This window comes from Electrophorus electricus, chromosome 4 (assembly GCF_041902795.1).
Source record: "Electrophorus electricus isolate QZ-2024a chromosome 4, ASM4190279v1, whole genome shotgun sequence".
Lineage (NCBI taxonomy): Eukaryota > Metazoa > Chordata > Actinopteri > Gymnotiformes > Gymnotidae > Electrophorus > Electrophorus electricus.
Window position 1 is genome coordinate 1353298 of NC_137500.1, and position 138740 is coordinate 1492037.

At 41.5% G+C, this 138740-nt stretch overlaps 4 long non-coding RNA genes, 1 pseudogene and 2 gene segments (V, D, J or C); 4 read left to right on the forward strand and 3 right to left on the reverse strand.

The window, feature by feature from the left end:
• Nucleotides 1-14376: 14376 nt before the first annotated feature.
• Nucleotides 14377-15538, reverse strand: LOC118240939 (uncharacterized). Its single transcript, XR_004775721.2, has 3 exons — nt 15422-15538; nt 15249-15338; nt 14377-15147 (listed from the first exon to the last, which is right to left on the reverse strand). It is a non-coding gene; the product is annotated as an uncharacterized LOC118240939 (long non-coding RNA).
• LOC118240937 (uncharacterized) lies at nt 14828-98857 on the forward strand. Its single transcript, XR_004775719.2, has 5 exons — nt 14828-14911; nt 15274-15300; nt 15601-15676; nt 16923-17070; nt 98654-98857. It is a non-coding gene; the product is annotated as an uncharacterized LOC118240937 (long non-coding RNA).
• On the reverse strand, nt 38807-39937 carry LOC145657387 (immunoglobulin kappa variable 3-11-like). The segment is given in 2 exon segments: nt 38807-39625; nt 39753-39937. Coding segments are annotated over 2 exon segments (390 nt in total).
• LOC145657389 (uncharacterized) lies at nt 54954-63971 on the forward strand. The gene is made up of 4 exons (XR_014123024.1): nt 54954-55186; nt 56882-59846; nt 60593-60669; nt 60865-63971. It is a non-coding gene; the product is annotated as an uncharacterized LOC145657389 (long non-coding RNA).
• Nucleotides 64934-80469, forward strand: LOC118240941 (immunoglobulin kappa constant pseudogene; annotated as a pseudogene). Its single transcript, XR_014123488.1, has 3 exons — nt 64934-64941; nt 65196-65230; nt 80024-80469. The product of XR_014123488.1 is annotated as an immunoglobulin kappa constant pseudogene (transcript).
• On the reverse strand, nt 89865-97219 carry LOC145657598 (immunoglobulin kappa variable 1-39-like). The segment is given in 5 exon segments: nt 89865-90129; nt 90897-90905; nt 92936-93032; nt 97030-97038; nt 97192-97219. Coding segments are annotated over 5 exon segments (366 nt in total).
• Nucleotides 98858-104496: 5639 nt separating the features above from the next.
• Nucleotides 104497-110140, forward strand: LOC145657390 (uncharacterized). The gene is made up of 2 exons (XR_014123025.1): nt 104497-105530; nt 109855-110140. It is a non-coding gene; the product is annotated as an uncharacterized LOC145657390 (long non-coding RNA).
• Nucleotides 110141-138740: the final 28600 nt, after the last annotated feature.

A 138740-nucleotide genomic window follows, 5' to 3' on the forward strand; every position in this document is an offset into this window, starting at 1 on the left:
GAAACATTAAGTGTTGTTCTTTTCTTATTGTTTGGAGTTGTAGGGATGAAGTTGTGTTCTTTTTGCTTTGTTGTTGTATTTCTGTTTTTGTGATTAAGGAGTTGAGGTAAGAGTGATTTGTATTTTATTTTCTTTTGTTTTAGGGGGGTTAGTGATTGAATTCACTTTAGTAGATTTTTTTGTTTGTTGTTTTGTTGTAAAGCCCACCCTGAAGAAACACTCCTGTTTAGATTCGGTTTTACATATATATATATATATATATATATATATATATATATATATATATATATATATATATATATATATATATATATTTATATATAGTGAGAGAGAGAGAGAGAGAGAGAGAGAGAGGGAATGTGTTTTTGTTTCCATATAAAATAAAAAAAACAAACATCACTGACTGAAAACCCTGTACAGAGTGTGTCTCCGTGTTTCTTTTTATGTTGTGCCCTTCTTAGTCCTTACAGCATCTTACAGCATTTCTTTTGGCCAGTGTTAGTCTGACGTGAGGGACTATTGTCGGTCTTGTCACACCTGTCAGCTAACCGGCAAACCAAAGCAAAAGATGCCGCCTGCCCTGTTTCGGCCTATACCTGTGGTGGGCGTTCCTTTTGATACACTTCTTTTAGACTGCGTAGGCCCACTGCTCAAAACAAAAATGGGAAATCGGCTTCTGACAGGAATGTGTGCCATTACAAGGTTTCCAGAGGCTATTCCATTACGCAACATAAAAGTTAAGTCCATAATTTAACTTTTGTTCTATTTTTGGTTTACCACAGTACATTCAGACCGACCAAGGATCCAATTTTCTATTCAAAATATTTGCCCAAGTTTTACAACAGTTGTCTATGAACAGTTGTCTATAGGGTATCGAGTACTTACGACTCTGAGACCCAAGGAGCTTTGGAATTCCTTTAGTTTTATTTGCGCTTGGACAGATTGTTCAGGAGTCTCTTGGTTTCAGTCCTGCTCAATTAGTGTTTGGACATACGGTTAGAGAACCTCTGAAACTTTTGAAGGATTGATGGCTATAAAGCGATGAGCCGCATTTAGGATTGCTAAATTATGTGAGTCATTTTAAAGAATCGTTAGAATCTGCTTGTTAACTTGTTAAAAGGAGTTAGCTGCAGTGCAATCAAAAATGAAGAGGAGATACGATAAAATTGCTACCAGTCTGTTCGTTTTAGCCAGGTGATGAGGTGTTGGTTTTGTTGCCTCATGTCATTCTAAACAATATTTTCAGGACCATATGTTATCATGGATAAAATCAGTGAGACGGATTATGTGATACAAACTTTGGACCGAAAACATAAAACTCATGTTTGCCACATCAGTAAATTAAAGCAGTATATTCTACTGTCACGTTCAAAACCTAATGTTGTCCCTTCTGCTGTTGCTATGTTGGTACCTATAAAGGATAAGGATGATGGGTTAGTTCCTTCTGCACCAGTGATGGCTGCGCGTTTGCCCAACTCCTCTATACTACAGGACTTGGATGGTTATTTATCAAATCTAGAGCCAAAAGAGTGTTCTGATGTTAAGTCTTTAATTACCCGATATCATGGTTTGTCTTCTGATCTACCAACTCAGACCTCCGAGATCGTTCATGATATGGATGTGGGAGATCATCCCCCAATTATGCAACATGCATATCAAGTTAATCCAGTTAACTGCGCATGTATGCAGGCCGAAGTGCGATACTTGGTAGACAATTTGCTGTTCCGAGCTCCAGTCTTTGGAGTGCATCCTTATACTTAAGCCTGATGGCACATCACGTTTTTGCATGGACTACCACAAAGTAAATGCTGTTACTTGATCGGATGCTTTTCGTTTGCCACTAGTAGAAGATGATATAGACAATATAGGCTCAGCTCAGTATGTGAGTAAATTAGACATGTTGAAGGGTTAGTGGCAGGTCCCTTTGACATCACATGCTTCTGATATTTCTGCTTTTGTTACACCGGATTATTGTCTCCAACACAATGTTATGGTTTTCGGCATGAAAAATGCACCTGCTACGTTTCAGCAATTAATGAATCGTGTGTTGAGCTGGATATCTAAGTGTGATGCTTATTTGGTTGATGTCATTGTACATTCGGCAACCCGGTCTGAACACTTGAGACTGTTTTTGTTCACTTGCAGACTGCTTCTCTTACACTTAATTTAGCCAAGTGTCAGTTTGGAAAAGCCATGGATGTGTATCTGGGTAAGGAGGTAGGACTAGGATGTGGACGCCCTGTTGACGCCAAAATTGTCGTCATAGTGAAGTTTCCAGTCCCCACTACTAGACACGAATGACGTTGATTTATAGGTATGATTGGGTACTATAAAGGTTTTTGTCACAATTTTGCTTCATTGGTGTCTCCCCTTACAAATTTGTTACAGAAATTCTCTGAATTTGTTTAGTCTCCAAAATGTCAACATGCATTTGAGTCTGTAAAGGCATTGCTTTGTTGCTCTCCTGTGTTTGCTGCTCCAAATTTTGAGTGCCCTTTTAAATTAGAGGTGGATGCTAGTAACATCGGTGCAGGTGCTGTGTTGGTACAAGAGGATGTTTCAGAAATAGACCATCCGGTCTGTTACTTCTCGAGAAATACCTCTAGATGACAGTTAAATTACTCCACGATTTAAAAAGAAACCTCTGTTGTTTGTTGAAACATTTCAAGGTGTATGTTGGTTCTAGTTTACAACCATAGTCTTTACAGATCATAAAACGACTATGATCCATATGTTGAACCATATGTACAACACAAATCAATGGCTTATGAGAAGGGCACTGTTCTTACAGGAATATGATTTGGATTTGGATGTACAGCACAAGAGAGGATCCGAGAATGCCTTGGCTGATGCTTTATCTCAAATGCACTGATCTTTGACTCTTTTCCTTTTCGATATGGGAGGGGGTGTTATGTCCTTGGTACTTTCTGAGTTGTTTCTTGTTGTCTCACAAAGGTGCAGGTCATAGGGTCGTAACACTCCTGCAAGAAGAACTTCTTCTCAAATAGTAGAGGACTATCCAACCCATAAACCATGGGTCTCATCAAGCATTAAGTCTCTGACTGTTGAATGCCAGAGAATCTTCTCGATCCATAACATAAGGAAAAATCCCAAGGAGACAACAAAGTCCTTCTATAAGCCATTCTGAGAAGACCACATGAGGATAGTGGAAAAGACACAACAGGAACTGGGACAAGACCAGGCACAGAACATAGGAAGGCCCACAAGGCAGCCACAGGAGACTGGAAGCAGTTTAGAGGTGTGCGGGACCCGGGGCTTGACCTCCATCCAGCTACAGGAGCAAAAGGACCCAGCCAGAGAAATAGGACCCGCTAGCAGTCCCCACCCACTCTCACTGCTCCACCCACAGAAGCTCACATGCTGCTCAGCATCAGAGAAGCTGCCCTGATACTAGTGCCCCACACTACACACATCTCCCTGAAAATAGTGCCCCATGCCGCACGTCTCCCTGATACTAGTGCAGCCAGGCAGTGTATTTTTGCAGTTGTGTATAGACTGTAGCATTTAGCTAGTATAGTTCCATACTTTTATTAATCAAAAGTTGTTTCACACAGTAGAACATTAAATAAATTCTTATCCACTGATAGACGTGAATTTAGTCGGATTAAATGATCAGATTTCAAAAATGACCTCTACTGGCAGTAACTGCTGAGTCACACAAGCCTTTATATAGTGCATGCTGGCAATAAAGCCTTTCATGTTTTTGTTCTACAATAAACCAAGCAGGAATACAGGTTTACATATTAAGCCATTTCATGTTTAGTAGGAAATTTTGATGAGAACAAAATTATTGTGCTTAAAACAGAAGTTTCTATCTGGTCTGACTGGTTTATTTTTCCATGGTTTCTTTTACCTATACCATATCAGGGCTGGGGTGGTCCAAACCCACATATCTCCATAACTTCAGCAAGTGTCTCTAGATTACTAATCGCAGCACAAACTGAGAATATACTGAATATATAACACAATGATGTAAATCTTTATTTACTTTACATAGAGAACACAGGTCTGATTTGGTGACACTCTGCTTTAAAGCAGACAAGAGCCAGATTTTCCAGATGCACTACAGTACTTCAGTACTACAGAGTATGAGTCTGTGTGCTCTCTCTAAAAGTTATAATGATTTTACCACTACAGCCGCTCTACTGATGTCAGTAGCGTAAGGATGATTGATATGTGCCTCAACCAGCTTATTGTAAAACTCCTGTAACTGATTCTTAACTGTACTCATTACCCTGGCAGCAGGTCAGTGAACTGTATGGCCTTTTTGGAAGGCAGATAGAACATCCCAGGGATGAAACATGGAGACGGGCAGATCGGCAATAAATGACAGACATGATGAAGAAAATAAAATAGGGTGAACAAACAAGAGCAAGATGAGAAACACGAAACAATAATCATGCAGAGAAAGCACAAGTTAGGCTGAAACAGTATGAGGACCAGTTAAATATTCAACTCTTCCAGTATAATGTTTATTTTAAAGCAACACCTAAATGCATTTATACAATTCTCCAAATTTGATCTTACTGGATATGTTCAAATTTGACCTCCATTATACCCAATAGAAAAAAGACCCAGACCCAAACAGGTGGCAGTCCAGTTATGTAAGTATCTATTACATAGTGATTTAAATGATAAGTGTCAAACACTGAGTGAAGCTGTTTGTGTTTGTGTTTGTGAAGTCTTGTCAAACCGTGTTATGTTTGTTGTTTTGTGTGTTGCTTCTGGTTTGTTGAATCTCTGTCTGTGTTTTGGATTACTCTCTTTGCCTGATCCATATTTGTTTTGGTTTACATTGTGCATTGCTTTTCTGAATTATGAACTTGGCTTATGTACTTTGGATTCTGTTTGTGAACTAAATGTGTTCTCTAATAAAGCTGAAACTGACTTACTGTGAGTGACTCCATCTCTGTACGTGCTCAGAACATTACAAGATGACAAAATACTTTTGTAAATCACTCTAGATAAGAACTCCTGCTAAATGCCAAAAATGTAAATGTAAAATGTAAGTGTTTGAAAAATTATTTGGAGTCAAATCTGCAGGGTAAACTAGCTTATGTGACTTAAAGTTGTCTGCAATCTTGTAAATATTAATACAAAGAAAGCCAGTTAAAAGTGTGGTTCCTTGGGAAGGGTGTGGCATCATCTTCACAGCTTGGAGTGGTACATTTCTGTGTGTAATCTGCCATTTTCATTGTTGGTCTGTTGTCATTGTTTTGTTCTTCACAACACCTGCAGAACTGCTGAAGCTTTAACTGTGCAGGTCCCTGGTAATATCACCTGGGCTAGAATGTGACATATGCAAATTTTAGGAGCATGAATATCAATGAGTCAAGACTGTTGTGTAATATTCTAAGATTTTGGAACTGGCTCATTTTACTGCCTTGTTTGGCTTATGTGGTATTTGTATTTGAAAGAGGAGTAAACAGTGTTTGAGGTTCACAGTATGTCAGTTCCATGTATCAAACTCTCCTTATTCAACTTTGTGAAAGAAAATGCCATTTTTTCTTTTTATAAGACTGTCCATAGTAGACAGTGAGCCTCTCTACTCTACACAGGCTGCTACTCACCTGCTCTTCCATGGTGAGATCTTCTCTACCCATAGCAGGTTACATCTCTATAACAACACTGACCCAGAGTCACTGTGAGAATCCAACTGCAGTTTATTACAAAATGAACGCAACATGAATGATAAGCCAGACAGTGCAAGGAGAGAAGCTTACCTTTGTTTTAATTACATGATCAGCAGGCTGTTGTAATAAGGTATTTATTGTTTATTTCTGTTGGTTTCTGTTGTGCAATGTGACCTGTGCTATTTCTGTTCAATTCATTGTAGGACAAACAGTAAACACAGAAGAATATATCAGGAAATTTCTTTATATTTGGCCAGGTGTGGGTAAGAATCTGATGTGTTTTGTAAATCTGCATGTTCATTCAGTTCTCTCGACTTTTGGGGATCACTGGCTCTCTGCCTCTGAGAAGAAGATGAGCAATGTGTGAGACAACAGCAGTTCCTCCCTCAGCACAGCTGGCTCTTCATCTGGCTCTGGGCTGATTGGAGATCAGTGGATTGGGTGAGTTCAGGAGTGTCTCTCTGATGAGCTTCACCTGGGTCTCATTAGCTCTGTTCTGGGATCTGTCCAGGGCTCTGACACACATTGAGTTCCATGTTGCTGAAACAGATGTTATGACCCAGTCTAGATAGGAGCAGTGACAGAAATTATTAAATGATGAATAGGATGAATTTAACACAAACAATAAACAAAAATGGACCGACAAAACTGACCGACCGCATTTACCTATCATGTCTTTGTACGCATCAAAGCTGGACAAGCGGCTATCAAGTGCCCTCTTTTGTGACAGTAAAAACATGCCCGTTTCTCAGGGACTTCACTTTTTCTGTGGGGTAAGGGGACAGTCTTGCAAGGATGGGTTTCTCTTTTTGGCACTGGCAGAGAAGCAAAGACAGTTTTGTGTATTAACATGAATTCATTGGCAGCAAAAGCTGTCTGAGAGAGTCGATACTTCTGCTTATTTAAACTGTGTGGGAGAGTAGATTTTGAATTCTTCTAACATGAGCTCCTTTAGCTCATGAAAGCTCTGACTGACTGGCAGCACACCATTTATCAAATTACACAGATTTCCCATACAAATTCTACATAAGTTTAGAGGGGTGTTTGTCTAGTTGCCTGAAGTTCTGCTGGTAGGCCTCTGGGATTAACCCAAGAGGTTGAGGCGAAACCCCAGGGACCTTGTTTCTTTATGGGAGGATATTCTCCAATACCAAGACTTCCTACAAAATGGCCTTCATCTCCACCTTGAGGCCAATGTATCATTATGTCAAAGAAATCTGCTGTAGCATGAAGACCGTCTTTACAACACCTATCAAATACGTCCATAGTAGGGCAGAGTGAGAAATCCACTATTCTGAAAGGAACCATCCTAACCCAACAGCCAGCAACAATCTCACACTCCCCACCAAAGGGAAAAAAAAATGCCCAACAAATGCACACAACCAAAAATGGATGAGCCCCTAATTTCTGTTATGACCCAGTCCAGGTAGGGTCTGTGACAGAAATTAGTAAATGATAAATTGAGGTTAATTGGCAAGTGAAAGTGAGTATGAATGATGGATATGTGAGTAAACAAAATGGAACAAATCAGAGATGAAACAGTGACTGTTGTATTATGATCAATTATATAATAGTGTAATACAATAGGCACAAATCACACCAGAAAGACTTCAGATGGGTCAACACTGAAAATGGTAAATCACCAAACAAGAATAATGAAACTGACTAATGCTTCTGACAGGAACAGGCAGAGGTAGAATGCAATTGCAGGAGGTGGTTTATTAAATGTAGGAAACATGACACGAAGGGTAAAACAAACAGGCTAAGGGCTGCTGAGGGTAATAACACATGGTTGGAATACACAGAAAAGCAATGACAACAACAGTAAAATAGGCATAAGGCAAACCTGACAGAGAGACATAACTTACCACCATAACAAACAACCAGAAGACAAATCCACAGGGCTTAGATAAGCAAGACAAGCAGACACTAAACAGATACAGGTGAACATGGGAAGAGTGGAAACTAAAACAAGGAGTGGAATAGAGGAACAGACGGGTGTGGAGAAAATGAAACTAAGGCTTGGAACAAGGGAGTGCAGGAAGAAAGGGAAACCAAGACATCAGGGACGTGAGGAGGGTGGACCTTTGTGACACTGACCATAAGTGGGGCTACAAAACCTAACAAAACAAAATGAGAAAACCAAAACACTTTCCTATCTCCCTCACCAAACACAAAACAGAGACAAACCCCAAAACTGCAAAACAAACAGCAGCCCACCCTACACCTGGTGTGAAGTGACACAAGTGAATACAGACTATACAAACTAAAATATAGACACTGTATACACTATATACACTAGATACAAGGGCAACAGAACAAGCAGAAGGCCAAAGCGAATCTCACTGTGGAAGTAGACTAACAGGGTCAGAGCACAGAACAATCAAAACAGCAAAGAACAAACACACAAATGAAAACACAAGGTTGAGCATAAAGCTTCCTAATAGTGTCTTCAGGACCCTTTTATACCTGGAAATGAGATTGTAGCACTGTGGTTGACTTTCGGTGGCGGAACAAAACATGTCAGTTAGACATAAGTAGACTTTAACTTTTAATCCACATTAGGTGACACTATTAATCCACATTAGGTAACGTTGCATCAGAACGCACGGTGGTTTTGTAAACTACCCAGTACTCTTTTATAGACTAATTGTGACTTTGTTAAGTATCTTCCTATATCATAACCATTGATATGTCCTTATAGACCTTTTAATTTATACCGATGGAGAGTTTCTTAAGTGTCGTTCAGTAGTAAAAACATACATGTATCAGGAATATCTCTCAACAAGACTTCATCTGCATGCTGGGTTTATTTTAAAAGTCAGAAATATCGGTACCTGACTGCAGCTTTATCGGTGCAGTTCACTTTTACTGTAATACTCACATACTGCAGGATCAAAACATTGTTACAAATACTCAAATTCCTAAATTATACATCTAGAACACATTTATTTATGTCATTAGATAAATTATCTTGATTTGGATGTTGCATTAAACATTGTTTTTAGTGTACATAAATATATCTAAAAACACAATTCTTATAATCAGTTGCTATGATTCTGCAAAGTCTACATGTATCTAACGCATAAACATTAACGATATAAGTCTGAAATAGTTTAAAGGGATCACCGAATTCAGTTCTGCGAAACACAGGTTCATGCACACACGCACACTTTTAGCGGCACAAAACTCTCATTTGGATTTAAGTAACTTGCACTCTTTATTCAAAATTAATGTAGTTTCTGTCTTTATTTTTCTATATTTATTTATCTTTATTTCAAATTGTATATTGTATGTATATAGTATCTTTGATAACTTCTTTCATTACACAAAAAGAAAAGAAAAACAAGCGTCTTTGGGGTTGTATCGTTCACTAACTCTGAAGCTAAACTACGCGCTGTAAAGAGAGGATACGGCAGTGTGTTTAGAGCAGGTTTATGTACGGACCTTAAACGAAGTTAGTGTGGAGGACACTGGACGTAAGAAGAACTTCACTTTTTATTCTCAGTAAATCACAGTTTTAAGTAGGTATTGTTTGTAATAAAGGTCTCTTTATTAAAGCGCATTAAAGGTGATTTTATTAGCGCATTTATCCTAACCGTGGCAGTGTCATTGCAGCTTTTAGTGTAAATCGACTCACATTATTAGCGTTTTTTTAGTAAAAGCATAAATGTTTCAGCAATATCCGCCAGCAAACCTTTATTCTGCCTACTGGGTTAATTTTCATTAGTATAAGTGTTTGTCCCTGACTGGAGGTTGTCGATGCAAAGCACTTTAACCGTAATACTCGCATACTGAACAATCAACGTCTGTTAAATATACTTCCATTTTAATCTATGTATGACTATTCATTATATTTATTTAAAAGGTTCATAAATTAAATATACTGTCCAGGGTTTTAATGCCCATTGAAAATTCTATAATATATTTGTGATTTCAGTTCCACAGAAAGAGGAAGTGAAACACAACTGATTTTCCTGCTAACGGTTCCTGCCTGTCTGAGCTGTAGACCGTGTTGTGTCTCCTAGGTGACGCCCCGCCCACCCTCACGGTCCTGCCCCCCTCCAGTGTACAGCTGCAGCAGGAGAAGGTCACACTCGTGTGTCTGGCCAACAAGGGCTTCCCCTCAGACTGGAAGCTGAGCTGGAAGGTGGCAGGTAGCAGCTGGAGCTCGGGGGTGAGCCAGAGCTCCGGGCTACTGCAGAAGGACGGCCTCTACAGCTGGAGCAGCACCCTGACCCTCCAGAAGGAGGAGTGGCTGAAGAACACAGTGACCTGTGAGGCCACCAAGGACTCCCAGTCTCCTGTCACACAGACACTGAGTAGAGAGCAGTGTGCTGAGGCGTGAAACTCCCACATGTGTACTGATGTGTTCTCCTCTCATTCATTAATGTGCTGTCTTTTAGATAGTCTGTGTTTATTACTCAAATGTTCCTTGGTTATTTGATCAAAATGGAATAAAAATTTTGAATAAACATTATAGACTCTTAATTAAAACATTTCCCACAACAATAATCATAACAATAAATATCTTTAAAGTCCTACATTTCTATACAGCAGAAATGCTAATGTGTGATGAGGTATAGGATTAAACTTTGATAAAGCTGCCATTTCATTTATGTGTGTGTGTGTGTGTGTGTGTGTGTGTGTGTGTGTGTGTGTGTGTGTGTGTGTGTGTTGTGGGGGCGGCAGAGGGCATAGAGCGAGCGATGCGCTTGTGTGTGAGAGAGAGAATTTTACTGAAAGATTTCAGTCAGTTTTTCAAAAAGTCATTGTTTCAGTTGGTGGCATTATTTTATCTTATTGTGTAGTAAGTTTATTTAAGCAAGTATAGTGAGGTTATTTAACTTTACCTCCTAAAGATCTTAGATTTTTCACTTTTACTTGTTAATAAAGATTTAGAATGGACATGAAAAGTATGTGTTGGTAGAAATGTTTCACAATGGCTGAGAATAATCAGATGAAGGCACAGACATGGTGATTAGTGCTTTAGTGTGTGCTTACATCACCTCTAAACAGGACAGAATCTCCTGAAGATGACTGACACTGATTTAGCAATAATGCTACCAGTAGAGATTTCTCTCCATTAATAACTACCTGCTCTATTATAAGAACAACTGTCCCAAGATACCAAAGGTCTCAGTACTGCAGTGCTGTGATTGGTTTCTGATGCTCCATGCACTGGAAGTGTGTAAATGTGCCTTTGTGGGGTATTGATAAGCACTAGATAAATTCCACGTGTTGTTATTATTGTTATAACTGTAGTGTTTTGTCTTCACCTGCTCCAGCAGAAACAGAGAGATCATCTGATCAAAGAAAAGAGAGACAGGTGAAGTTTAGGATCTTCTCCAGGTTTCTGGTGATGCAGCTCAGTCTGAGCTGTTATCACTGTCAGTGTCAACAGCAACATTAGCATTGTGTTTAATGGTGGGTTTCTTCTTGATGGATCATACTAATGTTCACACCTTCCATTTCTAACACATAGACAGCAGGAGTAGAATGACATATAGATCTACAAAACTCTCCTCTAACAGAAGTGCAACAGTGTTGTCTGTATTGTGTCTTTGTGATTCATTATAGATTTTTTTGTTGACTAGAGTGAATGTGTTGTGGTTCCTAGAAGAATGATTTTTTGTAGATTTGTGTTGTTCAGTAGTGAGTGTGTTGTGTTGTGGTTCCTCTCCTCCACATAGTGTGTCATTGTGCTGTATCACATCCTCCCCCTCAACACCTGCAGTAGGTCCCAGCTGCAGCAGTGCAGTCTCTGTGCAGTCTGACTGAGGGAGGTTTTTGTACAACTCTCTAACACTGTGTGAACAGGGGTGTACTACTGATATAATGGTAACTCTGACAGTAATAATCTCCTGCATCTTCAGTCTGGACTCCTCTGATGGTCAGAGTGAAGTCAGATCCAGATCCACTACCACTGAAACGAGATGGAATTCCTGACTGTAAGTTAGTAGCTCTGTAGATCAGGAGTTTAGGAGCTTCTCCAGGTTTCTGCAGGTACCATTGTAGATAATGTCCATAGCTGCTGTGATAATACACTGCAGGGTTTGTTCTACAGCTGATGGTGACTGTGTCTCCTGGAACAGCAGATTTCACTGCAGGAGTCTGAGTCACAGTCACCTGACACATGGATTCTGGGGGAAAAAACAAAACAAAACAAAGTAAATCCAATTTAAATCATATTTTATTTTCCCTTTCTTATGTTGCTTTTATCTGTTAATAGAAGGTTTAGAATATTTTATTAAACAAGACATCTGTTTTTTTTGGTTATTCACCTCAAAAGCAAAGATCAAAAGATCTTTTACCTTGAGTCCAGAGGGCCAGTGTGCAGATGAAGATGGGGATCAAAGTCATGGTTGCTGTGGGTGAAGTTGCTGGGGCAGGCAGCTCTCAGTCATGAAGTGTTAAACTCACAGGACTATAAACACTCCCAGAGCACTGAAGCAGGTACTGCACATGCAAAGTGACCTCTCTGTATTAATACACGTCTACCAAATACTCTCTGTGGTCTCTCTTTATTAATGCACATCTACCAAATACTCTCTGTGGCCTCTCTGTATTAATACTCACCTACCAAATACTCTCTGTGACCTCTCTGTGTTAATACATGTCTACCAAATACTCTCTGTGGCCTCTCTGTATTAATACACATCTACCAAATACTCTCTGTGGCCTCTCTGTATTAATACTCGCCTACCAAATGCTCTCTGTGGCCTCTCTGTGTTAATACATGTCTACCAAATACTCTCTGTGGCCTCTCTGTACTAATACACATCTACCAAATACTCTCTGTGGCCTCTCTATATCAATACATGTCTACCAAATACTCTTTGTGGCCTCTCTGTATTAATACCCAAACACCAAATACTCTCTGTGGCCTCTGTCTGATGTATTGACCCCACTGAATACCTCTTACAGAACCGTATTTAACAGAACAAACCATACTAGATAACTATAAACTTTATAATACAATGTAATATATAGAAGCTCTTAAAGGTCAAGTAGTATTTCTATTTAATATAAACAATGTCAGAAAACTATGGTACAGTGTGCTGATTATTGGAGAACTCGAGCTAAAGATCAGATCAAGAGAGAATGATAAATAAGAAGTATCTAGTAAATGTTATGTAAAGATTTCTAAACGTGTGTGTGCTGTAGTGCGCCTAGTCCCTGCTCTGTACAGGATCTTTGTTGTGCCTGCGGTCTACATACTTTCCACAAGGGGCGCTGGTGAGTTGCACAGTGGATGTCTAAGAGAGTGTGTTGACCAGAGTAGAAGAACAGAACTTCTGTTACAGCCACAGCAGCTCACTGACTGTTAGTGCTGCATTTAGGGAAGAGGAGGAGGAGCTCTACCATCTTCCATGATGACCTCAGTCAGTTGTAATGTGATGTAACACACTTACACAGCCCTGAACAATGGAGCTTATAGTCTGAAGAATGCTCTTTTTTCTTAATTCACCTCTCAGCTGGTTTTAATTATTGAGTTTTGTTTTCAGTTCAGTAAAGCTTCTTTTTGAACTTGGTCTGTTCTTGTATTATTTTATTATTCACTATCTGTACTGTAAGATTCTTTGCACTGGGGTGTGTTGTGCTTGAATAAGTTTGGCTAATGTAAGTTGAACATCTGCAAAAAGTGTTGTTCTATTCTGGGAAGGAGCAGGTTTTTCAGGGCTGTAAACGCAAATCTGTTTCACCCCACTGCTCTCGCTCTCTTTCACTCTGACTGGTATTGACTTTACTAGAGACTAGTTTCAGTTCTTCATTTTTATCTGAACATTACATACACAAGCAAAGGAAATAATTACCAATAAAACAGTATCAAGATTGAATAAAAATTATGTTCTCAACTAAGTACATTTAGATAATGAATAAAAAATTTAAGAAATAAAGCAAATAAAGAAATAAATGAATGAATGAGTTTGCAGGGTATTTTATTATTTAAATATTATGACCTCATCTAGGCTTAAGGCTGTAACAAGAGTTTTGTGTTAAGAATGTAAATGGAAGAAACCTCAGAGGAGATCATTGTATTTCAAGGTGTGCCAGTGTATAGGTGCGGTGCAGGTGCAGTCAGTGCAGTTCAGAAGCAGCCCTTCACTCTCTGTTCTGTAATGGTGAATTATATCAGTGGATGTGTGGAAGCACATGAGCAGACAGCACTCTTTAGGAGAAAGGACTTCCTGATGTGGGGACTCTTTAGGAGGAAGGACTTCCTGTCTGCTTGTGTTCTGGTCCCCCTGGTTTCCTCCTTCTCTGTGGTTTGTGTGGTTGAGCTGCAGCAGGTATTCAGGCTCAGATATGTGTCCCATTCATTATCACATTATCATCATTCACCAGACACACACACACACACACACACACACACAGAAATACACACACACACACACACACACACACACACACACACACACACACACACACACACACACACACACACACAGACATACACACACTGTTCTCACATTCTCACATTCCTTAGAAATATGTTCTGCATGTACTGCATTTATCAATTATCGTGTTGAATTCTTCAAGTATTGTATCATTACATTATTGTACTGGCTGCTACCTCAGTGACTGCTGTGTTCATGTATGCTATAAGCGTAGCTGCTAAATACTAGAATATGACTGTATAGCCATACTTCTGTATAGCTGGTCTAACAAAGTCTCAACTTGATTCAAAACACTTATTTTAATGCCAGTAGTGGTGGACTTGTGTGTGTGTGTGTGTGTGTGTGTGTGTGTGTGTGTGTGTGTGTGTGTGTGTGTGTGTGTGTGTGTGTGTGTGTGTGTGTGTGTGTGTGTAGACCAGCTGATTAAACTGACTCTGCTGGTTCTTGGTTCCCAGCAGTCTGGTCACTTTTACTCTGTCTGTATTGAGTGTGTTTGTCTCCTTTAAGGAGTTTGTGTTTTGCCTCCTTTTCTATGTAACCTGTGTTTTAATCTTTATATCTTTTGTGTTTAGTTTTTGTTTGCTGTGGTTATAATCTTTTTGGTGTTTAACTACTGTGGATTTCTCCTACTGAAGGTTTTTGTTGTTTGTTTATGTTTATTTACGTTGCTTGTTACCTTTGGAATCACTGACTGTATTTCCAGTGTGTTACAGCAAGGTTTTGACCACTAGCTGCATCAATCCTTGTACATGTTGTATAACTTCAGGTGAGGTCTGATCCACACTGTGATCAATTCATCCATTTCTGTGATTACCATCATGTGGTTCTCTCATTACTCAGCACAGACATCTGCTGGTATACAAAGTTTTCTCCTTTTTTTCTATAAATTATTGTAATGTATTACTGTACTACTGTCCATCATTACAGTATAAGCTGAGTCTAGTCTGGATGGTGGAATCCCTTCACTCTTGTAGATCACTTGATGTTTGCTGTTCTGGATGTGCATGTGTGGTCCTGAAATGTGATTAGTCTGCCCCCACATGGTCAGCCTCAATATTGCATCCTGCCTTGCATTTTTAAGTTTCCTTATCCTGTGGCAGACAATAATTTTGACTAAATAAAAGTTGGAATTATATTCCTTTCTTCTTAACATTGCAAAAATTTAGTTTGTGTGTGAATGGTAAAAACTCACTTTTTCCCTGTGGTGAAATTCCCAGGATGATGTATTCAGCTACACTTCAACGGTAATTCTACTTTTTCACCATGTCTATCCCATCATCACCTAACATGATACAGAAATTCAGTTATCAGGACATTAAAATAACTCTTTTAGTCTAAAAAGAAGGAAGAATTAACTCCACATACCAGTTGCTGTCTGGACAGTTTAACACAGTATTTCCTCAGCAGCTTTTCCAGGATCTCCAGGATAAAAACAGCAGTAAAATAATTAAAAGAATCAGGAGTAACTCAGACCAGTTCACTAGGTAGTGTTCACCTGTCCTTATACACCACAGTGATGTTCATATATTACTGCCTTTTTCCAGAACCTGAGTGTGGAAGCAGGACGTTATCAGGGGTTGGTTTAAAGGAAAGACATTAACCTGCTACATATGTAGTGATGTAAGTATCCATTACACAATGATGACAATTTAAAAGATCAAACAGTTCAGTACTGTAGTATTTTGGAGTTGATGTGATTCCAGATTTAGCAGCTCTGCAGCTGATCTCAGATCAGTCTGTGTTTGATTCAGAGCAGTTCCTCTACAGCTGAGGGAGGTTTTTGTACAGCACTCTAACACTGTGTGAACCCACTGTAACTCTGCTGACAGTAGTAATCTCCTGCATCTTCAGCCTGGACTCTAGTGATTTTTAGAGTGAATTCTGTACCAGATCCACTACCACTGAAACGATCTGGAATCCCAGACTGACGGTGTGATGCAGCATAGATCAGGAGTTTAGGAGCTTCTCCAGGTTTCTGTAGGTACCAGTGGAGGTAACTGCTAACACTCTCACTGGCCCTGCAGCTGATAGTAACAGTCTGTCCTGGTTGAAAAGACTGAGATCCTGGAGTCTGAGTGAGGATTATCTCCCCAAAGGATTCTAAAAATAATCACATACAAAATAACATTTAAATTTGGAAGAATTTTAAATAAATAAAATCCAAATTAAACATATTGTAACTTTGAAAATTAAAATTGCAGCAAATAAACATGACCATCCAAAGCCAAGTAAAAATGAAAACTAAACTTATTTCAGTTTGTCTCACCCTGAGTGAGGAGTCCCAGGGTCCCCAGCAGTAGAATGAGTGACATCATCATTGTGCTGTGTGTCAGTGTGTGTTAAAGGACTGAACACTCTCTGATCACCACTACAGCTCTTAAAGTGTGTGGAGCAGTGAAGCAGCTCACATATGCAAACAGGACAACTGACATTTCACCTCACAGCACTAGTTTGTATGTCTGATTCACTTTATCAAATAAATGATAGAATCACTCCTCTTCTCTCCTCTTCTCTCTCTCCTCTTAGAACTCTCAGTAATCCTCTCTTATGTGCTGCACTCTCACATTCAGTCATGATTTTTATACACTTGGTTTTCCTGACATTGAAGATCATGTTGGTATTGATGACACCTGCGTTATGTCTGCATCAGCAGAACATTTAGAAAAGACAGTATCTAATGTCTACATTCAATAACACTATGGACATGGGGAAGTGGATTTGGAACTCTCCTTTTTACTAGGTCATTCACCCAAGCTATGTGAATAACACTGCCACGAAGTGGTGAACATAGACAGCAGCAATACACATTTCCTCCCACCCTACTAAGAAAGTCTTAGTAATTACAATTCTCTATCTTTTTTTCTAGAGGTAGAGGGTAGACTGCATCTGACCTCGAGCCAGTTCAGGGGAATATTCTGCCCCATAACAGAACAGGCCTCCTACAGCAGAGAGTACACTGGGTCTCAGAGCATCAAGACGAGTACGCAACTGCAGCCCTGATGTGGAGTGTTACGGTAGGTCAGCAAATATGTGTCTAACCTCTACTGGACAGTGATGGAGTGAGACTTGGAGGATCTCAGTGCAAACTCGCACAAACATTTCAGATGGATGGTCTGCAGCTGAGTGAATGTTTCAAGTTTCAAGTTTAGTTTATTTGTCACGTACATAGTCATACACAGTATAACTCGCAGTGAAATGGTTTTGTGAGTGCTCTGTCCAAACTGAGGAAAGAAACAGGTGCATAAGGAAATTAAATATATATATATATTTAATATATATATTCCCTGACCTCAACAGAGAAAAGAGCCTGTTGTTGGGATGGGTGGGGTCCTTCACAATACTCCTGGCCTTGGTCTGGTACCGCTTGTAAAAGATGGTCTACAGGTCAGGAAGTTCTGTATGAGTGATGCGCTCTGCTGAACGCACCACCCTCTGCAGTGCTTGTCTGTCCTGCTTGGTGCTGTTCCCAAACTGCGATGTTCCCCGTGAGGATGCTCTCGATAGTGCAGGTGTAGAAGTTCCACAGTACCTTGGAGGGCAGTCTGAAGTCTATTAGGCGTCTGTGGTGGTGAAGACGCTGACGAGCCTTCTTTGCCAGGGAGTTGGTGTGGCGGGACCAGGACAGGTCCTGCGAGATGTGAACGCCAAGGTACCTGAAACTGTGTACTCTCTCCACCATGGTTCTATTGATCCTCACAGGTTGGCAGTGCCGCTCCTGCTTCTTGCTGCAATCCACGATCAGCTCCTTTGTCTTGCTGACATTTAGGAGGAGATTATTTCCCTGGCAACAGTTTTCCAGGTGTTTAATCTCCTCCAGGTAGGCCCTCTCATCGTTGTCCAAGATCAGGCCCATGACGACGGTATCGTTAGCAAACTTGACAATGATGGTGGAGCTGGAAGTGGCTGCGCAGTCGTAGGTGTACAGTGAGTAGAGCAGTGGGCTTAGGACACAACCCTGAGGAGCTCCAGTGCTGAGGGTGAGGGTGGATGAGGTGCAGTTGCCCACCTTTACTGACTGTGGTCTGTCTATTAGGAAGTTGGCGATCCAGTCACACAGGGATGTATGCAGTCCTAGATCCCCCAACTTAGTAGTGAGTAGAGAGGGGATCATAGTGTTAAATGCTGAACTGTAGTCGACAAACAACATTTTAACATAATTACCCCTCCAGGTGGGTCATTGTGGTGTGGAGCAGATGTGCAATTGCGTCATCAGTGGAGCGGTTGTGGCAGTATGCAAACTGCAGTGGGTCCATGGAGGCTGGCAGTGAAGAGGTGATGAAGTCTCTGACTAGCTTTTCAAAGCACTTCATCACGACTGATGTGAGGGCAACAGGGCGATAGTCATTGAGGCTGGAGGTTCAAGGTTTCTTTGGGACAGGGATCGCTTGAAGCTGGATGGGACGGTACCGATATTGAAGATGTTGGTGAATACCGGGGCTAGCTGGTCTGCGCAGGCTTTGAGGACTCTCCCGCAGATACTGTCTGGTCCTGCCGCCTTCCTGGTATTCACTCTTTTAAACACTCTCCTCGCAGACTTGTACTAGTCCATGTTCCCACTGATGATCCCCGCATTGTAGGCAGCAGTGCGAGAGTTCAGAGCCTCGTGGATGGTTTTGTCCACCCGGGGCTTCTGGTTGGGAAACTTTATGATGGTGGCTCTTGGAATCATATCGTCCACCAGTTTCCCAAGAAACCCTACTACTGCCTCCGTAAACTCGCTGACAACATTAGTGCTGTGTCAGAACATGTCCCAGTCTGCATCATCCAGAGCATCCTGCAGAGCGGCCACTGATTGGTATGTCCAGCACGCGACCTCCCTCTGAACTGGAGCTTCCCGTTTCAGCCTTTGTTTATATTTTGGTATGAGGAAGATGGCAGCGTGGTCCGACTTACCAAACAGTGGATGAGTTAGTGCCTCAAAGCTGTCCTTGTATGGGGTGTAGCAGTGGTCGAGTGTCCTATTTCCCCTGGTGGGGAAGGTCATGTGCTGATAAAGGTTGTGCACTGCACGTTTGAAGTTAGTGCTGTTGAAATCCCAAACCACGATAAGTGCAGCATCCCTCGAGGAAAGCTAGTCGGCGTCAGGAACAGGCTGAGGGCTCAGGCACACTGAGCTCCCTTTCCTAGCATCCTGCTAGCCAATGTCCAGTCTCTGGACAACAAGCTTGACAACCTCTGGGCCAGGATAAAGTTCCAGAGGGACATTCGGGACTGCAACCTCCTCTGCTTCTCCGAGTCGTGGCTGAATGTGCTTGACATGGTTGGCCTTTAGGAATGCAGCGAACTCCTGTGCAATGCATTGTGGTCTATTATCACTGACAAGGACCTCAGGTATTCCATCACAGCTGAATAGATTCTTCAGTACTCACATGGTCCTGTCTATGGATGTGGAGTCCATGAGCTCCACTTTAGGCCACTTTGAATGGTTCAAAGTTTCAAAAGGCTTTTATTGTCATTTCAGCTATATAAATGTACACAACAAAAACAAAACAATGTTCCACCTGGACCATGGTGCAACATAAAACAAAACAAGTCTAACAGACAACATTCTACACGAGTGCGAACAATACAATACAGTGCAATGTCATACAATAAATAAATACAGGACAGGACCAATACACAAAGAACAGACAGTGCATTAATTTTGACCAGTATGCAGTACTGGGGATATGGAAAGTGGGTTGTGCCTAGGAGTCAGTGACATGCTATACTGAACATAGCAGTCTCCGGTAGCAGCCAGAACAGTTCAGAGTCCAGTGCTTATTTAGTACAGTATTCTAGCAGCAAGTAGGAATAATGTGCAAGACTGCAACAGGAGTGTATCTTATATGTGTGTGAAGTTTGACTTCAGCAACTACTCTGATACAAAAACAATGTGTGTGTGTATGTGTGTGTGTATGGATATGTGTGTATGTATGTATATATGTGTGTGTGTGTGTGTGTGCGCACATTCATGACAGTGTATAAGCATGTGTGTATGTGTGTGTGTAGTATCCGTTTGCTGGAATTGGAATTGGAATTAGCCAGAGTTCAGGAGTCTAATGGCTTCTGGGAAGAAGCTGTTGCACAGTCTAAAGGTGAGGGACCAGATGCTGTGGTAACTTTTTCCAGATGGTAAAAGGGTGAACAGTTTGTGTGAGGGGTGTGTGGGTTCTCCCACAATGCTGGTGGCTTTACAGAGGCATCGTGTTGTGTAGATGTCCATGATGGGGGAAGAAAGACCCCAATGATCTTCTCAGCTGTTCCCACTATTCTCTGCAGGTTCTTGCGGTCAAAGACGGTGCAGTTCTCATACCAGATAGTGATGCAGCTGCTCAGGATGTTCTCTATAGTACCTCTATAGAAGGTAGTGAGGATGGGTGTGGGAGATGGGCTTTTCTCAGCTTCCAAAGGAAGTAAAGATGTTGCTGGGCTCTCTTGGTAATGGAACTGGTGTTCAGGGTCCAGGTGAGGTTATCCGCTAAGTGAACACCAAGGAACTTGGTGTTCTTGATGATTCCCACTGAGAAGCCATTGATGGTAAGCTGGGAGTGATTTCGCCTTGCTCTATTGAAGTCAACAACCATCTCTTTTGTTTTGTCAATATTCAGATATAGGTTGTTGACTTTGCATCAGCTCACCAGTTCTCGCACCTCCTCTTTGTCCCAGTGTTTGTCCCTGACTGGAGGTTGTCGATGCAAAGCACTTTAACCGTAATACTCACATACTGAACAATCAACGTCTCTTAAATATACTTCCATTTTAATCTATGTATGACTATTCATTATATTTATTTAAATGGTTCATAAATTAAATATACTGTCCAGGGTTTTAATGCCCATTGAAAATTCTATAATATATTTGTGATTTCAGTTCCACAGAAAGAGGAAGTGAAACACAACTGATTTTCCTGCTAACGGTTCCTGCCTGTCTGAGCTGTAGACCGTGTTGTATCTCCTAGGTGACGCCCCGCCCACCCTCACGGTCCTGCCCCCCTCCAGTGTACAGCTGCAGCAGGAGAAGGTCACACTCGTGTGTCTGGCCAACAAGGGCTTCCCCTCAGACTGGAAGCTGAGCTGGAAGGTGGCTGGTAGCAGCTGGAGCTCGGGGGTGAGCCAGAGCTCCGGGCTACTGCAGAAGGACGGCCTCTACAGCTGGAGCAGCACCCTGACCCTCCAGAAGGAGGAGTGGCTGAAGAACACAGTGACCTGTGAGGCCACCAAGGACTCCCAGTCTCCTGTCACACAGACACTGAGTAGAGAGAAGTGTGCTGAGGCATGAAACACAATCTTCTGCTTTACTCTACACACTCTTCTGCTTCACTGGGATTGTAGAGCACATGTTTGGGCTTAACTGTTTTAATTTGTTTCAGAAATAAAAAGATTTGGAATATAATATTGTCTTTTCAGTTATTTTCCCCATATGAAGAGATTAGTAAAAGTTCATGGAACAACAGGGACATTTTCAAGGCAGAATTTTCATTTTGAGTTAATGATTTTCAGATTTACATGTTTCCATTATTTTTATAATATATCTTTAAAGAATTTATTTAAAAACTAAAAATATAAAAAGCAATAACCAAGGACATAAACACTAAATAATAACAGTAATAACACATAACAAAGTCATTGGCACACACCCTGGGGATGCTGAACATCTGGACACAGTGCTGCTCTATTCTGGAAGGCCACCCTGCCCATGTAAATCTGACTAACAGTACAGACTGGAGCAGGTGTGCGTGTGTGTGTGTGTGTGTGTGTGTGTGTGTGTGTGTGTGTGTGTGTGTGTGTGTGTGTGTGTGTGTGTGTGTGTTATATTGGGCAACTATATTTTCCTTTTATTTGCATTTCAGTAGGTTTTAGCATGACTATGGAGATCTGCATGTTTGCTGAGACATTTCTTACTGCATTATTCTGTTATTTAATTACACAGGAAAAAGTATTATTATTATTATTATTATTATTATTATTATTATTATTATTATGCCAAAGAGGTGAGATTCATCTTGGGAAAATTAGTTTTATATTCACCTGTGCAGTTCTCATCTGTTTCTGTTTGTGTTAATATTTGGAAGAAAGTAAGTGAAGTTTGCTGCCTAAACCCAAACATCCTACTAATATGATATTTCTCATCTTTTGATGAAATTAAACAAAGGGGATATTAAACAAAAAGAGAAACCTGCCCAGTGCTGTAATGGTTTGTAGTTGATGAATTGAGCTGAGTGCAGAATTAGCAGCTATATAGCAGCTATTAACAGCTAATTAGCAGATCAGTTTCTGAGTCTACAGCTGGAGGAGGTTTCTGAGCACAACTATCACTATCATGCAGATGTTTGGGTACATTATGACACTTGGAAGTCAGTGGGTTACACCACTGACATCAGTACGGGGGGTCTCTAGTGTGGTCCCTTAGGTAAGGTCATTAATGCTACCTGACGACCTCACTAATAATGAGAGAATGAGAGAACGAAACAAGAGAGTCACACCAGCTTGGACGTTGCCCGGGTCAACAAGGTCCGTGTCAAATGTTGGGGGACCAAGACAATCTGGGTACTGGAACAACTACAGGACACTCATGGACAAGAAAGGAGAACAGAGGACTGTTGGAATGCTACTACACAGGCAACCCCAGTGAGAGACACTCTATGCAAAGGATGTGGGAACTGTGTCCCCTAGTAAGCAGAGCACTACAGGCTGTGACCCCCATACTGGGAGAACGGCTCCAGCAGATCCCAGGAGCAACCTCTGAGATCTCCATCCAGAAGATCACAGTCTAATTATTAGTACTGTTGTATGTTTCTATAGGTTTCATGACAATAGGTCTTACTAATGTTAGTATAGTACATTATTGAGTTATAAACTGGGGGTAGGCAGGAACAAACTAGATACAGGGGTAAACTGGAGAGAGACAGGGGTAAACTGGAGAGACACAGGGGTAAACTGGAGTGACACAGGGGTAAACTGGACACAACAGAGGAAACTGGAAGGAGCTCCATCAGCAGATTGATGACTTCTCCAGAGGAATAATAAAAATGGGGTGTCATTTTTTTCGGATGCAGCTGTCTGAAGGGATTAAGGACTCAGTGAAGAAGAACCAGATACACTGATCCTGGATCAGCTCATGGGCATAGATAATATGTTTAACCATCCACATACAGTTTGTACAGTTTTTCAGATGTAATACCAAACACATACAAAATAAAAGTCAATTCTAACATTGTACTGTTGTGAGTCAGTGTGTTGTGGTTCCTAGAAGAATGATTTTCTTTAGATGTGTGTTGTTCAGTAGTGAGTGAGTGTGATGGGGCATTTGTCCTCCACAGAGTGTGTCATTGTGCTGTATCACATCCTCCCCTCAACACCTGCAGTAGGTCCCAGCTGCAGCAGTGCAGTCTCTGTGCAGTCTGACTGAGGGAGGTTTTTGTACGACTCTCTAACACTGTGTGAACACACCACCACTATGGTAACTCTGACAGTAATAATCTCCTGCATCTTCAGTCTGGACTCCTCTGATGGTCAGAGTGAAGTCAGATCCAGATCCACTACCACTGAAACGAGCTGGAATTCCTGACTGTAAGCTAGTAGCCCTGTAGATCAGGAGTTTAGGAGCTTCTCCAGGTTTCTGCAGGTACCAGTGTAGATAGTTATTATCATACACTGCAGGGTTTGTTCTACAGCTGATGGTGACTGTGTCTCCTGGAAGAGCAGATTTCACTGCGGGAGTCTGAGTCACAGTCACCTGACACATGGATTCTGGGGGAAAAAAACAAAAGAAAACAAAGCAAATCCCATTTAAATCACATTTTATTTTCCATTTCTTAAGTTGCTTATATCTGTTAATAGAAGGTTTAGAATATTTTATTAAACAAGACATCTGTTTTTTTTAGGTTATTCACCTAAAAAGCAAAGCATAAAATGATCTTTTACCTTGAGTCCAGAGGGCCAGTGTACAGATGAAGATGGGGATCAAAGTCATGGTTGCTGTGGGTGAAGTTGCTGGGGCAGGCAGCTCTCAGTCATGAAGTGTTAAACTCACAGAACTATAAACACTCCCAGAGCACTGAAGCAGGTGCTGCACATGCAAAGTGACCTCTCTGTATTAATACACGTCTACCAAATACTCTCTGTTACTGCTCTGTTTTAATACACATCTACCAAATACTCTCTGCGGTCTCTCTGTATTAATATACGTCTACCAAATACTCTCTGTGGCCTCTCTGTATTAATACATGTATACCAAATACTCTCTGTGGTCTCTCTCTGAAGTAATGCCTCCACTGAATACCTCTTACATAACCATATTTTACAGAACCAACCATACTAGAGAACTATAAACCTTATAATACAATGTAATATATAGATGAATAGAAATAATATTTCTATTCAGTATGAACAATGTCATAAAACTATGCTACAGTGTGATGATTATTGGATAACTGGAACTGATGAACAGATTTAGAGAGAATGATAAGAAGTATCTAGTACATTTTAGGTAAGTATTTCTAAACGTGTGTGTGGTGCCGTGCTCTCAATCGCTCCTCTGTACAGGATCTCTGTTGTGCCTGCGGTCTACATACTTTCCACAAGGGGCGCTGGTGAGTTGCACAGTGGATGTCTAAGAGAGTGTTCTGACCAGAGTAGAAGAACAGAACTGCAGTTACAGCCACAGCAGCTCACTGACTGTTAGTGCTGCATTTAGGGAAGAGGAGGAGGAGCTCTACCATCTTCCATGATGACCTCAGTTAGTTGTAATGTAATGTAACACACTTATACAGTCCTGATAAATGGAGTTTACTGTCTGAAAAATGCTCTTTTTTCTTGATTCACTACTCAGGTGGGTTTAATTATTGAGTTTTGTTTTCACTTCAATAAAGCTTCATTTTGAACTTGGTCTGTTCTTGTATTATTTTATTATTCACTATCTGCACTGTAAGATTCTTTGCACTGGGGTGTGTTGTGCTTGACTAAGTTGGCCTAATGAAAGCTGAACATCTGCAAAAAGTGTTGTTCTATTCTGGGAAGGAGCAGGTTTCTCAGGGCTGTAAACATAAATCTGTTTCACCCCACTGCTCTCGCTCTCTTTCACTCTGACTGGTATTGACATTACTAGAGACTAGTTTCAGTACTTCATTTTATATCTGAACATTACATACACAGGCAAAGCAAATAATTACCAATAACACAGTCTCAAGATTGAATAAAAATTATGTTCTCTAGTAAGTAAGTTTAGATAATGAATATAAAATGTATTGAAAAATGTAATGGAATACTTCTCCCCCCATGAGTCACGTGGTTTGGCCCACCGCATGCAGGGGAATTACGTTTGTTGTCACGCCCCCTACATGATGGCACGCACCTGTACGGGGTTCACGTTGAGTGTATGTCTGTTTATTTAAAGCCCTGTCAGAGTGGGCCTCATGGTTGGTCATTGTTAGTGTTAGTGTAATGTTAGTGTCAATGAGTGTGTAGCCGCTGTTAGTATAACCCAACGTTTGTACTATTTTATGTTGTCGTTGTTGTTTGTGTGTTCCTGTCTATTAGTGTTATTATGTATGAGTGCCAAGCATGTGCTTTATGTTTCATGTCATTAAATGTTTCACATCGTCAAGGGAGTCTGTGCGTCCTGCTCAACGCCATGATAGCAAATACATGAATTAATAAATGAATGAATGAATGAATGAATGAATGAATGAATGAACGAACAGTCACATACTAGAACACTTCTGTCCATTTCAGTGAGTTTGTAGGTATTTTATTATTTCTCTATTAGCAGGAGAGCAGAGTGGTGCAGTGGAAGTGTGCTGGGACCATAACCCAGAGGCTGATGGATCACAACCATCCTCTGATAATATCCTATACTAAGATAAGACTACATTAACTCCCTAAGTGATAACACAGACAAAATAACCCAGGGCCCAAACATAAGGGCAGGCCTTCCCTGCTTTCCAGAGCACACACAAATACATACACACTATATACAAATTTACAACAGTGGCCAAGTTAGAGGGATCAAACAAGCTCAGAATCAGAGTAAGTGGGAAAATAAGCCAAGCACTGAATCAAATATCAAAACTATCACTCAAACAACCAGATGTCCAAAATATTATCTTTCTCTTTCTTCTTCCTCCAAAACACTTCCTTATATCCCACCTCCAGGCAGGGCCTTGTTTCAGGACTGGACAGTGAGTATGAAGATCTGTAGAGGAACTCTGGACTGGGTCTGGGGTAACTGGAACTGGAGAGAACAGAGCTTCACACACATACATATGACACAGGGGGACACAGGACGTAACTACTGTCTCATGCTCTTCACCTGCAGGTCACGAGCATTAATGTGACTGTCCCCACTTTTACATCTTAATGAGTTAAATGTAAATGTAAATGTTGTGATAATCTTGTGTCTCTCAGTGTGGCGGTGCAGGTGTATCCAGTACAGTTCAGAAGCAGCCCTTCAGTCTCTGTTCTGTAATGGTGATTTATATCAGTGGATGTGTGGAAGTACATGAACAGACAGCACTCTGGTTGTCTGGTAGATGTGGGGACTCTTTAGGAGGAAGGATTTCCTGTCTGCTGGTGTTTTGGTCCTCCTGGGCTTCGTCCTTCTCTGTGGTTTGTGTGGTTGAGCTGCTGCAGGTATTTAGACTGTGATATGTGTCCTTTTAATTACCATTATCATTACTCACACACACAATCTTCTCACATTCTCACATAATAATTGTATTAATGCTGCTTAAAAAATGTGTAATAAAAGTACTGTTTGTAATATATTTATGCAGGTATTTATGCAGATCAAATAAAATTCATTTATTTATTTCAACGACAGTAAAATATTAATCATATGAAACTAATAATACATTATTTGTGTTAGCATAGCAAAACTTTAGTTTGTGTAAATGGTAAATATTGTGACTTTTTCCCTGGAGAGAAATTCCCAGGATGATGGACTCATTTACACTACACAGTAATTCTAGATTGTCACCCTTTGTCCCATCATCACCTGAAATTATCCAGAAATTAACATAGCAGGACTTTAAAATATCTCTTTTATTCTAAAAAGAAGGAAGAATTAACTTCACATACCAGTTGCTGTCTAGACAGTTTAACACAGTATTTCCTCAGCAGCTTATCCAGGATCTGCAGGCTAAAAACAGCAGTAAAATGATTATAATAATCAGGAGTAACTCAGACCAGTTCACTAGGTAGTGTTCACCTGTCCTTATACACCACAGTGTTCATATATTACTGCCTTTGTCCAGAACCTGAGTGTGGAAGCAGGACATTATCAGGGGTTGGTTTAAAGGAAAGACATTAACCTGCTACATATGTAGTGATGTAAGTATCCATTACACAATGATGACCATTTAAAAGAGCAAACGGTTCAGTACTGTAGTGTTTTGGAGTTGATGATTTGAGTTGAGTGCAGATTTAGCAAGATCTGCAGCTGATCTCAGATCAGTCTGTGTTTGTGTCAGAGCAGTTCCTCTACAGCTGAGGGAGGTTTTTGTACAGAGCTCTAACACTGTGTGAATGGAGTGCTGTAACCCTGCTGACAGTAGTAATCTCCTGCATCTTCAGCCTGCACTCCAGTGATTTTTAGAGTAAATTCTGTACCAGATCCACTACCACTGAATCGATCTGGAACTCCAGACTGACGGTGTGATGCAGCATAGATCAGGAGTTTAGGAGCTTCTCCAGGTTTCTGTAGGTACCAGTGGAGGTAACTGCTAACACTCTCACTGGCCCTGCAGCTGATAGTAACAGTCTGTCCTGCTGTAAGAGACTGAGATCCTGGAGATTGAGTCAGGATTATCTCCCCAAAGGATTCTAAAAAAATGATCACATACATAATAACATTTCAATTTGGATGAATTTGAAATAAATAAAATCCAAATTAAAAATATTGTAACTGTGAAAATTAAAATTGCAGCAAATAAACATGACCATCCAAAGCCAAGTAAAAATGAAAACTAAACTTATTTCAGTTTGTCTCACCCTGAGTGAGGAGTCCCAGTGTCCCCAGCAGTAGAATGAGTGACATCATGATTGTGCTGTGTGTCAGTGTGTGTTAAAGGACTGAACACTCTCTGATCACCACTACAGCTCTTAAAGTGTGTGGAGCAGTGAAGCAGCTCACATATGCAAACAGGACAACTGACATTTCACCTCACAGCACTAGTTTGTACGTCTGATTCACTTTATCAAATAAATGATAGAATCACTCCTCTTATCTCCTCTTCTCTCTCTCCTCTTAGAGCTCTCAGTAATGCTCCCTTATGTGCTGCACTCTCACATTCAGTCATGATTTTTCTACACTTGGTTTTCCTGACATTGAAGATCATGTTGGTATTGATGACACCTGCGTTATGTCTGCATCAGTAGAACATTTAGAAAAGACAGTATGTAATGTCTACATTCAATAACACTATGGACATGTGGAAGTTGCATTGGAACTCTCCTTTTTACTAGGTCATTCACCCAAGCTATGTGAATAACACTGCCACCTAGTGGTGAATATAGATAGCAGCAAGTTTAAGCAATACACATTTCCTCCCACCTTATTAAGAAAGTCTTAGTAATTACAGTTTTTCTAGAGGTAGAGGGTAGACGGCATCTGACCCTGAGCCAGTTTAGGGGAATATTCTGCCCCATAACAGAACAGGCCCCTATAGCAGACAGTACTCTGGGTCTCAGAGTATCAAGATGAGTACAAAACTGCTGGTCCTGATCTGGAGTATTACAGTAGGTCAGCAAAAATGTGTCTAACCTCTACTGGACAGTGGTGGAGGAGGACTTGGAGGTTCTCAGTGCAAACTTGCAAAACCTTTCAGATGGATGGGGTGCAGCTGAGTAAATGTTTCAAGTTTCAAGTTTGAAATTTGGTTTATTTGTCACATACATAGTCATTCACAGTATAACTTGCCGTGAAATGGTTTTGTGAGTGCTCTCTCCAAACTGAAGAAAGAAACAGGTGCATAAGGAAATTAAATAAATAAATAAATAATTATATATATACACAAAAAATATATAACAATGTATATAAAATATATGTATAATATGTATATATACACAATGTACAATGTATATATGGATGTATGTGTATGTACACAATGTACAATTCCAGTTTGCAAATTTACAGATTTACAGTCACATGGTGGTGGTGGTCCCCACACTTTATCAGTTGCTCTGATTCAGGGCCCAAATGGCCTGTGGGAAGAAGCTCCTCTTCAGTCTCTCTGTATTGGTCTTCAGGGAGCAAAAGCGCCTCCCTGACCTCAACAGAGAAAAGATCCTGTTGTTGGGATGGGTGGGGTCCTTCACAATCCTCCTGGCCTTGGTCTGGCACCACTTGTAAAAGATGGTCTACAGGTCAGGAAGTTCTGTATGAGTGATGCGCTCTGCTGAACGCACCACCTTCTGGAGTGCTTGTCTGTCCTGCTTGGTGCTGTTCCCAAACCAGACTGTGATATTCCCTGTGAGGATGCTCTCGATAGTGCAGGTGTAGAAGTTCCGCAGTACCTTGGAGGGCAGTCTGAAGTCTCTTAGGCGTCTGAGGTGGTGAAGATGCTGACGAGCCTTCTTTGCTAGGGATTTGGTGTGGTGGGACCAGGACAGGTCCTGCGAGATGTGAACGCCAAGGTACCTGAAACTGTCTACTCTCTCCACCGTGGTTCCATTGATCCTCTCAGGTTGGTAGTGCTGCTCTTGCTTTTTGCTGCAGTCCACAATCAGCTTCTTTGTCTTACTGGCATTTCTTGCTGGGTAGTTCAAGTCTCATGTGGAGAGTTGAGACCCAGACCCTCTGACCAGGATGCCGTTGTAGGTTGGGGTTACGGTGACAATTGGCAAACATTTGACGGGTGCACAAAGCCCTGTGCAAGTGGACATGAGTGACCTCCCAAGTCCAAGAGCTCTGCTGAAACCATTGGTCCAATGCTTGTATGTCCGTGGGGGAGTCATCCCATGGGAAGAGAGCCGGTTGATAACCGTAGACGCATTTAAAGTGGGTGAGCTGAGTGGAGGAGTGCGTGAGTGAATTACGGGCGTATTCCACCCAAGGGAGGAATTTGTGCCAGATTACGGCATACAGTACTAAGGGGTTGCCCCCTTATCATGGATGCGCGACAAGGCCTCTGCCTTTTGACTCTTGGAACCAGGTCTATAAGACACAGTGAAGTTAAACCTGGAGAAGAACAATGACCACCTAGCTTGCCTCGGGTTCAGTCGTCGAGCTGACTGTAGGTACTAGAGGTTCGATGGTCTGTGTATACCAAGAAGGGATGTTCAGCCCCTTCTAACCAGTGTCTCCATTGCTCAAGTGCAAGTTTGACCGCGAGAAGTTCCCGGTTCAGTTCATCATATTTCCTCTCGGCGGGCTGTAGATTCTTGGAGTAGAAAGCACAAGGGTGCAGTTGAGGTGGGCTGTCATGACTTTGGGACAGAACTGCCCCACTCCTACCACAGAAGCATACACTTCCACAATGAAAAGAAGAGAAGGGTCGGGCTGTTGGAGAACGGGTGCTGAAACAAAGGCCCCCTTCAAGGTTAAGAAAGCCTGATCCATGGCCGAGGTCCACTGCAGCTGCTTTCTGCCCTGCTTATTTTTTAGGAGGTCTGAAAGGGGAGCAGCTATGGTGCCAAACCCCTGAATGAACCTTCTGTAGAAGTTGGCAAAACCCAAGAAACGTTGCAACTCCTTGACAGTGGTGGGTTTAAGCCAACTATCTATAGCAGTTACCTTATCAGGGTCCATGGAGAGGGCTCCCGGTTTGAGACTACACCCTAAAAAGGTGATACATTTACTGTGGAACTCACTTCTCAGCCTTGGCTTACAGTTGATTTTGCGGGAGATGCGTCAGGACGGCCGTTACATGATCCACATGCTCCATTTCTGATTGGGAAAACACGAGGATGTCGTCTATGTAGTCAATCAGGAACTTGTCTATCATGTCCTGAAATATATCATCCATAAATGCCTGGAAAACAGAGGGACTATTAGATAAGCCATGTGGCATTACGAGGTATTCATAATGGCCTCGTGTCATGGTGAAGGCTGTCTTCCATTCATCACCCTCACATATGCATATGTGGTTGTAGGCATTACACAAGTCTAATTTTGTGAAGATGGTAGCCCCTAATAGTCATTCATGGGTTAAAGAGATGAGGGGAAGAGGATAGGAATACTTCATTGTCACCTCGTTAAGGGCCCGATAATGGATGCACAGCCTTAAACCCCCTCCTTTCTTCTCCACAAAGAGGAATCCAGCAGCGACTGGTGAAGCAGAGGGCCGTATGAACCCGAGCTGCAGTGCCTCACTGACATAGGCCTCCATTGCTTCCGCTTCAGGTCAGGAAAGCGGGTGAGGCTTAGTTCTGCGAGGTAGGGGAGCCCCAGGAAGGAGCTCTACAGCACAATCACAAGATCAATGAGGTGGGAGTTTAGTCACTTTAACCTTAGAGAACACATCAGCAAAGGCTCTATAGAACTCAGGGACAGACTGGAGTGCTAGTGGCTCAGGGCTCATGACTGTAGTGGAGAAAATAGGCAAAGACATGCAGTTTTGGAAGCAGTGTGCACTCCATGTTAGTTCAGCCAAGGACCAAGAGATACAAGGGTCATGGATCCACAGCCAGGGAAAGCCCAGGATGACAGAGTCACGGGACATGGGCAGAAGCAATAAGTGAATCGACTCGCAATGGAACAACCCAATCTTTAGTGTGACTGGGACAGTTTTGTGTCAGACAATACCCTCACCTTTGGGTTTGTCATTAAGAGAATGAATACATAATGGAGGATATAAGGTGACTCTAGGGATTCCCAGTGATGTAGCTAACCCAACATCTAAAAAATTCCCTGCTACACCGGAATCCACTAAGGTAGATAGAGAAACACTGTTACCATCAGCCCTAAGGACTACAGGGAGTGTAAGCTGACAAGTCAGATACAGTAGTGATGTTCTTATGTGTGTGTTGAACGTAGGAGACCTCCCATTCTCTCGACGGGGATGGGGACATACAGGACAGCTGTAGCGGAAGTGGCCATTAGCACTGCAGTACAGGCATAATCCACCGGCGAATCGTCTGGCACGTTCTTGAGGGGTGAGGCATGAGCAACTCACTTGCATAGGCTCAGGGACTCCACCGGATCTATCGTCAGAATCTTCTGATATGAAAGCCCGGGGTACGCGTTGTAATTGCTGATGGGTCTGTCGTAGGTTATTCAATAGCAAGTTTGATCAAATCGGACAGTGTAGTTGACTCCCCTCAGCATGCGAGTTCCGCCTGGAGTCCCGGAGAAAGTCCGCAACAATACATGGGTTTCAACGCCATCTTGCTCCAGCCACTGCCGGCAGCGATCGTACGGAATTCCCCGGCGTAGTCAGCTGCCATGTGCCTCCCTTGATGTATCTCGCATAAAATAGTTCCGGGATCCCGACCACTCACGGAATGATTGAACACAGCCTTGAAAAGATTGTAGAATTCTGTTTCAGACTGTAACGTAGGGTCCTGGCTATCTCAGAGGGCGGTTACCCAAGCCCTTGCCTCACTAGTTAGTAGCAACAGCACAAACTGTACAGGGTCCTTGTCGGTGATTAAGTACATGAAATAATGGGAGAAATACATGGAACACTGCAACAGGAAGTTCTTGCATCGATCTAGAGAGCCATCTAATCGTTCTGGGTGGCCATGGGAATGCAATGAGCGAAGGAGTCACTGAAGTCACAGTAAGTATGACCTGTGAAAGTCTCTGAACGGTTTCGTGTCCTCGGCCATGAAAACCTTATGCTGGACCAGTCTGTTTTGTACCTCCGCTGGATCCATGAAAATGGTGAAGTATTCTGTAATGATTGCACAAACCCTGAAGTGGATCCAGTTGTGGAGGTTTATTTATGCAAACAAACAGATACGTTTAGTAACATGGGTAAGCATAGTCAGGTTGGTCTGAGGTCGATATACAGGGTAGCGTTCAGGAGGTGTCCGGGGGTCAGGCAGGAGAGAAAGTCTAGAAGCCAAGCAGGAGTCAGGAAAGCACACAGGATGAGGAAACGCTCGGTATGGCACATGGGAACAATACTTTGCAACGTGTGCACAGGGAAGGGAAGTTTATAAAGGGGTTGGTAATGAAGGGAATGGGAATCAGGTGTGTGCTAGAATTCTGGTGAGTCAGATCGAGGGTGTGTGCGAGTGGGCATGGCTGTGCAGGGCTGAGGGTTGTTCCTGGGGCTCGTAACAAGATGAGATCTTCTCCATCATAACTGTATTCATTAATGCAACTTAAAATATTAAACATTACATTAATTTCACCTTCACGGAAGGATGTGAACATCTGAAATTGAGTTGAGACACAGACACGTTTAGTACACAAACATTTCTCATGAGTTGTCCACTCTCCCACAAGTCTTTCTACAGTGCAAACATCCCCAAGAGTAAACAGTAACACACTAGAACTTATACCTAGTGTACATATTCAGAGGACTAAATGAATGCAACATCCAAAATGGTATACAAACTGTGCTTTCTTGACTATATGATGTTTTAGAAATTTGTCTTAAATATGTACAGCAGATTGTTCAGGACACAGACCAGTGCAGACTAGAATATCTTGGAATGGAATATAAAATATGGAACAGTAAATCAACTCATTTCTGTATAGTAGGTGTAAAAGTCTGTTTACACACTGTAGGCACCTATGGTATGAACAGACACCCAAGACATTATAAACTATTTAAAATGGCAGTGATTGTTTATTTACATGTACATCACAATATAACACATAAATCAATACTACTACAATACATCATTAAGGCAAAAAAAAAAAGAACACAATTAAGGGTGTGTTTTTGATGGAGGTACAGGAAGATGGTGTTTTGATGGAGGTATGTGTAAATGGTGTTTTTGATGGAGGTACAGGTAGATAGTGCTTTTGATGGAGGTACAGGTAGATGGTGTTTAATGGAGGTATGGATAGATGCTGTTTTTTATGGATTTGTGCATAGTGTTTTTGATGGAGGTACGGGTAGATGGTGTTTTTGTTGGAGGTACAGGTATATCTTTTTTTAATGGAGGTACAGGTAGATTGGGTTTTTGATGGAGGTATGGGTAGATGGTATATGGTGTTTTTGATTGCGGTATGGGTAGATGGTGTTAAAAGGATTTATGGATAGATGGTGTTTTTGATGGAGGTACGAGTAGATGGTGTTTAATGGAGGTATGGGTAAATGGTGTTTAATGGAGGTACGGTGTTTCCTGGTGGGTGTTTCTTCCTGCACCATCTCCAACTGTGCCCTTCTGACTCAAACATCTTTCAGCACAGCACTGACTTAAATGAAACACTAAAACATTAATAAGCTCCAGATCTGTTTCCTTGCTACATGTACAGACCAGTCTGATCCTCATCAGAACTGGGGTCATATGAGATCAAAATCTAAAATCAGGTAAAATCTGAAGCAACTCAGGAGAATTTAACACAGTGACGCCGTTTTTCTTTAAGCAAATAAACAGGCCTGTTTATTGTTCTTGTATTGACTATTTCAGCAGATTTCCATAACTCCACAAACACAGTATTTTGGCCTAAGACTTTTACACAGTACTATGTATGGCAGACATAACTTTACTATACATATCAGACATAACTAATTAATAATTAATGTAGATCTACTCTTTCTGCTGCATTAATAATGTAGATCTACTCCTTCTGCAGCATTAATAATGTAGATCTACTCCCTCTGCTACATTACCATCAAAAAATAAATATTTGTAGAAACTGACAAAAACATTTTCTCATCTGATTTATTGTGTCCAAAGTCCTTAATAATTAAATGTAGATGGTCATTTAACCAATGTCTATACTCCTGTAGTTCATCTGTGCCTGTTTGCCAGCAGCAAAAGTTTGGCAGCAAACTCATGTAAAATGTCTATTAAGCTTTATAAACCCTATAAAATACGCCAATCACATTACGATCAGACCACTAAATTCTTGAAGAACACTTTCTCATGTACCCATTCTATGGCTTTCAATTTTATTCACTGTAGGAATTCTGAGAAATGGGATTGCAAACTCCTGTTAAATGTGCATTCATTTCCTTATATACAACTTGTAAAATTAACTAATCAAATTGTTATTAAGACACTCTAGTATATTCTTTAAGAACACTTCCTTATATGCTCATGATTTTGTAAATTTAAAGTGTCTTTACTGCAGGAATTTGGAGTAATGGAATGGAAAATATGTTTGAAATAACCCTTCCAGATTGTGGTTATATCTTGTTCCTCATACTCAGGCCTGCTACTGGAGGCCTGGGAGTTTGAAGATGTAGTGCAGTATTTTGCTGTTCCTGTTGTGCTCTTCTGCACTGAGGTTGAGGATGTCCTGTCTGGGATCTGCATGGAGGTTGTTCTACAGCTTAGGGGTCACAGCCCCAACTGCTGATATCTCCACTGGCACAACCTTGGTGTTAATTTCCACAATCTCTTTATTGATTCTTTGTTTCCCTGCTATTAATCCAACTTATCATATTCCTTCTATTAGATGTTTCCATCACTTGGGACTGCGACATCTATTACCACTGCTGTTCTCTGCATCTTGCTCACTATCACAATATCTGGTTGCTTTACTACTCCTTGTTTATGTCTGTCTAGATTTCATGGTCTCACGGGGTATTAGTCTTGTTGTTCTCCATCACTCTGTGGTTCTTCACATTTGGTCTCCAGCTCATATGCCATGCATATGCTTCTGTATATGATCTGCCACTTGCATGTCTATTTCCATGTTTGCTTTCTTTGCCAGCATCTTTCATCCTGGTACTAGGTGCTAGATCACCTCAGATGTTCATTTGCACAGACTACATCTTGGGTCTTTTCTGGTGCTATACACCTCTGCTTCATCTACCTAGGGCTTAGTGCTTGATCTTGTGCTGCCATGATTACCTACTCTGTGCTGTCCTTCAGTTCTGCCTTTTCCATTCATTGGAAGGATTGTCTTTAGTCGACAACTTCCGCTATCACTTGGCGCTTTGTTTCATTGAGGGGCATCTCTTTCCATGGAACCTCCTCTACTTCCATGGTGAGCCCATCTGACATCTCACTGAGGCACTCCATCAGCTCATCCTTGGGGGCCATTGCTTAGATGTATTCATGAACGTTTCATGTCTCACCCTGGACAGTGGATTTGTTAGACAACTTCACCCTCATTCCTTTTGCTATTTGCAGCTTTTGGGTGGAGTGCTCCATACATTGTTTCCTGGCCTTGATGTTGGCAGCTTGCAGTTCTTCTCTTTGCCAGCTTATCATGCCTGCTGGTTAGCTGATAACTGGCAGGTCATATGTGTTATGGTCATGATCTTATTGTTCCCAGTCAACTTGAGGACTTGCCTTACCCTACAGAGGTACTTGAATGTTTCCGTCCATCTCATTACCTGTGTTGCTTTACTTTGGAACTTCTTGCTGAAAAATCCCTCAACCTGATTTGAAGAGCAACCTACAGGAATATCTTCATTAAAAACCATTTTTATCTTAGAGAATGAAATGTCCTTCCTTCCTCCTAGATCTCAGTTCTTCACACTGCTCCTGGATGAAGCTCTGCTACTTGTGAGTTTTTCCAAACTCTCCATTATACCATGCACTTCATGGTGGGAGACTAGAATCTCTTTTGAACCTTTAGGTCTCACAGGTTCTTAAAACTCAGATTATATTTCTGAGTAATAAACATTTATAATCTCATTGATTATATTGTTTGTGTAGGTTACAATAAGATCATCAACCAGGGAAACACCATGGTCATTAGAGAGCTGCAAAGCAGAGTGGTGGGAGGTTGGCTGGCTCTCACATTTGATAGAGGACTGCTCTTTAAAAGAACTCATAAATATGGCCTGAAGATACTTATGCACCTTCTTAAACAAGCCAGAGTTTGTTGGAACTTCTGAAATATCAGATCCACTTAGGCTACAAGAAAATGAATCAAGAGCACTAAATATAGTAGGAGAGTCAGTTTCACTTCCTATCACACTTGATTCAACAAGCTTATCCAAAGCATCAACAACTGTAATATTAGCAGCAGCACACTTCAAGTCTGTTGATGACACTGATGGAGAGCTTTGTCGTGTGCTAAGGTTCAAATCAGTTTGGGTGGCTGTACCTCGTGCCATCTGCAGTGATGCATTTGTGCACTCACTACCTGACTGTGGTAAGGAATCTCGCAGACGTCGTTGTTGCTGTGCTGATTTCAGACTGATTTCAGTACTGCGAAAGAAGTGCAGCTGCTGACCTCGTCACTCCGAACCCTTGCAAACTCTGGCTCAGTCTGGCTTGCCTGACATATTTCAGATGAACTGGACTTAACAGGCTGCATCTCATTCTTATATAAATCCAGGATTTTGCAGATGTCCTCATCAGTGCAGGAATCACCATCACCCTGCACTCTTGGTGGACTGAAACACTGCAACACTTTTTGCAAGACCAGCCTTCCCTTGCAACAAAACAGCAAAAAAAAGATCTCTGCTATGACTTCAGTGTTAGAATGAGTAATTGGACTTTTATCCAGTGCAACTGGAGTGCGTGTGGAGGATAGGATGGACCTGCCTGAAGAGCTCCACAGTTCAGTCATCGAGGCTGTGTATGAAGAGCACCTCAGCAGAATTAAGGCCAGGAAGAATGTGAATGTGACCCAAACATTTGTTACGACCCCGTCCAGGCTGTGATGCCATAACAAGGAAAATGAAATGTAAACGGCTAAGAGAATGTAAGCTGTAAAAAGTGAATAGCAATAAAACAAACAAAAGCACAAATGGAAGTCTCCTTTTGGTGTATTTCACAGAGGATATTATTTACAAACAATCTTTCTGGTGCAATGTCTTCAGCAGTGACCCAGGCCAAAACAATAAACAAAATCCACACTAATGGAAGAAAAATACACACTAAATAATCCCAACAAACAAAAGAAACATACAACAGACTTTCTTAACTACCTGACAGATAAACAGAAGCAAAACCCACACCCAACAAAAATGGCAGTCACTCCCTACCACCAGTATCCAACACCAAAGCAGCAAACAAAACAATATTTACACTCTCTGTCCAATATCTACAGGTATATGTGCAACAGCTACTGAAGCAGAAGAGGCGAAGCCAAAGCACAAAGTCCAAAAATGGGGAAAACAAGGTCATACACAAGTCATACAAAATTGCAACCAAAAGCCAAACAAACCAACAAAACTGTGTGTCTTCCCTCTTCCCTTCCTCCCTTGTGGGAGGGGCCATTAAATAGCAGGAGCAGTGGGAACTGTGTCCCTTAGTAAGCAGAGCACTACGGGCTGTGAGCCCCATACTGGGAGAACGGCTCCAGCAGATCCCAGGAGATCTCCATCCAGAAGATCACAGTCTAATTATTAGTTCTGTTGTATGTTTCTATAGGATTCATGACAATAGGTGTTACTAATGTTAGTATAGTCAATTATTGAGTTATAAACTGGGGGTAGGCAGGAATAAACTAGGTAGAGGCAGGGGTAAACTGGAGAGAGGAGGGGTAAACTGGATAGAAGCAGGGGTAAACTGGAGAGAGACGGGGTAAACTGGATAGAAGCAGGGGTAAACTGGAGAGAGACAAAGGTTAACTGAAGAGAGACACAGTGGTAAACTGGAGACAGGAGGGGTAAACTGGAGAGACACAGTGGTAAACTGGAGAGAGACACGGGTAAACTGGAGAGCCACAGGGGTAAACTGGAGAGACACAGGGGTAAACTGGAGAGACACAGGGGTAAACTGGAGAGAGACACAGGGGTAAACTGGGCACAACAGAGGAAACTGGAAGGAGCTCCATCAGCAGATTGATGACTTCTCCAGAGGAATAATAAAAATGGGGTGTATTTTTTTTCAGCTGCAGCTGTCTGAAGGGATTAAGGATTCAGTGAAGAGGAGCCAGATACACTGATCCTGGATCAGCTCATGGGCATAGATAATATGTTTAACCATCCACATACTGTTTGTAAGGTTTTTCAGATGTAATACCAAACAAATACAAAATAAAAGTCAATTCTGACATTATACTGTTGTGAGTCAGTGTGTTGTGGTTCCTAGAAGAATGATTTTCTTTAGATGTGTGTTGTTCAGTAGTGAGTGTGTTGTGCTGTGGTTCCTCTCCTCCACAGAGTGCGTCATTGTGCTGTATCACATCCTCCCCCTCAACACCTGCAGTAGGTCCCAGCTGCAGCAGTGCAGTCTCTGGGCAGTCTGACTGAGGGAGGTTTTTGTATGACTCTCTAACACTGTGTGAACAGCCAGTTACCACCAATGTTGTGTTCACTCTGACAGTAATAATCTCCTGCATCTTCAGTCTGGACTCCTCTGATGGTCAGAGTGAAGTCAGATCCAGATCCACTACCACTGACACGAGCTGGAGTTCCTGACTGTAAGTTAGTAGCTCTGTAGATCAGGAGTTTAGGAGCTTCTCCAGGTTTCTGCAGGTACCAGGCTAAACGATGACCATAGCTGCTGCTGTAATACACTGCAGGGTTTGTTCTACAGCTGATGGTGACTGTGTCTCCTGGAAGAGCAGATTTCACTGCTGGAGTCTGAGTCACAGTAACCTGACCACGGCAGTCTGAAAAAAATAATCACTAATTTAATGAGATAAATATATTCCTCATCCACATTTACCTGATATGTTGTGTTTTCTGTGGCTGGTTTCTTCTTATTCAGATGCCATGTAAAATATAAAGTTTTGTTACCTTGAGTCCAGAGGACCAGTGTGCAGATGAAGATGGGGATCAAAGTCATGGTTGCTGTGGGTGAAGTTGCTGGGGCAGGCAGCTCTCAGTCATGAAGTGTTAAACTCACAGAACTATAAACACTCCCAGAGCACTGAAGCAGGTGCTGCACATGCAAAGTTTCCTCTCTACACAAATTAACATCTACCAAATACTCTCTGTGGCCTCTCTGTATTAATACACGTCTACCAAATACTCTCTGTGGATTCTCTGTATTAATACACATCTACCAAATACTCTCTGTGGCCTCTCTGTATTAATACACATCTACCAAATTCTCTGTATTACAGTTTCTTATTATTTGTTTCACACTATAATAAAAAATAACTCACATTTAGTGAAATCTGACAGTCAGATAGCAAAACCTCATCCCAGATCTGCACTACTATAAGCATATTCTCAGCCTCAGATTTTAATCAAAGCATTACACACACTTCTACTAAACACACTTCTCTACATTAGACAGAAATCTAACATGACATCACTTCTACTAAACACACTTCTCTACATTAGACAGAAATGTAACATGACATCACTTCTACTAAACAATCTTCTCTACATTAGACACAGAAATCAAATACAATGTCACTTTGCCTTTGAAAACCTCCCACCTGTGAACCAACTGAACAAACACAGCTGTCAAATGAACTTGGGATGATTAATTGTGATGATCACGTGGGTGATTAATTGCAAACTCACAACTGAAGTGTAAGCACTATAAAATGAAACAGGTGAGTTTATCTGTCTTTAAGTAAAAGACCTGTGGCATAAACATATGCAGGTATGTAATGTATTCATGTGATGTGTTCACTTCAATATTGTTTGCTGCACACAACCTTTTTACATGTACGTTTCTAGTAGGTTGATGCAATGTTATCTGGACTTCACCTGACAAACTAAGAAGAGGGAGAGGCATCACTGGTCACAAAGCTATTTAGAATGTCGAGGGCCAACGTGGTGGTATCATCACAATGTGGCTGTAATCACACAGAATGGAGTCCTCCATCGCCATGGCAACCTGGGTCCTTACAACAACACAGTCTAGACACTCACTTTAGACAGACTACACACCATGATCACAGTCCACACATTCACGTTAGACAGACTACACACCATCATCACAGTCCACACATTGACGTTAGACAGACTACACACCAACATCACATCAGAAGACCAGGTGGATGCAGAGCAGATGAGACACATTGTCATTGTTATTGTATAATTTATTGTACAGCTTTGATTGAAGTGTTTGATTTTGCAAATAAACAGGTGTTCTGCTACTTTTGTGTGACTGTGTGAACTGTGTGTAGTGTTTGACAAAATGAGCCCTGTTTTCAAAGTCTTTAAACAATCATAACAAAAACTGCAATATACCAAATTCCTCCTCTCTTAGCTGACATGACAATACAAAATATACTATATTATTAATATTCATTAAATATTAGTTTAGGTGGAGATGGGAAAAGTAATTAAATATTTTTTTAAAAAATGATTAATTTCTGAAATATGAATCTTAGGGTTGTTGTTAGCAGCGGAAACCGGAGCTTCCCATTTCAGCTGTTGTTTATATTTTGGTAGGAGGAAGATGGCGGCGTGGTCCGACTTACCAAACGGTGGATGAGCTAGTGCCTTGTAACTGTCCTTGTATGGGGTGTAGCAGTGGTCTAATGTCCCTTCCCCTGGTGGGGAAGGTTATGTGCTGGTAAAGGTTGGGCACTGCACGCTTGAGGTTAGCGCTGTTGAAATCCTCAACTACGATAAGTGCAGTGTCCTGGTGCTGTGTCTGAAACTGTGTGAGAGCCTCATGAAGTTCACACAGGGCAGTGTCCATGTTGGCCTGAGGTGGGATGTACACGGTGTTGATGATGACCGAAGTGAACTCCCGGGGAAGGTAGAAAGGACGAAGCTTGAGGGCGAGCAGCTCCAGGTTGGGTGAGCAGGAGCGGGTGAGAGTAACAACATTGGCATTGTTACACCAGCTGTTGTTTACCATCACACACACTCCACCGCCTCTCGACTTCCCTGAATTCACCGTCCTGTCCATGCGGTGAACCGAGAAGAACTCGGCTGGCTGGATAGCATGGTTTGGTACCGCTGGTTTCAGCCATGACTCGGTGAAGCAGAGGAGATTGCAGACCCAAATGTCCCTTTGGAAATTTATCCTGGCCCGGAGGTCGTCTAGCTTGTTGTCCAGAGACTGGACATTGGCTAGTAGGATGCTGGGTAAGGGAGCTCGGTGTACGCGAGCCCTCAGCCTGTTCCTGATGCCGGCTCGCTTCCCTTGAGGCCTTTTCCTCACACCACGTCCTTTATTTTCCCTCAGGATCTCCGTCGGCCATCTTAGGTCTGGGGTTAGATACGGCTTGAGGTGAGTGCTATGTAGATTAAGAGAAATAAGGGCATCTCTGCTGTATGAGATAAGCTCCGTGGTGTGTAGAGAAGGGCTGCGGAGAAATCAGGGGTAGCGGGAAGAGCGAAAAGAGTGAAAAAAGTGCCAGGTGTGGACGGAGCAGTCGTGACGGCAGTCGACCTCACCGGCACAATCTTGCATTTGTTCATATATACAGACGAGAGGGCCTACCTGGAGGAGATTAAACACCTGGAAAACTGGTGCCAGGAAAATAATCTCCTCCTAAACGTCAGTAAGACAAAGGAGCTGATCGTGGATTGCAGCAAGAAGCAGGAGCGGCACTACCAACCTGTGAGGATCAGTGGAACCACGGTGGAGAGAGTAGATAGTTTCAGGTACCTTGGTGTTCACATCTCGCAGGACCTGTCCTGGTCCCGCCATACCAACTCCCTGGCAAAGAAGGCTCGTCAGCATCTTTACCACCTCAGATGCCTAAGAGACTTCAGACTGCCCTCCAAGGTACTGTGGAACTTCTACACCTGCACTATCGAGAGCATCCTCACGGGGAACATCACAGTCTGGTTTGGGAATAGCACCAAGCAGGACAGACAAGCACTCCAAAGGCTAGTTCGTTCAGCAGAGCGCATCACTCACATGGAACTTCCTGACCTGCAGGCCATCTACTACAAACGGTGCCAGACCAAGGCCAGGAGGATTGTGAAGGACCCCACCCATGCGAACAATAGGATCTTCTCTCTGTTGAGGTCAGGGAGGTGCTTTCGCTCCCTGAAGACCAATACAGAGAGACTGAAGAGGAGCTTCTTCCCACAGGCCATTCGGGCCCTGAAACAGGGAAACTGATAAACTGTGGGGACCACCACCACCATGTAACATAACTGTATATATATATATATTCAATTACCTTGTAACACAACTGTAAATATGTTATGTTATTATACAAAACGGATCTGTACATTCTGTACATTGTGTACATATATACACAACCATATACTTTGTACATTGTGTATATAATCATAATATACATATATTGTACATACATTGTTAATATATTTTGTACATACATAGAATATATATATATATTTCTCTTTGCATATATATAGTTCACGTATATAGAATATCTATGCACCCCTGTTTTCTTTCCTCAGTTTGGGCAGAGCACTCTCAACCATTTCACTGCGAGTTATACTGTGTATGACTATGTATGTGACAAATAAACCAAACTTGAACTTGAACTTGTGTACATATGTGTGTGTGTATGTGTGTGGTCACTATAATGTCAGAGGTTTTCGAATGACAGCTTCATTAGAATGTATCACTATGGGTGACTTGTGGATGAGGCACTAAACTCAGTGAGTGGTAAGCTGGACTGTGGACGTCTCAGAGGTGCAGGAGGGAGTTCTGACCAGTGCAGGAGAACAGAATGCAGCAGCTCTGTCTGTATTCTGTTCTGTGTCCTGGCATTTCTGTTACTTCCACTGAAATAAAGCTTCATTTTGGACATTGTCTGCTCTTTTATAAGAGATAAACATCTTTAATAATGTTACCAGACAGTTTATTGGTAATGGGACAAGCAGGAATGATTACTAATTTAAACAAATATGACCCTTTTACCCTGTGATTCAATTTTCGGTGCTTTGTTGTAAACTTCATTTTTATGCATATTTTCCAACTTCAAGTTGAATGGTTAATGATTTTAAGCATATCAGGTGATGTGTATTTGTGTAATGAGGGAGGGTGGGAGCTAAGGAGATCAACACCCTATAAAAAGCTGTGCATAATTATTAGGCAGCTTCTTTTCCTCATGCAAAAAGGGGACAAAAAAGAGATTTATCTGACTCTGAAACATCAAAAATTGTAAAAAGTATTCAAGAGGGATGCAGCACTCTTAAACTTGCTAAGATATTGTGGCATGATCACAGAACTGTCAAACATTTTGTTGCAAATAGTCAACAGGTTCACAAGAAACGTGTTGAGAAAAAAGACTCAAATTAAAGATTAGAGAAGAATCAAATGTGAAGCGACCAGCAACCCATTATCATCCAGTACTGTCATATTCCAGACCTGCAACCTACCTGGAGTGCCCAGAAGTACAAAATGTTCAATACTCAGAGATATGACCAAGTGAAATGTCACATAAGGTGAAATGTCAAGACTGGGCCAAGAAATATCTGAAGATATCTGATATCTGATTTTTCAAAGGTTTTATGGACTGATAAGATGGGAGTGACTCTTGACAGACCAGTTGGATGGGCCCCTGGCTGGATTAGTAACGAGCACAGAGCTCCACTTAGACTCAGACCCCAGCATTGTGGAGTTGGGGTACTTCTGTGGGCCGGTATTATTAAAGATGAGCTAGTTGGACCATTTTGGGTTGAAGATGGAAGCAAAATCATCTCCCAAACCTACTGCCAGCCTTTAGAAGACACTTTCTACAAGCAGTGGTAAAGGGAAAAGTCTGCATCTTTCAAGGAGACCATGATTTTCATGCAGATGTAACGGCACTCCGGTCTGTTCCATGTGGACAAACAGGAGAGCCAAATATTAGAGGGATAACGTGGACAGTACAAGGGGTTGAAAGACTTTTATAGTAATTACACTATTATTAGAGGGAACAAACTTGCTGGAGTTCTGTAAAATAATAATTGTAATTGTCTTACATTGCTCAGGGTGGCCAACTGACTGTGTAGGTAATTACTAGAGTTAATGCATATGTGTAGATAACTACTAGAGTTAATGTATATGTGTAGATAACTAATAGAGTTAATGCATATGTGCAGATAACTACTAGAGTTAATGTATATGTGTAGATAACTACTAGAGTTAATGTATATGTGTAGGTAACTACTAGAGATAATGTATATGTGTAGATAACTACTAGAGTTAATGTATATGTGTAGGTAACTACTAGAGTTAATGTATATGTGTAGATGTAGATATATTTACTATAATAAGGTAACAGGAGTTTGGCTTCAAAGCATGTACTTGTTTTGTTCAGCGGTTGTAAGGGGACAAGTCAAGCGTAGTGCCCCGAATTGAGGGGGAGTTGTAGTTTTGGTTCACGTTATTGGAGCAGGTAATTTTCTAAATGGAAAGGAGGAAGATAAAATTGTGACTACTGGCTCTGTTTGGATATGGGTATACTTTATTTTAATAATAGAATTTTTGGATAATGGGAAAACGTTTTAAATTTTAGCCTTTGTTTTGAACCATAGGGGAGAGATATTATGAATTCTAGATTATGAAGTATCTAGAATGGTTCAGTCTAAGGGGCAAAGATTAAATATAAGGAGTGGCGTTGGAATGCAAGGGAGAGATTGAATGCCATAATTGGATGTACGTTAAGTTGCCTTATTTGGGAATAATTATTTGTTGGCCTGGATGACTGAATTTTTTTTTTTTCTCTATGTTTTTTTGGATTTTTTTTTTTTTTTTTTTTTTTTTGTCTGCTTATGGCATCATGCCCCTCTCACTGGACTTTTTGAATAAATCTCCATCATTGGCATACTTACTACCAGAATCATTCTGACTGATAGACTTACAGTCCTGAAGATGTTCAGAGGAGGCTGCAGTGTCTCGGCCAAAGAAAGTAGGTGAAACCAACTGACTAGCTACAAATGAGGCTGCACTGTGGCTCAGCAAGGGTTTAACAGACTCCTCTACAAATATATCTGACGCTGAAATTGGCCTCTCACAAACAGTACCATCCTCTCTGATGGTTGGAAGTACTGCACACAGCAGAGCACACTCACAGATTCAATGAGTTTAACAGGTGAGGAAGCCTGTCCCTCTCTTGAAAATGATTCCTGTATCCCATGGAGCAACCCCAAAACCTTCTTCTGCATGGCTCTGTAAATACTCAGGGGAGCAGAGAAGGAACCCTTTTGTTTTGGGCTTGGTCCAATCACAGTGCTAGCATTCTCAGACATGGCAGCTGAACTGTATGAAACACCTTCAGTTTCCTTCTTCAGCTTTTCTTCTTCACTGAGACCTGCTTCTATCCCATGTGCAATAACAACTGTTGGGTACAGCGAGATAGCCGATTTTGTGACTGATCACAATGGTTGAGCACAAAATCCCAAACTCTGGTCATTGTATTTGGCTATGAGGGAAAGATGGATGTGTGTGTATATGTGTTCCAGGTACACTGCCAGGATTTCCACCCTGTTTGAGACTCTGCCCCGTTCCTTGCCGGGTTTCCAGCCAACTGTATCAGCTATTTAAAAGTCCCTCCCACAATAGAGGAAGAGAGAGAGAGGAGACTGTGTGTTAGTTTGGAGTTTGTTTGGCTGTGAATGAAAATTTGTATGTTTTGTGTATGACCTTGTTTTTCTCCATTTTTGAACTTTATCTTTGGCTTCACCCCTCCTGCTTCGTTAGCTGTATATATATATACATATATGTAGATTGTGTAAATAGTGTAAATATTGTTTGTTTGGTACTTTTGTGCTGGACACTGGTGGTAGGGAGTGACTGCCATTTTTGTTGGGTGTGGGTTTTCTCTCTGTTTATGTATCAGAGAGTTAGGAAAGTCTTTTGCATGTTTCTGCTATTATTAGGATTAGTTAGTGTGTAGTTTTATTTGATTAGTGTCGGTTTTGGTTATTATTTTGGCCTGGGTCACTCCTGAGGGAATTGCACCAATAAGATTATTTGTAAATGATAACCTCTGTACAATACACTAAAAAAAGCTTCCATTTGTGTTTCTGTTTGTTTTGTTGCTGTTCCTTTTTTTCACAAATTCTATTACATTAGCCATTTGCACTTCTTTTAGCTTGATACGGCCTCACAGCCTAGATGGGGGCGTAACATTGGCGTATACTTCATCAAAGTCATCCATTCCCAGGAAACATGTTACCCATGTTTAGCACATATATGCTTAAACCCCATTCTCGTGTACCATATCATAATGAATAATATAGAACTGAAGGTCAGATAATGATCATACTCACTGCTCATATTTATGACTTCTCCCAACGTTCAGACGGCTCAGACCTCTACTGGGTCTTCTGAGCAGTTTGTCCCACAGGGTCTGGTACTCCCAGATTATATATATATATATATATATATATATATATATATATATATATATATATATATATATATATATATATATATATATATCTGTCTGTCTGTCTGTCTGTCTGTCTGTCTGTCTGTCTGTCTGTCTGTCTGTCTGTCTGTCTATATATATATATATATATATATATATATATATATATATATATATATAAATTGTTCCATAGGTAGGATAGACTAGATGGATATATATTCTTCACATAAAATTAATTCGGTTGTAATATGTTGGACCAGTTATCGTTAAAAAAAAGTATTATTAAATAACACATTAACAAGCTTCTTTATACAACAACTGATCTTTATATTCTCATTCATGTTCAGACATTCTTGCATCAAGCCTGTAATTCAGATACGAGTTTGTCTGTATTCTCAGTAAAACCCATTTAATAATGTGCAATGCACCCAATAAATGTCCATTCTATAGGCCCAGCTTACCAGATATGTGCAGCATCCTGAACATTTATGGTGTTATGATCTTCCCAATAGTCGAGAGAACAGTTTTAAATGTGAGACCCTTCTGAAACAGATTAACAATTTTTCCACGACCACAGGATGTGTCTTTTGACATGGTTGTTTAACAAATGAGAAGCTACTCACTGCATCAGTTAGGGTTAAATAACTTGTTGCCAGCTGAACCATAATCACCCACACAGTAATTAGCCAATGGGAGGCTCTTACCTATTTGCTTAGTTAAATACAGGTGGTGACCTTTTTTTTTTTTGTCCAGGCAGTGTATATGGAGTTTTAAGCATTCCTCATTTGTATATGTATTAGCGTTGATGTAAACAAGGACATTATTGGAAAAATACTTTTAAATTCAAACAATCCATGGTTTTCAAACGTATTTCATTCTTAAAAATCTACTCCTCAAAATAATCGATTTGAGTGAGTAACGGTGCTTCTGTTATTTTTGCAGTGGTGTATTGTGGTGGGTAGCATTTAGCTCGTATAGTTCCATACTTTTACTTCTCCCAACGTTCAGATGGCTCAGACCCCTAGTGGGTCTTCTGAGCAGTTTGTCCCACAGGGTCTGGTGCTCCCAGATCACATCTATATCTATCTATCTATCTATCTATCTATCTATCTATCTATCTATATATATATATACACAAAACAGAGACAAACCTAAAACTGCAAAACAAACAGCAGCCCACACTACACCTGGTGTGAAGTGACACAAGTGAACACAAACTATATGCACTAGAATATAGACACTGTATACACTATATACACTAGATATAAGGGCAACAGAACAAGCAGAAGGCCAAAGCGAATCTCAATGTGGAAGTAGACTAACAGGGTCAGAGCACAGAACACTCAGAACAGCAAAGAACAAACACACAAGTGAAAGCACAAGATTGAGCATGAAACTTCCTAATACCGTCTGCAGGACCCTTTTATACCCGTAGGAAGGGAAGACGTGGCACGTGGGTGACGTCATCGCCAGGTATGTGGACGTCAGGGTCTTCAGCTGTCTGAGAGGATTAAGGACTCAGTGAGGAACCGGAAGGTCTCAGTGGGGAGGAATCAGATAGCAGAAATGCCCTTCTGGAGCTTTGTAAATTTTACTTACTTCTGAGTTGTCCTTTATCTTGGTCTCTATTTCCAAGCAGGACAGTGGGAGTGGCCTGAGTCTTGTAATTTGTAGCCTAGGGTCTCAAGCATTCACATCACATAGACAAATACAAGTAATCACAGAATTATTTAGATAGTATATTAAAACATTTAAAACTCAATCAAACCTAAAAAAAGGTTTGAAATTTCTGAGGGACACAGAACATCAGGTTTCAAGGGTTTTGCTCCTAATGACAGACTAACTAAGAAAAATCCCCATATTATTATGTTGCTTATATCTATTAATAGAAGGTTTAGAATATTTTACTAAACAAGACATCTGTTTTTTTAGGTTATTCACCTCAAAAGCAAAGCATAAAATGATATTTTACCTTGATTCCAGAGGAGCAGTGTGCAGATGAAGATGGGGATCAAAGTCATGGTTGCTGTGGGTGAAGTTGCTGGGGCAGGCAGCTCTCAGTCATGAAGTGTTAAACTCACAGGACTATAAACACTCCCAGAGCACTGAAGCAGGTGCTGCACATGCAAAGTGACCTCTCTGTATTAATACATGTCTACCAAATACTCTCTGTGGCCTCTCTGTATTAATACACGTCTACCAAATACTCTCTGTGGTCTCTCTGTATTAATGCACGTCTACCAAATACTCTCTGTGGCCTCTCTTAATTGCCCACAACAATACTCATAACTACAAATACCTTTAAAGTCCTACATTTCTATACAGCAGAAATGCCCTTCTGGAGCTTTGTAAATTTTACTTACTTCTGAGTTGTCCTTTATCTTGGTCTCTATTTCCAAGCAGGACAGTGGGAGTGGCCTGAGTCTTGTAATTTGTAGCCTAGGGTCTCAAGCATTCACATCACATAGACAAATACAAGTAATCACAGAATTATTTAGATAGTATATTAAAACATTTAAAACTCAATCAAACCTAAAAAAAGGTTTGAAATTTCTGAGGGACACAGAACATCAGGTTTCAAGGGTTTTGCTCCTAATGACAGACTAACTAAGAAAAATCCCCATATTATTATGTTGCTTATATCTATTAATAGAAGGTTTAGAATATTTTACTAAACAAGACATCTGTTTTTTTAGGTTATTCACCTCAAAAGCAAAGCATAAAATGATATTTTACCTTGATTCCAGAGGAGCAGTGTGCAGATGAAGATGGGGATCAAAGTCATGGTTGCTGTGGGTGAAGTTGCTGGGGCAGGCAGCTCTCAGTCATGAAGTGTTAAACTCACAGGACTATAAACACTCCCAGAGCACTGAAGCAGGTGCTGCACATGCAAAGTGACCTCTCTGTATTAATACATGTCTACCAAATACTCTCTGTGGCCTCTCTGTATTAATACACGTCTACCAAATACTCTCTGTGGTCTCTCTGTATTAATGCACGTCTACCAAATACTCTCTGTGGCCTCTCTTAATTGCCCACAACAATACTCATAACTACAAATACCTTTAAAGTCCTACATTTCTATACAGCAGAAATGCCCTTCTGGAGCTTTGTAAATTTTACTTACTTCTGAGTTGTCCTTTATCTTGGTCTCTATTTCCAAGCAGGACAGTGGGAGTGGCCTGAGTCTTGTAATTTGTAGCCTAGGGTCTCAAGCATTCACATCACATAGACAAATACAAGTAATCACAGAATTATTTAGATAGTATATTAAAACATTTAAAACTCAATCAAACCTAAAAAAAGGTTTGAAATTTCTGAGGGACACAGAACATCAGGTTTCAAGGGTTTTGCTCCTAATGACAGACTAACTAAGAAAAATCCCCATATTATTAAATAAACACTAATCCAGGATTGAGCAACAGAAAGCCTTTATTCATCAATATCAATGAATCAGTGTTTATGATGGTTTAGCCATGCGTCTGAATGAGGTTCGCATGGTTTTGAAGATCGCTGAACACTTTTTAGGCAGAAGTTTACGGCCTTTTTTTCTAGAGGATGTAAAAGCGTTTGGTTCTTTGTGTGAAGCTGCAAAAGATGAGATTAATCAGAACTGCAGCATCTGTCACCAAAATAAAAATACTTATGAAATACAGGCATTCTGACTGATAGACTTACAGTCCTGAAGATGTCCAGAAGAGGAGCTGGCCTTGTGGCCATCAGCTACCAGGTCAACAGGGTTCACTTTATTTGACTTCTTGAAGAGCAAGAATTAAACAACGCAAACGGAACAATCAGCATTCACAAAAGTAGCTAAAAGTGCTCCTTCCAAATAATTTTTTGTTCCAGTGAGCTGTGGAACAGCAGTATATAATGTGATGTCACATGACTGGTGTGAGGTATATAAAAAGTTATACCTACCTTCCAGTAAACATTGATATTAGGAGACTGATGTGTACTGATGTGTTCTCCTCTCACTGATTAATGTGCTGTCTTTTAGATAGTCTGTGTTTATTACTCAAATGCTCCTCGGTTATTTGATCAAAATGGAATAAAGATTTTGAATAAACATTATAGTCTCTTAATTGCCCACAACAATACTCATAACTACAAATACCTTTAAAGTTCTACATTTCTATACAGCAGAAATGCTAATGTGTGATGAGGTATAGGATTAAATTTTGATAAAGCTGCCATTTCATTTATCATAAAAAATATGATATTTCCACGTTTCATTCAGTAGAAACTGTAACATGAGTAAGTCGGTGTATTTTTGGAACATCAGGGGCTGGAGGACAAACCATCTTCGGCCCTTTCAGTATATCACAATATCATCATTTTTAGTTTATTTCTGCCAGAAAATAATCCCATCATGCTTTATATCTCTTTGTAGCACAAATTGGGCTGTTTCAATACAATACTCTCATGGGTCACTTATGAAGGCAGAAAGCTGTTCTATCCAAAAAAGACTAAACATTTACAAATGTATCATGAAAAAGAAATCTGCCCTACCTGTACAGGTTTAACATACATAAACCCCCATTTACATGATATCCACACTGACTCTGTGTGTGTGTGTGTGTGTGTGTGTGTGCTAGACAGCATTGCATGTTTGTGTGTGTATGTGAGAATTTTACTGAAAGTTAAATTTTATTTTAAGTTTTCAGACAGTTTAGTAAAAAGTCATTGTTTCAGTTGGTGGCATTATTTCATCTTGTTGTGTAGTAAGTTTATTTAAGCAAGTATAGTGAGGTTATTTAACTTTACACCCAAAAGATCTTAAATTTTTCACTTTTACTTGTTAACAAAGATTTAGAATGGACATGAAAAGTATGTGTTGGTAGAAATGTTTCACAGTAGCAGAGAATAATCAGATGAAGGCACAGACATGGTGATTAGTGCTTTAGTGTGTGCTTACATCACCTCTAAACAGGACAGAATCTCCTGAAGATGACTGATACTGATTTATCAGTCATACTACTAGTAGAGATTTCTCTCCATTAATAACTACCTGCTCTATTATAAGAACAACTGCCCCAAGATACCAAAGGTCTCAGTACTGCAGTGCTGTGACTGGTTTCTGATTCCATGCACTGGGTGTGTGTAAATGTGCCTCTGTGGGGTCTTGATAAGCACTAGATAAATTCCATGTGTTGTTAATATTGTTATAAGTGTAGTGTTTTGCCTTCACCTGCTCCAGCAGAAACAGAGAGATCATCTGCTCAAAGAAAAGAGAGACAGGAGAAGTTTAGGAGCTTCTCCAGGTTTCTGGTGATGCAGCTCAGTCTGAGCTGTTATCACTGTCAATGTCAACAGCAACATTAGCATTGTGTTTAATGGTGGGTTTCTTCTTGATGGATCATACTAATGTTCACACCTTCCATTTCTAACTCATAGACAGCAGGAGTAGAATGACATATAGATCTACAAAACTCTCCTCTAACAGAAGTGCAACAGTGTTGTCTGTACTGTCTCTTTGTGATTCATTATAGATTTTTTTGATGACTTGAGTGAATGTGTTGTGGTTCCTAGAAGAATGATTTTCTATAGATGTGTGTTGTTCAGTAGTGAGTGAGTGTGATGGGGCATCTCTCCTGAACAGAGTGTGTCATTGTGCTGTATCACATCCTCCCCCTCAGCACCTGCAGTAGGTCCCAGCTGCAGCAGTGCAGCCTCTGTGCAGTCTGACTGAGGGAGGTTTTTGTACAACTCTCTAACACTGTGTGAACAGGGGTGTACTACTGATATAATGGTAACTCTGACAGTAATAATCTCCTGCATCTTCAGTCTGGACTCCTCTGATGCTCAGAGTGAAGTCAGATCCAGATCCACTACCACTGAAACGAGCTGGAGTTCCTGACTGTAAGTTAGTAGCCCTGTAGATCAGGAGTTTAGGAGCTTCTCCAGGTTTCTGCAGGTACCAGTGTAGAAAGTCATCATTATACACTGCAGGGTTTGTTCTACAGCTGATGGTGACTGTGTCTCCTGGAAGAGCAGATTTCACTGCAGGAGTCTGAGTCACAGTCACCTGACACATGGATTCTGGGGGAAAAAACAAAACAAAACAAAGTAAATCCAATTTAAATCACATTTTATTTTCCATTTCTTATGTTGCTTATATCTATTAATAGAAGGTTTAGAATATTTAACTAAACAAGACATCTGTTTTTTTAGGTTATTCACCTCAAAAGCAAAGCATAAAATGATATTTTACCTTGATTCCAGAGGAGCAGTGTGCAGATGAAGATGGGGATCAAAGTCATGGTTGCTGTGGGTGAAGTTGCTGGGGCAGGCAGCTCTCAGTCATGAAGTGTTAAACTCACAGGACTATAAACACTCCCAGAGCACTGAAGCAGGTGCTGCACATGCAAAGTGACCTCTCTGTATTAATACATGTCTACCAAATACTCTCTGTGGCCTCTCTGTATTAATACACGTCTACCAAATACTCTCTGTGGTCTCTCTGTATTAATGCACGTCTACCAAATACTCTCTGTGGCCTCTCTGTATTAATACGCATCTACCAAATACTCTCTGTGGTCTCTCTCTGAAGTAATGCCTCCACTGAATACCTCTTACATAACCATATTTAACAGAACCAACCATACTAGAGAACTATAAACCTTATAATACAATGTAATATATAGATGAATAGAAATAATATTTCTATTCAGTATGAACAATGTCATAAAACTATGCTACAGTGTGCTGATTATTGGATAACTGGAACTGATGAACAGATTTATAGAGAATGATAAATAAGAAATATCTAGTATATTTTATGTAAATATTTCTAAAAGTGTGTGTGGTGTAGTGCTCTCAATCGCTCCTCTGTACAGGATCTCCGTTGTGCCTGCTGTCTACATACTTTCCACAAGGGGCGCTGGTGAGTTGTACAGTGGATATCTAAGATGTGAAGCAGAGTGTTCTGACCAGAGTAGAAGAACAGAACTGCAGTTACAGCCACAGCAGCTCACTGACTCTTAGTGCTGCATTTAGGGAAGAGGAGGATCTTCTTCCATGATGACCTCAGTCAGTTGTAATGTAATGTAACATGCTTATACAGCCCTGAACAATGGAGTTTATAGTCTGAAGAATGCTCTTTTTTCTTAATTCACCACTCAGCTGGTTTTAATTATTGAGTTTTGTTTTCACTTCAATAAAGCTTCATTTTGAACTTGGTCTGTTCTTGTATTATTTTATTATTCACTATCTGTACTGTAAGATTCTTTGCACTGGAGTGTGTTGTGCTTGAGTAAGTTGGGCTAATGAAAGCTGAACATCTGCAAAAAGTGTTGTTCTATTCTGGGAAGGAGCAGGTTTCTCAGGGCTGTAAACACAAATCTGTTTCACCCCACTGCTCTCGCTCTCTTTCACTCTGACTGGTATTGACTTTACTAGAGACTAGTTTCAGTTCTTCATTTTATATCTGAACATTACATACACAGGCAAAGGAAATAATTACCAATAGCACAGTATCAAGCTTGAATAAAAATTATGTTCTCTAGTAAGTAAGTTTAGATAATGAAAAAAAAAATTATTTAGCAAATGTCATGGAATGCTCCCCCCTCACGAGTCATGTGGTTTGGGGGGAATTACATTTGTTGTCACGCCCCCTACATGATGGCACGCACCTGTACGGGGTTCACGTTGAGTGTATGTCTGTTTATTTAAAGCCCTGTCAGTGTGGGCCTCATGGATGGTCGTTGTTAGTGTTCATCAGTTTCAGTACATCAGTACATCACCTTTAAGAGTGGTTTGCTGGAAAAACCTTTCATCATTTAAATGAGCAAAAAACTTCTAGGTCTCTCAGATGCTGCTTTTGCTGCAGATGAGTATGTGTTAATTCATAAAGTCGTTTTTCCATCTGCTGTATGAGATTGAGTTAGCCGATTAATCTCCAAGGATAATCACTGTGATATGTGTGAGAAACGTGGTAATGATTCAGGAAGCACAAAGGACTCTGAGACTCAGGTATGTTTTTACTGTCGCAAACCCAGTCATCTTATTGCTGACTGTCGAGTTTTGAAATGGAAGAATATGTGATTCTCTCCTAAAGAAGTCGCCCTGATTAAATCTGTGAGTCAGCTTTTGGGTAGTAGCATTGACGAAAAGGGTGTGGACAACACATTTGTCCCTTTTTAATGGATGGAATAGTGTCAATGCCAGGAAAAAAAAGGAACAGAATGATTTGTAACCATCTTAAGAGATACAGGCACTGCCAGTCCTTTGTTTTGGTGGGAATTTTTACTGTTGTCAGACGACTCATATTGTGGTGTTGCTCGCTTGGTTCAGGGCATGGGAGCTGGTTACATTTCTGTTCCCTTACTCTATCAATTTGCAGTCAGAACTTGTTACAGGAACAGTTGTTGTTGGAATCTGTGCTACGTTGTCTATTCTCGAGTTACCTTTATAATGGGAAATGACTTAGCAGGAAAAAGAGTTCTTTCTGTTCCTGAAGTAACAAGGCATCCAGATAGTACTACTGTCATACAGACCATGGAGTATAAGGAGTTATCTATCTTTCCTGCATGTGTAGTTACCCATGTTGACAGTCGTAAATTTGAGGAAGTTGTGGACATGCATGAGTCAGATTAGTTCCATACAGAGCCTAGAGAGGTATCTGTTAAGCCTGATGAGCTTGATATTGAGAAGTATACTGAATTGAGTAGACCTTCTAAATTAATCGGGGAGTTTGCCAACATGGATTCCTGTGCCAATAAAGAACAGCTTAGTTATGCTCCGCTTAAAGATCTTTCTTTGCAACATTGCAGAGAGAGCGTGGACAGAGCTCACAATGTCGATTCTACAGTACCCACATATATGTGGGATGACGGTATATTTATATGGAGGTGGACTCTGCCTACACACAGAGAAAATCAGAAGTGGAATAGGGTTGTTCAAATAGTTGTGCCTCAGGAGTACAGATCCCAGGTTTTAGCTTCAGCACATAAACATTTACGAGCAGGTAATTTGGGGGTGAAGAAAATGTATCTGACAGCATTTCCTTTGGCCAGTGTTAGTCTGATGTTAGAGACTATTGTCACTCTTGCCATACCTGTCAGCAAACCAAATCAAAAGATACTGCCTGCCCTGCTTTAGCCTATACCTGTGGTTGGTGTTCATTTTGATACACTTCTTTTAGACTGTGTAGGACCCCTGCCCAAAACAAAATGGGACAGCAGCATCTTCTGACAGTAATGTGTGGCATTACAAGGTTTCCAGAGGCTATTCCATTACGCACCATAAAAATGAAGTCCATCATTAAAGCCTTGATAAATTTCTATTCTCTTTTTGGTTTACCACAGCACATTCAGACAGACCGAGGATCCTTTTTTTTTATCCAAAATATTTGCCAAAATAAAATAAGTTTTAAAACAGTTGTCTATTAAGCATAGTGTATCAAGTGCTTACCACCCTGAGTCCCAAGGGGCTTTGGAACGATTTCATCAGACCCTAAAATCAATGTTACAAAAATACTGTCTCCAGATGGGATAAGATTGGGATGAAGCGATTCCTTATCGTTATTGTGAATAAAATCAGTGAGAGATTTTGTGATAGAAACTCTGCTCCGAAAACGTAAAACTTGTTTGCCACATCAATAAATGAAAGTCCTCTGGACTTTCGGAGGTGTTTCTTCATGCTGTGGTGTTAAAATTTGTTCTTCAGGTTACCCACACGAGGGCGCACTATGAACCAGTGAGCTGTAGTGATGACATCGTCTCCCGACTGGTGCAAGTAATAGGGTCATAACACTCTTACAAGAACACCTTCTCAAAGAGTAGAGGACTACCCAACACAGAAGCCATGGGTCTCACCAAGCATTAAGTCCCTGATTGGTGAATGCCAGAGAATCTTGTATATCCATAACATAAGAAGTTCCAAGGAGACAACAAAGTCCTTCTATAAGCCTCTCTGAGAAGACCACATGAAGACAGTGGAACAGACACAACAGGGACTGGGACAAGACCAGGCACAGAACATAGGAAGGCCCACCAGGCAGCAACAAGAGACTGGAAGGCCCGTGAGGTTTCTATAGTGGGCAGCAGCGTAGAGGCGGCTGGAACCCAGAGCTGGACCTCCATCCAGCTACAGGAGCAAAATTACCCAGCCGGAGAACTAGAGACCCCTACCAGTCTCCACCCACTCTCACTGCTCTGCCCACAGCATCTCACATGTAGCTCCGCATCAGAGCAGCAGCCCTGATACTAGTGCCCCACGCCACACATCTTCTTCATACTAGTGCCCCATGACACAAGTCTGCCTGATACTAGTGCCCCACGCCACACATCTTCTTCATACTAGTGCCCCATGACACAAGTCTGCCTGATACTAGTGCCCCACGTGACACATCTTCTTCATACTAGTGCCCCACGCCACACATCTTCTTCATACTAGTGCCCCATGACACAAGTCTGCCTGATACTAGTGCCCCACGCCACACATCTTCTTCATACTAGTGCCCCATGACACAAGTCTGTCTGATACTAGTGCCCCATGCCACACATCTTCTTCATACTAGTGCCCCATGACACAAGTCTGCCTGATACTAGTGCCCCACACCACACATCTTCTTCATACTAGTGCCCCATGACACAAGTCTGCCTGATACTAGTGCCCCACACCACACATCTTCTTCATACTAGTGCTCCATGACACAAGTCTGCCTGATACTAGTGCCCCACGGCACACATCTTCTTCATACTAGTGCCCCATGACACAAGTCTGCCTGATACTAGTGCCCCATGCCACACATCTTCTTCATACTAGTGCCCCACGCCACACATCTTCTTCATACTAGTGCCCCACGCCACACATCTTCTTCATACTAGTGCCCCACGCCACACATCTTCTTCATATTAGTGCCCCATGACACAAGTCTGCCTGATACTAGTGCCCCACGCCACACATCTTCTTCATACTAATGCCCCATGACACAAGTCTGCCTGATACTAGTGCCCCACACCACACATCTTCTTCATACTAGTGCTCCATGACACAAGTCTGCCTGATACTAGTGCCCCACGCCACACATCTTCTTCATACTAGTGCCCCATGACACAAGTCTGCCTGATACTAGTGCCCCATGCCACACATCTTCTTCATACTAGTGCCCCACGCCACACATCTTCTTCATACTAGTGCCCCACGCCACACATCTTCTTCATACTAGTGCCCCACGCCACACATCTTCTTCATACTAGTGCCCCATGACACAAGTCTGCCTGATGCTAGTGCCGCATGCCACACATCTACATGATACAACACACCTAACACACCACCAATCCCAGTCCATGTTACGTCTTTGGATTTGTGAATGTGAATTTTATTTTTGTTTACTGATGTCCTACAATTCCCTCTTAAAGGGTCAAAGATGAGCTATAGGTTTCTCCAATTTTGTCCTCAATTAAAGCTTTTAAAACTGTTAACTGCAGTATATTTTAATTGTGATGGGTGTAACCAATGTCTGTGGTGAAAGGATGAAGACTGTTATCTACCTTTATTGTGCCTGCATACACCTGTATACAGTCCTTTTTGGGAGACTGTTTTCTACAAATGCATATAAGCTTTGCAGTAATAAATCAAAGAATACTGGGGCATAACTCATAAACCAACCTTTTGAAGTCTGTAGTAACATTTCTCAGTGATCCGATAAAATCTAGGTTAAAAACTCTATTCAATATATGTGAATGTATAGTTGTGATGGTAGCGACACAGGGAGCGATAGATGAGGCTGAAAGGAAGTGCTCTTTATTGTCCATTATTAAACAACTGCAAAGCAGTGACAAAAGGACAAATAAAGACATGACACTTGGCTGATAAGTCCACTAATATGGAGCACTGCCTTCAGGAACCTGCAGGTGTAAATAGTGAAGGAACGAAACAAGGAACAGGTGAGCAGGATTAATAGGAAGGTGACAGAAAGCCCCGCCATTCTCCTAGAGCATGGCCGGCCCAGCCAACGAGGAGCAGGCTTCAGTGGGTGTTCCCTGTGAAAGGAGGTGGTGAGGTTGGGGTCCAATACTTGGGAGGCCGGTATACAGACCGTACCCATCCCAGTTCGTTAGATATTGCAATCAAGAACCCGTCCTCCTTGAATCGAGTAAGGCATGTATCCAGTAAGCTGGTTCTCCCTCTACCTCCGGTGGAGGTATGGCCCCTGAAGGATTTTCCTCCTCTGAGAGGGGACCCTCCACCACAGGCTGCAGGGCTGACACATGGAAGACAGTTGAGGCATGGCTGTTCCCTGGTAAGCCTATGCGATGGGTTACCTCATTTACCTGACCGGTTATGATGTACGGACCCTCATACTTGGCTTTTAGCTTGCCTGAAGGGTCAGCCCGGCCGTCCTTAGTAGCCACCCAAACCTTTTGTTCATGTTCAAACTGAGCAGTCACCCTGCCCCTCCTGTCCATCTTTTTCTTGTAGGCCGCGATAGCTGAACGCAACCTCTGGTGAGCCTCCTCCCAAACCTGTTTGCTGTGTCGACACCACATTTCAACAGCCGTTTGGTCAGATGTAGGTGGATTCCAGGGGTAAAGCAAGTGGATTCCCGGTGGATTCCCGGCATGGCATTCCCAGGTGGATTCCCGGCATGGCAAAGAGAATTTTGCACATACCCAGCCAAGGCAAGGTATGTTCTCCATGTCTCCCGATGCTGTTGACAGTACAAATGAAGAAACTTGTCCAGCTCCTGATTAACTCTCTCCACTTGTTCGTTAGCTTGGGGGTGGTAACTAGATGTTAGGCTAACAGTAATATTTAGTTTCCCAAGTAACGCCTTCCACACCTGCCAAGTAAAACTGCCTACACACATGGCAGAAGAGCAGATCCACTGTCTCCAATTGCCGTAGGTAATCCCTTCGAAGGAATAAACCTAACCATCTAAGAAAAGCTGTCGACAATCACCACAGTATTCCCCTCAGAGGCAGGTAGATCCATAACAAAGTCTATGCAGATGTGGGACCATGGACATAGGGGAGAGGGAAGAGGATGCAGCTTACCTGCAGGTGGACTGTGTGGCGTCTTGCGGATAGCACAGTCTATGTACCAAGCTACGTACTTGACCACGTCTTTGTGCATGGCCGGCCTCCAGTAGTGTGCACCCAACAATTGCGCCATGCATGTTGATCCCAGATGTCTGGTTCCAACCGATGTGTGCGCCCATATGATGAGAGCTCCACGGTGTTTGGGAGGAACATAGAGCCAGTTCAATGGACAGTAAGGATGTGGGTTAGCTGCCTTTATGCTGCAGTCTATATCCCATGTTACCAAGAAGCATGAAGGAGAAAGAACTGGCTCCTGATTGGTCGACGGGCTTTGGTGTTATGTTGCTGGGAGAGCGGGTCCATCCTTACATTCTTCTCTCCTGGTCTGTAGGTGACATGAAAAACAAACCGGGAGAAGAAGAGTAACCAACGAGCCTGCCTGGAGTTCATCCTCTTAGTAGTTTGGAGGTATTCTAGATTTTTATGGTTGGTTACCACAGTGAAGGGGTGTCTCACTCCCTCCAGCCAATGTCTCCATTCTTCAAAAGCAAGTTTCATCACCAAGAGCTCTCTATCCCCAACCCCTTAATTCTGCTCAGATGAGCTTAGCTTCTGAGAGAAGTAGGCTATGGGCCCTAACTTTCCTTCCCTCCCTTTTTCTAGGGATAGTACTGCTCCAACTCCCACATCCAAGGCATCTACCTCCACGACAAAAGGCTTCTCTGGGTCGGGATGCTGTAACACAGGAGCAGTAGAGAAGGCAATTTTTATGTCCTTGATAGCACTCTCTGCTGCGGAATTCCATTTAAGGCATTTAGCTTGTCCCCGAAGCAAGTCTGATGGGTCTGGACAGGGTGATAAAAGATTTAATAAACCTCCTGTAAAAATGAGCAAATCCTAAGAATCGTTGCAACTCCCATTGAGTCCGGGGTCTCAGCCAGCTTGTTACTGCTTCTACCTTGCATGGTTGCATGTGTACACTACCCTCTCGTATAATGTATCCCAGAAAACTTACCTCTCTGCAGTGGAATTCATATTTCTCCAACTTGCAGTAGACGTGGTGCCATAAAAGGGTACCAAGAACAGCACAGACATCACGGCACATGTTGGTCGAAGTAGGAGGAATAGATCAGGATGTCATCGATATAAGCAATGACGGATCTACCCTGAAACTCCCTTAGGACCTCATTTATGTACACTTGAAATATTGAGGGAGCTGTGGCTAAACCATATGGCAGAGCTAAATACTTATAGTGACCTGAGGATGTACTGAAGGCTGTCTTCCATTCGTCTCCCTCCCTAATCCTTTGAGGTTGTAAGCACTGTGTAGGTCTAGTTTAGTGAAATACCATCCCCTCAATGGCATTTAAAAACATGTTGCACACTGACTTGGGGAATTGTGCTTTATTCCTCTGATGTTCTGTGACCAGACCTCAGCGAGTGTTTTACCACATGCCACAGATTATCAGAGGGATTTATATCAGACATGGTAATGGAACAAGCAGGAATGTTTACTACTTTAAACAAATGTGACACTTTTACCCTGTGATTCAACTTCAGGTGCTTTGTTGTAAACTTCATGTTTAAGTTAAGGAAGGTTGAAACCCTACCACCACTAAACAAGACACATAAGGTGAGATGTCAAGACTGGGCCAAGAAATATCTGAAGACAGATTTTTTAAAGGTTTTATGGACTGATAAGATGGGAGTGACTCTTGACAGATCAGTTGGATGGGCCCCTGGCTGGATTAGTATTGGGCACAGAGCTCGACTTCGACTCAGACCCCAGCATTGTGGAGGCGAGGTACTGCTATGGGCTGGTATTATTAAAGATGAGCTAGCTGGACCATTTCTGGTTGAAGATGGACGCAAAATCATCTCCCAAACCTACTGCCAGCCTTTCGAAGACACTTTCTACAAGCAGTGGTAAAGGGAAAAGTCTGCATCTTTCAAGGAGACCATGATTTTTATGCAGATGTAATGGCACTCCGGTCTGTTCCATGTGGACAAACAGCAGGGCCGAATATTAGAGGGATAACGTGGACAGTACAAGGGGTTGAAATACTTTTATAGTAATTACACCGTTATTAGAGGGAACAAACTTGCTGAAGTTCTGTAAAGTAATAAGTGTAATTGTTTTACATTATTCACAGTGGCCAACTGACTGTGTAGGTAACTACTAGAGTTAATGCATATGTGTAGGTAACTACTAGAGTTAATGCATATGTGTAGATAACTACTAGCGTTAATGCATATGTGTAGATGTAGATATATTTACTATAATAAGGTAATGGGAGTTTGGCTTAAAAGCATGTACAGCGGTTGTAAGGGGACAAGTTCAGCGGTTGTAAAGGGACAAGTTCAGTGGTTGTAAGGGGACAAGTCAAGCGTAGTGAGGGGGAGTTGTAGTTTTGGTTCACGTTATTGGAGCAGGTAATTTTCTAAATAGAAAGGAGGAAGATAAAATTGTGACTACTGGCTCTGTTTGGATATGGGTATATTTATTTTAATAAGAGAATATTTGGATAATGGGAAAATGTTTTAAATTTTAGCCTTTGTTTTGAACCATAGGGGAGAGATATTATGAATTCTAGATTATGAAGTATCTAGAATTGTTCGTTGTAAGGGGCAAAGATTAAATATAAGGAGTGGTGTTGGAATGCAAGGGAGAGACGCGTTGATTGAATGCCATAATTGGATGTACGTTAAGTTGCCTTATTTGGGTATAATTCTTTGTTGGCCTTGATGACTGAATTATTTTTTTTTTCTCTATGTTTTTTTTGGAATTTATTTATTTTTTTGTCTGCTTATGGCATCATGCCCCTCTCACTGGACTTTTTGAATAAATCTCCATCATTGGCACACTTACTACTGGAATCATTTTGACTGATAGACATACAGTCCTGAAGATGTTCAGAGGAGGCTGCAGTGTCTCGGCCAAAGAAAGTATGTGAAACCAACTGACCAGCTACAAATGAGGCTGCACTGTGGCTCAGCAAGGATTTAACAGACTCCTCTACAAATATATCTGACGCTGAAATTGGCCTCTCACAAACAGTACCATCCTCTCTGATGGTTGGAAGTACTGCACACAGCAGAGCACACTCACAGATTCAATGAGTTTAACAGGTGAGGAAGCCTGTCCCTCTTTTGAAAATGATTCCTGTATCCCATGGAGCAACCCCAAAACCTTCTTCTGCATGGCTCTGTAAATACTCAGGGGAGCAGAGAAGGAACCCTTTTGTTTTGGGCTTGGTCCAATTACAGTGCTAGCATTCTCAGACATGGCAGCTGAACTCTATGAAACACCTTCAGTTTCCTTCTTCAGCTTTTCTTCTTCACTGAGACCTGCTTCTATCCCACGTGCAATAACAACTGTTGGGCACAGCGAGATAGCAGATTTTGTGACTGATCACAATGGTTGCGCACAAAATCCCAAACTCTGGTCGTTGTATTTGGCTATTAGGGAAAGATGGATGTGTGTGTATATGTGTTCAATATGTGTTTGAACTTTATCTTTGGCTTCACCCCTCCTGCTTCGTTAGCTGTGTATATATACATATATGTAGATTGTGTAAATAGTGTAAATATTGTTTGTTTGGTACTTTTGTGCTGGACACTGGTGGTAGGGAGTGACTGCCATTTTTGTTGGGTGTGGGTTTTCTCTCTGTTTATGTATCAGAGAGTTAGGAAAGTCTTTTGTATGTTTCTCCTATTATTAGGATTAGTTAGTGTGTCGTTTTATTTCATTAGTGTCGGTTTTGGTTATTATTTTGGCCTGGGTCACTCCTGAGGGAATTGCACCAATAAGATTATTTGTAAATGATAACCTCTGTACAATACACTAAAAAAAGCTTCCATTTGTGTTTCTGTTTGTTTTGTTGTTGTTCCTTTTTTTCACAAATTCTATTACATTAGCCATTTGCACTTCTTTTAGCTTGATACGGCCTCACAGCCTAGACAGGGTCGTAACATTGGCGTATACTTCATCAAAGTCATCCATTCCCAGGAAACATGTTACCCATGTTTAGCACATATATGCTTAAACCCCATTCTCGTGTACCATATCATAATGAATAATATAGAACTGAAGGTCAGATAATGATCATACTCACTGCTCATATTTATGACTTCTCCCAACATTCAGATGGCTCAGACCCCTACTGGGTATTCTGAGCAGTTTCTCCCACAGGGTCTGGTGCTCCCAGATCACATCTATCTATCTATCTATCTATCTATCTATCTATCTATCTATCTATCTATCTATCTATATATATATATATATATATATATATATATATATATATATATATATATATATATATATATATAAATTGTTCCACAGGTAGGATAGACTGGATGGATATATATTCTTCACATAAAATTAATCCAGTTGTAATATGTTGGACCAGTTATCGTTAAAAAAAGTATTATTAAATAACATCAAAGAAATCCTCTGTAGTGTGAAGACCATCTTTACAACACCTATCAAACACCTCCAAATTAGTTCAGAGTGAGAAGTCCACTATTGTGAAAGCATCCATCCTAACACAACAGCCAACAATAAACTTACACCCCCCCCGGACAAAGTGAAAAAATGCCAGACAAAGCACACAAAGAAAAAAGGGACGAGCTCTTAATTTTTGTTATGACCCAGTCCAGGTAGGGTCTGTGACAGAAATGAGTAAATGATTAGCTGGACTTAAATGGCAAATGCAACTGAGTGTGAATGATGGATATGTGAGTAAACTAAATGGAGCAAATCAGAGATGAAACAGTGACTGTTGTATATTGATACATGATATAAGAGTGTAATACAATAGGCACAAATAACACCAGACAGACTTCAGGTGGGTCGACACTGAAAATGGTAAATCAGCAAACACAAATAAAGAAACTGACTGACCAAAGTGGAACTACATAACCTAACGAAAACAAAATGAGCAGCAGGAGCTTTTTGTACAACCACTGAGCGAGTTTGTATCACTGTGGAGGACTTTTGGTGGCGGCACAAAACTCTCAGTTGGACGTAAGTAACTTTCACTGCTTATCGAAATGTTGGTATTTTCTGAAATAATAATCAATATGTTTGATGTTTGATAATGATGGAGACTTAAAACATGTTGCGGTTGCATTTCTTGTGGTTTACGGTGCAACAGCTATTACGGGGTAATTTATCTAATAATATAATGTATGTTTGTATTTTGCTTAATTACTTTAAAAATCTGAAAAGCATTTGGGTAAGTCTTATGAGTTTTCTAAAGCATTAATGTCGAAGCTGCATATTACATGGTAAATAGTGGAGAGAGCAGCATGTTTAGATCATGAGGTTTTTGTATGGACAGCAAACGAGATTGTAGCTCTGTGGTGGATTTTCAGTGGCGGAACAAAACTATCAGTTGGACGTGAGTAGACTTTAGGTTTTCTTCACAATTAATCCACGTTATCTGAGCACGTCAATATGCCCGGTGGTTCTGTAAACCACCTGTAATCTTTTACAGACTAATTGTGTACTGACATGTTCTCCTCTCATTCATTAATGTGCTGCCTTTTAGATAGTCTGTGTTTATTACTCAAATGTTCCTCTGTTTATTGGTCAAAATGAAATAAAAAAATTTGAATAAATATTATAGTCTCTTATTTAAAACATTTCCCACAACATTACTCCTAACAATAAATATCTTTAAAGTCCTACATTTCTATACAACAGAAATGCTAATGTGTGATGTGGTATAGGGTTAAACTTTGATAGCACTGCCATTTCATTACTCATAATAAAGAAGGAAGCAGGAAGCCAGATATTATGGAAGCAAAAAGTAAGATATTTCCACATTTTATTCAGTAGAAACTGTAACATGAGTAAGTTGGTGTATTTTTGGAACATCAGGGGCTGGAGGACAAACCATCTTTGGCCCTTTCAGTATATCATAATATTATCATTTTTAGTTTATTTCTGCCAGAAAATAATCCCATCATGCTTTATATCATTTGTAGCACAAGATGGGCTGTTTCAATACAATACTGTCATGGGTCACGTATGAAGGCAGAAAGTTGTTCTATCCAAAAAAGACTAAACATTTACAAATGTATCATGAAAAAGAAATCTTCCCTACCTGTACAGGTTTAACATACATACACCCCACTCACCTGATATCCACCCCGACTCTGTGTGTGTGTGTGTGTGTGTGTGTGTGTGTGTGTGTGTGTGTGCTAGTGTGCTAGAGAGCATTGCATGTTTGTGTGTGTGAGAGAGAATTTTACTGAAAGTTAAATTTAATTTTAAGTTTTCAGACAATTTAGTAAAAAGTCATTGTTTCAGTTGGTGGCATTATTTCATCTTATTGTGTAGTAAGTTTATTTAAGCAAGTATAGTGAGGTTATTTAACTTTACCCCCTAAAGACCTTAAATTTTTCACTTTTACTTGTTAATAAAGATTTAGAATGGACATGAAACGTATGTGATGGTAGAAATGTTGCAAAATGGCTGAGAATAATCAGATGAAGGCACAGACATGGTGATTAGTGCTTTAGTGTGTGCTTACATCACCTCTAAACAGGACAGAATCTCCTGAAGATGACTGACACTGATTTAGCAGTCATGCTACTAGTATAGATTTCTCTCCACTAATAACTACCTGCTCTATTATAAGAACAACTGCCCCAAGAGACCAAAGGTCTCAGTACTGCAGTGCTGTGACTGGTTTCTGATTCCATGCACTGGGTTTGTGTAAATGTGCCTCTGTGGGGTCTTGATAAGCACTAGATAAATTCCATGTGTTGTTATTATTGTTATAACTGTAGTGTTTTGTCTTCACCTGCTCCAGCAGAAACAGAGAGATCATCTGATCAAAGAAAAGAGAGACAGGAGAAGTTTAGGAGCTTCTCCAGGTTTCTGGTGATGCAGCTCAGTCTGAGCTGTTATCACTGTCAGTGTCAACAGCAACATTAGCATTGTGTTTAATGGTGGGTTTCTTCTTGATGGATCATACTAATGTTCACACCTTCCATTTCTAACACATAGACAGCAGGAGTAGAATGACATATAGATTTCCAAAACTCTCCTCTAACAGAAGTGCAACAGTGTTGTCTGTATTGTGTCTTTGTGATTCATTATAGATTTTTTTTGTTGACTTGAGTGAGTGTGTTGTGGTTCCTAGAAGAATTATTTTTTGTAGATGTGTGTTGTTCAGTAGTGAGTGAGTGTGATGGGGCATCTCTCCTCCACAGAGTGTGTCATTGTGCTGTATCACATCCTCCCCCTCAACACCTGCAGTAGGTCCCAGCTGCAGCAGTGCAGTCTCTGTGCAGTCTGACTGAGGGAGGTTTTTGTACGACTCTCTAACACTGTGTGAACACCCAGCTACTACTAATGTAATGTGCACTCTGACAGTAGTAATCTCCTGCATCTTCAGTCTGGACTCCTCTGATGGTCAGAGTGAAGTCAGATCCAGATCCACTACCACTGAAACGAGCAGGAGTTCCTGACTGTAAGCTAGTAGCCCTGTAGATCAGGAGTTTAGGAGCTTCTCCAGGTTTCTGCAGGTACCAGGCTAAACGATCATTACCATACACTGCAGGGTTGGTTCTACAGCTGATGGTGACAGTGTCTCCTGGAAGAGCAGATTTCACTGAATCCTGAGTCACTGTTACCTGACCTCTGGATCCTAAAAAATGAATACAAAACACAAAAAAGTTAACAATTCTCTGTACATATGCTATTATTTAGTAGTACTAACCCTGTGAATAGTTCATTTTAAAAAAGAATAGTAGATCTGTGTCACATGGATAGTTCACCACAGAGGTAAAACAGTGAGTTACCTTGAGCCCAGAGGAGCAGTGTGCAGATGAAGATGGGGATCAAAGTCATGGTTGCTGTGGGTGAAGTTGCTGGGGCAGGCAGCTCTCAGTCATGAAGTGTTAAACTCACAGGACTATAAACACTCCCAGAGCACTGAAGCAGGTGCAGCACATGCAAAGTGACTTCTCTGTATCAATACACGTCTACCAAATACTCTCTGTGGCCTCTCTGTATTAATACACGTCTACCAAATACTCTCTGTGGCCTCTCTGTATTAATAGATGTCTACCAAATCCTCTCTGTGGCCTCTCTGTATTAATACACGTCTACCAAATACTCTCTGTGGCCTCTCTGTATCAATACACTTCTACCAAATACTCTCTGTGGCCTCTCTGTATTAATAGATGTCTACCAAATACTCTCTGTGGCCTCGCTGTGTATTAATACACGTCTACCAAATACTCTCTGTGGCTTCTCTGTATCAATACACTTCTACCAAATACTCTCTGTGGCCTCTCTGTATCAATACACTTCTACCAAATACTCTCTGTGGCCTCTCTGTATTAATAGATGTCTACCAAATACTCTCTGTGACCTCTCTGTATTAATACTTGTCTACCAAATACTCTCTGTGGCTTCTCTGTATTAATACTCACCTACCAAATACTCTCTGTGGCCTCGCTGTGTATTAATACACGTTTTCAAATACTCTCTGTGGCTTCCCTGTATTTGTTTTCATTACACACTATAATTAAAAATATAGTTAGTGAAATCTGACACTTAGCAAAACCTCAGTCCTGAATTGCACAACTATAAACACATTTTCTGCTCTAGACATTAATCAAATCACCACACACACACACACACACACACACACACACACACACACACACACACACACACACACACACACACACACCCCTTCTATTCAACACACTTCTCTACATTAGACATAGAAATCTAACATGACTTCATTTCAAAACCTCCCACCTGTGAACCAACTGATCAAACACAGCTGTCAAATGTACTTGGGATGATTAACTGGGATGATTACTTGAGTGATTAATTGTGAATTCACCAATCAGGTCTAAGCACTATAAAATGCAACTGGTGACTTTATCTGTCTTTAAGTAAAAGACCTGTAGCATAAATATACCAGTCTAAACAAACACATTAGACAGAATACACACCATCTTCAGAGTCCACACTCACGTTAGACAGACTACACACCATCATCACAGCAGGAGACCAAGTGGATGCAGAGCAGATGAAACACATTGTCATTGTCATGTTATTGGATAAATTATTTTGCAAATGAACTGAGGTATTCTGCACCTTTTTGACAATACAAAATATACTAGATTATTAACATTCATTAAATATTAGTTTAGGTGGAGATGGGAAAAATAATTAAAGATTAAAGATAAAATATGAAGCTTAGGGTTGTGTGTGTGTGTGTGTGTGTGTGTGTGTGTGTGTGTGTGTGTGTGGTCACTATAAAGTCAAAGCGGTTTTTGAATGACAGCTTCATTAGAATGTATCTCTATGGTTGACTTGTGGATGAGGCACTAAACTCAGTGAGTGGTAAACTGGACTGTGGACGTCTCAGAGGTGCAGGAGGGAGTTCTGACCAGTGCAGGAGAACAGAATGCAGCAGCTCTGTTTGTATTCTGTTCTGTGTCCTGGCATTTCTGTTACTTCCACTGAAATAAAGCTTCATTTTGGACATTGTCTGCTCTTTTGTAAGAGACAAACATCTTTATTAATGTTATCAGACAGTTTCTTGTGCCTGAGTGAGCTTATCTGAACAGAGCAGAACATCTGGTGAAAGTGTGGCTCTATTCTGGGAGAAAGAGAATCACTCAGCCCTGGTAATGCAAATCTGAGTTACACCCCACTGCTCGCTCTCTCTCTCTCTCTCTCTCTCTCTCTCTCTCTCTCTCTCTCTCTCTCTCACTCGCTCGATCTCTCTCTCTCTCTCTCTCACTCGCTCGATCTCTCTCTCTCTCTCACTCGCTCGATCTCTCTCTATCTCTCTCTCTCTCTCTCTCTCTCTCTCTCTTTAGTCCTGCTGAGGTGGACTGTGTCGCCCCCTGCTGTCCAGGTTGGTGGCTCACTCTCCCTGCAGCTACACCAACACCACCTAACATTCATTCCTCTTGTGCTGGTGAGTGTATCATTAGCCTGATTAAATGAACTAAATAAGAAAAACCTTATTCTTAGTAAAGAGAACATGTTTAACAACACCCTCCATATTCCTACACTCACCTCACTGTTTACACTTCTTGTTCACACATCATTTTTGCACTTTCCATGTCTGCTGTATACATATGAAGCCCTGCAAATGTTTATTTTTAAATTGCCATTCTATTCCTATTATATCATTTTATTATTTTTATTGATGCTGTGATCTACCTGTTTTGTTGTACATGTACAATGATAATAAAGTCTTTTCTGATCTTATTATATCATAGACCAGCACCTTCCATACAGAACACGTTTCTTTATTAGTTATCGATTCCCCCTCTTGTCACGGTAGGCTGGTTGTCCAGCAGGAGGGACACACCTACTCCTGCCCAGGACTGCACTACACTACACTACACTACACTACACTACACTACATTACACTACACTACACTACACACTACACTACACTACACACTACACTACACTACACTACACTACACACTACACTACACTACACTACACTACACCACACTACACTACACACTACACTACACACTACACTACACTACACTACACACTACACTACACACTACACTACACTACACTACACTAAACACTACACTACACTACACACTACACTACACTACACTAAACACACTACTCACTACACACCTCTCATCCCATCAGTTGAGGACTACCCTGGTTACACACTCACCACCCCCTCATTTACTGGCAGACAACAACATTCTTGAATGTTCACCCCATTGCCACATCACTGCCTCACCTCAGTGGTCCTGCCCTCCCAGTTCACCTCCATCAAGAGTACAGCGCTGAGTCTGACATCTCCATCCCAGCTCCCTATCAAGACCTCACTGAGGTATTCAGCCCAGTAAAGGCCACACAGCTTCCTCCACACAGAAAAACCGACTGCTCCGTCAAACTACTGGATAACACCTGCCCTCAGTGTAAGGTTTACCCTTTATCTCAGTAGGAAAACCGAGTGATGGAGCAGTATATTCAGCAGGCCTTAGAGCAGGAGTACATTTACCCCTCCACCTCCACCTCAGTGTCTTCTACGTATAGAAGGACAGCAGGCTGAAGGCTTGAAGGGACCACAGAGTTCCTAATGACCTCCTGGTGAAATATCCTCATTGCTGCTTTTGTGCATAATTCGTGAAATTGATTTGTAATACAATAGTCATGACTTTTGTTTGAGAAACTTAAATGTCAAATAGCAAAGGTTTACATTGTAGACGTTTTAGTGTGAAAGGTAGTTTAGTATATGGATGGACTGACATGTTTTGGCTATGCTGAATACTGTACTGTGCAGATGAGACTTTTCTGGTTTTTGGCATATTTTGGTTATAGTTATAATGCTCATTTTTCACTTATACACATGAAGCTTTATATTTTGATATTCTGTAAGGCTTGATATCTAATTTAACGTCATTGTTCAGTCATATTTTATGTCAGTCCTGTTAAGATTTGTTGAAAGTAATGTGACAGACCACACTTTTACTCAATAAATGATTGTACAAAATATCATTTTAAACATTTATTACACATTTCTATACTACTTTATTCATATATTTCACTACATTTGTGGCCCAAAAAGTTTGGGTCACAATTTGATTTTATTTCCAACATCAAAACAGTTGATATTTCTTTATATAGTGCTCTAGGTCAAATGGTACCTCATTAGGAATAGAGCTAAGATTTGTCTGAACATTTTCACATGAAACATATGGGTATCACAAGTAAGAACCTTTAAAGTGAATTTAAGAAAGTATGCAAAAACAGAGAAAATGCCCTGAGACTTCAGAAGATTAATGAGATCTGGGTATATCCATCGTTGTTTACCTTGACAACATACTGGTATATTCCTTTTCCCTAGACCAAGATGTTTGCGAAATTTGCCAGGTACTCTGGGCAAAGGAGAGTTCCACCTGTGTGAGGTCATCTACCTAAGCTACCTCATAAATGCAACCAGTGTATGGATACAGGCAGCTAAAGTGATCTACAGCACTTACTGCGATTTGCCAACTTCCACCGGTGTTTAATTAGGGGAATTAGCACTAAGGCCCATTCTCTTACCAACCTACTCCATGGAGGAAACAACTAGCTGGAGTGGAGTCCAGTGGCAGAAGAGGCCTTTGGCAACTGTCTCGGTCCTCCATCATCCTGACCCTGATAGGCCCTTTGTCGTTTTGATGTTGGAGTCTCAGTGGTGCTGTCTCAGTGTTCAGGAAACACCCCAAACTTAAGCCATTTAAGCCGGTGGTCTACTATTCTAAGAAACTGATCCCTGTGGAGAGGACCAAGAGAGTGGGAGACAGAGAGCTGCTGGCCATATAGCTAGCATTCAAGGAGTGGAGGCGTTGGTTAGAGAGTGCTCAACACCCCTTTGAATGACCATAAAAACCTCCAATAGTTCCAAATCGCCAAATATCTCAACTTTCACCAGGCCAGGTGCTCTGTCTTCTTTTCTCGCTTCATCTATTCCATCACTTATCAGCCAGGATACAAAAACACCAAGGCGGATGCCCTGTTCATGCATTTTGACCTGGAGGCTGGACCCACCAGCAGGGAGGCCATCCTGCCTCCTTCCTGCAAGCCATCAGGTGGGATCTGGACCAGGCCATCACACAGGCCAGATCTCACCGACACTGCCCAGGCCAGCGGCTTACAGCTCAGTATTGGTGGCTCTCCATTGAGATGTAATCAACCACATGGCCTCCTGCACTGTTTGCGCCAGCATCAATTACCAATGCACTGTTGTCTTCCTACAGCTCTTTCACCAGTTTGGACTGCCAGAGGACATCATCTTGGACCAAGAGGTACAATTTATATAGCAGATCTAGCAAGAACTCCTGGACACCTCAACATGATGGTGAGCATGAACTCTAGTTATCAGCCACAGCCTAATACTCCAGCGTGCCCAAGTGGAGCGGGTGAACCAGAAATTAGGAAAGTTACTACATATGTAATGTCAAGAACATCCAGAGACATGGAGCACCTCCCTACACAGCACAAAATATGCTCAGAATTACCCACATCACTCCCCACATCACAGGCTTATCCTGTATGAGTGTTTCCTAGGGATGTTGGCCCTTCCACTCTCTGGGAACAGATCATTGAGGTCACCTGTTTGGTCAACCTCTATGTGGTTTGAGTTTCCTCAGCATTTCATGCCTCTTCCCTCAAGCCTTTTTGCACAGACCAAGGATTGTGAATATGGCTGGGAAAATTATATGTAAACAACAAAAAGAGCAATGTGAGATATATATTTGTCTAGTAGGAAGAAAGCCCAGCAAATCACAGGGGACCCTACTGATCCTGTGTGTTGAATTTGATCTGCTCCTTTCTGGAGTGTTCTAGAGTACCATGAGTCACAAAAAAATATTTCTAAGCATTTGCTTATCCCTTAAGGACTTTTTCTGAGGAAAATGTAGCAAACGTCTGAGACAGACGTTTGCAAATGTAGAGTTGTTTTTATTTAAAAGCACAATTCAGGTTTGGTAATGTAACAGTCAGAGGTCTGTAGCCACAATATAGTTATCCAAAACTCGAGGAGTCAACAATAGAACAAATCGATAATCAGTCCTGAGTTCACAGTACCAGTTAGCAGTCTTATAGAGCAAACCAGCAGATAGGGACAAAGCTGATACGATAATTCCAAAAACAGAACAAGCTATAAACTGGAAAGACAAGCAGAGCTAACATTCAGTACACACATACATGTCATGGCAATGCTTCACAAAGAACAAAGGGAAACAGATGAGTATAATTAGACAGAACTAATTAGAAACAGGTGAGAATAATCAGTAATCCGGGAATGCAGGTTTGATGAGGGTGTGATGACTGGCAGAACCAGACTGAGTGACAGGAGAGCTGACAACAGATGAATGCTGGGAGTTGGAGTTCAGGCAAGGGATCATGACAACTATTCTGACTGTATTTATATTTGGATCTGATATGAGATCCTATGTGATTTTATGTCGGATTTGTATGTAGATCTCTTATGTTATATCTTTATTTATTTATTATATTGTGCAACCTGATGAAGTTGAAGACAAATGTCCAGAAACAGACAAACTCTTTCAAAATCAAAACTGTAATAATCTTCCCATTTCATATCAGATATTCACTTTGGTTCATGTTATTAAAAAATGTTTAAAGACATTATTAGAAGCCAGAAAATAAAAATAATAGTAACATTTAATTTACATAACACCTTCCTTATACTCAAAGTCACTTTACATAATCCAAGTATAAAATGTACACCATAGGACAGTCAACAAATCAAAAAAACTACAGGATCAATCAGAAACACAATCAGAAATTGAGGGGGAAAAGGTTTTAGCAACTGTTTACTCCTTTAAAAAAGTTTAATCTTTTTTTCTCAGCATTTCATCACTTTCCTCCAGTAAAGTGCAGCGCAGAGACGGAGTGATTACGGTAATCATTAGTTTCCGGGACAAGACACTGAAAGATCTGCCCACTGCAGAGACCAGTCTGAATTTAGGAATGGAGAGACGACCAGCGTCAGAGGACATAAGCGCACAGGCAGGGCAGTGAGGGTGTTAAAGGTCAGATATGTAGGGGATGTGAGACCATGCAGAGATGTGAGCAGGAGTACAAGTGCAAGTGAACAACAGCAGCCAGAGATACTAGAGGAACATGCACAAAACCCACAATACACACAACGGAGCAAAACTCAGGCAATACAATCACTAAGCAATTTGTCACGCAGTTTGACACTTGTTCTAGAAAATTACTACTTTATATAATTAAAGATTTACTTATGTACTCACACAAATTAAAATTAAATGTTTTTTCCTGTATATAGTTATTTATTGTTTTGTATTTACTGAATGTTCTCCCTGATTAAATTAAGGGGTCTTCATTCAATCTTGTTCATTCTTGACTGTGAAGGGAGAGGGTTTCTCTTAGGACCCACAAATGTTCCCACATATGGGAGAAAATACCCAGACTTGAATTAAATATCTTCTATATGAAACTGTGCTCAGATTGTTACTCATGAGATACATTGCCAGACATGTGTGACCACAGGGAAGCTACAGTGCACAACATTTATTCAAAATAAAAGTCCAAAATGTTTTAAATGTTGAAAAATATTACTAGTCAGAAAGAGTAGCCACAGAATGTCTGGGAGAATTTGTTAAGTTTGTTAAGAATTAAAATAAGGATGGGGGAAAAAAAACAGAGGAAAATTTGTCCTTTTCAAACTATACAATTAACCAGAAAAGAGTGAGATTCAGCCCCAAAAGTCCAAAGTTACAGCCACTGAACATTTTCTAAATGACTGTCCTTTAAGCTAAATTAGTTGATTACATAAATAAACTTTTTTACTATATAAATAATGCAACTTATTTATTATATAAATAAATTAATTTTATACAATAACTTGGTCAGTTAGGTGTTGAGCCCCTGCACTTGCACAGTAAAAATATACGAGGATATATTTTTATTAATTAAAGGAACAAACTAATGGAGCTACACATCACTCCAATAAGTCAAATGGGCTGGTACTACCATTACATGTCACGGTATGGCCCCTCCGCCCAAAAGTTTACCCGTGTGTTAGACTCAGAGGTCGACTGTTTGGAGAATTCCATAATGGAGGTAGAGGATTCCCTGTCTGTGATGGACACATGGTCAGCAGATTCAGAGAGCAAAGAGCCTCCAGCTCCCAAGGCATGTCGCACTAGTATCAGCAAGCTGCCCCGCGTGACTCAAAAAGAGGTGGTGCCATCATCATCTGAGGACACTCCTTCACCTGGGCAACACAGCCCCAGGGCTCATGTGCCTGCGCACAAGCCTCAAGGAGGCAAAAAGGAGGCATCACCAGTGCCCACCCCAGAGACAGGCAAAACCGCTAGTGCGCTTCCTAAGGCATGCGCCCCAAAGCCAGAGAAGCCACCTCCACCCAACTCAGCGAAGCGCGAACGCCCACAGCAGAATCAGACTCCAAGCCAGCCGATGAATGGGAGACAAGCAGGACTTATTCATAACCTGTTGTTTAATTATGAGCGCATACCTGTCCCAGTCACTGTGTCAGTCCCAGTCACATTTAATGTATCCATCGCTTTGTCTCCCTTTGTGTCTGTGCCTGTGCCCGTCAGTGTGTCCGTCTCTGTGTCTGTTATTATTCTGGTCCCTGTCCTTCACCCCCGCTGTCCTGCTCACACTGGCCCATGTTGGTTAGTTCAGTCGGCGTTGGTTTAGGGGCCATAGCCTGATAGGCTGGCTCGCCGGGAGTCGCACCGTTGGGGAGGGGCTCTGTCACGGTACAGCCCCTCCCCCCAAACATCTACCCGTGTGTGTGTTCCTCCGTTTGGCCATGCCCCCATGTTCCACACCTGATCCTTGTTGTGCTGTTAATGTGAGTGTATATAAGTCCTTTGTGTAAACGTTAGCATTGTCAGTGTTTGATCCCACAATAGCTTTAGTGCTTTGTTGCCTTCCATGTCTCAAAAATAAAACTCGTCGTATGTATCATGGCTCCTCTTCTGCATCCTGCCAAGCCTCCCCATGTTACATTACACACTTTACCTTATCTCAAGATAATTCAAACCTTAGTCAAGAAACACTGTAACTTGTACACTGGAGCTCTCATACAAAACAGGAGAGCAGACACCCACACATTTAACCTCACAGGGTTTTATGAATAACTGGACACAGCAGCAGTATCCACAGCATCTTAGAGACCTGAGCAATTTTACCTTCAGCAGAAGCAGTTTATAGCTACTCACCAATCATCCTTTTATTTTTATGGACAATCACAATAGTGGCCACAACTGCCATAATCACAACTCCACAGATCACAGCTCTGATCAGAGTGTTTTTCATTGTGGAGTCACTGTGTTTTCCATCTGTAGTCGGTAAAGTAATAAATTCTCTTATTATAAAACAACAAAACATTCATGAACAGTGATATAAGTCGAATGTTCTGAATGTAGGTCTTCTTAACAAAGTCTCCCACTAAGCTCTAGTTAATAAGTCTGATGTGATTATACAGCTTGTTGATTTGTGCACTATGCAAAGGTGCAATACTTTAACAGACCATCTTCTCAAACTTATGACTGTAGTTTTCAGTGTGACAAATATATTTACCCCATTTTTTAATTACTGGTGCTGTGAGACTGCAGTGAGTCACATAACAGTCATAATCTGCTTCATCATTTTCCAGGATGTCCACACTCTTCCTCAGCTGGTAGGTGTCTTCATCATTGGGTCTGACTACTGAGGATGTTATCAGCTCTTCATGTAGGGAGGTGCGGTACTTCTTCACACTCATCATCACATATTTAGGGTAGAAGCCTGTGGCCAGACAGGGCAGGGTCAGTTTGCCTAGGTCAGTCACATTTTCTTCTCAAATGTATAAACAACTGGTGGAGCGAGAGAGAGAGAGAGAGAGAGAGAGAGAGAGAGAGAGAGAGAGAGAGAAAGAGAGAACCTGTAAAAACAAACAACTTACCAAATCAATCAATCAAACAATCAAAAGCCAGATCTCTATGAAAAACTGCTGTGGATGACTGACTGCACATTCTTTCAGAATGATGCCACATTGGGTGATATCAATCCTCAAGAAGGCCACTTGACAGCTCCAGCGTTACCAACTACAGACTGCTATCACTTCTCTCTTTCCTCTCAAAAGCCCTCGAACAAGCAGTTTATAATCAATTGTTTCTTTTTCTCACCCAAAACCAGCTGCATGATTCCAATCAGTCTGGCTACAAACTGGCACATTCTACAGAAATGGCCCTCATAGCGGTGACTGAGAAACTTCATTTTGCTAAAGCTGCCAAACAGTCATCTGTTTGATTCTTCTAGACCTTTCAGCAGCCTCTGACACAGTGAACCACAACATTCTCCTCTCTGTTCTTTCCAGGCTTGGTGTGACTGGCTCTGCTTGGAGATGGTTTCAGTCCTATCTGGAGGGACAGTCCTATCAGGTGACATGGAGAGGATCCACATCCAAACCGTGTAGACTCTCCATTGGTGTTCCACAAGGCTCAGTATTGGACCCCCTTCTCTTCTCTTTGTATACTCGTTCTCTTGGTGATGTAATATCTTCTCATGGCTTCTCCTACCACTGCTGTGCCGATAACACTCAATTATTTATTTCTTTTCCACCCTCTGACACGCATGTCTCCAGACGTATCTTGGCATGCTTGACTGACATTGCATCATGGATGACAGCCCACCACTTAAAGCTCAACCCAGGTAAAACCAAGCTTCTGTTCATCCAATGTACTCCCAACCCTTACCATGACCTCACTGTTTCTGTAGAGAACTCCCTGGTATCACCCTCCGAAGCTGCCCGTAGCCTGGGCGTGACTTTGGACAACCAGTTGTTCTCAACTCATGTTTCTAATCTAACCTGGTCTTGCAGATTCCTCCTTTGTACCATACGAAGGATTCAAGCCTTTCCTTCGCAGGAAGCTACCCTTGTGCTTGTGCAGTCTCTTGTGATCTCAAAGCTAGATTACTGCAACTCACTACTTGCTGGTCTTCTTCTAAGAGCCATCAAACCTTTACAACTTGTCCAGAATCCAGCAGCACGACTGGTCTTCAATCTTCCGAAGTTCACACGTTAACTCCACTGCTGTGCTCCCTTCATTGGTCTTATTGCACTGGAAGTACTGGAAATCAGAACTGAAATTATACACATCACGTAGACAAATTCAAATGACTTATCTACATCTCAAATCGATATTTCTGGGTTTATTTTAAAAGACAGAAATATCGGTGCCTGACTGGAACTTATCGGTGCAGTTCACTTTTACCACAATACTCGCATAATGAAGATCAAAACGTTGGCTGTTACAAATATTCCTGTATTATACATCTAGTACACAATTATGTATTTGGATGTTGCATTAAATGTTGTTATTAGTGTACAAAAATATGAAAAATATCTCTAAAAATCTTGTAACCAATTGCTATGATTCTACAGAGTCTACATATATCTAACGCATAAACATTAACGATATAAGTCTGAAATAGTTCTGCGAAACACAGGTTCATACACGCACACTTTTAGAGGCACAAAACTATCAGCCCTTTTTCAAAATTAATTTAGTTTCTGTCTTTATTTTTTATTACAAAAAAGAAAAGAAAAACAAGCGTCTTTGGGGTTGTATCGTTCACTAACTCTGAAGCTAAACTACGGCGCTGTAAAGAGAGGAGACGGCAGTGTGTTTAGAGCAGGTTTATGTACGGACCTTAAACGAAGTTAGTGTGGAGGACACTGGACGTAAGAAGAACTTCACTTTTTATTCACAGTAAATCACAATTTTAAGTAGGTATAGTTTGTAATAAATGTCTCTTTATTAAAGCGCATTAAAGGTGAATTTATTAGCGCATTTATCCTAACCGTTACAGTGGTGTTGCAGCTTTTAGTGTAAACCGACCCACATTATTAGCGGTTTTTTAGTAAAAGCATAAATGTTTCAGCAATATCCGCCAGCAAACCTTTGTTCTGCCTACTGGATTAATTTTCATTAGTATAAGTGTTTGTCCCTGACTGGAGGTTGTCGATGCAAAGCACTTTAACCGTCATACTCGCATACTGAACAATCACCGCCTGTTAAATATACTTCCATTTTAATCTATGTATGACTATACATTATATTAATTTAAATGGTTCATAAATTAAATATACTGTCCAGGGTTTTAATGCCAATGGAAAATTATATTGTTGATTTCATTTCTGATTTCAGTTCCACAAAAAGAGGAAGTGAAACACAACTGATTTTCCTGCTAACGGTTCCTGCCTGTCTGAGCTGTAGACCGTGTTGTGTCTCCTAGGTGACGCCCCGCCCACCCTCACGGTCCTGCCCCCCTCCAGTGTACAGCTGCAGCAGGAGAAGGTCACACTCGTGTGTCTGGCCAACAAGGGCTTCCCCTCAGACTGGAAGCTGAGCTGGAAGGTGGCTGGTAGCAGCTGGAGCTCGGGGGTGAGCCAGAGCTCCAGGCTTCTGCAGAAGGACGGCCTCTACAGCTGGAGCAGCACCCTGACCCTCCAGAAGGAGGAGTGGCTGAAGAAGACAGTGACCTGTGAGGCCACCAAGGACTCCCAGTCTCCTGTCACACAGACACTGAGTAGAGAGCAGTGTGCTGAGGCGTGAAACTCCCACATGTGTACTGAAGTGTTCTCCTCTCACTCATTAATGTGCTGTCTTTTAGATAGTCTGTTTATTACTCAAATGTTCCTGTTTATTGTTCAAAATGAAATAAAAAATTTTGAATAAATATTATAGTCTCTTATTTAAAACATTTCCCACAACATTACTCATAACAATAAATACCTTTAGTCCTAAATTTCTGTTCTGCAGAAATACTAAGGTGTGATGAGGTATAGGATTAAACTTTGATACAGCTGACATTTCATTAATCACGGTAAAGAATGAAGCAAAAAATAAGACATTTCAACATGTTTCATTCACTACAAACTGTAACACGAGTAAGTTGGTGTATTTTAGGAACATCAGGGGCTGGGGGACAAACCATCTGTAGCCCTATCACTATATCACAATATTATCATTTTTAGATCATTTCTGCCTGAAACTAATACCATAATGCTTTATATCACTTTGTAGCACAAGCTGGGCTGTTTTTCAATAAAATACTCTCATTAAAATATTTCTGCCTGAAACTAACCCCCTTTAGCACTTGTCTGTTTAAAATAAAGCTTTGACCTAATGTATTAAGTGTAATAACAAAGAACTCCTTAATATTTGGTACATGGTTTTTTTTTTTTATTAATTGAGTCACACAGTGCTATTATGACACAGCCTGGTTTATCACACAGTGGTACTGAACTAAATGTGTATTGCTCTAAGTTACCCTGTACAGGTTTAACATACATACACCCCACTCGCCTGATATCCACCCCGACTCTGTGTGTGTGAGTGCGTGTGTGTGTGTGTGTGTGTGTGTGTGTGTTACTGAACTAAAGGTTTGCTGCTCTAAGACACTGGAAACCTGGACACAGTGCTGCTCTGTTCTGGGTGTCAGAAATCTGCATTGCCTGTACAGGTTTAACATACATACACCCCACTCACCTTATACACAGCCCAACTCAGTGTGTGTGTGTGTGTGTGTGTGTGTGTGTGTGTGTGTGTGTCTGTGTGTGTGTGTGTGTGTGTGTGTGTGTGTGTGTGTGTGTTGTGAGGGCGGCAGAGGGCATAGAGCGGGCCATGCGCTTGTGTGTGAGAGAGAGAATTTTACTGAAAGATTTCAGTCAGTTTTTCAAAAAGTCATTGTTTCAGTTGGTGGCATTAAGTCATCTTGTTGTGTAGTAAGTTTATTTAAGTAAGTGCATTGAGGTTATTTAACTTCACCCCCTAAAGATCTTCACTGTTTACCTTTACTTGTTAATAAAGATTTAGAATGGACATGAAAAGTATGTGTTGGTAGAAATGTTTCACAGTAGCTGAGAATAATCAGATGAAGGCACAGACATGGTGATTAGTGCTTTAGTGTGTGCTTACATCACCTCTAAACAGGACAGAATCTCCTGAAGATGACTGATACTGATTTAGCAGTCATACTACTAGTAGAGATTTCTCTCCATTAGTAACTACATGCTCAATTATAAGAACAACTGCCCCAAAAGACCAAAGGACTCAGTACTGCAGTGCTGTGACTGGTTTCTGATGCTCCATGCACTGGAAGTGTGTAAATGTGCCTCTGTGGGCTCTTGATAAGCACTAGATAAATTCCATGTGTTGTTATTATTGTTATAACTGTAGTGTTTTGTCTTCATCCGCTCCAGCAGAAACAGAGAGATCATCTGCTCAAAGAAAAGAGAGACAGGAGAAGTTTAGGACCTTCTCCAGGTTTCTGGTGATGCAGCTCAGTCTGAGCTGTTATCACTGTCAGTGTCAACAGCAACATTAGCATTGTGTTTAATGGTGGGTTTCTTCTTGATGGATCATACTAATGTTCACACCTTCCATTTCTAACTGATAGACAGCAGGAGTAGAAGGACATATATATCTACAAAACTCTCCTCCAACAGAAGTGAAACAGTGTTGTCTGTATTGTGTCTTTGTGATTCATTATAGATTTTTTTGTTGACTTGAGTGAGTGTGTTGTGGTTCCTAGAAGAATTATTTTCTGCAGATTTGTGTTGTTCAGTAGTGAGTGAGTGTGATGGGGCATCTCTCCTCCACAGAGTGTGTTATTGTGCTGTATCACACCTGCAGTAGGTCCCAGCTGCAGCAGTGCAGTCTCTGTGCAGTCTGACTGAGGGAGGTTTTTGTACGACTATATACACTGTGTGAATAGGCGTGTACTACTGATATCATGGTAACTCTGACAGTAATAATCTCCTGCATCTTCAGTCTGGACTCCTCTGATGGTCAGAGTGAAGTCAGATCCAGATCCACTACCACTGAAACGAGCTGGAGTTCCTGACTGTAAGCTAGTAGCCCCGTAGATCAGGAGTTTAGGAGCTTCTCCAGGTTTCTGCAGGTACCAGGCTAAATAGTTATTATTATACACTGCAGTGCTGGTTCTACAGCTGATGGTGACTGTGTCTCCTGGAAGAGCAGATTTCACTGCAGGAGTCTGAGTCACAGTCACCTGACACATGGATTCTGGTGGAAAAAAACAAAACAAAACAAAGCAAATCCAATTTAAATCATATTTTATTTTCCATTTCTTATGTCGCTTATATCTGTTAATAGAAGGTTTAGAATATTTTACTAAACAAGACATCTGTTTTTTTAGGTTATTCACCTCAAAAGCAAAGCATAAAATGATCTTTTACCTTGAGTCCAGAGGACCAGTGTGCAGATGAAGATGGGGATCAAAGTCATGGTTGCTGTGGGTGAAGTTGCTGGGGCAGGCAGCTCTCAGTCATGAAGTGTTATACTCACAGAACTATAAACACTCCCAGAGCACTGAAGCAGGTGCTGCACATGCAAAGTGACCTCTCTGTACACGTCTACCAAATACTCTCTGTGGCCTCTCTGTATTAATACACGTCTACCGAATACTCTCTGTGGCCTCTCTGTATTAATACACGTCTACCGAATACTCTCTGTGGCCTCTCTGTATTAATACACGTCTACCAAATACTCTCTGTGGCCTCTCTGTATTAATACACGTCTACCAAATACTCTCTGTGGTCTCTCTGTATTAATACACGTCTACCAAATACTCTCTGTGGTGTCTCTGTATTATTACACGTCTACCAAATACTCTCTGTGGCCTCTGTCTGAAGTAATGACTCCACTGAATACCTCTTATATTACCATATTTAACAGAACCAACCATACTAGATAACTATAAACTTTATAATATAATGTAATATATATATATACTCTTAAAGGTCAAATAGTATTTCTATTGAATATAAACAATGTCAAAAAACTATGGTACAATGTGCTGATTATTGCTGGAACTGATTAACAGATTTAGAGAGAATGATAAGAAGTATTTAGTACATTTTAGGTAAGTATTTCTAAACGTGTGTGTGGTGCAGTGCTCTCAATCGCTCCTCTGTACAGGATCTCTGTTGTGCCTGCGGTCTACATACTTTCCACAAGGGGCGCTGGTGAGTTGTACAGTGGATTTCTAAGATGTGAAGCAGAGTGTTCTGACCAGAGTAGAAGAACAGAACTGCAGTTACAGCCACAGCAGCTCACTGACTCTTAGTGCTGCATTTAGGGAAGAGGAGGAGGAGCTCTACCATCTTCCATGATGACCTCAGTCAGCTGTAATGTGATGTAACACACTTATACAGCCCTGAACAATGGAGCTTATAGTCTGAAGAATGCTCTTTTTTCTTAATTCACCACTCTGCTGGTTTTGATTCTTGGGTTTTGCTATCACTGCAATAAGCTTCAATTTGAACATGGTCTGTTCTTGTATTATTTTATTATTCACTATCTGTACTGTAAGATTCTTTGTACTGGAGTGTGTTGTTCTGGGGTATGTTGTGCTTGAGTAAGTTTGGCTAATGTAAGTTGAACATCTGCAAAAAGTGTTGTTCTATTCTGGGAAGGAGCAGGTTTCTCAGGGCTGTAAACACAAATCTGTTTCACCCCACTGCTCTCGCTCTCTTTCACTCTGACTGGTATTGACATTACTAGATAATAGTTTCAGTTCTTCATTTAATATCTGAACATTATCTAGAAAGGAAAACGAAATAATTGCCAATAACACAGTATCAAGATTGAATAAAAATTATTTTCTTTAGTAAGTAAGATTAGATAATGAATAAAAAATGTATTTAGCAAATGTCACAGAATGCTCCCCCTTCACGAGTCATGTGGTTTGGGGGGGAATTACGTTTGTTGTCACGCCCCCTACATGATGGCACGCACCTGTACGGGGTTCACGTTGAGTGTATGTCTGTTTATTTAAAGCCCTGTCAGTGTGGGCCTCATGGTTGGTCATTGTTAGTGTTAGTGTAATGTTAGTGTCCATGAGTGTGTAGCCGCTGTTAGTATAACCCAACGTTTGTACCATTTTATGTTGTCGTTGTTGTTTGTGTGTTCCTGTCTATTAGTGTTATTATGTGTGAGTGCCACGCATGTAGTTTATGTTTTATTTCATTAAATGTTTCACATCGTCAAGGGAGTCTGTGCGTCCTGCTCAACGCCCTGCGGCACTCGGGCCGTGACAGCAAATGAATGAATGAATGAACAATCACATACTTGAATGCTTCTGTCCATTTCAGTGTGAGATTGTAGGTATTTTATTATTTCTCTATTAGCAGTATAGCATTCTATACTAAGATCCTATACTAAGATAAGACTACAGTAACCCCGTAAGTGAAAACACAGACAATAAAACCCAGGGCCCAAACACAACGGCATCCACTCCCTACTTACCAGAGCACACAAATAGATACATAATATATACAAATACATACATACTATATACAAATAGATACATAATATATACAAATACATACCTACTATATACAAATAGATACATAATATATACAAATACATACATACTATATACAAATAGATACATAATATATACAAATACATACCTACTATATACAAATAGATAAATAATATATACAAATACATACCTACTATATACAAATAGATACATAATATATACAAATACATACCTACTATATACAAATAGATACATAATATATACAAATACATACCTACTATATACAAATAGGTAAATAATATATACAAATACATACCTACTATATACAAATAGATACATAATATATACAAATACATACCTACTATATACAAATAGATAAATAATATATACAAATTTACAACAGTGGCTAAGTTAGAGGGATCAAACAAGCTCAGAATCAGAGTAAGGGGAGAAAGAGACCAAGCACTGAATCAAATATCAAAACTGTCACTAGAACAACCAGATGTGCAAAATATCATCTTTCTCTTTCTTCTTCCTCCAAAACACTTCCTTATATCCCTCCTCTGGGCAGGGCCTTGCTTCAGGACTGGACAGTGAGTATGAAGATCTGTAGAGGAACTCTGGACTGGGTCTGGGGAAACTAACTGGAGAGAACAGAGCTCCACACACACATACATATGACACAGGGGGACACAGGACGTAACTACTGTCTCATGCTCTTCACCTGCAGGTCAACAGCATTAATGTGAGCAACTGTCCCCACTTTTACATCATAATGAGTTAAATGTAAATGTTGTGATAATCTTGTGTTCCTCAGTGTGGAGGTGCAGGTGTATCCAGTACAGTTCAGAAGCAGCCCTTCAGTCTCTGTTCTGTAATGGTGATTTAGATCAGTGGATGTGTGGAAGCACATGAACAGACAACACTCCAGTTGTCTGGTAGATGTGGGGACTCTTTAGGAGAAAGGACCTCCTGATGTGGGGACTCTTTAGGAGGAAAGACTTCCTCATATGGGGACTCTTTAGGAGGAAGGACTTCCTGATGTGGGGACTCTTTGGGAGAAAGTACCTCCTGATGTGGGGACTCTTTAGGAGGAAGGAATTCCTGATGTGGGGACTCTTTAGGAGAAAGGATTCCTGACCTGGGGACTCCTTAGGAGAAAGGACTTCCTCCTTCTCTGTGGTTTGTGTGGTTGAGCTGCTACAGGTATTCAGACTGTGATATATCTGTAGCGAAAACGCCTCAAGCGATCCACCATCGTCCCCGTCCCGAAGAAACCTCGACCCTCCGACCTCAATGACTACCGCCCTGTCGCCCTCACATCAGTGATGAAGTGCTTTGAAAAGCTAGTCAGAGACTTCATCACATCTTCACTGCCAACCTCCATGGACCCACTGCAGTTTGAATACCACCACAACGGCTCCACTGACGATGCAATTGCACATCTGCTCCACACTACATTGACTCACCTGGACAAAGGGAGGGGAAATTATGTTAAAATGCTGTTTGTCGACTACAGTTCAGCATTTAACACTATCATCCCCTCCCTACTCACTACTAAGTTGGGGGATCTAGGACTGCATACATCCCTGTGCTACTGGTTCTCCAACTTCTTAACAGACAGACCACAATCAGTACGGGTGGGCAACTGCGCCTCATCCACCCTCACCCTCAGCATTGGAGCTCCTCAGGGTTGTGTCCTAAACCCCTGTTCTACTCACTGTACACCTACAACTGCGCAGCCACTTCCAGCTCCACCATCATTCTCAAGTTTGCTGACGACACCGTTGTCATGGGTCTGATCTCGGACAACGACGAGAGGGCCTACCTGGAGGAGATTAAACACCTTGAAAACTGGTGCCAGGAAAATAATCTCCTCCTAAACGTCAGTAAGACAAAGGAGCTGATCGTGGATTGCAGCAAGAAGCAGGAGCGGCACTACCAACCTGTGAGGATCAGTGGAACCACGGTGGAGAGAGTAGATAGTTTCAGGTACCTTGGTGTTCACATCTCGCAGGACCTGTCCTGGTCCCGCCATACCAACTCCCTGGCAAAGAAGGCTCGTCAGCGTCTTTACCACCTCAAACGCCTAAGAGACTTCAGACTGCCCTCCAAAGTACTGCGGAACTTCTACACCTGCACTATGGAGAGCATCCTCACGGGGAACATCACAGTCTGGTTTGGGAATAGCACCAAGCAGGACAGACAAGCACTCCAAAGGGTAGTGCGTTCAGCAGAGCGCATCACTCACATGGAACTTCCTGACCTGCAGACCATCTACTACAAGCGGTGCCAGACCAAGGCCAGGAGGATTGTGAAGGACCCCACCCATCCCAACAATAGACTCTTCTCTCTGTTGAGGTCAGGGAGGCGCTTTCGCTCCCTGAAGACCAAGACAGAGAGGCTGAAGAGGAGTTTCTTCCCACAGGCCATTTGGGCCCTGAATCAGGGAAACTGATAAACTGTGGGGACCACCACCACCATGTAACATAACTGTATATCTGTATAACTATATATTTATATTCAATTACCTTGTTACACAACAACTGTAGATATGTTATTATACAAAATGGATCTGTACATTCTGTAGATTGTGTACATATATACACAACCATATACATTGTACATTGTGTATATAATCATAATATACATATATTGTACATACATTGTTAATATATTTTGTACATACATAGAATATATATATTTATCTTTGCATATATATATATTTCACATATAGAGAATATCTATATTTCTCTACGCACCCCTGTTTTCTTTTCCTCAGTTTGGACAGAGCACTCTCCACCATTTTACTACGAGTTATATCGTGTATGACTATGTATGTGACAAATAAACCAAACTTGAAACTTGATATGTATCCTTTTCATTATCACATTATCATTATGCATCTCACACACACACCTGTGTGTGCATGCGTGTGTGTGTGTGTGTGCCTGTGTGTAGGTGTTTTTTCTCCTTTAAGGAGTTTGTGTTTTGCCTCCATTTCCATGTATCCTGTGTTTTAATCTTTATGTATCTTTTGTGTGTAGTTTATGGTTGCTGTGGTTATGAGCTTTTGGGTCTTTAACTACTGTGGATTTCTCATGCTGAAGGTTTTTGTTGTTTGTTTATGTTTCTTTTGTTTACTTTGCTTCTGTTAGCTTTGGGATCACTGACTGTATTTCCAGTGTGTTACAGCAAGGTTTTGACCACTAGCTGCATAAATCCTTGTACATGTTGTATAACTCCAGGTGAGGTCTGAACCATACTGTGAATTTGTGGTCCTGGAATATGATTAATCTGTGTGTGTGTGTGTGTGTGTGTGTGTGTGTGTGTGTGTGTGTGTGTGTGTGTGTGTGTTATATTGGGCAACTACATATTCCCTTCATTTTCATTTTTTCAAGTTTTAGCATGACTATAGATCTCTGCATGTTTGCTGAGACATTTCTTACTGTATTATTATGTTATTTCATTACGCAGGAAAATTCTTATTATTATGCCAAAGAGGTGAGATTCATCTTGGGAAAACTAGTTTTATGTTCTCCTGTGCAGTTTTAGTCTGTTTGTGTTAATATTTGGAAGAAAGCAAGTGAGGTTTGCTGCCTACATTTACCTGATGGTTTTATCCAAAGTGAATTATGACTGACTACAACTTAAGCAATTGAGAGCAACTTGGCAGTGGTGGGGCTTGAATCAACAACCTTCCAATTACAAGTTAAGCACCTTAACTACTGAGCTACCACTGCCCCGCCTTTTAATGAAATTAAACAAAAGGGATATTTAACAAAAAGAGAAACCTGCCCAGTACTGTAATGGTTTGTAGTTGATGCATTGAACTGAGTGCAGAATTAGCAGCTAAAAAGCAGCTATTATCAGCTAATAAGCAGATATCAGACCAATTTCTGAGTCTACAACTGAAGGAGGTTTCTGTGCACAACTATGACTACCATGCAGATGTTTGGGTAGTTTACACTCTGACACTTGGAAGTCAGAGGGTTACACCACTGAGATCTCCATCCAGAAGATCACAGTCTAATTATTAGTACTGTTGTATGTTTCTATAGGTTTCATGACAATAGGTGTTACTAATCTTAATATAGCAAATTATTATATTATAAACTGGGGACAGGCACCAGAAAACTGGAGTGAGGCAGGAGTAAACTGGAGTGAGACAGGGGTAAACTGGAGAGAGACACAGGGGTAAACTGGAGAGTGAGACAGGAGTAAACTGGAGAGAGGCAGGAGTAAACTGGAGAGAGACACAGGGGTAAACTGGAGTGAGGCAGGGGTAAATTGGAGAGAGACACAGGGGTAAACTGGAGAGAGACACAGGGGTAAACTGGACACAACAGAGGAAACTGGAAGGAGCTCCATCAGCAGATTGATGACTTCTCCAGAGGAATAATAAAAATGGTGTATAATTTTTTTCAGCTGCAGCTGTCTGAACGGATTAAAGACTCAGTCAGATCTTGAAGGCCTGAAGAGGAACCAGATACACTGATCCTGGATCAGCTCATGGACATAGATAATATGCTCAACCCTCTACATACAGCTTGTACAGTTTTTCAGATGTAATACCAAACACATACAAAATAAAAGTCAATTCTAACATTGTACTGTCGTGAGTCAGTGTGTTGTGGTTCCTAGAAGAATGATTTTCTATAGATGTGTGTTGTTCAGTAGTGAGTGAGTGTGATGGGGCATCTCTCCTCCACAGAGTGTGTCATTGTTCTGTATCACATCCTCCCCCTCAACACCTGCAGTAGGTCCCAGCTGCAGCAGTGCAGTCTCTGTGCAGTCTGACTGAGGGAGGTTTTTGTATGACTCTCTAACCCTGTGTGAACACAGGACCACTATGGTAACTCTGACAGTAAAAATCTCCTGCATCTTCAGTCTGGACTCCTCTGATTGTCAGAGTGAAGTCAGATCCAGATTCACTACCACTGAAATGAGCTGGAGTTCCTGATTGTAAGCTAGTAGCCAAGTAGATCAGGAGTTTAGGAGCTTCTCCAGATTTCTGCAGGTACCAGTGTAAATAATGTCCATAGCTGCTGTGATAATACACTGCAGGGTTGGTTCTACAGCTGATGGTGACTGTGTCACCTGGAAGAGCAGATTCCAGCCTTCGTGTTTCCTAGCCTCTGTTCTAGCCTGCTTCCCCTGTTTGCCTTTGTGTGTGTTTGTTTTGTCATGTATTCTCATGCTCTTCGTGTTGACTCTATGACCCTGGACTACTACAACGACTCTGATTTTGGATTTGCCCTTAATAAATCTCGCTCTTCCCCGCACTGGTGTCCGCTTCACTACCGCTCAGCATTACAATAACAGTAAACTAATTTTTATTTGTGGGTTTGGTATTTTTGAAATTCTCAGAGGGATTGTTTTATTATTGTTAGGTTGCATACAAATCAGAAGCAAAGATCAGACACGGGTACTCTATATCTGACCATCAGACGTGCAGAACAAACTTACTAATTTTAATGCAGTTAGAATTGTGAGCCTGTGTGTTATGTACAATTACTGTAGCATGAAAGAGGTTTATGTGCAGTGACTTTATTGGAATCGCTGTAGAGGACTTTTAATATTAAACATTGTCAAATAATTATTCTGAAATTCAATGCATTAATTACATTATTCTCATAGATAGATAGATAGATAGATAGATAGATAGATAGATAGATAGATAGATAGATAGACATTTATTGTCATTGTACACAGCAAACCTACTAATTGTTGTAGCACATAGTTTATTGCATTTAATGTTAATAATCGGTATAGTACTTGTGCTCATTCTGTAACTCTCTCAAGGTTTTAGCACTGACTGTATCTAGCGATATCTTAGTTCAATGGTACCTTGGACTATAACCTACTGTACTGGTTAGGTTGCACTTTCTGAATAGATGAGAAAATACTTTTGTAAGTCGCTCTGGATAAGAGCAGAAATGTAATTACAGTGCAATGAAATGCAGTTTGGAATTTACCAGAAAGTGCATGACATTTAAATGCACCTTAATGAATTTGAATCTAACATAGTGAATGTGCACATTTTTAAAGTTTTTATCCCTGACCCAGACACTTGACACACTGACCAGATAGTGAAAATCCGAGTGATGTTTTAAGTAAATGCAATTTACCTAAATGTAAATGTAATTCTGGTAAAGTAACTAAAGTATTTCTTTTATAGTGCTGTTTACCTGTATTGGTAAAATGTATCATAGATTTTAATGTGAAACATGATTTTTATGTTGTTTTATCAATGGGAAATCATACATATTTAGAGTCTATGGCTACAGTACCATTATTCTGTAGTTGACTGCAGCAGTTGCATTGACACTTATTCTGTTAAACTGTGCAGTACATATTCTAGATAAGAATAAGCCATAAAAGCGCTTTGAGGCTCCTATCAGTGTACAAGAATACAAGACCTGCTATGATGGTCCCAGCAGCACCCTCGCCCTTAGCAAAGAATCCTGGGAAGAAGTGGAGGAGGAGTGGAGCTGTACGATCTCAAAATCAGTTGGTGGCTTTAAGTGAAAAAACTGTATGAATAACGTAAGTAGATCATTTGAAGAAATGTCCTGTTTGTCTGCCATGCGCTATAATAGCTGCAAGAGTTTTGGTGGCTGGACCAATCAGCATGCAGGAGTCTGCCTGTGTCCAGATATAGCACGTATCTGTAAGACTTGACTGGGGGTGCTCACATGTTCTCTCTCAAGGTTGTTACATAAACTAAGTCAACAGTCTATATGGAGTTTTCATCGTCATTTTGTTACAATGACTTTACAACGTATAAATTCATTACACCTCTTATGAGGAAACACTGATCTGCAGTTTGTTGTGCTTGAGTGAGTTTGGCTAATAAAAGATGAACATCTGGTAAAGTTTTGTTTTATTTTAGGAAGGAACTAACTACTCAAGCCTGTTAATGCAAATCTGCTTCACCCCACTGCTCTCTCTCTCTCTCTTTCTCTCTCTCTCTTTCTCTCTCTCTCTCTCTCTCTCTCTCACACACACACACACACACACACACACACACACACACACACACACACACACACTCCTGTCCTTCCTGTAGTTGTGAGAGTGAAGCTGCTGCATCAGTAATGTCCTTTTAGCAAATCTCCAGCTGGTTAACTGTTACCTGCTCCTGTTATCAGGAGTTTAACCTGGAGACTGAGAGACACTGGCAGGAGCAGAGACACTATTGCTGTGGTTCTGTGTGTCTCCATGAATCCTGATATGTGCATCATTCTTAGAGGTGATATCAACATAAAATATGTCATGAAAAGGTTTTGTGAAAAGATGGTAAATACTTTGGGGTTCTGCAATAGACAATATGTACCCATAATATGTTTAACAGACTGCACCAGTCTCCAGTTCAGCAAATGTGCCGCTAACACATGGGCAGTAGCACAGCGGTGAGATTCAGCGCCATGTAATTAGTCTTCGCATAACACTGGATACATTCTATCTTCATTTGTCAGTTTGTGTGTTTAGTTGAAAGTCTATTGTGGTTCCTCTTCTCCATAGAGTGTGTCATTGTGCTGTATCACATCCTCCCCCTCAACACCTGCAGCAGTGCAGTCTCTGTGCAGTCTGACTGAGGGAGGTTTTTGTACGACTCTCTAACACTGTGTGAACACCCAGCTATCACTGATCTCATGGCAACTCTGACAGTAATAATCTCCTGCATCTTCAGTCTGGACTCCTCTGATGCTCAGAGTGAAGTCAGATCCAGATCCACTACCACTGAAACGATCTGGAATTCCTGACTCTAAGCTAGTAGCCCCGTAGATCAGGAGTTTAGGAGCTTCTCCAGGTTTCTGCAGGTACCAGTTTAGACAGTCATCATCATACACTGCAGGGTTTGTTCTACAGCTGATGGTGACTGTGTCTCCTGGAAGAGCAGATTTCACTGCAGGAGTCTGAGTCACAGTCACCTGACATATGGATTCTGGAGAAAAAAACAATGAATATGAAGTCATTATGAATCATGACAGAACATCAGAGAATTACAATGGCCTGACATTTGGATTCAGGATGAAAGAAAATGCAGGAATAAGAAAGGGAATATGTCCATCTACGATTAAAATATTTAATCATTCACTGACTTTAAGTGATTTTATCTGATTTAATTCGTTCAACTTATTTAAATCCTACCTTGAGTCCAGAGGACCAGTGTGCAGATGAAGATGGGGATCAAAGTCATGGTTGCTGTGGGTGAAGTTGCTGGGGCAGGCAGCTCTCAGTCATGAAGTGTTAAACTCACAGGACTATAAACACTCCCAGAGCACTGAAGCAGGTGCTGCACATGCAAAGTTACCTCCCTGTATTAATACACGTCTACCAAATACTCTCTGTGGCCTCTCTGTATTATTACACATCTACCAAATACTCTCTGTGGCTTCTCTGTATTAATATATGTCTACCAAATACTCTCTGTGGCGTCTCTGTATTAGTTTTTTATGTTTCTTTACACACTATGATTAAAAATAACTTACAGTTAGTGAAACCTGACACTCAGAAAGCAAAGCAGAACTATAAGCAAACGTCTCAGCCTGAGACTTTAATCAAATCACTACACACACACAAACCACTTCTACTAAACACACTTCTCTACATTAGACACAGAAATCTAACACGATGTCACTTCTACTAGTTTATCTGTCTTTAAGTAAAAGACCTGCAGTATAAATATATGGAAGTATGTAATGTATTCATGTGTTCACCTCAGTATTATTTGCTGCACGCAACCTTTTTACAAGTACGTTTCTATCAGGTCAACACAATGTTGTCTGGACTTCACCTGACAAATGTAAGAAGAGTGAAAAACATCACTGGCCACAGAGCTATTTTGAATGTCCAGGGCCAGCGTGGTGGTAACATCACAATGTGGCTACAATCACACAGAATGGAGTCCATTGCCATGGCAACCTGGGTCCTTACAACAACACAGTCTTGGAAAAGTAATTAAAGATTTAAAAATGATCCATTTCTGAAATATGAAGCTTAGGGTTGTGTGTGTGTGTGTGTGTGTGTGTGTGTGTGTGTGTGTGTGTGTGTGTGTGTGTGTGTGTGTGTGTATGTAGTCGCTATAAAGTCAAAGAGGTTTTTGAATGACAGCTTCATTAGAATGTATCACTATGGGTGACTTGTGGATGAGGCACTAAACTCAGTGAGTGGTAAACTGGACTGTGGACGTCTCAGAGGTGCAGGAGGGAGTTCTGACCAGTGCAGGAGAGCAGAATGCAGCAGCTCTGTCTGTATTCTGTTCTGTGTCCTGGCATTTCTGTTACTTCCACAGAAATAAAGCTTCATTTTGGACATTGTCTGCTCTTTTATAAGAAATTAAGATCTTTATTAATGTTAACAGACAGTTTCTTGTGCCTGAGCTTATCTAAACAGATCAGAACATCTGGTGAAAGTGTGGCTCTATTCTGGGAGAAAGAGAATCACCTAGCCATGGTAATGAAAATCTGAGTTACACCCCACTGCTCGCTCTCTCTCTCTCTCTCTCTCTCTCTCTATTCCTGCTGAGGTGGATTATGTCGCTCCCTGCTGTCCAGTTTGATGGATTACTCTCCCTGCAGCTACACCAACACCACCTAACATTCATTCCTCTTGTGGTGGTGAGTGTATCATTACCCTGATTAAATGAACAAATAAGAAAAACCAAACGCCTCATTCCTAGCAAAGAGAACAAGTTTATGCCCCCATAATGGCACACTCCATTTTCCTACACTCACCTCACTGTTTACACTTCCTGTTTACACTTCATTTTTTCAAGTCAGCTGTATACATGTGTATCTCTCTAAATGTTTATATTTCTATTTCCATTCTATTTCTATTATATTATTTTATTATTTTTATTGATGCTGTGAGCTACCTGTTTTGTTGTACAAGTACAATGATAATAAAGTCTTTTCTGACCTTATCATATCATAGACCAGCGCCCTCCAAACAGAACACGTTTCTTTATTAGTTATCGATTCCCCCTCTTGTCACGGTAGGCTGGTTGTCCAGCAGGAGGGACACACCTACTCCTGCCCAGGACCGCACTACACTACACTACACTACACTACACAATACACTACACACTACACTACACTACACACTACACTACACTACACTACACACTAAATTTGCATAATTTTCCATATCTGCCACTTCCCCCAAACACATCCAATTCAGACATGTTTGTTGTCTGACAGTTACTTTTTTAGTTTTGCTTTGAGGCTTTTACAAGTAATGTAAATATCACAACCAACACCTTTCTGTAAGTACATGCCATAAATGTGCTTTACAGATGTATATGCTAGTGAGAGCTCTTTAATCAGGTTTTAAAGTACACACACTGCTGAAACACACACATACACGTTTGTGCGAGCTCTTTAACCAGGTGATACACACACACACACACACACACACATGCTAGTAGAGCTGTTTAACCAGGTGATACACACACATACACATGCTATTTAAGAGTTCTTCAACAAGGTGATTTGCACACACACACACACACACACACACACACACACACACACATGTGAGAGAGTTCTATAACCAGGTGCTTCACACACAGTTCAGGATCAAACTGACTTTGGTGTAAGCATCATGGTCTCATGCATCTGCTAGAGTTGTCATTGTTTCTGTCAGCTCTCAGGTTGTTCCAGCACAGTGGACAGAGGGAAGGAAGCTCTACTGCACAGCTCTAGGAATGTACCACAGTGCTCAGGCAGTCAGGGGTGCTGCTAGTGGAGCTCTTGGACTGGACCACAGTGCTCAGATGGCTGGGGGTGCTGCTAGTGGGACTTTTTTGTTGGCTTTGAGAGAGCTACTGGAGAATAACAATTAGTGTGTGTTTCTAGGATGAGGAGAGCAGATGTGCTGATTTCTCTCCCTCCTGTGGCCAGACTGTGTAGTGACAGGCAGTGTAAAATGGGATCCGCTATACCAGTATTCTTCAGTCCTTGAGGTTATGTGTTTTATGTTGTTCAGTGTTTTCAGTACTCTAGCACTCACATGTGTGCGCGCACACACACACACATACACAGACACACACACAGACATTTACATTTACATGTCTGACAGTTGGCAGACGCTCTTATCCAGAGCAACTTACAAAAGTGCTTTGTAATTTACTCATAGAGCACATCCTAGTACAGTACAGTAGAGTCCAATATACCAATGAACTAGAATGCGGTAGAATACAGGTATCAGTGCTGATACCTAGAAATGTGAAACAAACAATAACAAACAATATCAAGCTATACGTGTTAGAGTTTCAGTTACCCAACAGGTTCAGAATCAATGGTCATTTAAATATTCTACAAATGGATAATTCTTCAATTATTATTAACAAAGCATCTTAGCTACAAGTAATGTGCTGATAATGGTACCTGGAAAACTGTGAATATTATGGCTTTATGATTCTTCAGAGTTAAGTGTGTTCAGTACTGAGTCAGTGTGTTCAGTAGTGAGTCAGTGTGTTGTGGTTCCTCTCCTCCACAGAGTGTGTTATTGTGCTGTATCACATCCTCCCCCTCTACACCTGCAGTAGGTCCCAGCTGCAGCAGTGCAGTCTCTGTGCAGTCTGACTGAGGGAGGTTTTTGTACGACTCTCTAACACTGTGTGAACAGCCAGTTACCACCAATGCTGTGTAAACTCTGACAGTAATAATCTCCTGCATCTTCAGTCTGGACTCCTCTGATGGTCAGAGTGAAGTCAGATCCAGATCCACTACCACTGAAACGAGCTGGAGTTCCTGACTGTAAGCTAGTAGCCCTGTAGATCAGGCGTTTAGGAACTTCTCCAGGTTTCTGCAGGTACCAGGCTAAAATATGACCATAGCTGCTGTGATAATACACTGCAGGGCTTGTTCTACAGCTGATGGTGACTGTGTCTCCTGGAAGAGCAGATTTCACTGAATCCTGAGTCACTGTTACCTGACCTCTGGATCCTAAAAAAATGAATACAAAACACAAAAAAGTTAACAATTAACTGTACATATGCTATTATATAGTAGTACTAACCCTGTGAATAGTTTTTTAAATAAGAATAGTAGATCTGTGTCACAGTGATAGTTCACCACAGAGGTAAAGCAGTGAGTTACCTTGAGTCCTCCCTCCCAGGATGAACATTACAGCTCTAAGTGCCCCCTCTCACACTGTGGCACAAGAATGAGACATTCTGTTTTCCCTTTACTGATGGGCTCATGAATATTTTAAAGAGCTCTGCTCTGATTGGCTGTAGTTAGCTACAGAGTTGATATTTTTAACAACCAAATTAGTTATCTTCTGAGTTGTCTTGTTGATGAAATATGAATTAAAATTTACCTGACAGGAATTGACAAAGAATCATCTTCTATTGTGGATTTAAATGACAGCTTTAAATGGCAGGAAAATAAATTGAACTTCTGTGTAAATAAGATAGATGGACATTACTATTTAACTGCTATTTTTTACTATTTTAACATTACTAATATTAGCTACTCGCTTTTGATCTCGACAACAACATGAAGTAAATTAACGTTGTCAGCTCACTATGAAACTGTCTATTTAAGATGATCTGACTTAAAGCAACAAAATGTGTAAAAGAATCACACAGCAGGGCTGGCTGCTTACAGGTTGTGGTTGAGATCATGATGCCAAAAAAACTGGAACTGCCTCTCTCTTCAGTGTCATACACCGAGTGACGCTGCTCCATATTGTACTGGCACTTTTGTAAATCACTCACACATTTATGTTTTTAAATGACAAAAATGTAAATATAATACTTAAATGCTTGGAAAATTCTCTGGAGTAAAATCTGCAGAGTAAACGAACAAATTTGAATGAAAGTTGTCTGGAATCCTGTTAAATATGAAAACAACAAAGCCCATTAACAGTGTGGTTCCTTGAGAAGGGTGTGACATCATCATCAGAGCCTGGAATGGTACATTTTTGTATGTAATCTGCCATTTTCATTGTTGGTCTGTTGTCATTGTTTTGTTCTTCACAACACCTGCAGAACTGCTGAAGCTTTGACTGTGCAGGTCGATGGTAATGTCACCTGGGCTAGAATGTGGGCTGGTGTATGCAAATTTTAGGAGCATAAATATTCATGAGTCAAGACTGTTGTGCAATATTCTAAGATTTTGGAATTGGCTCATTTTACGACCTTGTTTTGCTTATATGCGATTTGTATTTGAAAGAGGAGTAAACAGTGTTTGAGATTCACAGTATGTCAGTTCGATGTACCAAACACTACTTATTCAACTTAGATGAATGACTTTTTCCATTGTATAAGACTGTGCATAGTAGACAACAAGCGTCTGTACTCTACACAGGCTGCTACTCATCTGCTCTTCCATGGTGAGATCTTCTCTACCCATAGCAGGTTACATCCCTGTAACAATGTTGGCCCAGAGTCACTGTGAAGATCCAACTACAGTTTATTACAAAATGAGACCAACATGAATGATAAGCCAAACAGTGCAAGGAGGGAAGTTTACCTCTGTTTTAATTACATGATCAGCAGGCTCTTGTAATAAGGTATTGTTATGTCCGCCTGTATATCTGCCTTCTGTGTTCCAGGTTTTGCCTCTTCCTCTCTGGTGTCCCCCATCCTGATCCACACCCATCCTGATCCACACCCATCCTGATCCACACCCGGTTTTCCAGTGAGCAGAGGATCAAAATAAAAGGACGAGGAAGAGACAAAGGGCTTGGCTTGAGGGCTCATGGGAGAAGAGTTTGGTGTTGTTGGTTTTGACTTGTCGCTACATTTTTGAGCTTGTGTTTGTGTATGACTTTGGATTTTCTCCTTGATTTACGGTTGGTTTTGCCCCTTTGGTTGATTGCTGGATAATATAGTTTCTTGTATCTTGTATGTATGTCTTGTCCTGTCCATAGTTACACACTGGTGGCAGGGAGGGCTGCCATTGTGTTTGGGTGTGGCTTTATCTTTGTTCTAACAGTGTAGTCAGTGTCAGTTTCTTTTTGTTAGCTTAGTCGGTCGTCGTTTTGTTTCTAGTGTGGTTTTGTTTGTTGTGTTGGCCTTGGTCACTCCTGATGCGATTGCACCAGTTTCTTGTCTTTAAACACCAAAAACATTTAAATACACTAGATGTTTGCTGTCATCTTTGTCTGGTTATTCATTCCATTACTCATTTCTACTGTAGTAATACTCAAAACCCTCCCAGCCTAGACGGGGTCGTAACAGTATTTATTGTTTCTTTCTATTGGTTTCTGTAGTGCAATGTGACCTTTGCTATTTCTGTTCAATACATTGTAGGACAAACAGTAAACACAGAAGAATATATCAGGAAAACTCTATATATTTGGCCAGGTGTGGGTAAGAGTCTGATGTGTTTTGTAAATGTGGCTCTTCATTCAGTTCTCTGCACATTTGGAGATCACTGGCTCTCTGCCTCTGAGAAGAAGATGAGCAATGTGTGAGACAACTGCAGTTCCTCCCTCAGTACAGCTGGCTCTTCATCTGGCTCTGGGCTGATTGGAGATCAGTGGATTGGGTGAGTTCAGGAGTGTCTCTGTGATGAGCTTCACCTGGGTCTCATCAGCTCTGTTGTGGGAGCTGTCCAGGGTTCTGAAGCACATGGAGTTCTGTGTTGCTGAAACAGATGTTACGACCCAGTCTAAGTAGGGTCAGTGACAGAAATGATTAAATGATTAATTAAATGACAACAATTAAACAATAAACAAAAACACATTGACCACATTTACATTTCGTATATTTTTATGCATCAAAGCTGGACATGCAGCTATCAAGTGCGCTCTTTCGTGACAGTAAAAACACTCCTGTTTCCCGGGGACTTCACTGGTTTTCTGTGAGGTAACGGGACTGCATTTACAACCAGATACATTGATCCTGGATCAGCTTGTATACTTGGATAATATGTTTAACCCACTGAAATCTCAGGGCATTGCCTCTGTTTTTGCATATTTTCTTAAATTCAGTTTTAAGCTTCTTAATTATATTTTCATTTACTTATATTAGAGCAAAATTGAGTATTTTCAATGTATGCTACTTTTCCTGATCAAGTTCTTAATACAATGACTCAGGCAGTCTGGACGTTCAGATCGTTGTAGTGTTTTGTCAAGAACCAGTGGAGGGCAGTCTCACATTATTCAATGCATCTTAATTTTTTTTGTTTACAGTGTCACTCTCTGTGACTGTTTTGTTGATTTTTTGTCTGGTTTCATATTTGATTGTACTGAAGATGCTGCCAAACAAAAACAAGGTATTAAATATACAAAGATTTTATTGGATCATTATTCGGTTGTTTAGCAGAAATTCACAGTACATTTACAATGTTCAGATAGAATGCTTTCATTAGTCCTCCTACTTTTCTCAGCATTGATCATTGATTCTGTAAAGTTATATTGATACGTCCAAAAAAAATTGTATCAAAAGGTTATTTTATATTAATTTTCCATAAACTTTTTAATGTACAGTTATTTCGATAATACCAATTAAGATTAATTTTAACATTCGAAAAACGAGCAAACGGAAAAATATGAGCTGCAAGAAAATTAGTTAATTTATTTTTAATGCCTAGATATTTTCTTGCATATTTTAAAAAGTAAAAATTGTAGCAGTTCACTATTGTTTTGAAAAAGGCTTTCTAAAACGCAAAGAGGGAGAGCGGCTTCTTTAGTGCAGGAGGTTTTTGTACGACCACTGAACGACTTCATATCACTGTGGTACACTTTTGGTGGCGGCACAAAACTCTCAATTGGACGTAAGTAACTTTCACTGCTTATACAAAAGTTGGTATTTTCTGAAATCATAATCGACATGTTTGATGTTTGATAATAATGCAGACTTAAAAACTTGTTGCGGTTGCATTTAATGTGGTTTACGGGGCAACAGCTATTACGACGTAATTTATCTAATAATAAAATATATGTGTGTATTTTATTTTATTATTTTAAAAATCTAAAAAGCTTTTGGGTAAGTCCTTTATGAGTTTTCCAAAGCATTAATATCGAAGCTACATATTACGCGGTAAATAGTGGCGAGAGCGGCATGTTTAGATCAGGAGGTTTTTGTACAGACAGTAAACGAGATTGTAGCTCTGTGGTGGACTTTCGGTGGTGGAACAAAACTATCAGTTGGACGTAAGTAGACTTTAAATTTTCTTCACAACTATCCACACATGTAACGTTGCGTCAGTATGCACGGTGGTTTTGTAAACCACACACACACACACACACACACACACACACACACACACACACACACACACCTTCTATTCAACACACTTCTCTACATTAGACATATAAATCTAACATGACTTCATTTCAAAACCTCCCACCTGTGAACCAACTGATCAAACACAGCTGTCAAATGTACTTGGGATGATTAACTGGGATGATTACTTGAGTGATTAATTGTGAACTCACCAATCAGGTCTAAGCACTATAAAATGCAACTGGTGACTTTATCTGTCTTTAAGTAAAAGACCTGCAGCATAAATATACCAAAGTATGTAATGTATTCATGTGATGTGTTCTCCTCAGTATTGCTTGCTGCACGCAACCTTTTTACATGTACGTTTCTATCAGGTCAACGCATTGTTATCTGGACTTAACCTGACAAATGTAAGAAGTGGGAGAAACATCACTGGCCATAGAAATATTTTTGAATGTCCAGGGCCAACGTGGTGGTAACATCACAATGTAGCTGTGATCACACAGAATGGAGTCCTCCATCGCCATGGCAACTTGGGTCCTTACAACATCACAGTCTAAACACACACATTAGACAGAATACACACCATCTTCAGAGTCCACACTCACGTTAGACAGACTACACACCATCATCACAGCAGGAGACCAAGTGGATGCAGAGCAGATGAAACACATTGTCATTGTCATGTTATTGGATAAATTATTTTGCAAATCAACTGAGGTATTCTGCACCTTTTTGACAATACAAAACATACTAGATTATTAACATTCATTAAATATTAGTTTAGGTGGAGATGGGAAAAATAATTAAAGATTAAAGATAAAATATGAAGCTTAGTTGTGTGTGTGTGTGTGTGTGTGTGTGTGTGTGGTCACTATAAAGTCAAAGCGGTTTTTGAATGACAGCTTCATTAGAATGTATCTCTATGGTTGACTTGTGGATGAGGCACTAAACTCGGTGAGTGGTAAGCTGGACTGTGGACGTCTCAGAGGTGCAGGAGGGAGTTCTGACCAGTGCAGGAGAACAGAATGCAGCAGCTCTGTTTGTGTCCTGGCATTTCTGTTACTTCCACTGAAATAAAGCTTCATTTTGGACATTGTCTGCTCTTTTGTAAGAGACAAACATCTTTATTAATGTTACCAGACAGTTTCTTGTGCCTGAGTGAGCTTATCTGAACAGACCAGAACATCTGGTGAAATTGTGGCTCTATTCTGGGAGAAAGAGAATCACTCAGCCCTGGTAATGCAAATCTGAGTTACACCCCACTGCTCTCTCTCTCTTGCTCTCTCTCTCTCTCTCTCTCTCTCTCTCTCTCTCACTCGCTCGATCTCTCTCTCTCTCTCTCTCTCTCTCTCTCTCTCTCTCTCTCTCTCTCTCTAGTCCTGCTGAGGTGGACTATGTCGCCCCCTGCTGTCCAGGTTGGTGGCTCACTCTCCCTGCAGCTACACTAACACCACCTAACATTCATTCCTCTTGTGCTGGTGAGTGTATCATTAGCCTGATTAAATGAACTAAATAAGAAAAACCTTATTCTTAGTAAAGAGAACATGTTTAACAACACCCTCCATATTCCTACACTCACCTCACTGTTTACACTTCTTGTTCACACATCATTTTTGCACTTTCCATGTCTGCTGTATACATATGAAGCCCTGCAAATGTTTATTTTTAAATTGCCATTCTATTCCTATTATATTATTTTATTATTTTTATTGATGCTGTGAGCTACCTGTTTTCTTGTACAAGTACAATGATAATAAAGTCTTTTCTGATCTTATCATATCATAGACCAGCGCCCTCCATACAGAACACGTTTCTTTATTAGTTATCGATTCCCCCTCTTGTCACGGTAGGCTGGTTGTCCAGCAGGAGGGACACACCTACTCCTGCCCAGGACCGCACTACACTACACTACACTACACACTACACTACACACTACATTACACTACACTACACTACACACTACACTACACTACACTACACTACACACTACACTACACTACACTACACACACTACACTACACTACTCACTACACACCTCTCATCCCATCAGTTGAGGACTACCCTGGTTACACACTCACCACCCCCTCATTTACTGGCAGAGCAACAACATTCTTGAATGTTCACCCCATTGCCACATCACTGCCTCACCTCAGTGGTCCTGCCCTCCCAGTTCACCTCCATCAAGAGTCCAGCGCTGAGTCTGACATCTCCATCCCAGCTCCCTATCAAGACCTCACTGAGGTATTCAGCCCAGTAAAGGCCACACAGCTTCCTCCACACAGAAAAACCGACTGCTCCGTCAAACTACTGGATAAAACCTGCCCTCAGTGTAAGGTTTACCCTTTATCTCAGTAGGAAAACCGAGTGATGGAGCAGTATATTCAGCAGGCCTTAGAGCAGGAGTACATTTACCCCTCCACCTCCACCTCAGTGTCTTCTACGTATAGAAGGACAGCAGGCTGAAGGCTTGAAGGGACCACAGATTTCCTAATGCCCTCCTGGTGAAATATCCTCATTGCTGCTTTTTTGCATAATTCGTGAAATTGATTTGTAATACAATAGTCATGACTTTTGTTTGAGAAACTTAAATGTCAAATAGCAAAGGTTTACATTGTAGACGTTTTAGTGTGAAAGGTAGTTTAGTATATGGATGGACTGACATGTTTTGGCTATGCTGAATACTGTACTGTGCAGATGAGACTTTTCTGTTTTTTGGCATATTTTGGTTATAGTTATAATGTTCATTTTTCACTTGTACACATGAAGCTTTATATTTTGATATTCTGTAAGGCTTGATATCTAATTTAACGTCATTGTTCAGTCATATTTTATGTCAGTCCTGCTAAGATTTGGTGAAAGTAATGTGACAGACCACACTTTTACTCAATAAATGATTGTACAAAATATCATTTTAAACATTTATTACACATTTCTATACTACTTTATTCATATATTTCACTACATTTGTGGCCCAAAAAGTTTGGGTCACAGTTTGATTTTATTTCCAACATCAAAACAGTTGATATTTCTTTATATAGTGCTCTAGGTCAAATGGTACCTCATTAGGAATAGAGCTGAGATTTGTCTGAACATTTTCACATGAAACATATGGGTATCACAAGTAAGAACCTTTAAAGTAAATTTAAGAAAGTATGCAAAAACAGAGAAAATGCCCTGAGACTTCAGAAGATTAATGAGATCTGGGTATATCCATCGTTGTTTACCTTGACAACATACTGGTATATTCCTTTTCCCTAGACCAAGATGTTTGCGAAATTTGCCAGGTACTCTGGGCAAAGGAGAGTTCCATCTGTGTGAGGTCATCTCCATAAGCTACCTCATAAATGCAACCAGTGTATGGATACAGGCAGCTAAAGTGATCTACAGCACTTACTGCGATTTGCCAACTTCCACCGGTGTTTAATTAGGGGATTTAGCACTAAGGCCCATTCTCTTACAAACCAACTCCATGGAGGAAACAACTAGCTGGAGTGGAGTCCAGTGGCAGAAGAGGCCTTTGGCAACTGTCTCGGTCCTCCATCATCCTGACCCTGATAGGCCCTTTGTCGTTTTGATGTTGGAGTCTCAGTGGTGCTGTCTCAGTGTTCTGGAAACACCCCAAACTTAAGCCATTTAAGCCGTTGGTCTACTATTCTAAGAAACTGATCCCTGTGGAGAGGACCAAGAGAGTGGGAGACAGAGAGCTGCTGGCCATAAAGCTAGCATTCAAGGAGTGGAGGCGTTGGTTAGAGAGTGCTCAACACCCCTTTGACTGACCATAAAAACCTCCAATAGTTCCAAATCGCCAAATATCTCAACTTTCACCAGGCCAGGTGCTCTGTCTTCTTTTCTCGCTTCATCTATTCCATCACTTATCAGCCAGGATACAAAAACACCAAGGCGGATGCCCTGTTCATGCACTTTGACCTGGAGGCTGGACCCACCAGCAGGGAGGCCATCCTGCCTCCTTCCTGCAAGCCATCAGGTGGGATCTGGACCAGGCCATCACACGGGCCAGATCTCACCGACACTGCCCAGGCCAGCGGCTTACAGCTCAGTATTGGTGGCTCTCCATTGAGATGTAATCAACCACATGGCCTCCTGCACTGTTTGCGCCAGCATCAATTACCAATGCACTGTTGTCTTCCTGCAGCTCTTTCACCAGTTTGGACTGCCAGAGGACATCATCTTGGACCAAGAGGTACAATTTATATAGCAGATCTAGCAAGAACTCCTGGACACCTCAACATGATGGTGAGCATGAACTCTAGTTATCAGCCACAGCCTAATACTCCAGCGTGCCCAAGTGGAGCGGGTGAACCAGAAATTAGGAAAGTTACTACATATGTAATGTCAAGAACATCCAGAGACATGGAGCACCTCCCTACACAGCACAAAATATGCTCAGAATTACCCACATCACTCCCCACATCACAGGCTTATCCTGTATGAGTGTTTCCTAGGGATGTTGGCCCTTCCACTCTCTGGGAACGGATCATTGAGGTCACCTGTTTGGTCAACCTCTATGTGGTTTGAGTTTCCTGAGCATTTCATGCCTCTTCCCTCAAGCCTTTTTGCACAGACCAAGGATTGTGAATATGGCTGGGAAAATTATATGTAAACAACAAAAAGAGCAATGTGAGATATATATTTGTCTAGTAGGAAGAAAGCCCAGCAAATCATAGGGGACCCTACTGATCCTGTGTGTTGAATTTGATCTGCTCCTTTCTGGAGTGTTCTAGAGTACCATGAGTCACAAAAAAATATTTCTAAGAATTTGCTTATCCCTTAAGGACTTTTTCTGAGGAAAATGTAGCAAACGTCTGAGACAGACGTTTGCAAATGTAGAGTTGTTTTTATTTAAAAGCACAATTCAGGTTTGGTAATGTAACAGTCAGAGGTCTGTAGCCACAATATAGTTATCCAAAACTCGAGGAGTCAACAATAGAACAAATCGATAATCAGTCCTGAGTTCACAGTACCAGTTAGCAGTCTTATAGAGCAAACCAGCAGATAGGGACAAAGCTGATACGATAATTCCAAAAACAGAACAAGCTATAAACTGGAAAGACAAGCAGAGCTAACATTCAGTACACACATACATGTCATGGCAATGCTTCACAAAGAACAAAGGGAAACAGATGAGTATAATTAGACAGAACTAATTAGAAACAGGTGAGAATAATCAGTAATCCGGGAATGCAGGTTTGATGAGGGTGTGATGACTGGCAGAACCAGACTGAGTGACAGGAGAGCTGACAACAGATGAATGCTGGGAGTTGGAGTTCAGGCAAGGGAGCATGACAACTATTCTGACTGTATTTATATTTGGATCTGATATGAGATCCTATGTGATTTTATGTCGGATTTGTATGTAGATCTCTTATGTTATATCTTTATTTATTTATTATATTGTGCAACCTGATGAAGTTGAAGACAAATGTCCAGAAACAGACAAACTCTTTCAAAATCAAAACTGTAATAATCTTCCCATTTCATATCAGATATTCACTTTGGTTCATGTTATTAAAAAATGTTTAAAGACATTATTAGAAGCCAGAAAATAAAAATAATAGTAACATTTAATTTACATAACACCTTCCTTATACTCAAAGTCACTTTACATAATCCAAGTATAAAATGTACACCATAGGACAGTCAACAAATCAAAAAAACTACAGGATCAATCAGAAACACAATCAGAAATTGAGGGGGAAAAGGTTTTAGCAACTGTTTACTCCTTTAAAAAAGTTTAATCTTTTTTTCTCAGCATTTTATCACTTTCCTCCAGTAAAGTGCAGCGCAGAGACGGAGTGATTACGGTAATCATTAGTTTCCGGGACAAGACACTGAAAGATCTGCCCACTGCAGAGACCAGTCTGAATTTAGGAATGGAGAGACGACCAGCGTCAGAGGACATAAGCGCACAGGCAGGGCAGTGAGGGTGTTAAAGGTCAGATATGTAGGGGATGTGAGACCATGCAGAGATGTGAGCAGGAGTACAAGTGCAAGTGAACAACAGCAGCCAGAGATACTAGAGGAACATGCACAAAACCCACAATACACACAACGGAGCAAAACTCAGGCAATACAATCACTAAGCATTTTGTCACGCAGTTTGACACTTGTTCTAGAAAATTACTACTTTATATAATTAAAGATTTACTTATGTACTCACACAAATTAAAATTAAATGTTTTTTTCCTGTATATAGTTATTTATTGTTTTGTATTTACTGAATGTTCTCCCTGATTAAATTAAGGGGTCTTCATTCAATCTTGTTCATTCTTGACTGTGAAGGGAGAGGGTTTCTCTTAGGACCCACGAATGTTTCCACATATGGGAGAAAATACCCAGACTTGAATTAAATATCTTCTATATGAAACTGTGCTCAGATTGTTACTCATGAGATACATTGCCAGACATGTGTGACCACAGGTAAGCTACAGTGCACAACATTTATTCAAAATAAAAGTCCAAAATGTTTTAAATGTTGAAAAACATTACTAGTCAGAAAGAGTAGCCACAGAATGTGGGGGAGAATTTGTTAAGTTTGTTAAGAATTAAAATAAGGATGGGGGAAAAAAAACAGAGGAAAATTTGTCCTTTTCAAACTATACAATTAACCAGAAAAGAGTGAGATTCAGCCCCAAAAGTCCAAAGTTACAGCCACTGAACATTTTCTAAATGTCTAAATGTCCTTTAAGCTAGATTAGTTGATTACATAAATAAACTTTTTTACTATATAAATAATGCAACTTATTTATTATATAAATAAATTTATTTTATACAATAACTTGGTCAGTTAGGTGTTGAGCCCCTGCAGTTGCACAGTAAAAATATACGAGGATATATTTTTATTAATTAAAGGAACAAACTAATGGATCTACACATCACTCCCATAAGTACCATTACATGTCACGGTATGGCCCCTCCGCCCAAAATTTACCCATGTGTTAGACTCAGAGGTCGACTGTTTGGAGAATTCCATAATGGAGGTAGAGGATTCCCTGTCTGTGATGGACACATGGTCAGCAGATTCAGAGAGCAAAGAGCCTCCAGCTCCCAAGGCACATCACACTAGTATCAGCAAGCTGCCCCGCGTGACTCAAAAAGAGATGGTGCCATCATCATCTGAGGACACTCCTTCACCTGGGCAACACAGCCCCAGGGCTCGTGTGCCTGCGCACAAGCCTCAAGGAGGCAAAAAGGAGGCATCACCAGTGCCCACCCCAGAGACAGGCAAAACCACTGGTGCGCTTCCTAAGGCATGTACCCCAAAGCCAGAAAAGCCACCGCCACCCAACTCAGCGAAGCGCGAACACCCACAGCAGAATCAGACTCTGAGCCAGCCGATGAATGGGAGACAAGCAGGCGCTCCTGCCAGCTTCCTGGACTTATTCATAACCTGTTGTTTAATTATGAGCGCGTACCTGTCCCAGTCACTGTGTCAGTCCCAGTCACATTTAATGTATCCATCGCTTTGTCTCCCTTTGTGTCTGTGCCTGTGCCCATCAGTGTGAGCGTCTCTGTGTCTGTTATTATTCTGGTCCCTGTCCTTCACCCCCGCTGTCCTGCTCGCACTGGCCCATGTTGGTTAGCTCAGTCGGCGTTGGTTTAGGGGCCATAGCCTGATAGGCTGGCTCGCCGGGAGTCGCACCGTTGGGGAGGGGCTCTGTCACGGTACAGCCCCTCCCCCCAAACATCTACCCGTGTGTGTGTTCCTCCGTTTGGCCATGCCCCCATGTTCCACACCTGATCCTTGTTGTGCTGTTAATGTGAGTGTATATAAGTCCTTTGTGTAAACGTTAGCATTGTCAGTGTTTGATCCCACAATAGCTTTAGTGCTTTGTTGCCTTCCATGTCTCAAAAATAAAACTCGTCGTATGTCTCATGGCTCCTCTTCTGCATCCTGCCAAGCCTCCCCATGTTACATTACACACTTTACCTTATCTCAAGAGAATTAAAACCTTAGTCATGAATTACTGTAACTTGTACACTGGAGCTCTCATACAAAACAGGAGAGCAGACACCCACACATTTAACCTCACAGGGTTTTATGATTAACTGGACACAGCAGCAGTGTCAGCAGCATCTTAGAGACGTGAGCAATTTTACCTTCAGCAGAAGCAGTTTATAGCCACTCACCAATCATCCTTTTCTTTTTATGGACAATCACAATAGTGGCCACAACTGCCATAATCACAACTCCACACATCACAGCTCTGATCAGAGTGTTTTTCATTGTGGAGTCATTGTGTTTTCCATCTGTAGTTAGTAAAGTAATATATGATCTTATTATAATACAACAACATTTCATGAACAGTGATGCAAGTGAAATGTTCTGAATGTAATGTATTGTCTCATCTCATCATCAGTATTTCTCACTGGAGCTCAGTATGTCTGATATGATTTATGCAGTTTGCAAAAGTGAAATACTTTAACAATCCAACATCTTCTCAAACTCATGAATACAGTTTTCAGTGTGACAAATATATTTACCCCATTTTTTAATTACTGGTGCTGTGAGACTGCAGTGAGTCACATAACAGTCATAATCTGCTTCATCATTTTCCAGGATGTCCACACTCTTCCTCAGCTGGTAGGTGTCTTCATCATTGGGTCTGACTACTGAGGATGTTATCAGCTCTTCATGCAGGGAGGTGCGGTACTTCTTCACACTCATCATCACATATTTAGGGTAGAAGCCTGTGGTCAAGCAGGGCAGGGTCAGTTTGCCTGGGTCAGTCACATTTTCTTCTCAAATGTATAAACAACTGGTGGAGCGAGAGAGATAGAGAGAGAGAGAGAGAGAGAGAGAGAGAGAGAGAAAGAGAGAGAAAGAGAAAACCTGTATAAACAAACAACTAACCAAATCAATCAATCAAACAATCAAAAGCCAGATCTCTATGAAAAACTGCTGTGGATAACTGGCTGCACATTCTTTCAGAATGATGTCACATAGGGTGATACCAATCCTCAAGAAGGCCACACTTGACAGCTCCAAATACAGACTGGTATCACTTCTCTCTTTCCTCTCAAAAGCCCTCAAACAAGCAGTTTATAATCAATTGTTTCTTTTCCTCACCCAAAACCAGCTGCATGATCCCAATCAGTCTGGCTACAAACTGGCACATTCTACAGAAATGGCCCTCATAGCGGTGACTGAGAAACTTCATGCTGCTAAAGCTGCCAAACAGTCATCTGTTTGATTCTTCTAGACCTTTCAGCAGCCTTTGACACAATGAACCACAACATTCTTCTCTCTGTTCTTTCCAGGCTTGGTGTGACTGGCTCTGCTTGGAGATGGTTTCAGTCCTATCTGGAGGAACAGTCCTATCAGGTGACATGGAGAGGATCCACATCCAAACCGTGTAGACTCTCCACTGGTGTTCCACAGGGCTCAGTATTGGACCCCCTTCTCTTCTCTTTGTATACTCATTCTCTTGGTGATGTAATATCTTCTCATGGTTTCTCCTACCACTGCTGTGCCGATTACACTCAATTATTGCTTTCTTTTCCACCCTCTGACACGCAGGTCTCCAGACGTATCTTGGCATGCTTGACTGGCATTGCATCATGGATGACAGCCCACCACTTGAAGCTTAACCCATGTAAAACCAAGCTTCTGATCAGCCCAGGTACTCCCAACCCTTACCATGACCTCACTGTTTCTGTAGAGAACTCCCTGGTATCACCCTCCGAAGCTGCCTGTAGCCTGGGCGTAACTTTGGACAACCAGTTGTTCTTCTCAACTCATGTTTTTCTAATCTAACCTGGTCTTGCAGATTCCTCCTTTGTAACATACGAAGGATTAAATCCTTTCTTTCGCAGGAAGCTACCCTTGTGCTTGTGCAGTCTCTTGTGATCTCAAAGCTAGACTACTGCAACTCACTACTTGCTGGTCTTCTTCTAAGAGCCATCAAACTTCTACAACTTGTCCAGAATCCAGCAGCACGACTGGTCTTCAATCTTCCGAAGTTCAAACATGTTACTCCACTGCTGCGCTCCCTTCATTGGCTCCCTGTAGCTGCACACATCAGATTTAAAACCTTGATGCTTGCCTACAAAGCCAAAAATGGACCAGCCCCTTCATACATGAGGTCAATGGTCAAAGCCCCATCCGTACCTCGAGTACTTCGAACCTCAAGTATGGCTCGGCTTGAAATACCTTGCTTCAGGTTTTATGGATGACAAGCATTAAGACTATTTTCTGTCCTGGCTCCAAGATGGTGAAATGAACTCTCGCTTGCTGTCTGGACAGCAGAGTCCCTTGCAGTCTTCAAATGCAGACTGAAGACCCATCTATTTGCAGAATATTTAAAGGACAACTGACATTGCTGCCTTATTGACTGACTAGTTTAACTCTTATTGTAGGGCACTGTTTATGGTTTTTAACAAACTCTAGCAGTTATTGTTTATAGCACTTATCATTAAGATAGACCTTATGTATTTTGCACTTCTAGGTATCAGTGTTCATCCCTGTATTCTACAGTATTCTAGTTCATTGGTATGTTTAATTCTAATCTACTATGCTGTACTTGGATATAATCTATGAGTGAATGACAAAGCACTTTGTAAGTCACTCTGGATAAGAGCATCTACTAAATGCCATAAATGCAAATGTAAATGTTTGGTGATGAAATGTCTGCAACTCAACTGAAAAGTGATCAGATCAACAGTTCAGCAATAGCATGTGTACTTAATGTTTTAATTCTGGTTGCTTGGTGCTTAGGGTATTTGGCTTGTGGTTGGGAGGTTGCTGGTTCAAGCCCTGCCACTGCCGAGTTGCTGCTGTTGAGCTCCTGAGCAAGGCCCTTAACCCTCAGTTGCTCCTGTCTAGGTTTGGGCTGCCTGACAGTATCCAAGCCTACATGCATTGAGGGCATGGCAGTCGGTCTGTTCTACATGTCTCCCTGATACTAGTGCCCCATGCCACACATCTCCCTGATACCAGTGCCCCATGCCACACGTCTCCCTGATACTAGTGCCCCATGCCACACGTCTCCCTGATACCAGTGCCCCATGCCACACGTCTCCCTGATACCAGTGCCCCATGCCACACGTCTCCCTGATACCAGTGCCCCATGCCACGTCTCCCTGATACTAGTGCCCCATGCCACACGTCTCCCTGATACCAGTGCCCCATGCCACGTCTCCCTGATACTAGTGCCCCATGCCACACGTCTCCCTGATACCAGTGCCCCATGCCACGTCTCCCTGATACTAGTGCCCCATGCCACACGTCTCCCTGATACCAGTGCCCCATGCCACGTCTCCCTGATACTAGTGCCCCATGCCACACGTCTCCCTGATACTAGTGCCCCATGCCACACGTCTCCCTGATACTAGTGCCCCATGCCACACGTCTCCCTGATACTAGTGCCCCATGCCACGTCTCCATGATATTAGTGCCCCTTGCCACATGTCTGCCTGATACAATCTGTCCACCTAATACTGTCATTAACTCTGAGACTGACTCTGACCTTACACACCTAACTGTCCACCTAACACTGTCATTTACTTTGACCTTGACTATGACCTTACACACCTAATTGTCCCCCACCAATCTCAATCCATGTTATGTCTTTGGATTTGTGAATGTGAATTTGATTTTTACTGATGTCCTACACTTTTCAGTAAATTAAATTCCCTCTTAAAGGGTCAAAGAAACCTCATCATACTTTTCCCAGGAACAGCGGATATATAAAAACATAAAGACTTTTAGTAGCTTTTCAGTACATTTAAATCATTAGTCAGGCTAATCAAATCCAACCAAGAGAGAATCTAACACTACCTGCACTAAGATGAGCTACAGGTCTCTCCAGGTTTGTCCTCAATTAAACCTTTATTAAAACTGTTAACTGTAGTGTATTTTGAGTGGGATGGGTGTGACCACTGTCTTTGGTGAAGGGTGAAGACTGTTGTCATCCTTCATTGTGCATACACCTGTATACAGTCCTTTTTGTGAGATGGTTTACTGCAACTGCAGATAAATTCTGCAGTAATAAACCAAAGAATACTGGAGCATAACTCATAACCCAACCTCTTGAAGTGTGTAGTAACATTTCTCAGTGATAAGATAAAATATAACTTAAAAATTCTAATCAATACATGTGAATGTATAGAGCACTGGTTCTCAAACTATGATGCACGTGTTCCCTTTAGTGGTAGAAAGAGGAATCTCTGAAATAAATCTCTAAACAAATATTTAATAATCACATGGAAAATAAAGCTTGCTGATGTAATACATTTTTGACTTCAGTTCCACAAAAAAAAGAATAAATGAATAAAATAAAATAGAATAATATAAATAATAAAAGAGGAAGTGAAACACAACTGATTTTCACAACACAACGGTTCCTGCGTGTCTGAGCTGTAGACCGTGTTGTGTCTCCTAGGTGACGCCCCGCCCACCCTCACGGTCCTGCCCCCCTCCAGTGTACAGCTGCAGCAGGAGAAGGTCACACTCGTCTGGCCAACAAGGGCTTCCCCTCAGACTGGAAGCTGAGCTGGAAGGTGGCTGGTAGCAGCTGGAGCTCGGGGGTGAGCCAGAGCTCCGGGCTTCTGCAGAAGGACGGCCTCTACAGCTGGAGCAGCACCCTGACCCTCCAGAAGGAGGAGTGGCTGAAGAAGACAGTGACCTGTGAGGCCACCAAGGACTCCCAGTCTCCTGTCACACAGACACTGAGTAGAGAGCAGTGTGCTGAGGCGTGAAACTCCCACATGTGTACTGAAGTGTTCTCCTCTCACTCATTAATGTGCTGTCTTTTAGATTACTCTGTTTATTACTCAAATGTTCCTGTTTATTGTTCAAAATGAAATAAAAAATGTTGAATAAATATTATAGTCTCTTAATTAGAACATTTCCCACAACATTACTCATAACAATAAATATCTTTCAAGTCTACATTTCTATACAGTAGAAACACTAATGTGTGATGAGGTATAGGATTAAACTTTGATAAAGCTGCCATTTCATCAATCATAATAAAGAAGGAAGCAGGAAGCCAGATATTATGGAAGCAAAAAGTAAGATATTTCCACGTTTTATTCACTACAAACTGTAACATGAGTAAGTCGGTGTATTTTTGGAACATCAGGGGCTGGAGGACAAACCATCTTTGGCCATTTCAGTATATCACAATATTATAATTTTTAATTTATTTCTGCCTGAAACTAATCCCATAATGCTTTATATCACTTTGTAGCGCAAGCTGGGCTGTTTTTCAATAAAATACTCTCATTAAAATATTTCTGCCTGACACTAACCCCCTTTAGCACTTGTCTGTTTAAAATAAAGCTTTGACCTAATGTATTAAGTGTAATAACAAAGAACTGCTTAATATTTGGTACATTTTTTTTTTTATTAATTGAGTCACACAGTGCTATTATGACACAGCCTGGTTTATCACACAGTGTTACTGAACTAAATATGTGTTGCTCTAAGTTACCCTGTACAGGTTTAACATACATACACCCCATTCAGCTGATATCCACCCTGACTCTGTGTGTGTGAGTGCATGTGTGTGTGTTACTGAGCTAAAGGTTTGCTGCTCTAAGACAGTGGAAACCTGGACACAGTGCTGCTCTGTTCTGGGTGTCAGAAATCTGCATTGCCTGTACAGGTTTAACATACATACACCCCACTCACCTTATACACAGCCCAACTCAGTGTGTGTGTGTGTGTGTGTGTGTGTGTGTGTGTGTTGTGGGGGCAGCTGAGGGCATAGAGCGGGCCATGCGCTTGTGTGTGAGAGAGAGAATTTTACTGAAAGATTTCAGTCAGTTTTTCAAAAAGTCATTGTTTCATTTGGTGTCATTATTTCATCTTATTGTATAATAAGTTTATTTAAGCAAGTATAGTGAGGTTATTTAACTTTACCCCCTAAAGAGCTTAAATTTTTCACTTTTACTTGTTAATAAAGATTTAGAATGGACATGAAAAGTATGTGTTGGTAGAAATGTTTCACAATGGCTGAGAATAATCAGAGGAAGGCACAGACATCGTGATTAGTGCTTTAGTGTGTGCTTACTTCACCTCTAAATAGGACAGAATCTCCTGAAGATGACTGATACTGATTTAGCAGTCATACTACTAGTAGAGATTTCTCTTCTCTAATAACTACCTGCTCTATTATAAGAACAACTGCCCCAAGAGACCAAAGGTCTCAGTACTGCAGTGGTGTGACTGGTTTCTGATGCTCCATGCACTGGGTGTGTGTAAATGTGCCTCTGTGGGGTCTTGATAAGCACTAGATAAATTCCATGTGTTGTTAATATTGTTATAAGTGTAGTGTTTTGTCTTCACCTGCTCCAGCAGAAACAGAGAGATCATCTTCTCAAAGAAAAGAGAGACAGGAGAAGTTTAGGAGCTTCTCCAGGTTTCTGGTGATGCAGCTCAGTCTGAGCTGTTATCACTGTCAGTGTCAACAGCAACATTAGCATTGTGTTTAATGGTGGGTTTCTTCTTGATGGATCATACTAATGTTCACAACTTCCATTTCTAACTCATAGACAGCAGGAGAAGAAGGACATATATATCTACAAAACTCTCCTCTAACAGAAGTGCAACAGTGTTGTCTGTATTGTCTCTTTGTGATTCATTATAGATTTTTTTGTTGACTTGAGTGAGTGTGTTGTGGTTCCTAGAAGAATGATTTTCTATAGATGTGTGTTGTTCAGTAGTGAGTGAGTGTGATGGGGCATCTCTCCTGCACAGAGTGTCATTGTGCTGTATCACATCCTCCCCCTCAGCACCTGCAGTAGGTCCCAGCTGCAGCAGTGCAGTCTCTGTGCAGTCTGACTGAGGGAGGTTTTTGTACGACTCTCTAACACTGTGTGAACAGCCAGTTACCACCAATGTTGTGTTCACTCTGACAGTAATAATCTCCTGCATCTTCAGTCTGGACTCCTCTGATGGTCAGAGTGAAGTCAGATCCAGATCCACTACCACTGAAACGAGCTGGAGTTCCTGACTGTAAGTTAGTAGCCCTGTAGATCAGGAGTTTAGGAGCTTCTCCAGGTTTCTGCAGGTACCAGTGTAGATAGTTATTACCATACACTGCAGGGTTTGTTCTACAGCTGATGGTGACTGTGTCTCCTGGAAGAGCAGATTTCACTGCAGGAGTCTGAGTCACAGTCACCTGACACATGGATTCTGGGGGGAAAAACAAAACAAAACAAAGTAAATCCAAATTAAATCATATTTTATTTTCCATTTCTTATGTTGCTTATATCTGTTAATAGAAGGTTTAGAATATTTTATTAAACAAGACATCTGTTTTTAGGTTATTCACCTCAAAAGCAAAGCATAAAATGATCTTTTACCTTGAGTCCAGAGGGCCAGTGTGCAGATGAAGATGGGGATCAAAGTCATGGTTGCTGTGGGTGAAGTTGCTGGGGCAGGCAGCTCTCAGTCATGAAGTGTTAAACTCACAGGACTATAAACACTCCCAGAGCACTGAAGCAGGTGCTGCACATGCAAAGTGGCTGATCTCTGAGGAAATGCCTCTAATACTGCCTTTGCCCCAGTGTGACAATCCACACACACACACACACTCACACATACACACACACACACACACACACACACACACACACACACACACACACCTTAGAAACTGTTCTAGGCTATACCTTTCTGATTATTTCATCTGGATCACTTGATCTTGAATTTGCATATTTGTGCAAAAACTGCTATATTGCCAAGCCTCTCTTCATTAACAAGCTCATAATTACAGCTAAAGGAAAATATTTATATTCAGAATAGATGTAGGATGCTCAGAACACGAGGAACAGGAACATTTCACAATCAAAATGTCAGAGGTGAAGATCATGCAGGAAAAAAAGCTTAAGCAAATGTGAATCTCCAGCTGAAGTACTGAACGAAACAATCAAAACAAAACCAACCATAAATGTGCACTAACAATAACAGAAGAAGTCAATGTAACATCAATGACCATCAAACAGAAAGGGTTTATAAGGCAACATAAAGACATAACAACATAAAGATGTAACACAGAAGTGGTGTTGACAACAGGGCAGGATGCACACCAGCAGAGTTGGGCATGGCACAAAACCTAAACAGACAAGCATGTGTAATGAAAGAATTGTCATAATGCCAGATCCCCTCGCAGACTTCAACACCAAGCAACTCGTTCTTCTCCCTGGCAACACATCGCCTTCCTGGTATTCACCCTTTTAAACACTCTCCTCACGTCACTCTCTGGATGATCAGAGGGCGCTGTTCTATGTTGGGCCCCGCGCATGTGCCATTGGCTGCGCCGATAGTGCCATTTGGACTAGCGCTGTTAGCACTAGCGCTGTTAGCACTAGCGCCGTTAGCATTGGCGTTGTTAGCATTAGTGCTGTTAGCATTAGGGCTGCTAGATGTAGCCTCGAAGCGAGCAAAGAATGTATTCAGCTCGTTCGCCAGAGACTCACCCGCACTCATCAGTCTGGAGGGTGGGCTCCTGTAGTCCGTGATCGTCCGTAGTTCCTGCCACAGGGATGTAGAGCCACTCTGCTGGAACTGTGTCTCTAGTTTCTTCCCGTAGCGCCGCTTCGCCTCACTCACCGCCCTGCGCACTCCGTATGCTGCAGACTTGTACTCGTCCATGTTCCCGCTGATGATCCCTGCGTTGTAGGCAGCAGCGCAAGAGTTCAGAGCCTCGCAAATGGTTTTGTTCAAGCAGGGCTTCTGGATGGGAAACTTCTTGATGGTGATTCTTGGAATCCTGTCGTCCACCAGTTTCCCAATAAACCCCACTACTGCCTCCGTAAACTCGCTGACATCATCAGTGCTGCGCCAGAACATGTCCCAGTCCGCGTCATCCAGAGCATCCTGCAGAGCGTCCACCAATTGGTCTGTCCAGCGCGCGACCTCCCTCTGAACTGGAGCTTCCCATTTCAGCCTTTGTTTATATTTTGGTAGGAGAAAGATGGCGGCGTGGTCCGACTTACCAAACGGTGGATGAGCTTGTGCCTTGTATGGGGTGTAGCAGTGGTCTAGTGTCCTATTTCCCCTGGTGGAGAAGGTTACGTGCTGGTAAAGGTTGGGCACTGCACACTTGAGGTTAGCGCTGTTGAAATCCCCAACCACAATAAGTGCAGCGTCCCGGTGCTGTGTCTGAAACTGTGTGAGAGCCTCATGAAGTTCACACAGTGCAGTGTCCGTGTTAGCCTGAGGTGGGATGTACACGGTGTTGATGATGACCGAAGTGAACTTCCGGGGAAGGTAGAAAGGACGAAGCTTGAGGGCGAGCAGCTCCAGGTTGGGTGAGCAGGAGCGGGTGAGAGTAACAACATTGGCATTGTTACACCAGCTGTTGTTTACCATCACACACACTCCGCCGCCTCTCGACTTCCCCGAATCTGCCGTCCTGTCCATGCAGTGAACCGAGAAGAACTCGGCCGGCTGGATAGCGTGGTTTGATACCGCTGGGTTCAGCCACGACTCGGTGAAGCAGAGGAGATTGCAGTCCTGAATTTCATCTTTTTCACGGCCCTAGTTGATTATGGGGAAGAGGGTAACTTCCTTCACGCTCATGTGATACAGGAGTAACACATCCTGGTCGAACCATTACCCAAGCCCCTTAGATTGGTTGTTTTGGACAGATCATCCATAGGAGCTGGGACCATATCTCTCCGTATCACACTGATAAACCTCACCGCCAGTGCACTCCACTCAAAACTCATCTAGTTCTTGGTACCAGCATCCTCCTTCTCAGTTATTCTAGGCCTTCCTTGGCTGGAGCAGCAGGACCCAAGTATAGCCTGGCCTCAGAGGGAGATAACACAGAGGTCGGATTATTGTCAGAAGACCTGTTTGTCCTTACCCACACTTACACTCTGTTCCACAACTATAGAGAGTCCTGCTAACGACCAACATTTTTTCCTTCCTAAAGAATACCAGGATTTAGCCAGTGTATTTAGCAAACAGAAAGCAACCCAGTTACCCCCTCACCATTCCTGTGATTGTGCTATAGAACACCTGGAGGGTGCCACCTTGCCCAAGGCATGGAAATACCCTCCTCCCTCAAGAAGTCAAGAGAGCTATGGATCAGTAAATAGAAGAGGCACTGAAACAAGGGTTCATCCAGACCTCCACTTCCCCTCTGGCGTCAGGCTTCTTTTTTGTAAAGAAGAAGGACGTTGGTCTTCGTCCATGCATCGATTACCACAATCTAATCCAGATATCCAAAAAGTAGGCTTACCTGTTACCGCTCATCCCTGTCGCCCTGGAAAAGCTACAAGAGGCAAAATTCTTCATGAAATTAGACCTTCATAGTGCTTATAACCTTATAAGGAGCAAGAAGGGAGATGAGTGGAAGACTGCCTTCATCACCACCAAGGGACACTATAAATACAAGGTGATGTCATTCAGTCTCAGCGTCGCACCATCTTTGTTCCAGGCTTTCATTAACGGTGTTCTTTGAGCAGTCATAGGGAGGTATGTTATCGCATATATAGATGATATCCTTATTTACTCACCCGATCTTCAGGCACACATTCAACATGTTAGATCTGTACTGAATATTCTCCTGGATAATGGACTGTATGTGAAAGGGGAGAAATGTGAATTTCACACAACCACCACCACATTTCTGTGGTATGTAGTAAGTTATGGGGGAGTGACTTTCTTAGTGTCACATATCATAGGAATCTATAATATGTGTACGCCAAGACAACCGAACCCCCGACAAGACCGTTGGTCCTTGTTCTTTTCCAGATTTAACTTCCAAATTATGTATCGTCCAAGTATATAGGTCTCTTCAAGATCCGAAAATGGTTTAATTTAAAATGGGGACCAATCAATTAAACTTACCTGCACATTTCTGTGTTTCAAGGTCCTTGCATGTCTCTCTCCTCAAGCCTGTTGTTTTAGGTCCTTTGGATGAGGTCTCCCCGGACAATACCCCTCCACAACCCATAGACTATGATGGCACTCTGATATACACAGTATGCCGCATTCTGGATTCCAGGAGGAGGGGAGGTTCAATACAATACTTGGTGGACTGGGAAGGGTTTGGTCCTGAGGAACAGTGCTGGGTTCCTCGTGATAATATATTGGATCCCAGTCTACTAGCAGACTTTCACTCTAGAAACACTGAAAGACTTGCTCCTCATCCTTGCAGGCATCCCTGTCGCGTTCTTGCAGTGGGGACTCGTAATAGGTCAGACTCCACAGTGCCTGCAAGAGATCGACATGGCTGTCCTTGTGCCTTGGTCGTTCCGGACTCTTTGAGGGAGGGTACTGTAATAACACCAGATCCCCTCGCAGACTACAACACCCAGTAAACCGTTCTTCTCCCTATCAACAACTCCACCAATCAGAGACACTTAATCAGATCAGCATCACCGGAGTATTGAACTCACCTGTACGTCATTAGTATCAGTGTATATAATACTGTTTAGAATTACCACTCACTGCAAAGTATTTCCGTAAGTTTTCTGAAAGCATACTGAGCATTATTTCTTCATTGGAATATTATGTATCGTACCTTGACTTTGTTTTTCTGATACTGTATTTTTACCTGCCCCCTTTTTTGGATATTCTGCCCGGATTGTTTGTGTTCGCTCTTCTGGTTTTTTGACTCGGACTGTTGATTCTTTATGATTTGGATTCTCCCATTACATTCTTCTACTCTTGGATTAAGAATAAAAACACCTACTATTTCAGTTCTGCAAGCGTCTGATTTTGATCACCACCTAACAAGAACAAAATGTAAACAAACAGCCATGTAGACACTTCCACTACCTGATGGAGGCAGCTGGTGGTGGAGGGCATCGTCGCACAACATACAAAACCAAAAAGTGTTTATACACATGTGGACAGGTGAAAGGAATGTGTTAATAACTAGATGTTAGATCTTGTGAAGGCTAGCCTCTGCCATCTAGGAACGGCATTGCAGGTAACCGGTGTGACACCTAGAATGCAAATGACTGTAGAATGAAAACTACACTTTCAGAGGTAACGGGGTGTCTCAGCATGTGCTATTTCAAGTAAAAGATCAGTTTTTAGGTCCTGCACCCCATAGCAAACACTAATTGAGCTCTTAACAGTCATCAGGTAGGCACCTCACAGGGGTCATCAGGTAGGCACCTCCCTTCATCAGCGTCCCAGCATCACCTCCCTCCAAGCTCACTTTAAACCAAGCTGCACCTTTTAAGCACTAAGACACTAGCAATCACAACTATAAATACATGATCTCCTTCCAAAATTTAGCAAAATGCAGGTTTGTAAATACTCACATTAAAGGATGTCAGCATTTGCTAGGCATAACTAGATACAATGACTATTTTAGGTTGACTTTAAATATATACAGCAGCTTGTTCAGCTTGTGCAGACTGGAATAACTTGGAATGGAATATAAAACATGGAACAGTAAATCAACTAATTTCTGTATAGTACTTTGTAAAAGTCTGTTTACACACTGTAGGCACCAAAGACACCCAATAAATTATGAAATATTTAAAATGGCAGTAAGTGTTTATTTATATGTACATCACAATATAACACATAAATCAACACTACTACAATACATTAATGCAGATGCTGTTTGATGGGGGTACGGGTAAATGGTGTGTTTGATGGAGGTACGGGTACATGGTGTTTTGTTGGCGGTACAGAAAGATGGTGTTTCCTGGTGGGCGTTTCTTCCTGCACCACCTCCAACTGTGCCCTTCTGACTCATGAACATCTTTCAGCACAGCAATGACTTCAGTGAATCACTAAAACATTAAGAATAATGCCCAGATCTGTTTCCTTACAGCATGTACAGACCAGTCTGATCCTCATCAGAACAGGTTATATGAGATCGAAATCTGAAATCAGAGTCTGAAGAAGCAGCTTGGGTGTCATGGAATGCTCCCCACGAGTTACGTGGTACAGCCCGTCGTGTGCAGTGGAATTTACATTTGTTGCCACGCCCTCCATGATGGCACGCACCTCCATGGGGTTAATGTTATTTAAACCCCTGTCAGTGTGTGCCTCATTGTTGCTCACTGTTATTGTCGGTGTAGAATGTTATTATCAATGTGTGTTTAGCTACTGTTAGTATAACCCAGCATTTGTATCAATTTATGTTGTTGTTTATACTGTTTGTGTATTCTTGTCCAATAGTGTTGTGTGAGTGTAACGAGTGTCCTTTATGTTTTATGTTATTAAATGTTTCACAAAGTCAAGGGAGTCTGTGCATTCTGCTCAATGCCCTGTGGTGCTCGGGCCGTTACATCAGGAGAAGTTCAAATAAACAGGCCTGTTTATTGTTCTTGTATTGACAAACAGTATTTTGGCCTAATACTTTTCTATAGTACTGTGCAAGACAGACATAACTAATTAATAATAAATTTTCTGCTGTATTAATGTAGATATATTCCTTCTGCTGTATTAATAATGTAGATCTACTCCTTCTGCTTGTCACGGAGGGCCGGCCCGCCACAGGGGGACCACGCCCACTTGCTGTGAGAACCACGGTAAACACCTACCCCGCTCCCAATCACCAGCCTACTTACCACGTGCACTTGTCAACTATTTCAACCTGCAGGTTGGCAAGGATGGTGCTAAACACTGATAGATTACCTATTGAGGAACCTACAAAGAGAAACTATGACAAGCATTTACCCTTTGTTAAATTTATGTTGCTAGACGTTCGTGCCTTCACTCATGGAAAATAAAGAGTGCTTTCTAGCAAACTCATCTCTTGCTCTGTGTTGCCATTGTCACACTGTTACGTTAATAATGTATCTGTAATGTGGGCTCCAACCCAGGTCAGATGGGTGATGACGCCAACAGCTTACTGGATGAGCAACCATGGTGGGGCCGTGTGCAGAACAGATCTTGGATCAGGTAAAACAAGAGGAAAAACTAAACACCACACCAAGTGTGGAAAAAGGGAGAACAAAGGACGCCATGGGAAGAATGGCAGCCCCAATGCACTGGGGAAAACCAAACTAAAATTTCCCAAACAAAACCAGAAAACAGGGAAGAACTGTAATGGCCAAGGGGAGCCTTGGGAGAGAGAGACAGACTCCAGAGGGAAAAACTGGAGAAGGGAAGGGGCGTGTAACAACACAGACATCCACCCAGAGCAGAAAAGAGGCATAGCACAACAGCTCACAGACTTCAATTCCAAGATTTACCAGCTAGGAGCTGCATGCAAAACTTTAGCAGAGACCCAGCACTGAATAACTGGGTCACTGGGCTTTTATATATCTAGCCCAGCTGTTGGGCATCAACCCTGATTAGTAGCTGGTTGACTCAAGGCCTCCCTCTGGTGGCCGGAGGGGGCCTCGGCCTGGTGCCAACCCTTACAATAGATCTACTCCTTCTACTGAATAACTAATGTAGACCTACATCTTCTGCTGTATTAATAATATATATCTGCTCCTTCTGATGTTTTAATAATGTATATCTACTCCCTCTGTATATCTAATCCTTCTGCTACATTAATAATGTAGATCTACTCCTCCCTCTGCATAAATAATGTAGCTCTACTCCTTCTGCTACATTAATAATCTACATCTACTCCTGCTGTAGTAATAATGTAGATCTACTCCTTCTGCTGTATTAATAATGCAGATCTACTCCTTTTCCTGCAATAATAATGTAAATCTACACTTTCTGCTACATTAATAATGTAGATCTACTCCTTGTGCTGTATAAATAATGTAAATCTACTCCTTTGCTACATTAAGCCTCAGTAAAATCATGAAACATATAACATTGAGACATAGCCTTCTTGTTTTGAAGCAGTTCATGAAGTCTGCTGTTTGGCAGACTAGTGGTGGTGATTATTGGTGGTGGTACTGTTTGGATATTATTTTTTTTATTTTAATCCTGAAGAATGCTTCAGAAGTATTACACTATTTAACAAACAGCAGTTCAGGGACAGTGTGAGTAGAGATTTCTCAGCATGTCAAAGACTGAATAAAATGCAGGGAGCCAATATGCCTGTTGTCTGTGTATGATCTGATTATGCAATTTGTTTTCTTAGAACTACACATAAAACACAAAATAAATATTCAACCAAACTGATACACATCACACACACACACACACACACACACACACACACACACACACACACACACACACACACACACACACACACACACATCTATGTACCATCAAAATAAACAGAAGATAACTCAGTCTGGAAGATCATCTGGTATTCTGGAATTTTGTTAATGCTGATGGGATGACCCACAGTTCCCACAGTTATACTCCGTGACATCGTGACATCTCCGTGACATCGTGACATCTCCGTGACATCGTGACATCGTGACATCTCCGTAACATGCTCCATAATGTCACTAAAGGAGAGGTTCTGTGACTTCACTGATAAAGGCCTCATATCCATTTATTTTGCCAGAATATTTTGTTAACGGGAGTAGGAAAGTTCTCTCTTACTGTGAAATGGATGGGATGTAACAGGAAGGACACTGGTTGGGTCAGACCTTTATTGCCTTTTTGATTTGATATCTGACATTTTTATTTATCACCTCAAGGGGAGCTCTGCTGACATGAGCATGTCCTGGCAGGAACACAGAAGTGGATCTGCAGTGCTGTGTGCATTTTGGCTTTATGGTTCTTTACAGATGTGTGTGTTCAGTAGTGAGTAGTGAGAGAGTGTGGCGTGGTTCCTGTCCTGTTATGTTATAAGCTTGTTATGTAACAAGCTTGTTATGTTTTGTGAAGTATTTTAAATTACCATTGTGTATAAAGTGCTAGATAAATAAACTTGTGTTGCTTTGTATCACATCCTCCCCCTCAGCACCTGCAGTAGGTCCCAGCTGCAGCAGTGCAGTCTCTGTGCAGTCTGACTGAGGGAGGTTTTTGTATGACTCTCTAACACTGTGTGAACGGCCAGTTACCACCAATGTTGTGTTCACTCTGACAGTAATAATCTCCTGCATCTTCAGTCTGGACTCCTCTGATGGTCAGAGTGAAGTCAGATCCAGATCCACTACCACTGAAACGAGCTGGAGTTCCTGACTGTAAGTTAGTAGCCCTGTAGATCAGGAGTTTAGGAGCTTCTCCAGGTTTCTGCAGGTACCAGGCTAAACGATGACCATAGCTGCTGTCATAATACACTGCAGGGTTTGTTCTACAGCTGATGGTGACTGTGTCTCCTGGAAGAGCAGATTTCACTGAATCCTGAGTCACTGTTACCTGACCTCTGGATCCTGGGGAAGAAATAAATAAAATCATAAAAAGGCAAAGTTTATCTGTACAGATACTTTTGTTTAGTTACTCTAAATCAGTTAATATTGCATTTTAAATAAGAGTAGTAGGCCTGTGTCACATGGATAGTTCACCACAGAGGTAAAGCAGTGAGTTACCTTGAGTCCAGAGGACCAGTGTGCAGATGAAGATGGGGATCAAAGTCATGGTTGCTGTGGGTGAAGTTGCTGGGGCAGGCAGCTCTCAGTCATGAAGTGTTAAACTCACAGGACTATAAACACTCCCAGAGCACTGAAGCAGGTGCTGCACATGCAAAGTGACCTCTCTGTATTAATACACCTTTACCAAATACTCTCTGTGACCTCTCTGTATAATACACATCTACCAAATACTCTCTGTGACCTCTCTACATTAACACACGTCTACCAAACACTCTCTGTGGCCTCTTTGTATTAATACACATCTACCAAATACTCTCTGTGGCCTCTCTGTCTGAAGTAATGACTCCACTGAATACCATAACCATATTTAACAGAACCAACCATACTTGATAACTATGAACTTTATAATATAATGCAATATATAGATGTTTACTATCAACAGTGTCAGAAAACTATGGTACAGTGTGCTGATTATTGGGTAACTGGAATTGAAGAACAGATTAAGAGAGAATGATAAATTAGAAGTATCTAGTATATTTTATGTATTTCCAAACGTGTGTGTGGTGTAGTGCTCTAAATCGCTTCTCTGTACAAATCTCTGTTTTGCCTGCTGTCTACATACGTTCCACAAGGGGCCCTGGTGAGTTGTACACTGGATATCTAAGATGTGAAGGAGAGTGTTCTGACCAGTGTACAGCCCTGTACAATGGATTTTACAGTCTGAAGAATGCTCTTTTTTTCTTAATTCAACACTCAGCTGGTTTTGATTCTTGGGTTTTGTTATCATTGCAAATAAGCTTCATTTTGAACTGTTCTTGTATCATTTTAATATTCATTATCTGCACTGTAAGATTATTTGTACTGGAGTGTGTTGTTCTGGGGTGTGTTGTGCTTGAATAAGTTGGGTTAATGAAAGTTGAACATCTGCCAAAAGTGTTGTTCTATTCTGGGAAGGAGCAGGTTTCTCAGGGTTGTAAATGCAAAACTGTTTCATCCCACTGCTCTCGCTCTCTTTCACTCTGACTGGTATTGACATTACTAGAGACTAGTTTCAGTTCTTCATTTTATATCTGAACATTAGGTACACAGGAAAAGGAAATAATTACCAATAATACAGTATGAAGATTGGATCAAAATTATGTTCTCAACTAAATTAAATTTAGATAATGAATAAAAATGTATTTAGCAAATAAAGAAATTAATGAATAAGCAATCATATAAATTAATGCTTCTGACCAATTGCTCTAGTTGTGTACAGTTATAATTATATATTGTTTTGGATAAAAAGCTTCACCTAAATGCTGTAAATGTAAATTTCACTACTTCAACATTATGACCTCGTCTAGGCTTAAGGCTGTAACAAGAGTTTTGTGTTAAGAATGTAAGTTAAAGAAACCTCAGAGAAGACCATCGTAGTTTAAGGTCTGCCAGTGTATTATACAAACAAATATCCAACATCTAATACACACAGTTCAAAGTGTAAGACTGGTGTTACAGCAGGAGGTACACAGGACAAAACAACAAACAAACCCACACTAGAAAACAAAGATGCTGACTAAACCTGCACAGGACAAAATAAACACATAAGACTACAATACCTCCCTTAGTGAAAACACAGACAAACTAACCCAGGACCCAAACACAAGAGCAGTCACTCCCTACTTACCAGAGCACACAAATAGATATATAATATATACAAATAGATACATACAATATACAAATATATACATACAACATACAAATAGATACAGAAATATACAGATACATACAATATAGATACAAATAGATACAAATAGATATGTTATGTACAAATCTATCATTTATATATATAAATAGATACATAAAATATAAAGATCGATAGTTAATATATACAAATTTACAACAGTGGCCAAGTTTGAGGGATCAAACAAGCTCAGAATCAGAGTAAGGGGGAAAGAGGCCAAGCATTGAATCAAATATCAAAACTGTCACAAGACACAAACAGGTGTCCAAAATATTATCTTTCTCTTTCTTCTTCCTCCAAAACACTTCCTTATATCCCTCCTCTGGGCAGGGCCTTGTTTTAGGACTGGACAGTGAGTATGAAGATCTGTAGAGGAACTCTGGACTGGGTCTGGGGTAACTGGAACTGGAGAGAACAGAGCTCCACACACACATACATATGATACAGTGGGACACAGGACGTAACTACTGTCTCATGCTCTTCACCTGCAGGTCAACAGCATTAATGTGACTGTCGCCACTTTAATATATTAATGTAAAGGTAAATGTTGTGATAATCTTGTACACAATGTACAATGTATATATGGATATGTATATATGTATGTACACAATGATGTACAGTTCCATCTTACAATTGAACATATTTACGTATTGTTACATGTTACAAGGTGGTGGTGGCACACAGGACGTAACTACTGTCTCATGCTCTTCACCTGCAGGTCAACAGCATTAATGTGAGCAACTGTACCTATTGTTATATTTATTTTATTTGGATTTTATTTTGAGTTAACACTCACTCATCTGCAGCATCAGAGAGACATACAAGTTTTTGCTCATTTACATTTACAGCATTTAGCTAATGCTTTTATCCAAAGCAACTTACAATTATGACTGAGTATAACTTGAGCAACTGAGGCTTAAGGGCCTTGCTCAGGGGCCCAACATTGGCAACTTAAATGCAAGACAAGTTTTTCCAGCAAAACACTCTTAAAATTCTTTCAAAGTACAAGTTCTCTAAGCTGTTTGAATGAAGTTACTTTACTCAATTTGCACCATTTATCGAACAAGCCATTAATCTCCCGCGCAAACTCGTTATCAACAACACTAGCATGGTCCATGGTTGTAGAGACAGGTTAAGCAGACACAGCACATTACTGGGTCACATTATCCTGCCATCAAGGACATTTTCAGCCAGTGATATATCAGGAAGGCCTGAAGCATAAGGAAGGGTCTCTTTCAGCCCCCAGATGGTGTGTTTACAAACCAAGTCCTCTGGACTGTGTACTGTGTACTGCACACACTGTGTTTTGTTCAACATTCAGCACTTCTGTGGCTCCTTCACTGTGGTTACATCAGCTCACGTGAAAGCTTAGCATCAGACCAGCAGCCCTGATATTAGTACACTACATGTCTCCATGATACTATTGCCCCATTCCACACGTCTACCTGATATCAGTGCCCCACGCCACACGTCTCTCTGATACTAGTGCCCCATGCAATTATAATAATTTTATCTCAATCATGAATATAATATCTATGAATATCATATATATCTATGAAGTTCCTCTCACAAAATGTTCTTCCTCAATTTGATTTTACAATTCAAACCATATAAGATAGCAATAAACTCATTTTTATTTATGTGTTTGTTACGACCCTATTACCTAACCTTTTCAAGAGGTTAAAATCTAGGACCAAAATAGGCATATGGCTGAAAGCCATAACATTATTTTGAAAACAATCATCCTGCGTAACAAAAGCAGAATTATCTGAAGCACGTACTTGTATTAGGCCTAAGAAATGTTATGTTGATAAATGTACTGTACTTTAAGAATATTCAATGTTATCAAGTAATTTATTTGAGTATGCCAGTTTGGGCCCGCCGGCTGGCCCACTAGGGGGCGTTGGTGCATAAAGGGGGTTAAAAACTTAACATCAGAACACTCTTTTGGCTGTAGATGCGATAAATCCTGTAACATAGTGGAGTTGCAAGCACACAGCCATCACTGGCACAGAAGGAACTAACACATCATCCTCATCCTTTACAGGTACCAACGTAGCCACAGCAGAAGGCACAACATCAGGTTTTAAACATGACCGTGGAATATACTGCTTAAGCCTATTCATATTGCAAACATGAGTTTTATGTTTTCAGTCTGGAGTTTCTATCACATAATCCATCTCACTGATCTTATTCATGATAATTTATGGCCCTGAAAATCTCATTGGTAATAAAGACCCTACATGAGGCAAAAAAACCAAGAAATCGTCACCTGACTGAAATGAACGGAATGTAGCAGTTCTATCACATAATTTCTTAATTTTCAATTGTACCGTGATCTATCTGTTCAATTGTACTATCTTTCATATCCTCTAACCATATGTCCAAACATTAATTCAACTGTCTTCAACTGTCTCTCGAACCACAAATAAGCAACCTCCTCAATGGAGCGCCAGCCTATCCAGCTACAGCCCCAAATCCAACGCCAAATGGCGAAGCCATAGATCTGAGCAACCCAACACGGGCCGGCGTAAGCAGCACTGAGGGGAGTAGGACAGGGACCAGGATGACAACACACTGACAGGCACAGGCACAGACACAAAGGGGAACAAAGTGACTGGGACAGACAATGTGATGGGGACGGACACAGTGACAGGGATGAGTACAAAACTACATAAAGGACTATTAGAGTCCAGGTAAGCTGGCAGGAGCCCCAGCTTGTCCCCCAGTCATCAGTGGGGCTGGAGTCCTACCCAGCTGTGGGGAATCGCCCCTCGCTGATTTGGGGGGCGGTGACTTCCGCGTACTCATTTCAGCAGATATTTTGCCTGTCTCTGGGGTGGGCACTAGTGTGGCCTCCCTCTTTCCTCTATGAGGCTTAGGTAGAGGTGCACGCGTCCCGGGACTGTATGCCCTAGTAGAGGGAGTTTCCTCGGAGGAGGAGGTCACCTCTAGGACTAGCTAGATTGCGCCTTGGTGAAACCTCCTGGGCGGAGCGTTGTGCAGTATCATACGTGCTGGAGGCTTGTCGTTCCCGTGAACGTCCAGTGAACATTACTGTCTGCAAGAGAATCTCCATGGAGGACTTCCTCTACCTCCATCGATGGATCCTCCACATAATCGGACTAAAAGTCAGACTGCATAGTGACGTCGCTGTACCCTCTCTCTCCATACTCAGCATAGCCCTCAGAATAGTCCATGTAGGGGTTGTAGGACCCAGCGGAATCTGGAAAGTTCGACCCTGGACCATATTCAGGGCCTCCTCAAAATCGTCCAGTGGCCTCCTCCCCTGTTGTGGTAGTGTGAAGTGAGGCTAGGATGATGGAGGGTCACTCCACAGGGTAGTAGGACTCTACAGAGTCCAACTCTGAGTACTGGACATCATTGTACCAGTCCCAGTAGCCCAGGTCTGTGGGTCCCGTACGACTTCACCGAGTCCCGACCCAGACCACACTCACCAACTCCCCCAGTGCCACTCTCCCCTGCTGTGGGAGTCAGGAGTGTGCCCAAGAATAAGGAGGGCTTCCCTGTGAGGGTTGTGGGAGGGCATTTATGTCCCTTCTTACCCTTCCTCTTTTTCCCTTTCCCAGGCATCCTTCGTCGGACGGTGTTTCTGTAACATCAGGAGACTAAGCAGGATGCAGGGATGAGTTACGTTGAAGAAAACCACAGAGAACAAAGAATACGTAGCAATTAAGTTAGTATAACATCAAACACCGACACCAGACAACAGAACCATAGGGGTTTATATACACACGTAAATGAAAAACAATTACAAACAGGTGTGACACACGGGGGGTGTGGCAACACAGATGAACATACACACACACTTAAACACACATGGGGAGACATTTGCAAGGAGGGGCCATACCATGACAAAAACTAAAGGAATCCCTTCCTCCCAATCTCATCCCATCTGTAGACAGTCTTTTCGTAACATTGATTTTAGGGTCTGATGAAATTGCTCCAAAGCTCCTTTGGTCTCAGAGTGGTAAGTACTCGATACCCTATGCTTGATAGACAACTGTTGTAAAACTTGGGCAAATATTTTGGATAAAATATTGGATCCGTGGTCTGTCTGAATGTACTGTGGTAAACAAAAAATAGAACAAAAGTTTATTAAAGCTTTAATTAGGGACTTCACTTTTATGGTGCATAATGGAATAGCCTCTGGAAACCTTGTAATGGCACACAACACTGTCAGAACATATTGATGTTCTGTTTTGGTTTTGGGCAATGGTCCTACACAGTCTAGAATAAGTGTATCAATAGGAAAACCCACCACAGGTATAGGTTGATGCGGGGGAGGCGGTATCTTTAGAATTGGTTTGCTCAGTGAACTGACAGGTGTTACAAGAGTCTTTTATGTCAGACTTTAATGCTGGCCCAAAGAAATGCTGCAAGATATGTTTGTATGTTTTGTTCACCCCCAAATAACCTGCTAGCAAGTGATTATGTGCTAAAGCTAAAACCTGGGATCGGTACTCCTGACACAACTATTTGAACAATCCAATTACACTTCTTCTTTTCTCAGTATGAAGACGGAATCCACCTCAATATGCCATCATCCCACAGATATGTGGGTACTGTAGAATCGACATTGTGCACTCTATCCATGCTCTCTCTGCAATGTTGCAGTGAAGGATCTTTAAGCTGAGCATGAGTAAGCTATTCTTTAGTGGCACAGAAATCCATGTTTGCAAACACCTCAAGTGATTTACAAGGCCTACTCGACTCAGTACACTGCTCAACATCAAGCTCATCAGGCTTAACGGATACATCTCTAGGCTCTGTATGGAACCAATTTGACTCATGCATGTCCACAACATCCTCAAATTTATGACTCTGAGCATGGGTAACTACACATGCAGGAAAAATAGATAGTAACTCTTTATCCTCCATAGTCTGTACAACAGTATTACCATCTGGATGCCTTGTTACTTTAGGGACATAAAGAACACTTTTCCCTGCACAATCAATTCCCATTATAAAGGAAACCCCCAAAATAGGCAACATATAACAGATCCCAACAACAACTGTTCCCATAACAAGTTCCGACTGCAAGCTTATAGAGTGTAAATTTATAGAGTGTAAGGGAGTGTAAGTACAAGTTTTCTAAGCTGTTTGAAGGAAGTGACTTTACTCACTTTGCACCATTTATAGAGCAAGCCACTAATGTCCCGTGCAAACTCAACATACGTCTTGTTGGCTGTTTCTGAAATTCTGGTGAGACACTTCCAGATGCCATGACCACATCATAATCTAGGCTTATATCATCAGGCAATGCAGAGAAAACCTCCTGAGACTTAGCAACTAGTGTGCACTGGAGCAGATAATTCCATAGTCTTCTAGGCCATTTCAAGGTGGTAGCTACAGGCTAGAAAGCGTCAAAATAGGAATCAACTTATGACTCCTGAAACAGGTACAAGGCTAATCTGTGGACTAACATAGAAGTCACTCACCTGACCAACTGGATGTGGACAAACAAGGTACAGGCATGGGTCTCTCTGCAAACCTTACCTCCAGCTCCAAATGCCGCAGCCTTATCTCTTTCAGCCTGGACTTCCAGGACACGAACCTGCTTGCGTTAAAACTCCGTTCAAGCTCCTTCAAGCATATCATCAAGCCAGGGTTGGAAACAGGAGTCAACGGATTAATATATGCGTCACTGGCGGGCACCAACATGTCCTCCTCTTCTGCTTCCTCCTCAGCTGAAAGACCTTCCTCAGCACTGCCCACACTCCTAAAGACAGCACAAGCACTTTCAGGCAACACCCATTTTTCCACCAACTGTCTATGCAGATCAGCCTTGATGTCAACCTTTGTAGCAAAATGGTTTTCTTGAATACTGAAAAAAATCAGCAACGAGTAGCAAATCTGCCTTGCAGCAAATGTCAAACTCCTCCAATGAAGGTGCAGTGGTAAACGCGTCTAAATCAAATATGGTAAAAACTGAAACTGCAAAAACCCCCCACACCAAAAAAAAAAACCAGCCAAGCAGAAACACGCAGAGACCAAAACAAGCAGAAGAGCCCCCAATTTATTTTATGACCCTATTACCAACCCTGGATGGGCTTCAGGGTGGGTTTTCCCAAGCCTTTTCAAGAGCATAAAAGGGTGCAACATAAAAAAGAAACATAGAGACACATTCTGTACAGTGTTTTCAGTGATGTATTCTTTGTTTTCTTGTTACATACAGGAACAAAACATATCCAAAAATATATAGACAACATAAACTGTCTTAATAGGAGTATTTCTTCAGCGTGGGCTTTATGGCAACACAACAAACAAAAAGTCTACTAAAGGAAATTCAATCATTAAATTCCCTAAAACAAAAGTAAAATAAAATAAAATACAAATCACGAAGAAAAGGCCTCGAGGGAAGCAAGCCAGTGTCAGGAACAGGCTGAGGGCTCAGGCACACTGAGCTCCCTTACCTAGCATCCTGCTAGCCAATGTCCAGTCTCTGGACAACAAGCTCGATGACATCTGGGCCAGGATAAAGTTCCAGAGGGACATTCAGGACTGCAATCTCCTCTGCTTCACCGAGTCGTGGCTGAACCCAGCGGTACCAAACCACACCATCCAGCCGGCTGAGTTCTTTTTGGTTCACCGCATGGACAGGATGGCAGATTCAGGAAAGTCAAGAGGCGGTGGAGTGTGTGTGATGGTAAACAACAGCTGGTGCAACAATGCCAATGTTGTTACTCTCGCCTGCTCCTGCTCACCCAACCTGGAGGTGCTCAACTAAAAGTTTCATCCTTTCTACCTTCCTTGGGAGTTCACTTTGGTCATCATCAACACTGTGTACATTCCACCTGAGGCCAAATCGGACATTGCACTGTATGAACTTCATGAGGCTCTCATACAGTTTCAGGCACAACACTGGGATGCTGTACTTATCGTGGTGGGGGATTTCAACAGTGCTAACCTCAAGCATGCAGTGCCCAACCTTTACCAGCACGTGCCCTTCCCCACCAGGGGAAATAGAACACTCGACCACTGCTACACCCGGTACAAGGACAGCTACAAGGCACTAGCTCATCCACCGTTTGGCAAGTCGGACCATGCCGCCATCTTCTTCCTACCAAAATATAAACAAAGGCTGAAACAGGAAGCTCCAGTTCAGAGAGAGGTCGCGTGCTGGACAAACCAATCAATGGCCTCTCTGCAAGACGCTCTGGATGACGCAGACTAGGACATGTTCTGGCACAGCAGTGATGATGTCAGCGAGTTTACGGAGGCAGTAGTGGGGTTTATTAGGAAACTGGTGGACTACACGATTCCAAGAGCCACCATCAAGAAGTTTCCCATCCAGAAGCCCTGCTTGAACAAAACCATTTGCAAGGCTCTGAACTCTTGCGCTGCTGCCTACAACGCAGGGATCATAAGCGGGAACATGGACATGTACAAGTCTGTGAGATACGGAGTGCGCAGGGCAGTGAGGGAGGCAAAGCAGCGCTACGGGAGGAAACTAGAGACACAGTTCCAGCAGAGTGGCTCTAGATCCCTGTGGCAGGGATTACGGATGATCACGGACTACAGGAGCCCACCCTCAAGACTGATAAGTGGGGATGAGTCTCTGGCGAATGAGCTAAACACATTCTTTGCTTCGAGGCTACATCTAGCAGTGCTAATGCTAACAGCGCTAATGCTAACAACGTGAATGGTGCTATCGGCACAGCCAATGGCACATGCACAGAGCCCACCATAGAACAGCGCCCCCTCATCATCATGGAGAGTGATGTGAGGAGAGTGTTCAAAAGAGTGAATACCAGGAAGGCGGCGGGACCAGATGGTATCTGTGGGAGAGTCCTCAAAGCCTGCGCAGACCAGCTAGCCCCAGTATTCACCCACATGTTCAATCTCTCCCTGACGCTCAGTACCGTCCCATCCAGCTTCAAGCGATCCACCATCGTCCCCGTCACAAAGAAACCTCAACCCTCAATGACTACCGCCCTGTTGCCCTCACATCAATCGTGATGAAGTGCTATGAAATGCTAATCAGAGACTTCATCACCTCTTCACTACCAGCCTCCATGGACCCACTGCAGTTTGCATACTGCCGCAACCGCTCCACTGAGGATGCAATTGCACATCTGCTCCACACCACACTGACACACCTGGATAAAGGGAGGGGTAATTATGTTAAAATGCTGTTTGTCGACTACAGTTCCACATTTAACACTATCATTCCCTCCCTACTTACTACTAAGTTCGAGAATCTAAGACTGCATACATTAAACACCTGGAAAACTGGTGCCAGGAAAATAATCTCCTGCTAAACATCAGCAAGACAAAGAAGCTGATTGTGGACTGCAGCAAGAAGCAGGAGCGGCACTACCAACCTGTGAGGATCAATGGAACCACGGGGGAGAGAGTAGATAGTTTCAGGTACCTTGGAGTTCACATCTCGCAGGACCTGTCCTGGTCCTGGTCCTGGTCCTGCCACACCAACTCCCTAGCAAAGAAGGCTCATCAGCATTTTTACCACCTCAGATGCCTAAGAGACTTCAGACTGCCATCCAAGGTACTGCGGAATTTCTACACCTGCACTATCGAGAGCATCCTCAAGGGGAACATCACAGTCTGGTTTGGGAACAGCACCAAGCCGGACAGACAAGCACTCCAAAGGGTGGTGCATTCAGCAGAGCGCATCACTCATACAGAACATCCTGACCTGCAGACCAGCTACTACAAGCGGTGCCAGACCAAGGCCAGGAGGATTGTGGACCCCACCCATCCCAACAATAGGCTCTTCTCTCTGTTGAGGTCAGGGAAGCGCTTTCGCTCCCTGAAGACCATTAGAGAGAGACTGAAGAGGAGCTTCTTCCCACAGTCCATTCGGGCCCTGAATCAGGGAAACTGATAAACTGTGGGGACCACCACCACCATGTGACTGTAAATTTGTAAGTTAGAATTGCACATTGTGTACATACACACATCTATATATCCATATATACATTGTACATTGTGTATATATACATATACATATATTGTACATACATTGTTATATATATATTTTTTGTATATATATAGATGTATATATATTTCCTTATGCACCCCTGTGTTTTTTTTTCCTCATTTTGGACAGAGCACTCTCAACCATTTCACTGTGAGTTATACCATGTATGACTATGTACGTGACAAATAAACCAAACTTGAACTTGAACAAAGCAAAAAACTAAAAAACCAAAACACAGCATCCACCTACAACTCCAAAAAATAAGAAAAGAACAGTACTCAATATTTCTGACAATCAAATATTTGTATATGACTGTCATGAATGGCCACCCTCCTGGCGTCCCTGTTGTCATGGTTTCCCTGTCATCTGTTTTCCTGCACTCCCTGGTTCTGCTCCTTAGTTTCATTTTCACTGCCCCTCATCTGCTACTAGAGATGCCACGCAGACTGATCCTGGTCCTGTTCCCGGCATGAGATGCCGCCCAGCCTGAGCGACGCCACCTGTCCTGAGACTGTTCCCGGCATGAGAGAAGCTGCCCGTCCGTCCTGTTACCAGATCTGTTCCTGTAGCTGCGCATCCGGATCTGCCGCCACCGAAGGCTGCAGCTGCACAGGAATTAATGACACACACACACACACACACACACACACACACACAAACAAATAAAACTTATCCCCAAATGTAATTTAACAGACCTTATTACACATCTGTAACATGGTTTTTATGGAGAGGGTTTTGAAATTCTATAAAGGATTATTTCCAACATTTCAGAGTTGCATAGGAATTAATGACACACACACACACACACACACACACACACACACACACACACACACACACACACACACACACACACACGTAGCCATGTGCTGATCAGTATAAACAGGGACAGGATCAATACTGCTACTGAGGTTCACTTCTAAATGTTGTAGAGCAAACAGAAGTGCAAGGGACTCTCTCCCTATTGTGCTGTACACTACCTGGTCCTTGTTAAACTTATGCGAGAAATAACAAAGAGGGTGATCTCTTCCACTGAAATCCTCTTGTAGGAGGACCGAACCAGCGCCAGTCCTGGTGGCATCTAAGTTGCCTTTTCGTTAGGGGAGGAGGAAATGAACATATGGCTTGCACTTTGGCATTCAGAGGGTGCACTGTACCACGTCCAACAACTTTTACAAGATCGGTGATCTCACCTTTAACAAACTCACACTTTTCCAAATTTAGAACCTGAGAAGCTTCTTGCATTTTCTTAAAAACAGTCTTTAGTGCCTGCACATGATGAGCCCAGATGTAAGTATAGACTACCACATCATCCAACTAAGCTTCACAGTTAGGCACATCACCCAGTACCAAAGTCATTAGCCACTGAAAGGTGGATGGCATCCTACATTATATATATATATATTGTTGTAGCAGGAAAGTGCGAGTGGGGACAGCAGAAAACAAAGAGGGGAAGGCCAGACAACTTGCAGAAGAGCTTGCAATGTGAGGGTATTGGGGAGATGGGCACAAGGTAAGCAATTCCAGCTGAGATGCAGGTCATCCTGCTTGGGTGAATACTCACTAGTGACTGTGGTGGTAGCTACTGGAACAGACACAGGAGAATGAGTTTGTACGGTAGCAAAGTGATCTGAGTTAGGTGAGTGCTGGTGGTCTACATATGGCTTTAACAGGTTCATAGGACATAGACGTGATTTGTGTCGACGGTCTGGGGTAGCTAATACATAATTATTGGGAGAAATCTTGGATTGCACAACATACGGGCCAGAAAATCGTATACCTGAAATGGGCAAAAAGGCAAGCACACAATCTCCTACTTCAAAAGAACGTGATACAGTTTTCTGATCAAAGCAAGTTTTCTTAGCTGCTTTGGCTGAACATAGGCTTTTGCTAGCTAAAACATGGATGGCGCACAACCTCTCACCAACTACTTGTGCAAACAGGGTCGACATGAAATTAGAACCATGATCTGTCTGTATGCATTTAGGTAAACCAAATGTGGTGCAGAATGTAATTAACACTTTTACTATAGCCTTAGATTTAAGGGAACGCAGGGGAATGGCCTCAGGGAACCTTGTAGCAGCACAATTAAGCGTAAGAAGATCACTATTTCCAGAGCAGGTCTTGGGCAAGGGCCCAACATAATCTACTAACAATCACTCGAAAAGGCTCACCAACAACTGGTATGGGGCAAAGCAGAACAGAAGGGATCACTTGGTTAAGTTTTCCAACCATTTGACAAGTGTGACAAGAACGACAGTAATGGGCTATGTTGCCATTTACAGAGGGCCAAAAGAAATATGACAAAATGCACTGAACAGTTTTCCTAACTCCTACATGTCCAGAAAGTGGATGTTCATAATCCAAATACAAAACATGAGACCTAAATGGTGTCAGGAGGACTATTTGGTGGACAGCCTCCCAC